The 137,146-nt window shown below is 52.7% G+C and overlaps 7 protein-coding genes and 2 long non-coding RNA genes across 22 annotated transcripts; 6 read left to right on the forward strand and 3 right to left on the reverse strand.

The window, feature by feature from the left end:
* Positions 1–26,605: 26,605 nt before the first annotated feature.
* Positions 26,606–55,327, forward strand: RSPO1 (R-spondin 1). 3 transcript variants are annotated; one of them, XM_030038591.2, is made up of 7 exons: positions 39,437–39,652; positions 39,789–39,908; positions 48,859–49,252; positions 51,548–51,739; positions 52,975–53,124; positions 53,554–53,742; positions 54,554–55,327. In XM_030038591.2, exons 3-7 carry the CDS (start codon positions 49,159–49,161, stop codon positions 54,709–54,711), a joined length of 783 nt encoding a protein of 260 aa, XP_029894451.1. In that variant the 5' UTR covers positions 39,437–39,652; positions 39,789–39,908; positions 48,859–49,158; the 3' UTR covers positions 54,712–55,327. The 3 variants fall into 3 exon arrangements, with proteins under 3 accessions (XP_029894452.1, XP_029894451.1, XP_029894453.1); XM_030038592.2 differs by lacking the exons at positions 39,437–39,652; positions 39,789–39,908 and adding an exon at positions 26,606–26,742; XM_030038593.2 differs by lacking the exons at positions 39,437–39,652; positions 39,789–39,908 and adding an exon at positions 40,117–40,472.
* On the reverse strand, positions 43,623–45,242 carry LOC115351651. The gene is made up of 2 exons (XR_003926858.2): positions 44,929–45,242; positions 43,623–44,035 (listed from the first exon to the last, which is right to left on the reverse strand). It is a non-coding gene; the product is annotated as an uncharacterized LOC115351651 (long non-coding RNA).
* A 6,710-nt stretch (positions 55,328–62,037) lies between the features above and the next one.
* GNL2 (G protein nucleolar 2) lies at positions 62,038–74,086 on the forward strand. 2 transcript variants are annotated; one of them, XM_030038587.2, is made up of 16 exons: positions 62,039–62,223; positions 62,301–62,385; positions 63,614–63,708; positions 64,239–64,378; positions 65,500–65,684; positions 66,167–66,233; positions 67,541–67,699; positions 68,267–68,380; positions 69,180–69,308; positions 70,032–70,136; positions 70,247–70,405; positions 70,553–70,660; positions 71,011–71,444; positions 72,126–72,205; positions 72,927–73,021; positions 73,906–74,086. In XM_030038587.2, the coding sequence occupies exons 1-16, from the start codon at positions 62,160–62,162 to the stop codon at positions 74,053–74,055; spliced, it is 2,169 nt and encodes a 722-aa protein (XP_029894447.1). In that variant the 5' UTR covers positions 62,039–62,159; the 3' UTR covers positions 74,056–74,086. The 2 variants fall into 2 exon arrangements, with proteins under 2 accessions (XP_040985077.1, XP_029894447.1); XM_041129143.1 differs by lacking the exon at positions 68,267–68,380 and having other exon boundaries at positions 62,038–62,223.
* Positions 74,087–74,773: 687 nt separating this feature from the next.
* DNALI1 (dynein axonemal light intermediate chain 1) lies at positions 74,774–78,713 on the reverse strand. The gene is given in 6 exon segments (XM_030038594.2): positions 74,774–75,123; positions 76,657–76,821; positions 77,125–77,303; positions 78,104–78,273; positions 78,369–78,519; positions 78,572–78,713. Coding segments are annotated over 6 exon segments (804 nt in total). The 5' UTR covers positions 78,675–78,713; the 3' UTR covers positions 74,774–75,087.
* On the forward strand, positions 74,864–77,773 carry LOC115351652. The gene is made up of 2 exons (XR_003926859.1): positions 74,864–74,979; positions 77,604–77,773. It is a non-coding gene; the product is annotated as an uncharacterized LOC115351652 (long non-coding RNA).
* Positions 78,714–78,785: 72 nt separating the features above from the next.
* Positions 78,786–82,583, forward strand: SNIP1 (Smad nuclear interacting protein 1). Of its 2 annotated transcripts, XM_030038589.2 has the most exons (4): positions 78,786–79,003; positions 79,092–79,188; positions 79,748–80,337; positions 81,006–82,583. In XM_030038589.2, the coding sequence occupies exons 1-4, from the start codon at positions 78,816–78,818 to the stop codon at positions 81,268–81,270; spliced, it is 1,140 nt and encodes a 379-aa protein (XP_029894449.1). In that variant the 5' UTR covers positions 78,786–78,815; the 3' UTR covers positions 81,271–82,583. The 2 variants fall into 2 exon arrangements, with proteins under 2 accessions (XP_029894449.1, XP_029894448.1); XM_030038588.1 differs by lacking the exon at positions 78,786–79,003 and having other exon boundaries at positions 79,151–79,306.
* An 894-nt stretch (positions 82,584–83,477) lies between these two features.
* Positions 83,478–90,811, forward strand: MEAF6 (MYST/Esa1 associated factor 6). 7 transcript variants are annotated; one of them, XR_005934086.1, is made up of 10 exons: positions 83,478–83,625; positions 83,770–83,885; positions 83,969–84,056; positions 84,510–84,555; positions 85,230–85,422; positions 85,568–86,715; positions 87,081–87,139; positions 88,792–88,849; positions 89,481–89,514; positions 90,003–90,811. XR_005934086.1 is itself a non-coding variant. In XM_030038605.2 (8 exons), exons 1-8 carry the CDS (start codon positions 83,530–83,532, stop codon positions 90,009–90,011), a joined length of 612 nt encoding a protein of 203 aa, XP_029894465.1. In that variant the 5' UTR covers positions 83,478–83,529; the 3' UTR covers positions 90,012–90,811. The 7 variants fall into 7 exon arrangements, 4 of the variants coding, with proteins under 4 accessions (XP_029894465.1, XP_029894470.1, XP_029894467.1 ...); XR_005934087.1 differs by lacking the exon at positions 85,568–86,715 and having other exon boundaries at positions 83,479–83,625; XM_030038605.2 differs by lacking the exons at positions 85,568–86,715; positions 87,081–87,139; positions 88,792–88,849 and adding an exon at positions 88,659–88,688.
* Positions 90,812–91,905: 1,094 nt separating this feature from the next.
* On the forward strand, positions 91,906–95,981 carry LOC115351655. Of its 4 annotated transcripts, none has more exons than XM_030038602.2 (7): positions 91,906–92,960; positions 93,209–93,341; positions 93,713–93,769; positions 94,011–94,116; positions 94,236–94,402; positions 94,478–94,580; positions 94,840–95,981. In XM_030038602.2, the coding sequence occupies exons 2-7, from the start codon at positions 93,216–93,218 to the stop codon at positions 95,244–95,246; spliced, it is 966 nt and encodes a 321-aa protein (XP_029894462.1). In that variant the 5' UTR covers positions 91,906–92,960; positions 93,209–93,215; the 3' UTR covers positions 95,247–95,981. The 4 variants fall into 4 exon arrangements, with proteins under 4 accessions (XP_029894462.1, XP_029894461.1, XP_029894459.1 ...); XM_030038601.1 differs by lacking the exon at positions 91,906–92,960 and having other exon boundaries at positions 92,967–93,341; positions 94,840–94,925; positions 95,067–95,981; XM_030038599.1 differs by lacking the exon at positions 91,906–92,960 and having other exon boundaries at positions 92,967–93,341.
* Positions 95,982–101,712: 5,731 nt separating this feature from the next.
* ZC3H12A (zinc finger CCCH-type containing 12A) lies at positions 101,713–110,785 on the reverse strand. The gene is given in 7 exon segments (XM_030038597.2): positions 101,713–104,748; positions 104,854–104,960; positions 105,527–105,761; positions 106,555–106,694; positions 109,993–110,096; positions 110,098–110,530; positions 110,658–110,785. Coding segments are annotated over 6 exon segments (2,001 nt in total). The 5' UTR covers positions 110,488–110,530; positions 110,658–110,785; the 3' UTR covers positions 101,713–103,723.
* Positions 110,786–137,146: the final 26,361 nt, after the last annotated feature.

The following is a 137,146-nucleotide window of genomic DNA, read 5'->3' on the forward strand; positions in this document are numbered from 1 at the left end:
GGGCTCGCTGGCCCCCAGCTCTCCAGCACAGGCGTTTCTGTGCAGATGCACGGAGAGCCACCGACGTTTCTGCCAACAGCGAGACGCTGCCTTGCGAACGCTCCCGGCCGGCCGGGCCAGCTCGGCGCAGGTTGTCCCCGTCCCACCAGCCCCGTGCCAGCCCCACTGCAGCACAGGTGTGCGGGTCGCTGCTCCTGCGTGGCAGGACGGGGGCATGGCTGGATGCAGCCCCATGCCAGCCCGGCACCCGCTCGCCCACATCCAGGAACCAGCTCCGGAGAAAAAAACAGCCGTCGCTGCTGCTCGTCTTCTAGATATTCTGATTAGAACAATGGAGCTGATTAATGCAAACCAGATATGAAATTCAGAAAGAGGAGGGGGGAGGATGAAAAGCACTCATCCCCCTGCACCGCCGGGGAAGTCGGGGAGCCGTGCAGCCATGTCCCCTTCCCGCTGAGCGTTCCTGCCCCGAGTGCCGGGAGCGGCAGGCGGTGAGGGCAACGCCAGCACCGGGGAAGCTGCGAACACGGACTGTGCACCCGGGCCCCTGGCTGGCAAGGACATCAACGTGTGTTTGGTTTTACTACAGCGAGTATTTCCATGGGGGTCTGTGCGCTAAGGGAACGCCGGGTATGGCCGAGATGTGGCAAAAAGCACGCAGTAAAGAAGATGGGTGAAGAAACGGAGAAAAACACCCGTTCCTGATCTCATTCATTTGGAGTCAGTGCAATATCTCTCCTATCTTAGCATATTAATTAACTTATAAATTAAACATGAATTTTAAGTTGATGACATCCCTTTAAATAAACAACAACATCGGTATCTTGCTAGCAATCAGCTCCTGATCAATTATCTATGTTTTCACAAATGTGCTGTTATTGTATAGTGTCTGCAGTTCCTTCATATATTGCAGCATCCTGAATCAAAAAAATCTTTCACACGAACATCACGGTCTGAAAACAATAGAACTGAACACCACTTCTTCAACTTAAATTGCTAACAGACCACAAAATTAAGTAGATTTTTTCCATCTGAGAACTCTCCACAGCAGAGTCGATCATGAAGGACCCAGTAATATCTCTGAATAATTGCGCAGGAAGTGGATCTTACTAATCGTTGCAGCTTTTGCTCAGACATCGGGGAGCTACAGCAAACAAAACCCCCGGAGCTGTGGCGTGTCTGATGCTCTGGTGTCTGCGTGTCGCGCATGGTGCTCTGTCTCCTTCCCTTACACATACTGCATTTTGAAACGCTCCTGGGTGAGGGCTGGGACAGCTCCACCCCACCTCAGGGGCTGGAAGTGTTGGGGCTGTGTTACCTCGGGTCACATTGGAGCTGCTCTAAGACACCGCTCAAAAATGGTTAATTATTCTCTAGCCGCTGTTCCCGTGCTCGCAGGATGGACGAAAGGACCGCAGCTGCCAGGAAGGTGCCCGGGCTGTGCTGCAGCATAGCGCAGGCTGGAAGGCGAAATAGCTTCGGTCCTGTCCCGTGCCCACAAGTCCCGAGGGAGGCTTGCCGCCGTGGTGGCAACTGCTGCCTGCTCTGCACCCACGCCAGGCTAGCTCCCAAGGACGCGTGGGCTTTTTGACAGCGTTTTGGTCCTAAATCTCAAAATCAGAAAAAGTTGAGCTAAAATTTACATTTCCCCTCTGAGTTCCTTTCTTGGCAAAAATACAAGCTGTGTGACAGCTGCTACTCCAGACACTAGAAATGCTCATTCATCATAGAAAATAAAAATCCTTGTTGCTTTTCAGCCGAGAACCCATGTAATCACCATGTAACTAAATTAGAAATGGGTGACTTTGCTTAGTTTCAGTTTCACATGATCCAGACAAGACCTGCTTGGTTGACTCATCTGGGAACTGTACTTTATTACATCTTCAAAAGTTCAATAATGTTCAGAAAAAAAGATATCTTTTATATCTAGCTAGTGCCTGCCATGCCTATTTTACCACAATAACTTTTATATTCTGAATTTCTGACATCAAAATGAGGCTCTTTGAACTCAAGACTTTGCTGTTTTTCTCATTGCCGGGATTATTTTTCTGCTGCTTAATTGGAGATGCAATGTGTGGGACCTGGGGATGCAATGCTTGGGACCGGGGGGTGCAATGCGCAGGACCCGGGGGTGCAATGCCCAGGCCCTGGGGGTGCAATGCCCAGGACCCGGGGGTGCAATACCCAAGAGCTGCGGTTGCAATGCCCAGGAGCCGGGGTGCAACGCTGCGGCCCCGCCGCCGCCGCCGGGCCGATTGACACCAGCTGTGGAGGCTCCGGCTCCGCATGTCCATGGTGGCTCCGCGCCCCGCGGGGAGCTTTGCGCAAGGCGATCCGCTGTGAGGATTTGCACATAAGTCACAGGGTTTAACTGAAATCCAATTTGCCGGAGAGGAGTGTTGGTTTAGATTATGGAAGAACAATTCACTTGTGGGTGTGCTGGGAGGGGAGCGGGCGCAGGGCGGGGGGGCCTTTCCCTGCCCACCGCCAGGTTCGGTGGAGAGTTCACTGAGCCTGAATGAAAACAAATGTAAAACTGATAGGTACATTTGTAACCCATTACCAGGCGGGCTTTATGAAACCCTAAACTCGCTGGCGAGGGGAGGGAGGTGGCAGCTTCCAAAATATTTTTTCTTAAATGAGAAAGTTGCTTCAGATCGCGCCGGTTCTCATGCGGGCGCTTGGACGAGGCCAAGCCCCCTTGCCTGAACCCAGGCAGCCGCCGGAAAACAAACCCCGGCTGCACCTTGATCTAATTACTGCCACCACAGAGGCCTCGCTTCCCTCTGCAGGGCTGCAGCCGCCCCAGCAGCCGCATCCCGCTGGGGCAGGGGGTGGGATGGGGGGTCAGGGTGCTGGGTGCAGGATGCAGGGTGTGGGATGCAGGGTGCAGGTGCTGGGTGCGGGATGCAGGGTGTGGGATGCAGGGTGCAGGTGCAGGGTGCAGGGTGCGGGATGCAGGGTGCGGGATGCAGGGTGCAGGGTGCAGGGTGCAGGTGCAGGGTGCGGGATGCAGGGTGCAGGTGCAGGGTGCAGGGTGCGGGATGCAGGTGCAGGGTGCAGGTGCAGGGTGCAGGATGCAGGGTGCAGGGTGCAGGGTGCAGGTGCAGGGTGCAGGCTCACTGCCCAGCTTCTGCTGATGGAGCACCCGGGGACTTTGCAAATGCCAGCGGGAGCAGGGGCTGCCCCCCTGCCTCCCAAAAGGAGCTGCGAGATGCTTTTGATGCCCGATGCAGCAGAGGCAGAGCTTGTAGAGGTTTGGAGCGCAGCAGATCACCTCTCTAAGACAAACGTGTGAACAGGTATTTTCAGCATATTTGAGCAGCTTGGCCAAATATGGGTGGGTTTTTTTCTTTCTAAAGGACAGCAAAAACTGCATCCCTCACATGAGGCCTGCTCTCTGCCAAATTTCAATCCCCTGGTTCAGGGCGTGAAAGTATGAGGGATTCTCAAGAAGGGGTTTGCCAGAATATTTTTTTAGACATCATAAAAAATTTTCCCTTAGTCTCATTCTCAGTTGCAACTGAACCATTTCAGGTGAAACTTTCCAGAAAACAAGACAAAAAGCAATGAAATAAAATGCATCCTGAGGAAGGTACGCAGTGGAAAAAATGTCAACCCAGGTGACTTGTGTTTTGCAGATTTAATAGCAACTGCATGTAGGTGTTCATAATACGAGGTGCCTGGCAGCCTTAGCAATGGCCTATCTGCACTAGGCTTTCTATTATAAGGGCCAGGGAGGGATTTTGAATTTCCTAGTTGTAGAAATAGATTTTTTTAAAAAAATAGAATACAGGATAGAAGAAAAATTAAAAAGAAAGAAATCTAGTTTTCAGTCAGCACCACAACAGACTCTGTATTGTCACTGCCCTGTCCCCAGCACAGGGCTCCTGGCACAGGAGAAGGTCCCAGTTTGCATCAGCTGAATGGGAGGGGACGTGCGGCTCATTAGATGAAAACTACCAAACGTGGCAGCTGGGGAGCTGGCAGGTCATTAGCGGCGCTGGTGTTTGGTCACTCAGTGGACGTTTGGGGTCTGGGAACGGAGCCCTGGCGCAGTGTCACTTGGCACAAAGGGGCTGCAGAGCCAAGCCCGGGGTTGCGAGAACAAGATGGTATCTGCCCTGGGCTGGGCCTGGGCTTGGAGGGGCTCGGGGGGCTCTGAGGGGTGCGTGGGACTGCCAGGGCTGCCCTGCCGGCGGGTGGGCTGGGGCTGCGCACTCCTGCGCACGAGGGCCGCTGTGCACCCCAGGAAAGGCTTTTCTGCCAGGAGCCCACCTCTGCCTATTATCTCTTGCAATTAAAAAGACAGCAAAGCAGTTTGTCTCCCCTGTGACCGCACGGTCCCTTGGGATCTCTCCGTTTGTGTCTAACCATAGGTGGGGCAGTGTTTTTTCCGTTGCCTTTCCCCGGTGCAGCCAGCTGTGAAGAGGAGCCCCACGCAGGGAACCTCACAGCGCACGAACCGCACGGAGGGTGGGAGCAGCTTCCCTGCCCGTTGGGGCTTTCTCTGGGCTCGTGACTCCCGGCGATGGCTGGATGCTCCAGGCAGACTCCAGAACAGCAGCATTCCTCTCCCCAGCACAGAGTCCCGCGGCTGCTGGTCACTTCTCCGGAGCTCCCAGGGATTTGTGCAGAAAGTGCTGCCGGGACGCGGCAGTGCAGCGCAGAGGGGACGTGGGGGAGCGAAGCCAGGGGCGGCACCTGTGAGCCCGCGGGTGCACATGTGGGTCTCATCCCCGTCCACCATCAGGGACGTGGTCTCTAATCTACACCGTTAGCAAAAGCTGCTCCATTAACACGGGTGGGGATTAGTGAACAGGCCCCAGGGAAGTTTTAGCCAGGCAAGTTGGAGGAAATGAATCCCTGCACATGCTTCCTTTTCAGAAGGGGCACCATCACTTTATGGCGTGGAAGCGATGTGCGAGCATAAGTATCCCATTACAGACATCTGTGCGATAGCCCGTGTGCTCCCCAGCCCTCACCATGCTGGCCGGCTCGCAGAGCGTTTGAAAATGGAGACATCAAAGGTGTCTGCTTTATTTATGAGTCATGTTCTAGTGACTCATTCTGGTCAAAGCATGTGTTGGGGATGTTTTAGCCATTCTGATAATGTATTTGTATAAAACCAGTACCCAGCTGTTATATAACACGGCACGTTCTCCGGTCTCGCGGGGACGGGGACAGTGTCACCGTAGGGATGCCACAGCCTGCCGTGCTCTCCAGGGCAGGAGGGTCCCTGGCGAGGTGTTGGCAGGGGGTTGGCGTTTGCCCATCACTGGGGTGTGCCCGCGCCAGTGTGTGTCCCCAGCAAGTCCCGTGGGACCATTTCCACCTCTTCCCGGCAGGGCGGTGGCACGGCGGTGGCAGCCAGGGCTGCAGGGCTTGGGGGCACTGGCAGCTCCATCCAGACAAGGAGGTCACTGCGGGTCCCTGAATGCAGTCAGCCTGGAGCGGGCAGCCAGAGCCAAACAGACCAAACTGTGGAGTCAGTCTCTGTTCTGTTTTCATCTCTTCACATTATTTTACAGCCCTCACCAGTGCAGAATCCGAAATCCTTCACCCCTGTTAGGTTGCAGTACTTGTCCCTCAGCGAGGACACCAGTGGGGAGCCCCGAGCTGCTGCAGAATGGGAACGGGAGTGAACTCCCACCTAAGCAGCAGACCTGTTGCAAGGCTGCAACTCGCTTTGCTTGCTGAGCGCCAGCACATGTTCTAGTATCGGGTTCCCGAGTGTAAATGATGCTACCTGCCAGTGCAGGAGCTTTTTATGGATGTACTCACGCTTGAAAATTTGACCCTCAAATCCTGTGCAATGCATATGAATTTTGAAGGAAGAAATATTGGGTTTTATTTCTTAAAGGAAAATAAATGTGATTTCAGAATAAATCAATAGAACATGACTTTGCTCAGTGGAATAAGCCAAGTGGAGACATGGAAAAATAAACTCTTTCTGACAACTCCTGCTGAAAGATTCTCATCTATCCAGGTCATGGGATCAACAGCAAGAATGGCAGCCACTTGAACTCTGGCAGGCAGCCCTCCGTGGCTTTGACAGATGTTCCTGGCACTAAAGCACGAGGATGCTGATTGCTTCTGGTCCAGACAAGGCTGGCTCCTGGGCAGCCGCAGAGCCCCCGTGTGCCGCGCTGGGAAGGCACAGCCCTGGGAGTGCTCCCTGGCTTTGGCAGGCAATGTCCCCATGAAGAGCCGGTGCTGGGCATCACCTGGGGGGAACGCCCGAGACCCCCCAGCCTCCCCCTACATGGCATCCCGGCGTGGAGGTGGTGGGCTACGGCAGCACTGGCGGCTCAGGGGTTAAGGCAGGCGTTAGGGGCAGAGGGCGAAGAGCTCAGGCTTCACCAGCAGCCTCTGAGACGCTGGAGCATCGATAAGGGCTCCGGAGGCACCAGGGCGTTGTGCGTCCGCTTCCCTTTGTGCTGTCTGTGGATGTGGATCCCGAAGTCCCGGTGGACGAGAGCCACCCGCCCCGGTGCAGAAGTGCCCAGTTCCTGCCCAGGCAGCCAGGCCAGACCCTGGGTGCACCTCGGGGCTCTGTGCTCCCGGGGGAGGCCCTGCTTCCCCGTCCTCCCTTTGCCTACGGGAGATGATGGTGTTGAGCCAACGGAAGAGCGACCTGGGAAGGCTGGCAGGACAAAGTCCCACTGCGAGCTCAAGAGGTGGCACCGTGGCACCTGGAGTCCCAGCAAAGTTGCTAAAATAGGGAGAAATCCTCATTTAATTTGGTTCATTTGTTATAATGATTCTTCACCGTGGGCCATATTAAACACTTCAGTGATTTTTGCCTCTAAAACCCTCTTGCAGGGATTGTGATGAAAGGTATATTTATTGTACTTCAGCTTGGAAAGTTGTTTCAGATGTTTCCAATTCATCAACCAGTTCAGACATCTGTTCCTGGTTGGGGCAGAAAAGCTTAACTTGCACACACACACAAAAAGTGCTCATTTTGGAGATTTTTATGATGAGCTTTCTAATCCTAACAAGTTGTCAAATCGTGCTAATAGCCAGGTCACCCCCGGCCCCCGTCACTCCCGGCTCCAGGTAGGAGCCTGCAGCAGCCGCTCGGCTCCGGGGGCTCAGTGACTCCCCCCCCTGTGCACCCACCGGGGCCGGAGGGGAGAGACCCCCCGGTGCTGCCCCGCGAGGGGCTGGTCCAGGTGGGCTGTGTCCGGGGCTGCACAGCCAGACCGACGGGCTTGTCTTGGGATTGCAAAATCTGCCTTTAAGTTGGAACAAAACTGCAATATTTAGAAATACTCCACTACAGAAAATAAAACCTCAAAGCAAATTTTGAGGGAGGGGGCCTGAAACATTTCATTGAGGCAAAAATCAATTGCTTTGTTTTGGTTACAACTTTTCAATAAATATAATCTATTTCACTCTACCAAAAAAGGCAGTGAGGTCACTGCAAATAAAAAATCAAAATGATTCATTCAGAAAATGTCAAAACAGGATGTTTTGATAGTGTCAGCAGTCTGTTTCCAGATTTCTTTCGAAAGATATTTTGGTTAAATCGACCAGGTTGCAGGAGGTGCTGTGATTTTGGAAGAACCACATGCTCTGACAGGACATGGGCAGAAACATCTCCCTCCCCTATCACTGGTCCAAAATTTTCTTCCAGCACTCATTAACACTGGCCGCTAAGAGGGCTGTGACTCTAACGAATCCCAACAGCTCCCATCCCAAAAGCTGAGTCATGAGGCCAAGTTGAAGGCAGACACTGTTTGTGCTTTGCAAAAATAAACCCCTCAAATCCAAGTGAGATGCGCGTGCACACACACACACACAAACACCCCCCCGGTCCCCCAAACCCCAGCAGCTGCTGGGGAGTTAAGGCTCTTGCTTTACCCCTGTTATGTCCTGTACTTTCTGCTCTCCCCCAGGCTCCACCGTGCAGAGCAGGACTGGACCCACTGTGGGCTCCCATGTGCTCTTGTGATGCCAGGGGGGCAAGAAGAGCCCCCAGCCCCACACAGTGTGCTGCTGAGCGGCAGCTGAGGATACCCCGAGAGCATCATTAGGAGCCCTTTGCGGCGCTGACGAACGGCAGCGCCGGGCGGTGCAGAGGCTCAGTCATTGCTGCAGATGCCTTTTGCCTGCAGACACGCTCGCTGAGCACACCTGCAGAGGAGGTATGATGGGTGAGCTGAAGGCTTGTTTCCAACACACAGCAAAAGCTGCGTCCTATTGGTAAAAGGCCAATTAGCGCAGGAGCAACTGAAAATTACGAACTGCAGGAATTTTGTCCCGATGGTGCAGAGAAATCTTCTCGTGCTCCAGCCAAAGAGAAGGCGAGATGCTCTGAAGGTACCCAAGGATGGATCCATCACCCGCAGCCCTGCAGCCAATTGCAACCAGATGCCACTCACACGGGAAGGCTGGGTCGGAGCGAGTGGGTGGCTTAGACCCTGGACCCAGGCTCTCCCTGGGCTTCAGTACTTCCCCTCAGCATTTAATGAGGTCCTGGCAGTTCTTGACATTTAATGAGATTCTGGCAGTCCCCCAGGACTGCCAGGTCTGGACAGAAAGAACAGAGCCCTGGCAGCGCAGTGCCTCAGCTGCAAGCAGGTGGCAGCTTTGGACATCTGTCTAATGGATAAGCCGTAGGTTTTGGGGGAGCCAGGGGATCCCATCCCAGGTATGCGCACCAGGGCCTGCTCCTGTCCCCCATCTCGAGGGTTCCAGGGGGCAGTTTTACCCATCTGATGACGGAGGCCTGAGGCGAGCAGGCTCTGTTCGACCTGGAGCATGTCCAATTTCTCCAGCCTTGCCAATGCGTTTGGTGATGGATGTGACTTTCCAGCATAGCCACGGAGAGCGAGGAGCAAGGTGCTGCCTGCCACCCCTTCCCGAGGCAGGCGGGGGGGCTGCAGACCCTCTGGGTAGTGCTGGCAGCTCTGGAAACCACCAGCTCCCAGCACCAGGCTGCTTTCCTGGGAGAGTGGGGCTCCAGGAATGTCAGCTCCTTAATTAATCCTGAGCCTTGTCACCTGCCTGGGGTGTGAACCCCCAGACACACTCTGTGTCTGGCCCAAAGGGAGAGTGAGAAAAGTTAATTGAACTATGTTCTTCAAATTCACACAGAAGCTCTCCTGTTTTTCTATGCCAAGCAGCCTGAGAGTTTCCTGGAGCCTAATCCCCGGTGAGAGACAGACTGTCTAGCGACTTGGTGAATGCAGCAAATCCCGGCCGGGTGAATCTGCCCTCTGGTGCCACGCAGAGATTCTTTAATTAAAGCAAATGTTGCCATGGTGGGGCATAGAAAGCTCTTGACAGATGCAAGCTGGGGAACAACAGACAACGCACAATCTCATTAGCACCTGCAGCTCCATCTGGTTATTGGATTGGGATGCTTTGAATTTTTATTGTATGGCCTCCTTAGGTTCTCAACCCTCTCACGGTGCAAGGCGCAGGTTTGTGGCAGGTCGCAGGCATCCCTGCTCTGATCAACACTGGCACGTCTCCCAGCGTGATGGGAGCCTTTCTGCGGGTATTAGAGAAACAACAGCTTTGCTCTCATCTTTGGAAACAAGGCAGGTTCTAGCGAGCTCGTGCCTGGCATGGATGAGGTATGTCTGTTAACACAGCACCCCTCTGCGGATGGCAGGAAGGTGCGGATCCTGCCTTCAGCCGAGGGAACAGCTGCCGATGGGCAGCTGAGCATCTCATACCCGGCTCTGGAAGGGATGGGAGAGATTGGGTTGTCTAACAGCTCCCGGCGCTGCTGCCCACACTCCCAGTGAAAGGCATATTGGCTGCCCTGCAAGTTGAATATGCCACACAGGACCAGTCACATCCTGGGGAGCTGGAGTGCGACACGCTGGTGAAATGGCATGCAATGGCACAAAGGGGCTGCAGACCAGGCAGCCGCATGCTGCGAGCAGGGTGACGGGATGGAGAGGTGCTGCCCTTGCTGCAGACTCCAGCTTTGCAGGAGTGAGGGAAAAGAGGCTTTGTGCCTATCCCTGATTCTTTCTGTAAAATCCTTTTGTGGCCTCCCATGTTAGAAGCAATGACTCACACCGGAGGCAGGCTTCCAGCTGGGCATGCCTGCTGTCCCATCCCATCCCATCCCATCCCATCCCATCCCATCCCATCATGTCCCATCCCATCCCGGGATGGCCGCGCTGGGGCTGTCCCTGTCCAGCAGCACACGGCCCATCCACTGAAGTGCTGGTGAGGAGGCCTCTGGGTCCATTTCTTATCCACATCCCAGGCAGCTGGCACAATCAGAACAGTCTCCTTTTTGCAGTAATTATCATATTTGCTTTTGCTCAGCCAGCTTTATTTGTAAACTGCATGGAAATCAGAATGATCCAACTTCAAAGCTGAGCTGAGATGCTGGGAGCTGGGCACCTCCTAGTGCTCTTACCCCGGCCGGTGGTGGCCTGGGATGAGCAGAGCTTCAACATTCACTGAAGTGCCGAGACTTGCTACTTAGCATCCTCCATCCCACCCTGGCATATCCTCCCATTCCAAGTCTCTCCCCACGGCCAGTGCAATTCACAAATAGGGTGTGACGAAGCCTCTGAGGCGGCATTCGGCCCCAAAGAGCCATGTAGCACTTGCTGTAGCTGCTGCTGTGCTTCCAATTAGCCCACATCTGTTACAGCTATCCTTCCCTCCAGCCCCCACCTCGAGCGCCTGCAAGTGATTTTATGCAGTAATAACAGAAATCACGAAACCTGAAATGAATCTAAACAAAAGGAATCATTCAAATTACCCTTAACCCTTTGAAGACCAGGCCCTGTCCATAACAAAGAGGCTCAGGTTCGATGTACTCCATGACACAGATCCAGCATCTTGGCCAAATGCGTCCTGACCTGCAGGAGAACCCAGCTGCACGGCTGACTCAGGCTCCTGAGCACAATGGATTATTTATGCTGGGAGTATCTGACACAGATGTGTGGTGCAGCACCCCGTGGTTCGCGCGGCATCCAACCTCTTCACTCGGCGTGCAGCAAACCTGGACTCTGCTTTGCTGTGCGAGCTGGGCGTCCCACAGCGACACCTGACTTCAGTTTCTAGAGTTTTCCTTCTGAAGGGAACAGATACATTTGTGTTGGGAAAGCTGCTGGGGTGTCCTATTTTCCCCTTCCATCATGCAATGCAGTGTTACGGAATGTAAAATTTAATTTCTCCTTTGCTTAGTCAAGCTGCTCATGCCATATTGCTCCAGTGCATCTCGGGGGGAGCACCCTCCTGTGCATTCTTCATGGCACGGCTCCCACAGACCGCAGGGGTCCCTCTGGATGGGCAGGTGGAGCACTGCTAGTGTTCCCAAGAACAGCATGCAAACCCACGATCCAGGATGCGGTGTCACCAGTGGAGTTCGCAGGGAGCCGGCAGTGCCCGGAGCACTGACGACATGCTGCCCTGAGCCTGTGGTTCCCTGCACTGCAGCACATGGCTCTGTCCCATGGGGCTGCTGGCCATGCCCCTGTCCCAAAGAATTGCTGCAGACTCACGGGGAAACAAGCAGGTCCTTCACGGAGTCTGCACTGGTTTCCCACGGAAGCAGCGCTGTCCAAGGAGCAGTTGTCTCCTTTTTCTGGAATTCTGCTTTACCAGCCAGAAGCTCTGCAGACCCACCAAGCGCTACCTCCTGGCCTCTCCACTGTCCCTCTCTGGTCTGTGCCGTTGAGATCTCCCACCGGCTCCACCTTCCCATCCACCATCCACTGCAGATGTCAATACACGTTACTCCCCTGAACGACGTGGGCTGATAACCAATGTGCTTAGCACGCTCTGTAGTGACTGGGTTTATCGTGGCTTGTGGCCAGGCTCATCCTGGGATGGCCAGATGGTTTTGACACCAGATCGCTTGGTCGTCAGAGGACCCACGTACTTCCGCGACAGAGCAGGCAGAGCCCGGCAACCATGATCTCAGTGCATGAATGGAGCTGTCCTACACCATGGCCACCCTGGGATTCCTGGCCTGGAAGGCTCCAGATGTCCACGGCATTTTCATTACTGTACTCCAGAATTCTCAAAGGCCCAAATAAATAAATAATAAAGCTTTTTTTTTTTTTTTTTTTTTTTTTTTTTAAGGAACCCACCAGCTTCTTTCAACATGGCCCAATTCTGAGGCATTTCTGTGGGTTGTTGCAAATGACCCCCAAGCAGGAGGTTAACGCTGGTGGTTGTGGTTAGCAGTCACCCACAAGCTGGAGGCTTCTGACACTGCTAATAAGGCACATGTGTGTGAACGGAGAATACAGCATGTGGCAGCACCAGGATTTCCTGTGTTCGGGGTTGTCTGAAGCTCTCCGGCACGACGAGCCACCAGGGCTCAGGTTTCCCTGACCTGCCGGGGCAGGCTCCTGGCACACGGCGCTCAGACGCCAGCGGGACGGCACTGCCATCCCAACCGAGTGCCATGCTTCTCCTCTGCCGCCTGCAAGGAGCTGGGCAATGAACACCAGTTCTGGCATGGAGGAGGCTTGTACAGCCACGAGCATCTGAAAGGGAATCACATGGGTGGACAACGCTTCCCTCCCTCTGCTCTACCAGCGGATTGGCATACGTCCTCCCCTTTCCTGCTGATCTCCAACAGCCAAGGGCCAGAGGGCTCACGTTTTGGCTAAAGATCCGTCTACATCTAAGGCTAGTTGTGATTTAATACTGGTTATTTGCATTAGAGAGACCTGTGTCCAGCAACCCATCTTGTGTGGCAGTGAGCATCTCTTGAGCCTGTCCACATAGCTGCCATCTCCATCGGCTTTCTGTTCCACCAGCAGAGAGCTGCCCTGCACACAGCAATCCAACCTCTTCTATTTTCCCTGATTCCCTCATTTCCAGGCTCCAAAATTCCCAAATAAGCTCAACCCCAACTTGAGCAGCTGACTGGGGACACAACTGCAGAGCAAACAATAACACACCGATTCATCAGCGTTGGCGTGGTGACCACAACCAATGGTTACGTATCCTTCTGTATCCCCTGTACGGATATGGATCCTATGTGAACACCTGGCTAATTTAAGGGAAAAAAAAAGGAACATTGAAGATGATATATTCAATAAATTAATGTCCACCTCTCCAGAGAGATGTCAGAAGAAGAAAAGGTGGAGAAGGCTCCCGAGCAGGATGAAGGGCAGGAAGAAGGCAAGTTCCCTGTGGCACGCGGGAAGGTGGTGGCTTGCTGGCCACAGATCTATGTGTTTGTGAAGCCCATTCTCATCTCTGTCAGTCAGATAAGTTACTCCAAACCCAGGATTCTTAGGAATTTGCCTTACAAGCAGTGCAGTATTTTGACAAGTTGCACTGCTAAAGAAATGCCATTTTTACAGCAGCAGTATCCCATTTTGCTATCACGCTGTAACAGCTATCTTTGCACAGGGGGATCTACAGTCTTCTTACTCTGCAGTCACAGTAAATGTGTTTTTCACTTTCTTACCATGCTTAAAAATAGCATTAAGTTTTTGCTGATCACATGATTAAAAAAAAAAAGCTAATTGAATGATGCAGGGAGTAAAAACATGTGGCACAGTAAAAACAAATTAGGTTCGCATATGTTTTGCGTAACCCTCAAGACTTGTCTGTATTAGATATCAGTAATGAAAAGAATATTAAACTCTAACAGCACAAAATACCATATGCTTAGGAATTCAAAGAGGAACAATGTATTTGCGTTGGATGCTCCTGAATGGAAAATGCCCACAAATAAGCATTTTTTCCTTAGCTGTGGAAAAAAACCCTATCTTCCTCTACTTTTCAGTAACTTTTTAGTGAGTATTCAGGCACTGCTGCCGAGTCACTGGAAGCCACCTGTGCTTTCACCCCATGCGGCAGCCGCTGGCCCGGGGGCGCGGGAGCAGGGGACACGTGTTGGGGACGGCCACGTGCCCCGCAGCGGGAGGAACACGCACCGGGGGGGCTGCTGGACCTCGTACGCATGGTGCCTGCTGGAGGGGTGCAGGCAGGGGCCGGGGCAGGCAGGGTTGACAGCTCCTCTTGCGGGCTCTCCTCTGACCCACGGCTCGGTGACGGCTATGAGGAAACAGGCTTTGCCCTGGTTTTGCCCTGCGCACTGGGGAGAGGCATGGGCAGCAGTGGGGAGGCATGCCCCGTTGCCATCCCCGTCCCCGTCGCCATTCCTGTCCCCGTCGTCATCCCTGTCCCGGTCGCCATCCCTATCCCATCCCTCTCCCATCCCATCCCACCCCAACGCGAGGCCCCGGGGTGCAGCCCCGGGGCCCTGGGCGGGAGCGTGTGTTTATCCCTCCTGTTTACGAGCTGCGAGTGGGGATCCTCGGCGTGACTCACCGCCTACAGCCACGAGTCAACCACAACTGTAACTTTCCAGTTTGCCTTGGAAAAAGGGGGGAGGGCAGGGTGAAGAGGGAGGAAGAGCTGGAAAACGTTAGGAAAAGGCAGCAAAGGCTCTAAAGAGACCAGAGGCAGCTGAGAAAAACAACAAACAGTCTTAGAAGGGTATTAACATTTTAACAAGAATTCCTTTAATTTAATCACAATAAGATTCACCAAGAGGAGGAAGAAACAGAAAGCTTCATCTGAGCCCTTAATGAAAAAATCTTCATGCTACGGGCCAGTGCTTCTGCAATTAATTCCCCTTGGTGGAGCTTTTCCATGTGCACCTCCGGAGTCAGAGCTTTCACGCCTTGGCATTCGCCGAGCAACTGAAGGGATGGCAGAGATTTGTTTGCTTTCATCTTTGCATCTTCTTCTGATGTCTGTGGCATCGCAGACATTGCCACAGCCACTCTCTGGGACGTCCCAAGTGGAAACATGTGAGGTGGCAGGAGGCTCTGCAAAAAAACCCTGTGAGTCGCTGGACATGGGGCTGTGAGCGGCGGGGATGCCTCGGGGGGCTGGGGTCCCCAGAAATGGGGTGCTGACAAGGCGCCAGTGAGAGATGTCCGGGAAATCCTGCTGTGGGCAGAAGTGAGCGGGAGTGCACCCAGGTCAGCCCGTGGCCGGGTGCCCAGGTCGGTGGGAGCAGCATCTGCAGAGGCTTTGCTGGGGCCCCGCGCCCCCCGTTCCGTGAGACCCCCAGGGTGCTCGCAGAGTGGTTCGGGATGAGAAGTCGCCAGCAGGCAGGGTGACCCTGCCCAGGGCAGCGGGGTGTCACGTCTGAGCCAAGGAAGCTGCTTGGTAAGTGCTTCCCTCGCCCTGCCCCAGCAAATAAAATAAACTCATTTGGGTTTTACGTGAAAGCAATGTTTTACTGCCTCTGAGATCAGCCGTGGTGCAAGGGAGCTGAAGTCAGACAATACAAATGACACGTCCTAAACGGCATTTTTAAAAGCTCAAGGCAAGCTTGTAAAGATTTTATTTGTATACGAGGCTGTAATGAATAAAGGAATTGGCATTGCTGCCTCCGCCACCCTCCAAGAGCCCTGTCTGCTTTCCCGAAGTAAACGCACCAGGGAGCAGCGACCGTGACGCCAAGCCCTCGGCACCCAGGCGGCACGGGGCTCGGTGCACGGCCGCACTTGGGGCATGGGCAACGGTGGCTCCAAGAGGATCTCGGGCCCCCCCGGGCTCAGGGAGCGGGGCTGGGGGCACCTCTCCCCATCACCCCGCACAGCCCGGCTCCACTCATGGCCGCAGTGCTGCTGAAGGGCAGGTGCCCCGTCTTCAGGCTTACTGCTTTGGGAAGTATTTTAACATAAACACATTTTGCATTTAACCATTTTCCTTGGGAAAAAAGCAGGGTGTAGAGATGCTGAGCGCCCGGGGAGGGCTGTCCTGAAGCGCTCAGACCCTGCCAGCTGGGGCGGCTGCACGATGCTGTGCTCCGAGCCAGGCTGCCACCGCCGTGCCCCCCCGCCTCAGCTCCCCGGGCAGCTCCTGCTCCCCCCAGCCTCCCCGGCACAAAATCCACCACTGTCCTTTCCCAGACGCCCTTCCCAGGCTGCGCAGGGTGATTTCACCACGCTAATCCCGGGCAACTGCTGAACCATTGTCTGCCCAGCGCTGAGCTAGGATATTATGGCTGGGAAAACTTCCTTCCGAACTGCAAGCTGTGTGAACAGAACTTGTTTAAAATAGCTGCTTTAACAAACAAACAGGGCCAGCTCCATTTCCATCAGCGTCTCCTCTCCTCAAACATCAACATTTACGTTTCGGTAACAGGAGACCACCTTTAGAGCAGCCACAGCCGTGGCCACGCTGATCGTCAGGGCTCTTGCCTGCACTACTGGCAAAGGGCAGGAGAGAGGAAGCTGCTGAACAGCCAGTTTGTGCTGCGACAGAATCCCAGGCATCCCAGCGTAACCCTGCCGGCACCCGCTCCCCAGACCTCGGCTCCCCAAGGTGGCCAAGCAGCGAGAGGCACCGTGGGCACCACGGGAAGGGGCTGGTGTTTCTGGGTGCGTTCTCCAGCATGGAAAGGAGTATTGCTGTCAGAAAGCCCGTGAACCACAAAGCATCCTGAGGATGGACTTTGAAGCCCACATTGTTTTCATTTGGATGTTATTATTAAAAAAGTCACTTGCATGTTTTCTGGTAGAACAGTTTGCTGAAATGTTTCCTCTTCTCCTCCAGCTTAGACCAGAACCCGATGGGAGCACACACGGGGCCTGACCGTGCGCTCGTGGGCGAGGGGCGAGATGGGATGGAGGCGCAGTCAGCTCAGCAAACACCTCTGCAAGTAACTGGGGCGGAGGTGGGACAGGGCCAGTGGCCGCCTAAGCATCCCGGGCACCAAGGTGCTGTCAGGGCTGGGTGACCCTGGGGTGCCTGAACTTCCAGCTCCCGGAGCTGGGGCTGGAGCTCACAAAGGGCAGGGCATCTCTGGGACACCGAAATACGGCTGCATTTCCAGCACTGTGCAGCCTTGCTGCAGGCAGTGCAGAGGCAGAGAAGTTTTGCAGAAGAAAGAGAAGCCCAAGCAGCTGGCTCAGCCCGCGGCCGCTCCCACGGCTCGGGGTGCCATCAGGGTCAGGCCACCCGCCTGGGCAGCACAGCGCTGCGCAGCCGGCACGGCAGGGCGAAGCTCAGCATTCGTGGCAGCTGCTGTGGCCAAAGGCAGCACCAGGGAGCTCATGTCAAAGTCCAGGGCAGCGGGGTCCCTGCAGCAGCCAGCCTGTGGGCTTCTCTGATGCCAGCCAGCCTGGACGGGGAACACACTGTGAAGCTGCGGTAGTGCTGCAGAGAAATCACGTTGTACCTAGAGGTATCTGGTAAAGCTAAACAGTTGGGCTCGTCCAAAAAAGCAGCACGGAATTGTGATGGGCAGGAAAACGGGGGTGCTGCCGCTGCCTCTCCAAGCCAGTTCTTGAGAAGAAAGGGTGGCCTGTGCTTTGGAAACCACTTTCACCAACTGGTAAACCCAGAGGATCCCTGCTTAGCTGGAAACTACCCCTCCAGCAGAGCAAATTAATTATGTCCCAAAGACAGTGTGAGAAGCAGCGAGGAGGCCAGCTGGAAGCAGTGCTGAGTCCTCTTGGACCAAGGGCCAAGTTCCACTTCACATGACATCAGTGGGTGCTTTGACTGCGATGCCAATGTAATCAAGGTCTGTCCCGGGTGCAGACAGCTGCCTTCATGGAGAGGAGAAAATCCAGGCCTCTGGATAGTGCTCCCAGTGCAAACGGTCCCCTCCCTGCTCCGCATTTGCAAGGGGATTTGGAGTGCGTCACCCTGCGCTGCAGCGCAGGCAGGCTCTGCCCTTGGCACGCACGCAGCGTCCCCGAGCTGCTCACCGGGACGGCGGTGCTGCTTTTGCAGCCCTATCGCCTGGAGAGCCCCAGCAAAGAGGAACCGGTTTGGGACAGGGCGTCCTCCTGCCCCTCCTGCGTGCTGGCTGGGGGTGGCAGCCCCGAGGGGCTGGGGAAGGTGGCGGGGGCTGCCCGGGGAGGCAGTGGGCAACCGAGTGTGCAGAGTTCCTTCGCCCTTGGGAGATGGCAAGCATGGCCACGTAAGATGCTTTCAGCCCTGTGGACTGGGGACGGGGATTGGCAGAGAGTTGTCCCCGGGGCCTCTCCTCCATCCGGACTGAAGACAGAATGAAAACCTCACTGAGGGAGACCATTTCATCACAGTAAACAGCTCTTCAGGGGGCACCTCCTGCTGCCAGTGCTTTGCTGGGTGATGCTCCGTGCGCGCAGCCCCACGCAACGCACAGCAGCCCGGGATAGACGCCTGCAGCTCACTCCCGCCGACCCTGTGGACGTGGTAAAGAAGGTGGGAAGCAGCGCAGGAGCGGAGGGAGGAGAGACACGGTGCCGGCCCCAGGGGACTGCAGTCCTCCTCAGCTGCAGTTGTGTGCCAGGGACCGTCCCAGCTCAGCCTTGGCATTTCAGCTTCCTGCACCCCTCTCCGCTTCAGCGCCAGCCCTTTGAGCCCTGCCTGCCCGCCACGCGGGATGGGGACATCCCTCCTGGGAGCGAGCAGGGCAGCGCGGGTGACAGGCACAGGTCCGACATGGCTTGTCCAAGACCGTCCCTGCGCTGCTCCCGAGTGCCAGCAGAGCCAGGCGGCTGTGCCATGAGCTGGGGGAGGCCTCGCGCTGTGCACTGCCTCCCCTGCAAGCAGCGCTCAGGTTACACTTGACATAGCAAAGTGGCAGCAAAATGGATTTAATTTATTTACTTTTTAAGTGTAATGATGGAAAACAAAACATGTTGCAAAAGTTGTTTGTTTCGTACCAGCTCTGCACAGACCCACTGAGGAAGGAGTGGCTCCTGGCAGCTCCTGCTCTTCGGAGACCGACGATTACTGAGCCGACACACTGTGCCAAGGACCAGACGGCTGCTGGAGACACCCTTCCTCCCCAGGGGCTGTGCTGGGCACGGCTGAGACTCAGAGTGGGCCATCTCCCCGGCAAGGGTGCCTGCGCCCGTGGGGGCTCCCGGGGCCAGGCCAAGCTGCTGCTGTGCAGAAGTGTAGGTGCCGCAGAGAGGACCCTGGCTTCAGGGAGCCCGAGCGAGGGATGAAGGCAGAGAGAGCTGTAAGCGAAGGCGTGCTGCTGCACACCCTCCAGCAACACCCCTGGTCTGTTTTGCCCCGTGCCTGCTGCAGGGCTCGGCACCCCTCCGGACCGGGCACGGGGCCTGGGCAATGCAGGGAGCACGCCTGCCCTGCACCTCCCGGGAGAAGGGGGACCCGCCAACGCAGCCTGCATGTCCCAAGGCAGGACGGGGTGTGTGGACGAGGAGGGGAGCCGCAGACAGAGACTACCCACCCCCCCCCAGCAGCTCGGGGGCTGGCGGTGCCCAGGTCCCCGGGGCGGAGCAGCTCTGGTGAGGGGCTCGAAAGTGGTGCAGGATTGGGGCTGGGTGGCGTGGGAGGGAAGGCGGCTGGTGCCTGGCCTGAAAGCCAGGCCCTGAGATGCCCCCGAGGAGCTAGCCCCCTTCATCCAAACTTTCCCGTGGCACCGTCAGCCCTCAAAATTTACAACGGACCACCGAGCCTGGGCATTGTCAAGCGCCTAATTGAAAACACTGTAAAGGCAACACGGCAACGTGGCCTGGGAGCCCGATGCTGATGGCCACCCGGGTGCCTCGTGGCACCGGTGTCCCACTGTGGCGCAGCTGGCGATGCGGGGCTGGGGTCCTGTTTGCTGGGCGCTGCCTGGCCCTGGGTCCATCCCGGTCAGGCGTCTGTGGGCAGGGGAGAGGCCCCAGGGAAACCTCCCGCAGACGTGCTGCCTCCCGCGCGGGAGGGTGCTCTTTCCCAGAACTTTGGTTAGGAGATACTCATGAGTTAATTAATCCTTGAGTTTTTAAGCAGAGACATATTTATGAGCCTTGTAAGAGGCTGGGGCCCGGAGAGACATTTCTTTATTCTTCCTCCAGCTCAGCTGAAGGAAACCATAAGGGGAAAGAGCAACTGAGCCACGAAAGCATGGAAGATGGATTTCGGGCTGGTGATGGGGAAACAAAACCCAACTTGCCTGGGTGGGAACAGTGGCCAAGTGACAGCTCCCTTCCCTCTCCTTTGTCTTCTCGTCCTTTGTCTACAGGGTGCTTGCTAGAGCCTGGCTGCTGGATGCCAGGGTATCTATCTCCAGCGTTTGAAGTGCATATGTGAAGCACACATGTGGTGTGAGTGCCCACCACGAGCCTCCCTGGCTCCTTCGGACTGGAAGGGGCAGCTGTCACGGTCCCATCGCCCCCCCGCCAGCAGCATGCAGCATGGGTAGTGCCAGGCGGTGCTTTGGGGTGAGGGTTCGGTCCCACGAGCTGCAGCTGGAGCCACGCAAAGAACAGCTAGCGAGGACACAGGCAGGGACCGCACTGCCTGCACCTCCCTCCCGCACCCAGCTCTCTCCTCTGCCCTCACCTGGCTGGGCTGCCCTGGGAGGGGCAGGGTCACCTCTGATTTCTTCCCCCCCCCGCACTGCTGCAGGGCATCCTCTGCAGCCCCTGCTCAAACACACCTGCATCTCCAGACCGCACCATAAGTGGACTTGCAGATGAGGAAAGTGTTAAAGCAGCTTCTCGTTCGCTGCGATTCTCATGTGCAGTCTCCCGACACCAGTGAGCGAACTCTGTCCCCCAGGAGCCTGGTTTCCCCTGCCAAGTGGATCTGATGGGCTTTTCTCTCAAGAGATCTGGGACACCGCCATGAGTGGGTGGAAATTGCCATTGGTCACCTACAGCCAGGGGAGCAGGGGAGTGCAGCAATGCTGATTACATCAGCCAAGACACCGATGGAAAACCAGGAGTGGAAGAAACATCCACTGTGATTTCGCTGGGCTTCTCTGCTGCATCACAAACAGCCAAGAAAGTGCATGATGGGGACAACCAGATGCCTTCCTGGGCAGGGCACATTTTTCCAGGCTAAGAGCTTGGAACTGAGGCTATTTTGCTTTATCCCTTTCCTCAGAGTGAGCTGCTTATGACATTCCTCATCTCTCTGCAATCACTGGTTTATCTATCCACCTCAAATGATGCTTCCTCAGCTTTACTGCGCATCTTGGCCAATAGCGGCAGAGAAATGTGGCCACCACATGTTGGCAGCAATTGAATCCTGGGCACATTTTTTCTCTGCACAGCCTTTAAGCTGTGGGAACCATTTCAAAGGAAACCATTCCCCCTATAACATGCTTGTGATCTGAAGATGTCTATTTAGATGGCAGCCCGGCATTAATTTAGCAATTCACTACAGAGTTTGGCGTGATGTTTAAAGCACTAAAATAAATTGTGGTGAAGTCGTTTCCCTCAAACCAGATTGTGTGGTTTACATTATTTGTCAACCTTAAGTACAACTGGCATGTTTGTATCACTCATGCAAAGCCCCATTGTGCCTCTCTAGAAGGGGGAAGAATCCACACAGAAACGCATCCAAGTTCCTGCCCCGGCAGTCTCATGTCCCTGGGAGATCTGCCCCGCAGGCACGCAGCCCAACTGGCTGGAAGAGAGCCTGGGCTTTCCTCAGGATGATGGGTGTTAAGTGCAGGCTCATATAGGTTATATTACAAAGGGCCATTTTAATCAGATGCAGATTTGTACTTTCTGCCTTGCAGTGCCTAAAATCCACTGAGCCGCAATGACTTAGACACGCACATAGGAGCGCGCACACAGGCGCACCGCCATGTGAACCGGGCTGCGTGGGTAACCCGAGCGGCTGCTTGCCCGCCGAGGACGGTGCCCACCCCAGCGCCGGGTGACAGCCTGCCGCTGCTGCCCCGTGCTCGGTGGCCTCCCACCCCAGCCGGCCTGCCCAGGGGACGGTCGTGGCCCGGAGCTGCGGGGAGGGAAGGGGCAGGTGGGTAGGAAGCTGCCCCAAGCCTCCCGGGAGCCTGCCAGGGGCTTTGGGGCTGCCTTCTGGCAGCTCCTCTCTCTCCCGAGAGGCTGGTTTGATGTCCCAGGCATGCAGGCAGCCAACGGCAGCCAGGATGGGCTGAGATGCTGCCACAGCCTGGCTGGAGCGCCGGGCACCGCTGCGGGGTCCCTCTGTCTCACCAGCCATGCCCGGGTCGTCGCAGTGCTGCCAGACCCGGCTGCTCCTGCTGCCTTCGGCTATCGGTGTGCCACAGGGACACGTGCGGGGTTAGGCGGGGACAGCACGTCAGCACTTTCACCCGTGCCGCCAGGAGCAGGTTGGAGGGGCGTGCTGTGGTGCTGCGCCTGCCTCTGGGTGAGCAGGCGGGATCCCGCCTGTGATCTCAGTGCTTTATCCCTTCCTTCCCTTCCCTCAGTCCCTGCAGCCAGAGAAATCCCCGGATGGCTGTCACGGCTCTCCGCACACAAGCTAGCTGGCAGCGCCGAGGGTGTTTCATTCCTCCACCTCCCAGCGACTCACTAGTGCCAGAAGAGCTGTCCTGTGGGAAGCGGCCAAGGCTTTGCACTGACACAATTGCGCTCGCACATCTCCTCCAGCCTGTTGCAGGCTCTCACGGAGGGTGCTCCCCACCCAACTGAGGGTGCTCCCCACCCGACCGAGCCGCCCCTGGGGCACCGGGACCACAGGGCAGGTCTGCTCTGCAGGGAAGGGGCAACCTCCCCGCCCTCCGCTCAGACGGTCACATCGCATGCCCTGGGGATCACTGTCCAGTGACCAAGGGTCCTCTGTCTTCCTCTGCCCGGCCCCCCCATGCCACCTGCCCTCTCCTCTGCAGGTCTCTGGACCTGGTTCGGAGCACGTTCCCGGCTGTGCTCCCCGGAGCAGTTCAGCAGGCGTGTGCCCTCCACGGTCTCCTCCCACAGTTCACTGCACCACAGCATACACTTGGAGAGCAGGAGCTCATCAGCTGCATTTCTTCTGCAGCATCTCTGAATTGTAAGAGACACCCAATTTTCTGGAAATTGAATTCAGACAATAAAAAACTCTGCTGCTCCCAGAGCTGTCCGTTTGCGCTCTGGTCATGTACATATTTGTGCTTTCACTGGATGATGGCAGAGACTCCCTTGCTTATATGAAAATTCAAAGGGACGGAGCAGAAGTGGAGCCAGGCTGCACAGACATCTGGCAGCACTGGCTGCAGCCTCCAGACACAGACACCCGTCCCCTCTCGTACCCCGCAGCCCTGGCAGCCACGCAGCCAGCGCTCAGGTAGCCTGTGCAGCATTTGTCCTCGGCGATACTTTTGATGAGGCATTGCCCAGTGCAAACACATCGTACTAAGGACAGCACAAAAGCTCCCAGCCACAGCATTAAATAATTGTCACAATTTTCTTCTGTAAGGATTAACGTTCCTGCTAACCTTGCAAACCTTCATTGAACTGTTGTCACCCCCCGAAACGCGGCACAATCGCCAAGGGATTAGGGTGTCTGCGGAGCAGCCTGTCCTCGCTATTGTGCGCTCCCGGCGGGGTGAGGAAATCCTGCGACATCAGCCGATAAATCCCCGTGGCGGGGACGCCAAATTCACTGCAGGGCCAGGCACAAGGCAGCCCTGCGGGAGCTTGCGGTGGCACCTGGGAGCCGTCCCTGCAGCGGCCGGGTCGGTGGCACCCGCGCTCGGGGCTGTCCTCCTGGCACGGGCAACCACTGCCTTGGGCACCAGGGAGCCAGGCGGGCTCCCAGCCCTGTCCCCTCCTGGCAGCAGATCTCCCGGTTTGGCTCTGCCAGCGTGCAGCCACTGCCCACAATGGGCTCCTAGGCCTCCTAAGCCAGGCAAGCACGTTTGTAAATCTGAATGCTGAGGAAATCCCATAAAAATTTAACAGGAAATACGGAGCCATAAAGGGAAGCTCTTGGCATTTCTTGCCGGCTGTCTGCAATGCCCGCTGCGCGCGCTGCGCTCAGGCACCTGGCAGCCGCAGCGGGACCTTGGCCGGGACGGACTGCATTAGCAGCTAGTTCCCACGGCCCTCCCTTCGGAGCAGGAGGAGAGGAGTATGGCAGCAACACAGACTGATGCTCTCGGGAGCAGGACTTCAGTTTCTGCAGAGCTCAGTCTCACAGACATACAGCACAGGCAGAAGCTGTGTGGCAAGGATGCAAGAGAAAAAGAATGCTAAAGCAAACACAAGTTTTATGCACGTAGGTCCCAGGAGGGTCTTACAGTGCTTATAAATGACAATACATATTGTCATCCCAACCCGTGTTCAGTAGCAAAGGAAAAGAAGTGGGAAGTGTCTCCAGCTCTGGAGCCATTGCACAATAACAGAGAATGGAAAACAACCTCATCTGCTTGTCCCCAACATCTGGGCCCTGCATCAGCATCCCCACTCCCATGGCACTTTCCCAAGAGAAAGAACCATTCCCTCCAGAGAGAAACAGGGAGGATGGAGAGACAAGAGAGTCCAGAGAGAGTGTGGTGCACAGGGAGCAGAGACCAGCATCTTTCTGATGTGCCCGGTTTGGACTGCTCAACCAGCAAACACTAAGCGCCTGCTCCAGTCCTCTGCTCAGCGCAGGTAAGGACTCTTCTAGCAAGGACGGAGTGAATTCTCCATCATGGATGGGTGTTAGTTTTTTGGGCATTCATTTCTGGCAAAGGGCTTGAGCAGGCTCTTGGAGAGGCAGCTGGCTTGGGGCTTGTCTTTTGCAGACCTGCACGAAGAGGATCTGCACTGGCAAAAGCAGCATCTGGACCCCCGCAGCCCAGCAGGATCTGTACTTGCCAGCTCTTTGGCAGGGCACTCAGTATTTGGAAGCCAGCACTTCTCATTGTTACTGCTGTGCAGTGGGATTTCATGGTAGTTTTTCATCAGCTTTGCACGTGTTTGATCGTACAAATAGGGACTGAATCTCCCCACAAGTGACAGCAGCCTGGCTGCCCAGGGTCCGTTGGGGTTTTGGAGGAAAGATGTCCCTTCTCATCCAGAAACTCACTGTATTCTCTGTGCACATGGGGAGAATTTGGCTTCTCTTTTCTGGCATCATGGCAGGGAAAGGGCTTCTCCCTCTGCCTTGGGGATGTGCAGGTGGCTATGCGTGGGAAAAGAGCACTCCTAAAACATGCCTTCCGCAAGAAAGTTTAGAACAAACGTGATGCCAGCATGAACATAAAGAGAAGAAGGTCACCCAAAGCCCGAGTGAATTTCCTTTTCATTGGGCTTTGCCAGCAGGTGGGAGTAAGTGTCCTGGGGAATGGTGCGGGTGGCTGTGGGACCCCCCCGGGGCTGCACCGGTGACACTGTCCTCGGCACCATCTCCCAGGGGGTGCACCTCAGTGCCCATGCTGAGGGTTTGGCTGGTGGTTGGCCGTACAGCAACCAGGAGCTCCTCCTGCTAAATCCTGCAGCAGGAGCTTTCCCTGGAAACCTCTGCTGGAGGCAATGTGTTGGCTTTGCATTTTAATCTGTTTTGCTTCATCTGGAGAAGCTTTGAGAAATGAGTCCTGCAGTCAAGCTGGCTCTTCTCAGACTAATCTCATGAGGCTGAAATGAGCCCTCGTGGGCAGAGAAGGACTGGCTGGGGGCACTCTGAGCCTCTGAGCGCTGGCTGCACCCTGTGCTGCTGCAGGACTTCTTCTCATAGAACACTTCTCAGACCATCCCTCATTTTCTATCAGGGTGTCCATTTGCAAAAGCAGGTGGTGACTCTGGTTACCAGGATCCATCCTGAGACATCTGGAGGGAGGCTAATTTTCGGTAGATAGCAGCAGATGGGCTTAGTGCCTATTGAAAATGAGGGCCTTCCTATATTGTCCTGAAGTTTCTAATGGGTTTTGGAAACACAAGCAGCTGCAAAAATCTCCATCTTCTGAAGGCAGGAGGTGGTGATGACCCCGCTTTGCTGGTCTGGCTCCTGCGCGGGGCAGAGCACAGCGCAGACCAGCACTCGGCCACGCATGCGCAACTGCTGCAGTGAAATCGGGAAAGTTTCACTGGATTCATTTTTCACCAGAGAAGGTCATGAGGTCTGGGATGGGTGTCCCACCCTGGGAGGAGAAGTCAGCTCATGCCAGCGCAGCCACCAGCGTGGCGGTCCGAGCCGCCGGCAGGCCGGGGCGGGCGGGAGTCCCCGCTTTGCCCGGCTCAGCATGACCGACGGCTATTGGCTATTCCGGAGCTGGTTTCCATGAGGACTTTTTTTTTTTTTCGGTAAAAACATTGAACAATTCTGGATTCATCCCCATGTGGAGCGGGAAAAATTTTGAAATCCTGAACATTTTTGAGGGCTTAAAAACAATTTCCCACCCAGTTATAGCCACCAGTCTCATCAGGATGTGTTTGAAACCACTCCAGCAGGAGCTGAGCAGAGCTGGTCTCAGCTGGATACTGCTCTCGATGAGAAATGCCGTGGTCAGGGGTCATGTTTCTTCAGAAAAAAAGTATCTTCAATAGCTCAGGAAGTTATTAGTGTCTGCTAACAATAAGAGCTTTTGGATTGATTCAATAGATGCTCATTTTAATTGTAAAATGCCAGTAATGAGAAATGTGCCATCCAATGACTCATTTTTCCCTTGTAAAAATTATTGGACATTTTTATTAGTTTTACAAATGACAGGACCTCGTATTTCTGAGAACACTTTATACAAGCCTTGCACAAGCCCACTCTCATAAAAGCGTGTCTGTGGTGACATCCGGAGCCACAAGAAGGGGAGCGGTAGAAAGGCCCAAAGTGGTGAGGACAGCCCACAAGTGGAACTGGCAGGACCGAACCCCAAGAGGGTGGGAAGGGGTGGATACAGCGCCGGAGACATGAGCTTCGGCGCTCCTTCCCAGCAGTGCCTTTCTGGAGAGGCACGGGGCAGACAGGGGGATGGGTGCCAGCCGGCGCCCGGAGGTCCGCCCGGCGCAGAGCCCCGGCGTGGGGCAGCCGCACCGGCGCTGAGCGGCTGCCCGGGCGGGCGATGCGCCGGGCGCAGGGAGGGCAGGAGCCAGCCCCAGCTGGGTAGAGCTGAGCCGTGCCAAGGTAAGCGCCGTCCCCAGCCGCGACCACTCTGCAGCCGGCACCGGGCAGAGCGGGACCACGCGACCTCCTCCTCTCCCGACGGAGACGCCGCTTCATGCCGTTAACCCCAGCGCCCAGCTTTATCCATCTTGGCGTTATCTCTGCCGGCAGACAGCGGGGGTCCGGGGTGCACCAGGCTGACCACGGAGCGCGCCTGCCCTTGGCTTGCAAGAAACAAGATAAGGGGTCGAACGCGGCCAGGGAGCAGGGGGCAGGGGGCAGAGGCACATCCCGGACCCAGCCCGGATGCAGCGGCATCGCTGCTGGGCTGCGCGGCTGGATGGGGCTGGTGGGGAGTGCCGACAGGGTGTCCCTCCTTCTCCAGAGAATAGAAGAGCTGCTTTGGCCAGACCGTGCTCTTTTACAATATCCAAGCAATTTCCCATGGAGAATTAATTTGCGCAAGGGGGGAAAAAATTGTTTTAGGGAAATTCTCATTTCAGCATTTCATTTCTCCTCTCTTGTTGATATTATTTTTGGTTTTGTTTACATCTCTCATGGCAAGTCCTCTGTAATTCCGCGCGGTGTACCATGAGCTGGCATGATATGACATAATGCAAGAGCTGAGATAGCCTACTACTTCTATTTTAGTGTGGACGATATTTTAAACTTTAAGTTATCCAGGAAATTTCTGAAATATTTGTCTTCATTCCAAACCAGAATGAAAACAATTTTTGAAATGTCGGAAGTTCCCGTGAAACAAGTAGCGAAAGCTTCCAGCTCCGCCGCTGTGTGCGACAGGGCAGCTGTCGGGGAGGCCCCGGCCCCGCGCGGGAGGGCGGCAGCAGGCAGCGGGCAGTGGGGAGCAGGGAATGGGCAGCAAGCAGCGGGCAGCAGTCAGCGGGCAGCGTGTCTCTGCCCATGCCTTGCTGCAGCCTGGCACGCATTTGCTTTCCAGCAGCATGACTGCAATTGTGCATTTAGGGCAGGGGTTTAACAGGAGGGATGGCTGGAGGAAGGGCACGGGGAGAACGCCTGGCACGTCCCCCTGCAGGCAGCCAGCAGACACAGGGACAGGGTCTGTACGGACCTGACACATGCCACAGCCTCCCAGCATCGTCCAGGCTAGGAGCTGGGACAGGGAGCAGGATGTGCCATGGTGCTGACACCAAGGGCAATGGGGACAGGCAGCTCTGCCATGAGCCCATGCAGCAGGCGCCGTCCTGCATCTCCCTCCCTATCTGGGGCAGGACACGAAGCTGGGCTGGGAGGGCTGTAGAAGCTGGGTCGTGGCAGCTTCCCCCGGCGCCATTCTTGGTTGGTACAGTTCTGGGCCTGTCTGCGGGCTCTCCGCAGGGGTGTCAGTCCACCCAAAGTCCCTGGGGCTGATGCCTTGCAGAGAAGGTCGAGGCTGTGTGGGGCACAGAAGCCACTCCAGCAGCCTCCCCACGCTCCAGGGCAGATGGCTTCCTCACATCAGGACGTGCCAGGAGGGACCCATGGTCGCTTTGTAAACCCTCTCTGGTTTGGGGGGCACCAGCCTGGGGAGGGAGAGGCTCAGCCGGCAGCCGTGGGGCTGCCGACAGGAGGGATCCGCTCCGAGCCACCAGCCCCAATGCTGCATCCGCTGAGACTGAGCTGCCGTGGGACAGGCAGCACTCTGCAGGGACCACAGGAAGCCAGGATCCCCACATCCATGTGTCTGGGTGGAAAGTGCTGTCAGGTTCCCAAAGTATGTGCCTTTGCCTCTGTGCTGATACACTCAGTCCTCAGAGCTTTGTTTTGTGTATTCTGGGAACTGACAATTTGTAAAGACATGCTGCTGGGCTAATCCTCCATCAGCTCCTGGAGCAGAGACCAGCTGGGATCTGGCAGCTCTCTCCCTTCTTCCACTTCAGTCTGCTAAAACAGCGAGTGTCTCTGTAACCAGTAGCTTACAGGTTTTGACTTATATGCAAAGCAGAGCAGCAGCTTTCAGCAGTCAGCAGCCGGGACTGCGCGGGCACGTCGTCCTCCTGTGCCAGCACGGCGACCTGCTGGACGGGCATGCCAGCTGTGCCAACAAGGTGCTGTGCGCCATGCTGAGTCCTGGGGGCGATGCCAGCCTTGGTGGTGAAATCATCTTGGCTCTCTCCTGGCTTCAGAGCCGTTGTTATGCCCTGGAGATGCTCTTAGGGAAGGGAGCTCTTTCCACGGCACGGTTTGCTGTGGCTCTGGTCCACAAGCTAATGCATCAGGGAAGCAGTAAAATTAGACTCTAAAAAAAGGTACTTTCCGCTTTGTAGGCAGGAAACCTCAAACACTGCACGTACCTTTAACAGAGAGCACAGTATCACTGTGAGTCTTGAACCAAGTTAAAGATCACTTGCGCTGTCTCCTCCGTTGAGCCCCCGCGTGCCAGCTCGGTGAGCAGCAGGCTCCACGGCTGTGCCGGACAAGCACTGGGTAGACCACTAGGAATGGGGAGGCACGTGCGCTGCCTCGCTCAAGGGAGGTTTGGGAGAACAGGGATCTCCAAGGTGCTGAGATTTCACTGGGGCCAGGAGTTGGTGCGTAGATAGGTGCTGGCTGGCATCGACCCCCTGATCTTTCCCATCGGTTAGCAGGTAGTGAACATGGAGCTGGAACCAGTGTTCACTAATCCTGGGGCTGCCAAGGAGAAAGGCTGCACAGTGACATCCTCAGCGAGCCAGCTGTCAGTGGAGAATAAATACAGCCCTGAGAGCTGCACTGTGCATGCAATTTGGAGGAGTCAGAACAGCAGGATGCTGCTGTTAACCACTGGCGGCCCAAACAGACACCAGTGTCCCTGCAGACTGGCTGGCTTGCTCCAGCCTGACCCCAGCTTGCCTGTGCCCACTTGCTCCTGATCCCAGCCAGTGCTGCTGCGGCTCGGTTTGGGGTTAGCCATGACTGCTGTCATGGGAGGGTAGCACGAGTGGTGCCATCGGAGAGACTGTGGCGTACCCTGAAACGTTCAGTGCCTCTTTGCCGAAGTCCCACTCTGACGGGACAGCCTGGGCTGCGCTGCCTGTCCTGGGCTGTCCCCTCCAGCACACCGTGTGGAAGCTGGCAGGAGAAACCTGCCAGCAGAGCTGTGTGTGCTGTGCCCATCGCTGGAGTGCCCCTGTCCCGGGTTTGGGATTGAGGTCCTGGGGCTGTGCCCATCACCCCAACGTGCAGCTGGCACAAGAGCTGCCCCCTCCATCGCCTCTTGGGCTGTACCTGGAAAAGGCAGAGCCTGGGGAGGCACGTAGCCGAGGGACCAGCTCTGCGGCACAAGGGCACCTGCCCCAGGTCACCCTAGATGCCAATGGCTGAGCAGGGACCTGGCCTGCCCCAGTTGTCCCCCTGCTCCCAGGTATGTGCTGTGGGGGCACAGCCACCTGCCAGGTGGGAAATCCGCTGCTGGACAGGACCAGCACGCGGCTGGGGTTTGCCCTTCGCAAAGACGGGCAGTTTCTCTGCACAGTGGGAGGGTGAGGCAGGGTTAAAGGGACAAGGCATGTCCCCATGGCACAGAGCTGCCCCCGCAGTGCAGAGGGGGCCCTGTGGGCAGGGGGTGCACTGCGGAACTGTGGGAGCTGAGCGTCTGTCGGGCTCATCCCTGGAAAATGGGATCATCCTGCAGCCCTCCGTGGGAAGGTGCCATTGCTCTGCCTGTAAAGGGCCTGTAATTTTCAAGAAAACTCATTTTGAAACTGACTGAAGTCTGTCAGAGCAAATTAGTTGCAGTTTCAGCTAGCCACTTGTTTCTGGTTTAACCCTGGGAAAGCAACTGGGCTACAAATGTTTACCTTATGAGGTAAACCATCAATATCCTTGAAACTTTGATTAAAAAAAATACTGGACTAGAGCATCTTGTGGGTTTCTTTTTTTTTTTTTTTTCCTGATTCGTTTCACAATATGCCAGAAGCATGGCTTGAGTTAGGGCTTTGGCAGGGGCTTTTATCATGATGGATATAGTGGAGGATAGAAAAGAAATTTGGTTATCAGAGGATGCCAGAACTCAACTTCCTAGCACATACATTTAATAATGCAAAAGTTCTCCTTTAAAGGTCTCCTTAGAACAAATCCTAGTCATCACAAAATCCATGGAGATAAATTAAATTACATTTTAATAGTGGAGAACTCATTCCTGGGCCGGGCGCAACAGTGAAAGTATGTTCTCTCTTAGACAAAAGTAGCCTCATCTCCCATCAAAAATCTGAATGTTACCATATGAAAAACTTAATTGGAAATAAAACCCTGAAGCTCCCAGGGCAGAGGCACTACGAGAGGCTGTCACAGCTGTGGTAGCTCTCTTGCCGACACTACAGTCACCGGAGCATTATTATTGTCCCCCCTTGTAAATGAAAAGGCATCTTGAAGAGACAGCATCTAATACGCATTTGCTGGAACTTCATTGGGAAGTGGCTGGCCACAGACAGCTTTGTCCAGCATAACCTAAGCTCTTCCTCAGGGAGCAAAGATGCAAAGCAAGGAGAAGCACTGCGCTTCCCACACACGCTTCGTGTGCTTCGGAGCCCCACAACGGGCTCCGGCAGCGCCTGCTCTGCCGCCCAGCCCGGCTGAAGCATTCTTGCCTTTGCCTGGGATCATTGTTTTCTGCCCTGCCATCTTTTAAAGCCAGGCTCAATCCATTCTCTTCTTCACGCTGTCATCTTGAAGATATTTAAAATGCATACAAACGCTTCCCGTGCAGACGCAGATATTTAAAGTGGACGGCGTGTGCAATAAGTGCCGCAGTACGGGGTGATGTGGGGTGATGATGTGGGGTGAGGCGGGGTGCAGGCTGGGCCAGCCTCACCTCGAGGTCCTGCGAGATGAACACTTCCAAAAACTGAAAGAAAGGGGAAAAAAGGCAGAGAGAGAGAGAGGGAAGAGCTGCCGCAGCTCTTCGGCTCATCCCTTCCGCCGAGCTGTGGGCCTGCTGACTGGGGCTGGGCTTGCCCCGGCATGGCGGCCGTCCTGCCCTTCACTTCCTGATCTTCCCCTCGGCCTCCCCATCTCGGCCTCCCCCTTCCCCTTGCCCCAGCCCCGGGAGCCTGAACCCCCGCTCTCCGCCCTGTCTCCTCCATCCCCGAAAGCAGGGCCCGGCCCCCCGTGCTGCCCGGCCTCCTCCCTGCAGCTCCCCGCAGCGCGCGGGGCTGGGCCTTGCTCCTCTCAATGTCTGTACAATTACCAAAATCCCTCGGCAGAATTAGCTCCTTGCAGAGCACTGCATTCAATTAATTATATAGTTTAAAACACAATACGTAGACATATCCCATCCACACCAGCAAAGCGTTTGGCTCCACTGGAAATCTCTGAAAAGCCGCAGTGCAGCAGAAGGCAGGCCGTGCGCACAGGCCTAGCCGTGCTTCCTCGGCGTAGTCACGGGGGATAGTCTTTAATTGTAATTAAAATAATTATAGGTGTACTGCAAACGTCTCGGAGAGCACAGCGGAGCGAGCGCATTTCTACAGCTCTTGCTGCACAAGGGTCCCCTCAGCGCACGTTTTCAGCTGATTTATTTGGGCTGGTTTCAGTACAGCAATATTCCTGTCTGCCAGCGCGGGCCTGGACTGACGTGTGCGGCTCCCTCCCCGGGGTACGCGTGTCCGCCATTAGTGGGGATGCAGGGACAGGCACTATTCACCCTCCAGTGCTGCTTTGGTACAAGCCGGAGCACCGGCACCAGTGCCGTGGCCCTTTGCGGGTCAGCGGGAACCTCCGGCTCACGCCTGTGGGGGTCCCAAATAGCCCCAGGGTCCCGAAGCCACCCGAGGGTCCCCAAACCACCCCAGGGTTCCTCCTGCCGGCAGCCCGCTCTCTGCGAGGGCACGGCTGTGGCGGCCAGGAGCTCAGCCAGGGGCTCACCCTGGCCCCAGCCACTCCTGGGCCCCATGTCGGTCCCAGAGCCAGCCCAGCCGGCCGTGGGTCTCCGCTCTTGCTGCTGCAGGTTACTGATGGGGGGACTCGGGACTCCCGAGGTCACCAGCCTGCGTCCCCATGCAGCCATGGGAGCCCGCAACAATTACAAGCTTCCTGCGTGTCCTTCCTCTGGGGTTTTGTCACACATGATGTCTCACATCTGGGATTCGACCGGTTGGTGGGGATGGTAGTGCTATTTCCATGTCAAGCTGTAGCTTTTTTACCCCCAGCCGTTTCAGGGCTTACAGCTATTGTGTGGTTTTTTTAATGTTGCAAGAATTTATATTGGGAAAAAAGTGCCTTTTTTTTTTTTTTTTTCCTTTTCTCAATGCCTTGGGAAATGTCATCCAGCAGGAATGTTCCCAAGAGTTGCTCGTGGCTGAGAGGAGGATGGGCTCGAGCAGGGCCCCGCATGCCCAGCTCCCGTCCCTCTGCCCAGCCTCCTGGGACTGGCTCTTTGGGCTGTGGCTCCCTCCCTCGGGCACCCCATCCCTGCTCCCCAAACTCTGCCCCGTGCTCCCGGGGAAGTGGGGCCAGCCCGGCCCTCTGGCAGCACCAGCTCCTGCTCCGCTGCTGCTGGGTGCAAGAGCAGCGGAGGCAGAAGGGAGGGGGCAGAAGCCTGGAGAGGGACAAGCTGTCCAGAGAGCCGCTCCTGCTGCAGAGTCTCTCGGTTTTGTGTCCTCTTGGCTGTGCCAGTGGCCTCTTCCACTTCCAGCTCTGGACGGAGTTACAAAAAATGCTGGAAGTCCCAGCCTATTGGGCTTTTACGCAGTAGGGAACAGATAAACTCAGAGAGAGACAGCAGAGAGCAATGCCTGGGGCCGTGCGTGGGGTAATGCTTGGGGCAATGAGCCGGGCAGCGCAGTGTACGAGGCAGCGCAGGCGGCTGCGTGCGGGGCCATGCGCAGGCAGTGCAGAGGACCCCCAGCCTGCCCAGTGCTTGGTGTGAGGAGCGTGGCAGCCCCAGCTGGGCCGGGGCTGGGAATGGAGCCATGGCCCCCTTGCCATAACCCTGCCATCCACCCACGATGATAGCAGTGCTGGGTAAGAGCAGCAAGGCACTTGTGCTTCAGCGCTGGGGGGATGGCTCCACCTTGCAGGTGTGAAGTAAGGTGACCTGCCATGGGACTGATACAGGGATGGGGCAGGCACTGGCTAGTGGGAGCAGGCATGGCTTGGCTGCGGTTGTTGTGTATGGCCTGATGACAACACACCTCAAAAATCCAGCCCCAGGAGCAGGTACCAAGGGAAAAAAAATAATAAGGAGAAAGAAATAGCAAGGAGATGCCAGTCTGCATCTGCTTCTCTTCTGCCAGGATCCAGAGTGGCCCTCCACCCTCCCGCATGCCAGGGGATGCTGGAGGATGCTGGGGGATGCAGGTGGAGCAGCTCCTCAGTGGGACCCCCGTGCCCAGGGTGCCCCCATCATCCCACCACCACTGCCCTCCTCCCCAGCCTCAGCAGTTTTGTAGAGAAAATTTTACAGAAAAAATTGTAGCAGCTCCTGCCTCTACAAACACAGTGTGCTGCTGTCCCTGCCAGAGCTCAGTGCTGGTTTGCCTCAAGGAATCTGTGAGATCCGTCCTGCTGTGATCTGTAACAATATTGGGATTAAATTAGCTTCCCTGAGCTGCAGAGGGGTCAGTGTGTGAGGCCCCCTGGTTAATCCAGCAGGCCAAAGAGAACAGAAGCCTCCCTGCATTGGGAAAGGAAAACAACGGGGTCTGTTTGCAATCCGTGGAGCTAATTCAAACAGCATTCCTCAAACAACAGGGGAAAAGGGCCTTCGAAGCAAATGAGAAAGGAGCATTTCCCAACATGCGCATAACGTCGCTCCTTGGAAAGAGGCAAAATGTCCAGCCTGCACGGGGTGCGGTGTCAGAAAACCTGGCAGGCGTGAAAGAGAGATCCTGAAAAGCAGGGTAGGTCACTGGGGCGCACATGCAAGCTCTGCCTCCCTGCCCCATGCCTGGCGAGCACAAAGCAAATCATTCTTGCCGGACCCCTCTTGACCTGCCCATGCGGGCGCAGAGGGTGCAGGCAGGCTGCCTGTGCCACGTCTGGGATGGGATGGGGCATGCGGATCTCGCTCCTCCTTCACCCACAAAGATCTTACGCAGAAGTAATTTTCACAGCTCTGCAGCTCACAGCAGCTCAGCACCAAACCAGGGTGACCTCCCCGGGGACACTCCCAGACAGAGACATGCTTCCTGGCATGGACCGCTGCCAGAGCTGCCCCCTCCAAGCAAGGCCAGCGAGCAGCGCTGTCCGGCCGAAAGCCCAGGCTTGCTTGCTCTGCCCAGAAGAGGCATGCCTGGGTGATCCTATCAGAAAGTCAGCTCCCCTTCCTCTCGCTCCCACATCTCCCTGTGGAAGGCATGATCCTGCGTGCCCCTGTGCCTGACCCCCCAGCGTGGCTTGTGCAGCCTGTGTCAGGAACTTGATAGTTGTCTTTGCAACCAGAGCAGTTGTTTACGCAATAAGTTAGGCACTTGGGATAACTGTATTACCGGGGACTGAGGACTGCAGGTGTTCAGATATTATTAAAAACAATTGCCCAGGCTATCAATCATTCTGCAGGAGATAAGCCTTCTGAGAAGCAGACCTCTGCGTCCACGCAGGGAGCAGAGAAGCAGCACACCGCAGGTTGAGCTAGGAGAGTCAGAGACAACTTTAGCACGTTCTTGCTTTCCTTCTGCTTCCTCGGCGAGCGTCTTTTTTGCTTTTTGCTTATGCTGAGATATTATCAAAGGCTGATGAGGCACCAGGGATGAGTAATGCATCCTCTGTGCCAGCTGAGAACTTGTAGGCACTGGTACCTGCCTCTGCACACAGGGTTAATGTTGAGGGTGCAGAGCCCCGGGTCTGACAAAAGCTGTGGTGCTCAGTGCCGGAGCTGCTGGGTGCAGACCTGCTGCCTGCGCCCCAGAGCCCCCCCTGCCCTCAGCTGCATCCAGAGGCTGAGGGACACGGCTCCTGGCAGGAGGCAGCTCAGCCCCAGCCTGGAAGTCCCCGTAGTCCCCGGGCAGGGTGGGCTTTCCATGGAGGAGAGGCCTTTCCCCTGGCCGAGAGAGGCAGAAGGGGATGCAGGGCAGGAACCGGGGAGGGGTGAACTCAGACCAAAAAATGGCAGGGTTTTAATGGGGGGTGGAACCTTGAATGGTTGGCTGGGGTTGGCGCTTCCTCTGCAGGAATGGGGAGCGAGGCTCTCCCCTTAGCTTTGTGCAGAGCAGGACACGGAGCCCGGCTGGGGAAAGGCTGCAGCCGAACGGGCAGGATGACCCAGGCTGGGTGATACCTGTATATGCAGGATTAGACCTGCTGCTTGCTTTTCCACCTAATGCGACCAAAACTGGTGAATTCAGGTGGCCTTTGTCTGCTTTGGGAACGTCCCGCTGCCCCTTTTCCCCCGGGCTGCCGGGCACCTGCTCGGCAAGGACTTCTGTGGGTGGCAGGGAAAATCTCCCAAGTCAGCAGCTCTGCTTTCAATCTGGAGCTGCTTGGCGTTTTTACCCTGCTAAAAAGTGGAATTTCATGTCCTTTTGTACAAGAGAGAAACAGCCAGTTTAGGATTAATTTAGGTTCAGCCTCAACAGCCATTAGCTAAAGAAAACCAAAACGGTAAATTAGCTGCCTGTCAGAAGGGGAAGAAATGTGGGACTTGATGCTGGATTTATTGTGGAGGGTGTTAAGGCAGGATTTAGTGTGATTTACTGTCTTCTGCAATGATACCTTCTAACACCAGGGAGCTGGCAAGCACATCTCCTTTGCCTTCAGTCAGATATACTGCTCTGTTCACTAATTATTGATGTGTCCGGTAGCCCTGTTCTTGCAGCTGGGTTTGTCAGCATTTCCATTATAGAGGTCTGTCTTTGGGGTTTATTGCTCAGTTACAAACATTTGCTCCAGACTGAAACTTGATCTACAGCTGCCAACTGGAGTTACAGTGGTCTGAGAGAGATTAGAAAGAAAAAGGTTTGGCTATTCAACGCAACCATAAAATACAAGATCCTTAGTTCATTAGATTTTTCACTCTTGCAGTGAACTAAGTGATTTTGTCCCAGAGCAACATTTGACGGTACTTCAGAATTTCCTAGAATAGAAAGTAAAAAAACTCCAAATATAAATAGGTCTTTAATATGGAGACTTCCAACAGTGACCACTTAGCATCTGCCCAATATTCAAAACACATTCACTAATGCTCCTGTGAGATAGCAATGATCTCAGAAGATATCGTTTATGAGTAGGAAACTAGGGACATTTAATGAGGTGCCAAAGAAAATTCAGGATGAATAAAACTTCCATATACATGTGCATTAACACAGACACCATGCAAAGGAAAAGCTGCGTAAAGGGCGAATTTTCCTTCTTGCCTGTTCTGGGTTACTTTACATCTTTGTGTTCATACCTGCCCCCACACAAGCGCTGCGCAAAGCAGAGATGATTGCAAGTGTGTGAAGAACACAGATCCGTGAGACTCTCCAAACCCCAGTGTGTCTGGGGGGCCGCTCTATGCCACATCTTGTACCCTAGCCCTCCTCTTCCTCGGCGCTGCCAGTTCTGTACCGAGTCCCACAAAGCGCTCTAGGGCTTGTGCCAGCGACTGCTGGGGATGCTCAGGGACCCATCGTCGGTGGGGGCTCCTGGGCAGTGGAGTATCGAAGGGGACCTGCCCTGGCCCCCAGCAAGGGACCCAGGGGAGGATTCAGGACCCACTGTAGAGCCCGTCACGGCCTTTGGAAGAGCCTGTGCCCTCCGGCTTCCAGCTAGGAGCCCTGCAAGCTTGGGGAGGATCAAGTGAAGATAATGCTGCTTCTCATTGCTTCAAGACTTTTGTAAGCACTGCAGGGTGACTCACCCTGCTTGGCACAGGTGTCTCACCCATCAGCATGTTGTCCTGTGATGTCCCTAGGAACACTTGGAAGCTAAGACAGAATTTTACTCGTTATACAAGAATTACGGCATCTGCTCGAGTGGATCTTACATCTAAAATAAATACTGAAATGTGTTCAGATAGTTGGAGAAGCTGACCCACAACAGGGGGAAGGTAAAGATGGAGCATTCAGTGCATCTCCTTCTGCAGCTCCCCAACTCCTGCCTATTGCAGGTCACTGGTTTGAGCTTTAAGGAAACTACCTCATGGTATGGCCGAATAACGTTCATGCAGAGAGTTTAGAAGACATTGCCATTGATTTTTGCAGCACCCCTCAAAAAGCACAGCCTGCAAATTACCTTCAGCCGGAGAAAGCCAGAGGCAATTGGACAAGGAAAGCGTTAGAGAGGGGCAAGCTTTCTGTCTGAGATTCCCGAGAGAGGGAAGGTGAACATGAAGAAGCAGCAGCCTCCTCCCCAGCTGCAGAGGCCGAGAGCGCAGGTCGCTCAGCAAAGCAGGGAGAAGACGTACTACATCCTCATGTACTGAGGGTGATGGTCTTAAATGATAAGGAAGGGAGGATGGGGCAGACGTTGCCATCCCTCCCACCGCACCCTTGTGTCCTCCCAAGTCCACCCTTGGGTGGGAGTGGGCCCCGACCCTGCAAAGCAGGAACTTGCGACCTGCCAGTGCTCCCCCAGCCTCTCAGGGGCACCGAAGGGAAGCAACGACCCTCCCCAGAAGACTGCCGGGGTCCGTGGGCCACGGCGCGCCGAGGGGCTGGCCGGCAGCCTGCCACACAGCCGTGCCCCTGGGACCACCCGCTGGGGCACCAGGGCTCTTGGCAGAGCCCCATGACCACGGGCACCACATCAGCCCCACGAGAGCTGGGGACAAAGGTCAGTCATGCGCAGGGACCCGCTGCTGCCGGCCACACGGCACTGACGACTGCTCAGGGAGCAGGCAGACACCGATGCCTGTTTATGGCTTGTACAGAGAGACACCGGTGCAGGGTCCAGCGCATCTCCATGGCCGTGTGCCCTGGGAGCACCAGCTCCCCGCTTAAGCCTCCCGGTGCGGGGGGCAAGAGAGGGGATGGGGGTCCCCTGCACTTCCCCACGGGCTCCCCTGGGGCTGGGGCACTTCTGCTTCCTCCACGGGGGACAAGCAGGTTGGGGCTGCCCGCTGCCGAGCGCGGCCGGGTTGGAATGGCATCGCACACCAGAAGGCTGGCGAGGGCAAGTTGCCAGATGCTGCCCGGGCTGGATCCTGCTCAGCCCACCAGGCACGGTGGACCTCGGGGAAGGTGCCTGAGCCTCACCATTCCCCTGTGCGCCTGTGCGAAGCAAGGGTCCATCCTGCGTCCCTCCTGGCCACCCCAGTTAAGGCAGAGAAGGGAAGGGGAGCTGGCGACGGCACGGGGTGGAGAGCTCCTGGGCTGCTCAGGTGTGATGGAGGGCAGGTATCCCTGTGCAGCCTCACCGCAGTCACGCTGTTTTCCTGAGCGTGAGCGTTTCCTCCAACTGCACAGCCAGAGATCGAAAAAGAGCCAGGCTTTCGAGCTCTTCGCCTTAGTGCCTTCCCCCCTCCAGAGGATAATAAGCTGCTTTTAATATTTGACATGTTTATTAACAGATGCAGTTGTGACAGCTGATGACTTCATATGCCAGTTACCACTGAAATGTTAGTAATAACTCGGAATTAACTGTCATAAATAAAAAAGACTACAAAGACAACTAGATGGTGTGTCACTGCAGTAATTTACTGAGACCCCGTTGGCTCTGGATGCAACGCTGGAAGGTCCTTTGTGGAGCTCCAGTCCGGGTTTTGCAACAGTCACAATATTTTGGCTGGATATTGTCTTAGGAGGTGGTACTAGTGGGGTGGAATTCCCTCATGCAGGAGTTTGCACTAGATGCCTTTACAAAGCTGGATACTCTGGTAATAATAATAATAAAAAGCCCCTACCCGGTGGATGGGGATGGAGTCTACGGCATTGAGACCAGGATTTATTAATGTGCAAATTGCTCTGATATGATCACATACTTTCTGCTTTGCATACGCAGGGAGCAGCGTGGGCTGATGGAGTATGAACTAGCCTGGGCGATCTTTACGAGCTGAAAGCCTGCACATCACAGAAGGGTTTGTTTCTCTGCGCAAAACCTGGGAAGCTGTTAGAAACCTGCTTTAAAAAACAAGTGAACAAAATACCCAGACCCAAACGCACCAGACTTCTCCATGAACTCGCCATGAATATATTTTTCATTTTTTTTGACAGAAACGTGCATGTAACTTTCTCTGGAGGAACCGAGGATTTTTGTAGTTGGTCTTGTAGTATTTTAAAACTGAGAAACCAGTAGAGTCTTTTCAGCAGTGATGAGGGAGTGACAAGTCAGAGGTAAGGGTTTCAGAATGCATGTTTGTTTAGATGAAGCTTTTGCAATGTGGGCTGCTAATGAGGAACGCAAGCCTTGTCAGCATCCGACTTGCGGGTTTGCCTTGTGCAATGTGGATAATGAGTTCAGACAATGAAAGCTGTGAGAAATCACAGCACGATCTGTTAGGATCCCCGTCTCCCCCACCCCCAAGGTGCGTGGGGCTTTGCAGGGAAGCTGGGCTGCTGCGTGCTGTCCCCTGCCACTGTTTTACCTTCCCAGACCTGGGAAGGGGACACGGAGAGCTAGTCGCAATATTGATCAGTTCGCTGGAGCTCGTTGCTGATACTGGACCAGCCCCAGGGTCCCGCCGGCCGCAGCGCAGACGCCGAATGCTGCGCAGCGGGCTGCAGTGCCCTGCCTGCTTTCCCACTGACTTCCAGAGACGGGAGCGTGCCCGAGCTGAGCAATGAGGGGACGAGGCAGTTAAGCAGTTGCTGTCTCAATATTGTCGTGGCTGTGCCTAACTCAGCCTCCTGCAGAGAACGGCACCCATGGGGGCACGGCAGGCACCCGGAGAGTGCGGGGTAAGTACGTACTCCCTGAGTTTTCGGATGGGGGATCAGTGGGGAAATGGTTAACAGCGATCATGGTAATAATTAGACATCCGTGTTAACACCCCATGCTGATATGCAGGGGAAGTGCTGCTGGATCTCGGTGCTGGGCTGCCGAGCCTGTGGGTTAGTGAGGGCTTGGGGCTCGCTGCAGCACACTCGCGCAGCGTGGCAGGGATGCAGCTCCCCAACAAGGGCTTGGGTCAAGGTGATGTTTCAGCTGCCGTCCTCCTGGTCCCCTGTGCTGACTGAGCCTGGGTGCTGCGAGAGGTGGGTGCGGGCAACTGTGGAATGGTCACCCCTGGACTGCTGGGGTTTCTTGTAGGCTCAGGCGTGTGCGTTCCTTTGAATGGCCCTGGAGTGAGGGGGTGTTCAGGTGATTCAGTTTGCGTTTGAAGGGGTGTCTTACAGTAAAAGGCATTAAAGTAGGGTAATACTGGCAGAAGCAAATGTTGCACGGCATGGCAGGCATGGAGCCTTCGCTCTCCTGCACAGGGGTGGGCGTACAGTACCAGTGCAAAACCCCCTGTTTACCTGAAGGTCCGTGAACTTGGGGCAGTGCTTACAGTGCTCTTTGTGGTGGCCAGGTTTATGCTGAGATCCCATGGGGACCCAGCACTTGCAGTGAAACATATGCCTGGAGTGTTCTCCAGTTTGAACGATTTTGTCCAAAGTCCATCCATGACCCTGGAGCAGGTGAGATCCTGACTGCCCGATCATCTCATCCCCACTGTGGGGCCAGGGTTGCAGAGGCTAGGTGGGAGGACGGTGGCAGCACGGCGGGCCTGGGAATTCCGGTGCTGCGACATGCCTGGAAATCACCCTGGAAAAAAGGCTCGTTTCAGCTGGATCAGCTCCCCGGCCCTGGCGCGGCTGCTGCGAGAGCAGCAGCACCACCCGGAGGGACACAGCAGGGAGCAAGCTAGGGGTGCAGGGGCACGGATGTGACCCCCTGTGCGCAGCCAAAATAAGCCAGCATGCGTGCCAGCGCGCGCAGACAGAGGCAGATCAGAGCATAAACCCCACGTTTCCATCACCCGAGCTAGGCTTGAACTGGCAGAGCCCCTCTGCCTGCACTACAGGGCCATGAGCCTGCAGTGAACACCAGAGCTGGGGGCCAGATCAGCCTCCCCCTGGCCTGTGGGGATGGCCCTGGAGTGGGAAAACGGGGACCACGCAGCTGAGAGGTGGGGACCGGCCGGTACAGACACCTTCCCTGTGGCTGCACGAGGGCGACGCGCCATCTCCCCGAGGACAGAAGTGCCCGTCTTTGCCTGAGACCCCGGCAGACACAGAGAGAGCCTTCCAGCTGTACCCACCAACAACCCGCCTCCGAGGATGATCCTCTGGGATTGCAGCTTCCCCACACGCTCCTGTGCAGCCAGGTGGCGTGGGCCAGCTGCAGGGTGTCTGTCCTTTGTTGCAAACCTCCCTGAGCCATGCCAGGCTCGGCAGAGCTCACAGCAGGGTCCCCCTGTCCTGGTGGTGCAGGTTGCTGTCACCCCTCAGAAAGGCAGAACTCATGTGCTTGTGCCCTGCTTGCAGCAATGGCTGGTCTGGAGAAAACTCAGGCTGCCCTGCTCACTCCCTCCCTCCCTCCCACCAACCGAAGCCCTGTCCTGCCCGATGCCCAAAGCTGGTTGTTTTTCCCAGTTGTGTTTTCTTCTGCTGCTGAAATCAGTGCTGCTCCTGGCTCTGCAGGGCTCAGGTTTCCCAGGCAGTGACGTTTTGGTGGGAGAGCCAGTGCACCGGGAATCCCTGCAGGAAGCTCACACTTGGCAGATGCTTCCTTTGCACATGGCCAAGCAGAAAGCCCCAGGTGCTGTTTAGGGTCTTTGCCCCAGGCTTCATCTCTGCTTTTGCCTGGAGAAGCTGTTTAGCACAGTGGCTTGTGACTCACTGGGCTCCTGTAAGCCCTGGCTTTAAAAAGCCTGCATTTAGAGTCAGTTGCGGAAGGTTGCTTTAAGTCCTTGTTTGGTCACACTTACACTGAAATAAGAGGGGAATTGGGTTTGAGCTGAACGTGTGCACACTTGTGTAGGATGAGAGCCTTAGCAGCCCCGGCTGTGCTTCCCATTTTGCATTAGACCCCCCTGCTCCCTACACGTTCAGGGTCTCCAGGAGCAGGGGCTGTACGCTAACATGGTGTGTATCCGCTCTGCACCTCCCGGGGAATCTGCTGAGCACGTCGCTGCACGGCAATAGGGCCTTTAGGGTTGTTGAGGAGCCCTTTTGACGGAAGAGCGAGGTTTTCGGTGCCCTGGTCTGCGTTGCTCTGAAATGGACTGTTTTGCAATTTCTGGTCTGAAATTTGCTTTGGTTGCTGCTGTTCTAGTGCCTTTTGTCCCTGGTTGGCATTTGGTAAGTGAGTTCTTGAACTGTAGGAAGCTTAAACCTACCTGACATCGTACCTAGTAGAAATAGGTTTGCTTTTTCTGCAGCTAAATCCCCAGGCAGCTTCCCGGTCTGCGGTACCGGAGCTATGCCTGCCGGGACAACTCCAGTGTGTTTTCAGATGCTGCTGTGTTTTTGTGGAGAAGCAGCACACACCGAGCCTGCAGCCTGCTTCAGGGCTTCGCTGCTTCCTTCTCCTCCAGACCAGTACGCAGCCTCTCTGCGCTAGCAAGAGGGTGATGGAAATCCCCCAGTAAAAAATTTCCTGATGTTTTACAATGCTGAAGCACAAGTACTCCCGGAGAGAGGCCTGTGGCACTATTAATCGCAGCATTACTTGGGGCAGCTACTGTGCCGGGCACTGCACAGGGTGGGTGAGGAGCTGGTCCTGAGCGGAGCGGGGGGCTGGAGCCGGCGGGGAGGCTGGGGTGCTGCCGCTGCAGGGCTCCGGAGTGACTCCCTGCTGCCAGGCTGGGGCAGTGGGGCGGCCGCGGGCAGGAGCCTCTCCTCGGCGTATTCCCCATTAGCGGGTCACAGCACGGCTCCGCAGATCCGGGGAATGCAGTGCAGAAGCTGGTGGAAGGAGTCAGACCTCAACAATGCTGTGGAGAACTCTGCTGCCAGATTGTTTTTTATTATTTTATTTTTTCAGTGAAGTTTATGGGTTAGGGATTTTGCAGAACTTGGCACTCAGATATAATATCAAATGAAGACCTTCTGGTTCGGAAATTTGACTTAATGCAGCCTTCTTTTATTGCTTCAAGGATTAAGCAGAACAAAGTGGCTCTGCATGTGCATGTGCAGAGATGTTTGCAGGCTGGAGGCGCGTGAGACACCCTGTGGCAGTCGCGATGACCGAGCCGTGCGTGTGCGGGACCTTCTTCCGTGGAGGGTTTCACGGTGCCGCTCATGTAGCGTTAGCACTGTCTCTGCCTTGCCGACAGGGAAACACCCCTCGGAAAGACAGCAAGGCTTTCCCAAAGAGAGCGAGGGCCCCCAAACCCGCTACCTGCGGCACCGTGCTGCCTTCCTCCTGCTGTAGAGCAGACAGGGAGCTCCGGCCATGGGGGGGCACCTAGTGCAGGCAGAGCAGAAACATTGGGTTCGGGGAGCACCAGCACTGCGGGCGCATCTCTGTGTGCCTGTAAAATAGGAATGATGGTGCCACAGGGCTGAACGAGCTGCCTGGGGTGCCCAGGCAGATGGGGTGTTGGGTGTTGCTGGTCCTGCAGCACCCCAGCTTGCAGCACCTGTGCAGCCCTCATCCACTGCCTCCCCCTCCTGCCCAGGGGAGTTTTGTGCTGAGGCAGCCGTGCAGCCGGCACAGGGCAGGCAGTCGGCCCTGAACCGCTCGTCGGGGGCCACCTCTTTGCCCCTCTCCCTTGCTGCTGCCCGTCGAAGCGAGCTCTGGGGATAGCCTCTGAGCGCACGTGGATGAGGGTCCCGCTCCGCACTGGCTGGCACTCGCCTTCCCGGGGCTGGTTCCTGACACCCGCGTCTCCTGGCAGGCGCCGGGGGAGCGAGGGAAGATGTGTGCTTCAGAGCTCGCTGGCTCTGCTCCCTCGCCGGGCTGGGGAGCCGCGCAGCCACACCTGGGGCTCCAAGCTTCAGATGTCTCGGGGAAGCTTTGCCTGCCGGAGACTTTTGCCAAGGTAGGGCAAGGCATGCAGCGAGATAAACGCGTGTGTGGGCTTCTGCTTGTTTGAAAGATGCCTCCTCTCCTGCTGGCTATATCCCACCTGTTGAGGTTCAGCCGTGCTGCAAGAGCAGCTCGGCCGCTCTCCGGGGCAGGGCTGGACTGGGGAGGGTGCGGGGGGGCTCGTGGTGGCAGCAGTGCCTCCTGATGCAGGGTGCAGGGCGCAGGGTGCCGCGCCAGCATCGCCTCATCCTACTGCTGCTTGAGACTGGCCTGGGGGCTTTGGTGGGTGCTGGGGAGCCATTCCACCCTCGGATGGGACGGCTGGTCCCAGTGCCAGTCTGCAGGAGCACATCTCCCCCCACCCCTGAGCAGTCTCCTTTATCTCCCCTCCGGTACCTGCTGGGATTTGTTGTCCCCCCGCAGCCCTCCTCTGGCTGGCTCAGACACCAGGCAGCAGCTCATAGTGCCGGGAGCAACGGCCGCTGCATGCCCCATGGACGCCATCCTCGCGCGTGGCCCCGCTCTCCTTAGCAGCCCACTCTTGTTTCCTCCTCCTCTTCTTCCTCCCCTTCCCCTCCCAGCGCCTCTGATATCCGGGTGCCATTGTCGTTATTTGGCAGGCTTGTTGAAAGTTGACACAAAGGCAGGTTGGGGAATCTGCCGGCAGCGTGGAGCTGGCTGCTGCCATAAACAACCTCCCCGGAGCTGGACTCTGCCTGCCCTGGGGCTGGGGAGGGCTCAGGGTCATTTGTCCTGGGTGCCGTCCCCCATGCCCGAACTGCCGGGTGCGAGGGTGGGAGACTGCTGGGACCAAACAGACCAGGGTGAAACCCTGCAAAACTGTGACTCCTTGTGCAGGCAAGGACATTTCTGAAACCTGTTGTCCTTGCATATTCGCACCCCCTAAACAGACTACCAAGGTGAAATTCAAATTTTCTATCCAGCTCCAGGACCTGGAAACCCAAATTCCCCTGCACTCATAGCTGATGTCCAGCTGGCTGTTGGCAGCCGACCTGGCAGTTCCCGGAGGTTCATTACTGCTGCTGCTGTGATCGGACTTTGTCCTGCCTCCAGCCCTCGCACAAGCATCTGGTCCTTCTCTCTCAGACTCAGTAAACCTTTGGAGAGCCCGTTTACATTACGGATAGCCTGATACATTCAGCAAGAGGCAATATATCAGCAATTTAGTTATTGAGGATTAGGTCTTGAATATCCCGGGGATATAATGTTGGTCTTTCTCACCTTGCATGTAGGAGGACTAATGGTAAATTATCTGGATGGTTTACATTTTCTGGTTTGCATTGGAGCTCCCAAGGACCAATTTATCCTGATTGAATTGCAAACAAGGCTTACTGTCATCTCAGAAGCAGGGGCCAGGTCTCTCCATAAACGAATTCAGAGCAATTCAGGTTACCCCAAATTCTTCCTGTCGATGGGATAATGGCATAAATCCTGCTAATGTTTAGACTGGAAATTGTTTGCAGCAACCTGAGCTTGACTGATGGCTGCAATAGCAGAAAGAATCATAATTTGTGTCCTGAGGTAAGGGTGGGAAGAGCTGGAAGCCCGGCCCTTCTGTGGCAGCGTCTGCTGGTGGTCATGCCGCAGACACTGTGTGCTTGCAGGGAGGTTTTGAAACATGAGGATGGTACTAGTGACCCGCCTTGGCACTGGCTTTTCAGCATCCAGGATGCCAGTAGCTTTTCTGTGCTGAGTGGGCAGCTGTGGCCGGAGGCCCAGGCTCTCTTTGGGCCACAAAGCAAGGAAACAAGGAGGAAAAAGTGTGTGCTTGTCTGGTTTGTGTTGTAGCCTCAAGGTTTCCCATGGCACTTCCCTGCCCTTGCACTGAACAAGCCCTGAGAGATGGGGTATGTGGCGGCGGCATAAGCTTCACGCTGGCTCTTGGCACGCTGGGGCTGTATTTGCTCCCTAAGAATATCCCCGCTGCTGTCCCCGCACCGAGGGGACTTTGCCTAAACTGTGAGTGTTGTGTAAACACTGCAGGACGCGGAGCGGGTTCAGCCTGTACTTCCTGCGAATGCACTTCACCTGCAAAGCCGCCGTAATTAAAAACAAGGGGCAGCCAGGCCGGGGTGGTGGCACCGTGCTCCCTCCAGCGCAGCTGGCGCTCAGCGCTAATTTGGGGAGAGTTTGGGCCGCCCTGTACTGACGCTGCCCTGCTCACACCAGCTAGCATCCCCCAGGTCCTCTGTCTGTGCCGTGCCGTACATTGCCATACTGTGCCAGGCCATCCATCCGGAGGGTCCGGCTGCCTGTGCTGCCTCACCCCCATGCAGGGGAGCCCCGTGCCGTGCCCAGGTCTCTGCACGTGAGCACGGTGTGGAGGGAGGCTGCGAGGCTGGGGTGGGATCCCCTCCCGGCACAGCTCTCCGCTCTGGTAAACACTCCCAACAGCCCAGCTTAAGCACTTGACAGTGTTTATAAAGCAGCTTGCAGCAAACAGACTTGGAAGTGCAGAACAAGTTGGTGTTTACACAAGCAACTAATTATTTATTTGAAAATCCTGTGGATGAACTGTGGGCTGTAACGACAAGCACATGGGGAGCGCTGTGCTCCTGCCCCAGCAGCGCTCGGCAGAGTCACAGCAGGGACACGGTGAAAAGTTCAAGGCTATCGGGGCGGGAGGACGATGGCAGCGCTCTGCAGCACCTGATGGCCTGCAGGTCTCGCTGGCACACGTGAGCCAAAGTTGCCGTGAGCTGCCCGCCCCAGGGCACATCTCAGTGTCGAGGCACGTGCTGCTACAAGGTCCAGCAGTACCTGTGTCACATCTCCCGGCAGCAGCTGACTCAAGATGCTGCCAGCCCACTACCGCTGCTGTGGGCAGCCCTCTCCGTTCAGGTATTTTGCTGCCGTAGCCATAACCACCCTACAGCTGGGCCGGAGCAGCAGAGCTGCTCCGTCCGGTGGCCCCTCAGCAAGTCCCCCACCCCACGGTGGGCATGGGAGGGAGCCGGCACCCCGGAGCCCGTGTCCATCCTGCAGGCAGCGCGCGGGCTGCAGCCGGGCTTTGTGCCAGCACCATCATCACTGGCCATTTGGGGCATCGGCGATTGCGCAGTTATTATAAAGGGATTAAAACCATTTTCTGTTTCATTTGACTTCACAGAGTGAATGTTGTCGCCTTTATTCCAAAACAATGGCAGCCGTTGGCAGGGCTTCGCTCTGCCAGCTGCAGAGAGAAGAGCGTGGCCCTGCCTGGCAGTGCCAGAGCTCTCGGTGCAGCCCCGGAGGTCACCCTTCCTGCACGCCAGCCACAGGGCACACGGAAAACCACCTCCCAGGTCCTTTCCCGGGGGAGCAGCAGTCCTGCCTGCACTGCCTCTCCCCTGGAGTCGGGCAGCACAGCCAGCAGGAGCAAGGTCTCGGATGCTCCAGGGCAAGGACGGGGCACGCAGCAGCTCCCGGGCTGGCTGCACCTGGAGCCCTGCGCGCTGGGCTGCCATCCGGCAATTTCCCACTGCACTGGGCTTCCCTTTGCTCTCCAAGAAGTTCATGTGGAGCAGTTGGTTGGTTGCCCAGCCTGTCCTCCTGGCATTGCCGTCTCGTCACCCTGTCCTGCCACACACGTCGGGCAACTCACCGCCGCCGCTTGGCGAGGGTAGCGCGGCACGTACGGCCGCGCTCGCTGCCGAACGCCGGGCTTTCTCCACTGGCAGGGCCGTGCGAGAGCCAGTGAGCCCACGGCAGAGCAGCTCCTGCACTCGGTCCCGCTCGGCACTGCCTCTGCCCACGCAGGCAGCGCTGACCCTTCCCTGCCACTCTGGGGGAGTGGGAGCTGGGAGGTTTGGAAATTCCCTCCGAGCAGAAACGCGGCGTTTCAGGCAGCTCGCGGGATGATCCCGCCCCGTCCCCAGACAGCCCCGTCTCTGGCTTGGGACTGCAGGCTCGCTTTCTGCTTGGCTCGACTACCAGCCCCAGAGGTGCCCACTTGATGGGAAACATCTTGTGCACTTGGCAGTCTGCAGAGGCCATCTGCTACTCGAGGAGGGGTGGCCGAGGGGGACTGGCACTATTTTAAACAAGTTACAGCTATAACCGTATGCAGCATCGGCAGATGGCAAAGCTGCATTAGGCGTTTCTACGTGTGCTAACTGTTATTAAGCAACGCAGTGACTTGTGGATAAGGTTGGAGGGCGATTCGCCCCACGCCACTCCGGGTGCCGCCATCTGCCTGCACCCCTTGCGTGCTGCTCCCCCGGTTTGCTCCACGGCTTCCGCGCTTGCCCGCCGCAGTGCCGAGCCCAGCCGTTAACAGGAGAGATGTCGACTGTTGAGTTAATCTGTTCTCCTCTTCCTTTGCAGTTCCTGCGAGTGCATTTGGAAACTGCAAGCAGCTAACGCTCGCTGCCAGAGCCCCCAGATGGGACTAGAGCCAGGCTCCTGCGCTCCTTACGGGGATGAAGGTAGAGCCATGTTACCTGCTACCTAAGGTCGCTGTTGCTGATGTAGTTTGTGGATATGGTCCCGTACCAGGTTTCGTGCACAGACTCTCAGCTCTGATCCTGCCCGAGACGTTTTAGCGGCCGCAGAGAGATCCCCAGCTGTGGAGTGGGCTCCTCCGACCACCCTGCGACAGAGGGGCTGCAGCGCTGGAGAGTTACTATGCAGCTTGGACTGTTTGTGGTGGTGGTTTTTCTAAGCTCGATGGATCTCACAGGCAGCAGCAAAGTGGTGAAGGGCAAGAGGCAAAGACGAAGTATGTATGAAATGCTTTTCTTCTCTACTTCTTCTCGTGATGCTGTACGGTTTGTGCAGGTGGTGAACGTGAATGTGAAAGTTGGTGAATGTCTTACCAACACAGAGAGCTGGGCAGAACCCGGGGTGCCCCACGAGCCTCCACAGCTCCCCAAGTCCCACTCCCACGCAGAGACGTGCACTCCCCTGTCCCGCCGGACCTGCCGCAGCCCTCAGCTGCAGGCAATTGCCCCGGCACCCTGGCAGCTGCCCCCACTAACCCCGCAGGCAGCGCCGGGCAGGGATGGGGAAGAGCTGCCCTGCAGCCTGCGGCTCAGGGCAGGGACCGGCCGGCGCTGCTCCCCGGGGCTGCGGCCCTCGGGTAAGCTGGTGCCCATGGCACCACTCACGGCCGGAGGAGCTGGCTCTGCAGAGCAGGACGGGGTCGGCCTCCCCGCTTGGCGCAGTGCCTCGACTGCCCCGGCCCCTGCCCGCCTTCGCCCCCGCGGGCGCGGATCCGGCAGGCAGCGGTGCGCATCCCGCCCTGCGCCCCGCCGAGGCCGGCAGCCTCGGGGTCCCCCGCCACAGTCAGGCACCTTGCCGGGAGAAGTGAGCAGTAGAAGGAAGGGAAGGGAGCGTGTGAGCACGAGCCGTGCATCACTCCCCATCCGACTCCCCAGCACTGCTCTGCTGGCAGGCTCCCGCCCCGCACCGTCCTTTCCCCGACGGCCACCCCATCCCGCCCGGATCCCCCCCAGCCGGTTCTGCCCTGGGCAGCGGCCGTGCACGGGTGCCCGCTCAGCTGCTGCAGGGGCGTTGGGCCATGGGGCGGCCAGGCCGCCGTGCGACCCAAGGTGCACGGGCTTTTAATTATCCCTCCAGCCTGGATGGTCCTTGGCTGGTCCCAGCTCCGGGCTCACGCTGGGCAACCAGGCTGAATCGGCACAAGAGCAGCCACATGGGTTTGCCCTCATTGGTGTAAGCTAGTTTTAGAACTGTTTTACATTAAAACTGTTTTAAATTAAATTATATAAAAATGATTTTATATTAAAACTGGGACTGCTGAGCCCTGTGAGAACAAGGAAAACCTGATGTCATAGCTAATGCTATAAAGTGCAGTTTCCAGTGAGGGCCCACTTTATACCTTTGCCATAGAAACAGACCTTGGCCCTGCGACCCAGTGCTGCGGGAGAGATGGGGCCGGACCCCTGGGGGTCCCTGCGTACAGGGGGCCAGGGCCCAAAATGCCCAGGGGAGGTCCCAGTCCAGACCCAGCAAACCCTCCTGGAGGCTGCGGCAGCCTCCGCGCCCACGGACCCAGCGATGGAGCTCGGGTAGGCAGCAGGGGAGCTGCCAGGGTCTCAGGTCACTGCGGGGGGAGAGGAAAGTTTTCTTACCTCTTGGTCTGGCATGTGAATACTGTGGTGCTCCGCGCTTGCTTTTGAAGTGTAGTAAACACAGTATTTAAAAGAATACATTTTTTTAAATACACAGCTTTTCTATAAACAAGGACGCTGCTTGCATAATAAACTAATAAAAATAACCTGCATTCTAGCCTGCAAAGAATGCTATTGGTTTCAAAACAAGCAGCATTTTATATGATAATTAAAAGCAGAAAACTCTCAAGACATGGGATTGAGTATTTTTCTTGGACTGAACTTAGGAGCTGAGAACACATCTCTATTTTGGGGGCAGTGAAATCTCCTGCACTGCCAGATATCGTTAACATAAGCGGGGTCAGAGCGAGATTTAGCTTGGGACGCAGCCTGGCTCGAAGCGCAGCACAGAATTACTCAGACAGTCTCGCTCCAGCACCGCACGGCTCTGGGCCCCGCTCGTCCCACAGCGTGCCCGTAGCTCCGCGAGGCAGCACCACCAGCTCCAAGAGGGGACACGGCGAGGAGACGCTGGCCCACCCGGGCACGTGTCCCTCGTGGGTGTCCGCCCAGCACGGGCAGCAGGGCTGATGGACAGGGCTGGGAGGCAGGGGGCTGGGAGGAAGACAGCGCTGGGACTCTGCGTAGAGTTGGTGGCTGCTTCTGGGTCCCGCTCCTCACCGCTGCCGCCGTCGCGACCCTCGCGCCCGCGCTCAGCGCGGCGCTGGTGCCTGTGGGCATCAGGCACGGGGCCGTGACGCCCGGCCAGAGCGGTACCGGGAGCCGCAGCGAGTGTGTCGGTGCAGCAGGACCCCGGCCCTCGGGCTGCCCCGGTCCCTGCGCTTGCTGCCGGTGGTGCCGGTGTGTTGGGGCTGAAGCCGGTGCGTGCAGAGCCCGGCCACGCGGGCAGGCACTAACTGCTGCCTCTCTTGCTCTTCCAGTTAGCACCGAGCTGAGTCAGGGCTGTGCCAGAGGCTGCGACCTGTGCTCTGAGTTCAATGGGTGCCTGAGATGTTCCCCCAAACTCTTCATCCTTCTGGAGAGGAATGATATCCGGCAAATTGGGATTTGCCTACCATCTTGTCCACTGGGATACTTCGGCCTTCGCAATACAGACATGAACAAGTGCATCAGTGAGTACGGGAGTGGGAGGGAACGGGTGAAATGCGGGAGGGTGGCAGTGCTTTGCAGTGCTTTGCAGGGGATCGTGTTGCCTCCGTTCAGGTGAGAGGAGATGCTGTGCCTGTATGGAAGGGGAGAAGGCCGTGCTGAGCAGGGCAATAACCCAGGGAATAACCCCATAATTTATGCTGATGATGGCTAACGCACCTTGAGTGCCCAGGCGCTTGCCCACCGCAGCACTGTGCAGCTGGTGCAGCGTGCAGCCAGGCTGAGATGCTCCTTCCTTTTGAACAGCTGCTAGATACTGCCCAAACAGTGCGCTCAGAAGGAGGATAAGCATCCACTGCCCACCCATCAGCCCTTCCATGCAGGTTTTGACTTGAGTTTTGGCCTTCCTGGTCTTTGAGAGCCTCTGTGGGTCTCTCCATGCTGCGGGCAGGTGGTGGTGGTGGTGGACCAATGGTCCATTAGAGCAGAGGGCCACCGGCAAAGCCTTCAGGGCTGGGTTACCCTGTCGCAGCATGCTCAGCACCGCCCAGGTATGCTGTGGACGTGGCATCTTGCAGGGCATTTGGGAAGCTCTGTTACCTGGGCTGCCAGACTGGCACCCTCTTTCTCTGGGAGGAAGGAGGAGGAGGGGGATCCTTTCAGCTTTTAAGGTACTGCTCGCACAAGTACCTTTTCTTCTCTCCTGTGCCCGTTCACCATAGCCAAGCAGCTCTCTGAACGAGATCCTTGGCCTGGGGCTGCCTCTTTCAGCCAGAGCACCAGAAAGAAGCTGGACATGGAAAAATGCGATCACTTCCCTGGCAGTTTCATGCAAATCACCCTCATGGCCAGATTTCTGTCTAACTCTGTTACTTTGCAGCCCATACTGTAGCTGCAGCTGGAGCAGTTGATACAGGACTTTATTCTTTGCACTGTCCCAATTTGGCTGACTGATGCTCAAGGCGAACACCACCAGCCCAAACCTTTTCCACTCTGCCTGATTTCAAGCTGGCAGTGACTGCTGCTGGCTATGAGAGCTGCAGCACAGTGGCTCTGTCTTATATCAGGGAACGGTGCAAAGAAAACTGACTTCTATCCGAGTAGCACAATCAGGCCTGGCAGGACGTTCAGAGACTTGCCCTGGCTGTTGGCAGACCCCTTGGAGCCGGGAGTGAACTCCAGTTAGCAGTGAAGAGCTTCCTGAGTCTTTTGCTCACATCAGACTACATGATGGCTCTGTGGTTTTTTTTTTCCCCAGAATGCAAAATTGAGAACTGTGAGTCCTGTTTCAGTCGAAACTTTTGCACAAAATGTAAGGAAGGTTTGTATTTGCACAAAGGGAGATGTTACGTCACATGCCCCGAAGGCTACTCTGCTGCCAACGGCACCATGGAGTGCAGCAGTCCTGGTAAGCGATGCTTGGGCACCTTTCGCTGAGCTTTTTGTGCGTCTGTCGGGTCCAGTCACGTGTATTGCTACAGTTTGGTTTAGATGATAAAACGAACCCCTCAGAGACGATGGCTCATCATGCCTGTGTCAATTGGGTGACGGTGCAGGTCAGACCCAGCCTTCAGAGGGCAGAGCCCTCTGGAGACCAGCCTAGGCGGGGAGCAGCACCCCAGTGTTGCTGCTGCGTGTTTGTGAAGTGTGACTCAGAGTTTGTGTGGTACGGCAAGGAAGGGGGTGCCTTGAAAACTTAGGAAGCGGCTGGGGAAGCACATGTACTCTTCAAGCCTAAAGTGGGGGAGAGGTGTGATGGTGTGCAAGGGCTCCAGGAAATCCTGAGGCAGCAACGGAGAAATGAGAATTACTGCTGGCCTCTCTTGTTATCTGGCAGCACAATGTGAAATGAGTGAGTGGGGGCCCTGGGGGCCCTGCTCCAAGAAGAGGAAGCTCTGTGGCTTCAAGAAGGGCAACGAAGACCGAACGCGGCGGATTCTGCAGGCTCCCTCTGGAGATGTGTCCCTGTGTCCTGCCACCACGGAGGTGCGGCGATGCACTGTGCAGAAGAACCAGTGCCCCGAAGGTGAGCAGACGTGGAATACCTCACCATCCCTCCCCAGCACCCTTTATTTGTCAGGCATGAGTATTCAGCCAATTGTCCAGTACCATAAATGCACTGCACATCTCACTACCCCTCTGCGGTACAGGGAACACAACGTGATGGCAGCTGGAAGGACCCACGGGTGGGTGATGCTCAGCACAGCTTGCCGTGTGTCCCACGGGCTTTCAGGTATTTTAGCTTCTTCCCTGGCCACAGAGCAGCAAGGCAGCTGAGCAGCCGACGAAGGTGCACGCCTGTGCGCTGTGGTGATGGGAGTCATCTTCTCCTCTACCAGAATGCTTAGGTCTGTGTTTTTCCCAGGAATTAGAGTGTCTTCAGGATGAATGGTGGTTTGGTCACCCTCTTATGAGATGGACAAGGCTTGCAGCTGGGTTGAGTGTTTTGAGGGAAACCGGTTCTGAGCAGTGACTAACACCACAGGGATTACACAGGCGGGCAGGGGGAGGCAGACACGGCCGATCTGTTCCTCTGATGCACACAGCAGCGTGCGTTAGCTAAGGGGCTTGGTATGCAGCCGCGGAGAAATGCAAGTGTTAACACTTCTGCTGGAGACCGACAATTACAAAGCTAAACCCAGATTTGATCCTTCTTCCCTGTTTCTATTTAGGCAACAGCTCGCAATGCAAAGCACAGCCTGGCAGATAGGGCGGCTCTCGGGCACCTCTCTGCGTGGGGAGGGGTGCAAGCCCTTCGGGCCACCCCCGGCAGCCGTGGGCCGCGGGCCAGCTCACTCTGCTGGAGAGCCTTATGGTGCCCCTTTGCTTTACTGCAGGGAAAAGGAAGAAAAAGGAAGAGCAAGGAAAGCAAGACAGTGCAAATGGGAACAGAAATCGGAAGGACACCAAAGATGCCAAGTCTGGCACCAAGAAGAGGAAGAGCAAACAGAGAGGGGCTGCGGTCCCCGCGACGTCCGCTAGCCCTGCCCAGTAGCTGCCCCTTTACGTCACCTGATGGCAAGACTTCATTGCTGCTATGTATATGAAAGCTTTATTGAACCAGAGCACTGCTACACAACACGTACACATGTCCAGAAAGACAGACATATACTCCCAGACCGACCCACAGACCCGACAGAAACCACACACACAATAAGGAGGCTGCACACACACACACCCCACCCAGTATCGCAGATGGATGCTGCTGAGAAGAGGAGTGGGAGTGCACATGGAGGGAAGCCCACCTCCCCAGGGCTCCACGGGGTACGCTGCGGGGAGGAGAGGTGGAGTATGAGTCAGCGAAGGACCCAGACGCGAGACTTCATGACCAAAGGCCTCAACTCGAGACCGGGCGCCTGGCCCCAGCGCAGCATGGCTGCAGCCAGAGGGACGAGACCGGGGCCGCATGGCCACTCTCCCTGACGTGGGACCCAGACTCACACAAAGGCAGTGGCCTCTTTCTCTTCCCCCCACCCTTTATTTTGTGTTTTAAGCTGTATGACTTTATCATTGCGAATACATGTTAAACGTTTGTGGTAAGAGGTCAGTGGTATCTGCCCTGAATCTGCTTCAAAGAGTTATTTCAAATTAAAAAACAAAAACCAAAATGACAACCAGCTTCCTGAGTGTGTGGTTCATGCCTTGGCCCCTATGGAGGCTGGTGTCCCACAGGACAGAGACTCACTTGTGGAAGGGAAGCTCACCAAAGCTTTAAGAAAATCCCAGAAAATGTTGCCAGCTGCACTGCAGCCACAAATCAGCCGTCCTGCACTCGCAGGACCCCAGCTGTGCTCCGCAGAGCCCCTGAGGAATTTCCCACTGAAGGATCCAGTTAACATGCAGCAGATTGAGAAAATGAGAGGTTACAACAAACCGCAGGTTGCCGAAACATTGTGACTCCGCTTGTACAGTCACAGCTGTGGGACTCCATCCCGGGCTAGGGACACGCTCGTCCGTCTGCCCAGACACCACCCAGGCGTGTAGCAGGAGGGAAGGCAGGCGGGAGGGGGAAGGCACAGTTCGGGCTCTGCAGAAGAGAAGCAAACTTTTAAGTTTGGTAGAAACTACTGGTCTGCATGCCACCGACTGGAATTCCCTGGATTCAGCCAAGCGCTCCTGCTCCGCAAGAGCCAACACCTGGGCAGATGAACCGGGACGAGGACAGTGCGGGACAGAGACGTAGTGAGACCTGCGCGGGTGCATGTGAACGCTGCCTTCTCTGCGCAGGGAGCTGTACCCTCGGCAGTGTCACGAGGTGGCATACTGCTCAGTTTCCCTTATATTTTAAAATGTGCTTCCTCGATATAAATATGTGCATACATTTAATTCCTCTAGAGTTCAGCAAAAGACCTCTGGTCCTGAGGGAGGGAGCCAGCGGAGGTGCCGTGGCTCCCAGAGATGTGCCCGGGGTGGATCAGTGACATGCTGCTGAAGCTCCTAGCTTCCCTGGTAAGGTGATGGGCAGGGAAAAGCTCACCCCAAAGCTAGACCTGGCAAATACAGTCTCCGCTGTGCTTGCTTTCGTACCACCTTCTCCGTGCTGCGGTTCTGGAGGGCAGAGCGAGCCAGCGGCTGTGCGGGGACGCCTGCGGGAGAGCCCCCTGCTCGCTCCAACGGGTTGCCCGCCCATGCCTGGCAGTCCTGGTCCTCTCCTGCGAAGAGCCGGCAGTTCATGGTGCCCGCCGAGGACTCAGCTCCGGCAGAGGACACCTAAACTCTCCCTTCGCCCCATCCGCTTTGTGGCTGGTTTGGCTCAGTGCAGAACGTGGGAGCTGCACAGTTGTTTCAGCTCCAGAGCTGTACCAAGCTCTCCGTGACTGCTCTGCTGGCAGCAAAACCTTTCAGCCCATCATCCACTTTGCGTTTAAGTAAACAAGAAGCCGTTATATCTTTTAAAGGGGATTCCATTTCAGCACAATGATAAACGACCAGCATACCAAGCAGAGAGAGAAAGGTTCTTCAAAGTCATCCTTTCAGTTGTTTATGGATCGTGTTCAGACGATTCCTGAAAGCCTCCCAGCTGAAAGATCAGATCTCACTTTATTTTCTAGCCTCAGCTAGCCTGTGAGATAAGTATTTTGTTTGTGCCATGGCGTTGCATGTAAGCAGAACCGTTTTTCCCTTCCGCTTTTTAGCAGCAATAATCAGTAACCCTTTCATGAACCTCAGCTTGCTAATTCATAAACGACTCCTTCCTCCCTCCTGCTGCAGTATCTCAATCCAGTTCTCAACAAGGATTAGAGAAAAGAGAGAGTGCATTAGTAAGGTTTTATACACGGAGGCTCTGTTAACTGACTGGATTCCCTACAGTAACTCATGGCAATATTAGCACAACTATTTCAAAACTAAACCGCATATAATAAATCAACACAACCTATTTTATAGAACTCTCTAGAGTTTTTTAGAAAAAAGTGACAAACTTCTTCCTGTTGTAGCCTTTTCCCTTCTTTCTTCCTTTTTCATAGCAAAATGGGAAGAAAAAGGGAGAAAGGCAAAGGAAAGTTTAAAATGCATATTAAGAAAACCCAAGATTTTCCAGTATGGGTGATTTTAAAATTAAACTGTTTTAGAAAAACTAGGAGGAAAATATAAAAAATAAATCCAATTTCTTTTCTTTTTTCAATCAGCTCGAGAATTGTGCTTATTCCCACTCCTAGAGAGCTGGTTCATTTATGAATTTAGAAATACTTTGCCTTTGACCAACGTGATTTGCACGCTGAGCTCAACAGTCCAAGCCGGAGATTTCCTTAGATAGGTTGATGTCATCTCAACTCACACGCACGTCAACGCTCTCTTTCAGCCCACCAAATAAAATCTGTTGCGGTGTTCTCTCCATGGCATCACTGTAAAATATGCTTCTTTAAACAAATAAATAAATAAATGGGTTTGCTGAACAAGCTTTGTTTGCTTTATTCACCAAAACCAGAGTCAAATCCCAACTAATCAAAAACATCTAGAAAGAGAGAGCCTCTCCTAAGCAACTTCTGTCTACCGTCCAGAAGCCAAATGTACCTATACGGATCACGGCATGAAAACGTTGCTGCTCCGACTTCTGCGCTTATTCATGTTCTGTACTTCAACCACCTAGCTGCTGGAGTCGTTGCTAGCTGCATAGACAGACAGACGTCTCCTTTGTCAGAAACTCCGTTGCACAGAAAACGTCTTCATTTTTACTGTTGAACCCACTGGTGTTGATTCACTGGACAGAACTCTACTCAAAATCTGCAGGATAGTTTCTAGGCAGTTTACTTAGCTTTTGGGCAATTCATCCCACTTAATGGGGAACAAAGGGCAAGGAATAATATATTAACAGCTTACAGTCATGAGTTTGGAACTGTTCAATTTCTATCTCATTTGCTGAGATTTAGGAGCTAAAGCAGACATATTTCACCAAACATAGGTTGGTTGTATTATGTTCTTACCCTCTCCGTGTAATATAAATGCGTATTTTTCACTGGCTACAGTCAAGTTAAACGTGTGCACACATAATCCTCAAACAATAATTTACTAGCTTTCTACCCCCCTGGAGATGGAGGCAATGTATATACTTTTTAGTTCATGTTTATGTTAAAATGATTTCTCACTCAGAAGAAATCTTTGCTTTGATTAAAGGAAATAGAGTAGGATAGTGAAACAGGTTATCCCTAGTACTATTATTTGGATTACATTGCCTGACAACACTAAAAGGGGTATTTTTTATATATTTACAGATTTTATTAAGTCAATAGTCTTCACAGAGAGAGATGTTAGGCATACATTTAAAAAAAAAACCTCTATTGAAATTACAGAAATACCAGCTGTATTTAACCAGTCACCATAAATAAATCACACCCATGGCATTTATATACATGATAATATATTATACCCAACCAAATGCCAAACCATAGTTTAGATGGAGCTGCTTGCCAGAATCTCCATGATTTTTTGAAGAGCAGCAGGATCTTAGTGGAAAAAAAAGAGGCAACCAGGTAGATAATATATTGTGACTTGCAGCACAAGCTTAAACACCCAGTTAGAACCTCATCTGCCATTCACCACTGAAATGGCCTGCAGAAGGCCACGTCAAATCCTGCTACACGCAAGGCTAACATGCATGATGCAACACGTGCAGCTTTCCAGAAAAGAAGTCACTTTTCGTGGCTATTAAAATCAAATCACAGAAGTAAAACATTTATATGTAAATGCTTTAGCTTCCAGATTGCTAGTAAACAGTTAATCCCTGTGAGAGAGATCTGCAGCACTGCCGTCCATTCAGAGAGGAAAGCTCTTGAAAGGCTCTGCAAGGCTGTGAGAACCGCGCAGGACTGAGCACAACGTTCGCTCCGGGGGCTCGACCCTGCTGGGCACAGCACAGCCCGCACTCCCAAAGTACTTTTTCGCCTCTCTGCCTTTTTTGCTTGACTTCAATTTTCTCCTCCCTCCAGCTTTCCCCTGTTGCTTTCAGTCGCCATTTTGGGAACTCCAGATCCAAGGCAACGATATCTGGGATCGCTTTTGTTTTTTCCGTTAAGGAGCTGTCAAACCTGGAGCCTTTTGCCAAGGAGCCCTGCCTCCCACTCTTGTAAGCCATCTCCCTGAAAACCTATTCCTGAGGAAGTGAGTTGGGAAAACTACTGTGGTGATAAACCATCTACGGTATCTTCTGGCTGTGCTTGGGATGATTTTGAAGGCTAGCTACGAAACCTGATTCTGTCCTTGTGCTCTGCAGGGAATCGCTGCAACAAGGAGAGTAAGATGGCTGATGCTGCCTTCATCCTGTTAAATAAAACAAAGTAGCTCAATACCACACCGAAAAAGTGCTCCAAGTACAAGTCCAGTCTTGTTCTGAAGTCTTGGAAATTTATTTTTCCTTCATTTAATTGACAAAATCTGTAGATCATACAAGGAAGACAGTTCCTGCCAAAAATCAAACATCACTAGTTTTTAATAATACAATGGGAATAACCCCTTAGAACATATGTAATTATGGCAATGAGTCATTCTGATGGCATCACATAACCACATTCACTGGGATTTTGACAAGGAAGAGGCCACATAAAATTCGAAGTGATTTCATTTCAGCAATGGTCAGGCTAGTCCTGTCAATGAAGCTGAGGCCGTTTGGCAGATCCGACAGGCCTGGCATCTATCACTAACCCCCCTGTCCTGTCTGGTATGTGGTATGGACAACATCCCGCTGTAGCCAATTTAAAAAGAAGAAGAAAAGAAAAAAGTTAAAAATTGAAACGGGAGGATGCATCAATAGCAAATGAAAAGCTTGTGAGTCATACAGCAACAAAAAATTAGTTTAGTAGAGTAAAATATCTGACTCGCATGTTATCAGATACACAAGTAAACAACCACAGCTACAGAGGTACTGCAAGTTAAATACTAATACTTAAAAAATGTTAGCCGCAGTAATGTAATTTTGGTCAGTAAAAAACATGAGAGAGAGGAGAGCGCAGCTGAAAGAATGAATTTATTCCAGTTTGAATGCAATTCCCATATGTTATCGGTACAATCTTTTCTCATGACAGAAAATACAGGCTTGTAGCCCACTGCGATTGGGATGACAGGGCTTACCATAAGCAAGGCTGGGGAGAGTGGTGCGGAGACCTCCGTGTTAAAGCTTTCAACGTGGGAATTCAACAATTAACTCTGAGGCATTACCAACAAAAGTTCTCCATGACATAACCTTATGTCTAAAGCTAGCTATTTCTATTCTTTCACAGAAAGAGACAGCAATTTTCTGGATGCACTCCAAGATATCTTGCTAACAATAAAAAGAGTGTTTTCTTAAGGAAAAGGAAGAAAGAGTGGGGGAGAACAGAGCAAGTATTACTCAACTATTTAGTCTAAAAATCTGAAAATCAAAAGGATCTTCTGACAGATTGATATCAACTCTAATAGAAAACACACTTGTCCAGGAAAAACTTTTCTACATGAGCCTCAAGTCCGATAGCTTAAGCAATTATCTACAATTTGGAATTAATTTTTTATGCCCACATCAATGTGTATTTTTTAAATGCCCAAGGCATAGATAATTTTATTAAGAGAAAAAACAGAAATCGTAGGCTTAGCCAAAACAGACTCAAATTCAAGACCGCCATCTTACAAAACATCTCTCAAGTCTTGACTCATTAGGACTTTGTTGTACAACAGGGACTATGGACTACCTAAAAGCAAAATGCTGAAAATCATTAAAAGAACAAAATCTCAGAAGCTCTGTTATTGTTCTGGATTTAGAAGAGCATTAGCAGAACTAGAAGGAAATTGAACTAGCCGTGAATACTCTGCCACTAATGAGTATTTAGAAACAACGGGCCAGACCTTCGTTTTGGGGAATGATTCCCCAACGCACTCAGCAGTTTGGCCCCAGCCCAATCTCTGGTATAAATTAACACCGTTTCAGTGGAGCTTTGTTAATTCCCCCTAGGTGAGGATCTTTCCAGTTTCTGTTAAAATCTGGCAGTAACATGAATGTAGGCTAGTCTTTAGACATATAATTCGCCTAAATTTGATTTGAGTTACTGCACCGTCCGTGCAATTCTTTACATGCATATAAAAAAGCCAGCGTTGTCATTTCTAATTTTAAAAAGCCGTCGCCAGCAACCCAGAAACAACAACCCTGTGTGCCTATAAACATCCCACCAGCACTGCCCCGCCGCACGCAAGCGTGCCCCGCGCCGCCAGTGCTCCCACCAGCACCCCGTACCACCGGGCCGCTTTGCTGACCGCACGCATTCATCTCCAAATGGAAACAGGCATTCACGCCAAGCTCCCAAACGATTCTTATTATGTCCCTGCAAACAAACAACGTCTCACAAACAATGAGGGCTCCTGTGCCAGCCACCCTCGTCCTTACAGCCTCCCCTGCCCTTGACACGGCCCGCGCCCTCCCCGCCCCGCCCCGGGCCCAGGGCGGGAGCCCCGGCCGGACAGCAGCGGCCGGCCAGGGCCGCCCTCCTGCCCTCCGCTCCGGACGGGGCCCTGCGGCCCACCGCCCTCCGCCCGCCCCGCAGGCCGCGCTGGGGCGGGCCGGGAGCGCCCCGCGGCACAGGCCGCCCCGCCGGGCCCCACGGGCCGCAGCCCCTCTCGCCGCGCCGGGCGGCCCCGCGGGCACGGCGGGGCCGGGGGGGGGGGGCACGACGGGACACCGGGGGACACACACCGGGACACACGGACACGCCGGGACACACGGACACGCCGGGACACACGGACACCGGCGGGGGCCGGGCCAGCCCCACGCGTTGCCACGGCGACCGGCGGCAGACGTGGTTGCCAGGGCAACCTGATGCGCCTGCGCAGCCGGAAGACTGACTCAGCGGAAGCGCGTCATGCCGCTGACCCTCACGCCGGAAGAGCTTGTGCCGCCGCTTCCTGCCCGGTGCGGTGCGTGTGGCGGAGCGGTCTTTCCGTTCGTCCCGGTCCGGCCGTGAGCGCCGTCCCGTCCCGCTCGGCACGATGGTGAAGCCACGCTACAAGGGCCGCAGCACCATCAACCCCTCCCGCGCCAGCACCAATCCCGGTACGTGCGGAGGCCATAGCGGGCTGGGTCGGGCCGTAGCGGGCCGGGCCGGGCCTGACGCTGTCTTGTCTCCGCAGATCGCGTGGGGGGCGCGGGAGGAAACAACATGCGGGACCGAGCCACCATCCGGCGCCTCAACATGTACCGGCAGAAGGAGCGGAGGTGAGCGCGGCTCGGCCCGCGGGAGGCGGCGGGGTCCCGGCCTGGCCGCGCCGCCGCCGTTACCGGTGCCGCGGGGCGCAGGCGGCTCCGTGCGCTCGCCCGGGCGGAGGCACTGGCCGGTTTCCCGCGGGGCCGGGCTCCCGCCGGGCGCGGCGGCGAGCGGGCGCCGGTAACTGCGCTGTCGGTAACGCTGCCGGGCTGCGGCCTGCGGGACAGACCGGAGCCTTGCGGCGCAGGGAGCGTGTTTGTCGGTGCCGAGCAGCGGCGTGGCCTCCGCTGCCCACGCACGTTCAGCCGCACTGAGGGCAGCTGCCTGCGCTCTGATGCCAAAATGCCCGTTCACTGGCACGGAGCCGCTCCTCCATGTTTCCTGTGATACCGTGAGCTGGGAAACCTTGTCCTGAGCTTCAAACAGACCAGCGATGTGTATCGGGGAATGCAGCTGGAAAATACGGGGTGCAGAACAGCTGATGTGATCTCCCTGGAATGTCGTGAACCCCCAAAATGCCCAGAATTCCTTCATTTCCCACAACAGCGTAACTCTAAAGCTCACCTCAAAATGTCTGAAGAGCCTGACTTCCACACGGCTCCTTCGCGGAGAGACACCCCCTCACTCCGCTTGAGAATCGCTGGCTGTGGAGCAGCTCCCACCTCGTAAACATGTGTCTCTGCCGTCTTGTAGATGCCGCAGGGGGTTCTGAGAGTCCTGGTTCAGATTAGCGGTTGTGTGTTGTTTTGCCAGATTTCATTTTGTTTTGAGAGCAGACTGGGGAATATGTATTTTCAAAAATTATTAAATTTAAGGCAGGTCTCAACTTGGAAATCATCTTATGGTGAGTGCTCTGCACCAACTGATGGGTAGAGCTGATTGAAAAGTTCCGCATGAGCCCATGAGAGAAGAAAGCAGGGTTTACTAGGAAATTGTACATCGGTGCTTTTTGCACCCCAATAAGCCATTGCCGGTCTGACATAAGCAGCCTTCATCAAGAGTCTGGTCAAGCTCCAGTGAGACTTTGGAGTGTGCACTCGCCAACATCACTTCTGCTGCAGTGTTTAAGTTAATTAGCCTTTACAGGCAGTACTGTCTCTGATAATAATCTCAGGGGCACTGGTTCTAGATGAAGGGTCTTTCTGGATTTTGTGGATGTACTTCTGGTCTAGTGAACAAAAGTGCTAGAGGGGTGTGTGCTGCCCTGCATAGTTACATGTGTTCTCATTCTTCGCTTAGAAACAAACATGGTAAAGTGATTAAGCCTCTACAGTATCAATCAACAGTGGCACCAGGCACAGTTGCAAGAGTGGAACCAAATATTAAATGGTTTGGTGAGTTGTTTTTTGGTTTTTGGGTTTTTTTTCAACTTGCAGACTCGGCAAGCTTAAAAACTGTTGAACTTTGTGTGTTTGGAGGGTGTTTATTTCAGAATTGTGGTCTCAGTGCTGTGTGGGACAGATACTGAAAATAGAGGTGAAGGATTTCCACCGTAGGCTTGGGTATGGGCTCATGCTTCGCATGTACCTGTACTTTGGGTGTTTGCTTTCCGCGCACTCCTCTAAAGTGTGGTTATTCTGTCCCCTTTGGTCATTTTCTGGGGTTTGCCTGTGTGTACATATGTTGTAGCCTATGTACGTTAAGTGTCTGAGGGATACTTTTAAAAATTTTCTTTAAATGGTGGGAAAGAAAGGGCTTGGCTTATTTATGCTAATTTGGGGTTTGTCGCAAGTAAAATCCTCTATTTTTTGTCACTGGTAATATTCCATCTGGAATAAAAAATAATATTTTATTAGTGTACCTGGGGTCTTTGAAGCAGTTAAGATGAGGAGTGGTCAGGTGCAATATGTATTTTTACATGCAGGAAATACTCGTGTGATCAAGCAATCATCCCTACAGAAATTTCAAGAAGAGATGGAAACTGTCATGAAAGATCCTTACAGAGTGGTCATGAAGCAAAGAAAGTTGCCAATGTCCCTTTTCTATGATCGGATTAAACCACATGTGGGTATCGTTCATCTGTACAGGGTGAAGGCTGGGTTGTGTGGGCAAAGGTGTCATGAATATTATTTATCTGCGGGTGATCGTGCTGTCTCTGTTTAGTCTGGTGAAATGTTGTGTTCTAGAAGCATTGGGAGGAGCAGTTAGAGCAGGTGACTCGGGGAAGGATATTTTTGACAGCTTGTCACTACGGGCGTCAAATGTGAAGGCAAAGAAACAGTGTATTACTTCCCCATAGTTTATGAGAAGATCTATTAATTATTAGAAATTTTCATTTTTCGGTAGGAAACTTACCCTAAAACATCCTAGGTTAGCGTACCAGCTTAGGATGACTGTAGCAGCTTGCCACCTTATGTTCTAACGCTTCTAATAGCTCCCATGACAGAGGAACCTTTTTTGAGGATGCTTCACACTGCGGACATTCTTGTATGATGAATTTGAACTCAAATATGTGCTTTTTATCTTGAATCAGAAATTCTTGTGCATGCAGCCTTCATTTCTAGTACATCAAGTTTTAGATATTACCAGGTTTCTTTCATAATGTCTGAACTATTATTTTGGACTCTTGCTAGCTATTTCTTCATATGGAAACTTTCCAGGTTTGTCATAAAAATGTTACCTAAATTAAGGAAAAAGTCATAAGAAACTAAGATGTGCATTACAAAAACAAATTACTTCTTTCAGCAATGAACTGTATGCCATTCGGAGGAAAGTTGGCATTCATTACAGGCTTTAAAAACTACAATTTTGATTGTAATTATCCCTGACAAAAATCTGTGAGTTTGGCGAGATTTGTGCACTTGTTAGAAAAAATAAGAAATGATCAAAGATAGCAGCTGAATTTTCATCATGGTAGCTTTAATTACATTTGACATCACTTATGGTGAAAGTATTGAAGCGTAGTTCTTTGGCAAGTGCGATGTGTTTTGTTGCTTATTAAATATCCACTCTTACGTTTCTGAAAGATTAAGCTGGAAAACTCAAACATTGTTAGGAAAGTGCCTGTAACTCTTGTCACAGGTTGCAGAGTTGCGTTGAACGAAGGTCTTGTTCACTGCATGTCACGAGAGATGTAAAAAACAGTGCTTGTGGTTTTTTTTTTTTACGAACCTGTTTTTCCTTAGACCTCCAGAGTTCACATTCTTGACACAGAAACATTTGAAACAACATTTGGCCCCAAATCACAGAGGAAAAGACCAAATCTTTCTGCAAGTGATGTGCAGTCTCTGGTGGAGAATGCTGAAGCCTCATCGGGATCTTATGATCAGGGCAAGGACCGAGACCTGGTGATAGAAGACACTGGTGTAAGGTAAATAGAAAGAAGAAATTATTCATTGTTTACAGTTCTGAAGAGTCAGCTTTGTTTTTAAAGAAGTATGTAGTACATCCATCGATGCTGTTGCTGTATGAGGAGTAAGGAAGGAAAGTGATATCAGCTGAATTTGGGATTTTTTAATCCTGTTTTGTCCCTATGTATTTAACCAAACTGTTGCTTCCATGAGACTCTTCTGTCTTTATTCATAATTCGTTTTCTGTTGCGTGTCAGAATATCTCCAAACTCACATTTTGGGTTAGATAAGGAACTGACTGGTAGGCAGATAGGAATCTTTGAAAGAGTGCATGTTTATAGGATCTTTCTGCAGATGGGTAGATTGAAGGCGGAGCACAGGGAGCGGGGCTAAATCCCAGCTATCTGTTACTTGGGCCTCATCTCCTCTTTTGTCTGTAAATGGCTTGAGAGAAGACAATGCTGTAACCCTGTTACTGATGTCTCTGGTAATTCACTTTCAGGGATGAAGCACAAGAGGAAATATATAAGAAAGGACAGTCCAAAAGAATCTGGGGTGAGCTCTACAAGGTAAACAACGTTTATAATTTGCAGCAGAGTCATGTCTATCTTTCAGCCTTTATGAAGTCAGGTGCTTCAGCACACCACTGGAAATCCTATATAGCAATAATCAGAACAGCTCTGAAAAAACATTCGTTGCTCTGTTAGGGAAGCTTTGATACAGCTGAACTTGCTGCAAAGTTTCTTAGAAACGTTAAGACAGTGACTTTCTTCATGCAGTGATGTCCGGAGTTTGTCACTCCCTTGCCTGCTTTCCTGTCAGCCTAGTTGGAACGGACTGACTTGAAACCATAGACCCTTTTTCTGGTACTGATATGGTACATAAACACAGAGAAAGCCAGCTGTAGAAGAGAGCAGAGATTCATTTTCAACTCTCTGCCTGACTGAGCTTGATTCTTGAGTTCTCGTCTCACTGGAGCAAACATCCTTAAAATAGATGATCTAGAGATCGACTGGCAGAGCGAAGGTGTTAGCTTCTCTTAGGTTCCTGGATCTTCCACCACAAATAAACCAGTCACATGCCCTTTAGTTTTGTTAGACGAAAAACATGTGGCATATTGATAGGGTCGTCTTTGGAGGGCTCTGACCCTCAGTTCCCCATGAGCCACCTTGACTGCTAGAGAAATGGAGACTGAGAGTGCATTAGGGTTGTAAGAGCAGTTTGTGTGCTCTCAGTGACTGTTAGGTGTGAAATTGCTTGACTTTTTGCTCTGAATTTCTGAATGTAGCTTAAAACCTTTTCGTTTAGATCTAAAAGCACTGGGAATGATAGAGCAAAACAGATTTCAGTAAGATGCTGCCAAAAATGCAGGAAATAGCTGTGAAACAAATTCACTTGGCTTGAAGCAAGTCGTAAAATGACAGCTCCCTGCTGTAGATGCTTAGCGGACTAACAGCAGGTTCCTACTTGGTTGTGTGTTTCATATTGATCCAGAAAACATGTTTTATATCCTGATCCTTTATGAAGTGGCAGAATTGAATTGCTGCAGAATGGATGGCAAACATTGTTTTTGTCTACTGAAGCAATTAATTTTCCCATTTGGGTGCAGTGTTTTCTTTCCCAAGTGCTACCAGCGTCTTCCTGGTGCCTAAGAACAGGTAAAAGCTATTAGCCTGAATTTGGAGGGGAGCAAGCAGAAGAGAGAGTGGAAGATTGATGGATATTAGTCTGAGCTTCAGTAGTCTATGGGGAAGTAACAGTTGTTCATGAAGGATACAAGGTTTTTAAATTAATGTAGTTTAGAAACTTTGGGGAGGTATAGATGTCTTACTTTCTGTAAAATCCTTTCCTTCTATGTGATTTTTTTTTTTTTCAGGTGATAGACTCATCAGATGTTGTTGTTCAAGTTCTTGATGCCAGGGATCCCATGGGTACTCGCTCCCCTCATGTGGAATCTTATCTTAAAAAGGAGAAACATTGGAAACATCTCATTTTTGTCCTGAACAAATGTGATCTTGTTCCTACCTGGGCTACTGTAAGCACAGTCCTGCCTGTTACTCCTTGGACCTTCTTTGTTCCTTTTGTAGCCTCTGCTTTAATTCTGTTGCCAGTCCTCATGCTGGTCTCAAAGGGCATAATGTAACTGGGTCAATGGGAACTCTCTGCTTGCCTGCTATAAAAGTAACAATTACAATGTAAATCTGTCCAAGTTTGGCTGAGTTGAGCAACACTCACCAGCCACAAATTCTCTACTTCCTCTGTCTGGATTTAACAGTTCAGCTGATGTCTCCAGAGTATGCTAAATGTTAGTCCGCGTAAGATCCATATCCACCACAGCTGGTTTGCTTTATATTGTTAAACTAATTAGTTTTAGCTAGCAGTGAAGGCGTTTTTGGGAAATTGTTTGTCTTTTATAAAAACAATACTCAGACCTTTTAGCTATTGGGTTGGTGAAATGCTTCAAAGGTTCTTATATAGCGGTTTTCATAGACAGTTACATTTGTGACCCAAGTGAAGATGCTGTGTACTTCTGCTTATAAGCAGATTGTTTCACCACCTCCACAGCACAGGATCCCTAACCAAGTCATGTTTTCCTCTTTAGAAGCGCTGGGTTGCTGTCCTTTCCCAGGAGTATCCAACACTTGCTTTTCATGCCAGCCTCACAAACCCTTTTGGCAAAGGTGCTTTTATACAGCTTTTAAGGCAGTTTGGAAAGGTACAGAATAATTTTGGGGATTTGTATTGTTGTTTGGGGAGGGGGAGGTGTTTAGTGTGGAGTCCTCTGTTTTATTAGCGTTTGGGGTTCAGTACACTTTCTGATGGCCATTCTGTCACCAAACGACTCCATCAATAAAGCTCCCTTCTTTGGAGAGAAAATGGAAAATATTCCTTCAAATATGTTCAAAATGTTTGTCAAACTGAGGAGATCCACAAAGAGTGGGTTGGACCATCAGTCTGTGGCCTAGGTTTGTTGTAGACAGAGTATCCAGTTGACACTCCTAGGTCTCATCTGAATGTGTAGGAGGGAGGAACGTATTTCACACCTGTTTGTCCTGCATGTATGCATATTCTATTAAGGTATTCTCCTTTTAAGTGTCTTCATTTTTCCTAGAAAGGCACCTTCTGTTGCCTTTAGATTAGTTACTGTCTCTTCAGGCCACATCTATATTCTATCCCCAGCTACTGTTTGTATTTGCTTGGTTTCTCATCATAAACGGTTTCTAAATAAGGCGTTCACAAGTAATTTTAGAGCAACAAGGAATGCAAGGGGTTCACATCTTCCTTTTGAAGTAGCAGATATTTTCCTCAGTGCTTGGAGTTCTTGGATGGCAAGTTGGTTGTACCCTTATACATTTCTCTTGATAGAAAAGAGCTGATCTCATTTTTTGACCTGGTACTTCGGAGTCCCCTTTGCTTTCCAATATAGTGAGAACAGTAGCTGCTCAAATGTTCAGAACTGTAGTAATCCTGTCTTTCTCTATGAGATGTTAAAAAGATGTGCTATTTCTTAACAGTTACACTCTGACAAGAAACAGATCAGCGTGGGTTTCATTGGTTATCCAAATGTTGGCAAAAGCTCAGTGATCAATACATTACGATCTAAGAAGGTCTGCAGTGTGGCCCCTATTGCAGGTGAAACAAAGGTAGGAAGAGATCCCTACATTAAAGATAAAAATTAATTATGTAAGTGCATTGTCAAAGGCAGAATTCATGGAAAAATTAGCTCAGTGATGTTTTCAAGTCTTAACACTTGGAACTGTACAGGCTATGTGACCCTGAGTTTGAGGAGTGGCTGATCGACAGGCATTGCTCTGAAGCACTGCTACTGGAAGCATTCCTGAGTTCCCACTCTACCTGTACAGTAGCACTGTGATCTGAATGCTCAGCTGCCCTGACTCAGGGTCTGCATTTTCCCCAGTCACATTATTTGGTATGTTTGTGCTGTCAGGCTCTGTTAGTGCTGGTTTTCTAACTCTGTTCTTCAAGAATGTGACCGTAAACAAGAAGACAAAGTTACAGGAATCTTCTTTGCTAGCCTGTTCATTTTACTCCTAAATATCACTACAGTCAAGAATCATGGAAGAGGAAGACCACAGAATATCAGAGTTTGTTGTGATTGTAGTTTCCTCACCTTGGTCCTGTGAGTTAGTAGTTTGGTGCAAAACCTTAGGGATAGCATTGGCTGGTTCAGAAAGAGAAAGGTGCAGTATGTCTTGGCTAGCTAACAAAAATGCCAGGTTATATTCCGTTGTCTGTTAATGCCAAGTTCCTAAGATGAATCCTGTGTGTTAGAACTGTGCATTTAAAAATCAGAACAGAGAGCTGCGTGGAAGGAGGTAACATGGGGAACTACTGATCTCTTTCAGGTATGGCAATACATCACCTTGATGCGGCGGATTTTTCTCATCGACTGCCCAGGTGTAGTTTATCCCTCTGGAGACACAGAAACAGACATTGTGCTGAAGGGAGTGGTATGTATCTGCACTAAATGCTGGAAGATCTTTGCTGTTGTCAATATGATGGGTTCAAAGAAATGAATGCACACTTCCCAAAGGGTTGATATTCTACCATTCATTTTCAGGTTCAAGTTGAAAAGATTAAGAGCCCTGAAGATCATATTAGTGCAGTGCTGGAAAGAGCCAAACCAGAGTACATCAGAAAGACGTACAAGATTGATTCCTGGAAGGATACAGAAGACTTCCTTGAGAAACTTGCTTGTAGGACTGGAAAACTGCTAAAGGTGTGATGACTTTCTGCATTTGCAGGCTGGAAGGGCATGTGGCCTGTTACTGAACATGGGAAATACAAATGTTTCTGTTGCTTATAGGTAATGGAAAGGTGGTATGCCCTGCAAATGTGGACATAAACTGTTACTGGGTTCTTTCAGGGTGGTGAGCCTGACCTGCAAACTGTGAGCAAGATGGTTCTCAATGACTGGCAGAGGGGCAGAATCCCATTCTTTGTGAAGCCACCGAATGCAGAAACAGGTCCCCAGGTGAGAACGTGATGCTCGTGCCTCTTCTTTATGTTATTCAGTTCTCCTAATGGTATTCACTGTTCTTTTTCCCAGAGTGCCATGTAACTTGGGCAGTGCATGTCTTGGACTCTGCCCAAATCTGGTGATTCAGGTGGCACTTGCTTCAGTTTGGTGAGGATCAGGTAGCAGTGCTCTTCACAGAGATGTCTGAGCCATTTTACAATCATCTGACTACCAGAAGTGTCAGTAATCCTCCCATTGTTAGCCTGTTATCTTAGACTTTTTCCAAAGAGATAAAATGGAAATTGCTCTCAGAGATGGTGGGACAGACTTTGTGGATAACACATCCATTATGCCCTTTCTTGTAGCCTCCTGCATTGGAAGTAGCTATGACATCAAGCCAAGATAATAATGAAGAGAAAATCTCTGAGTCGGTAACATCAAGTGTGGAGCCAGCAGAAGAGAAGAATAATACAGACACTGAAATTAAGCAACTCATGTCACATGTTCGGCAGAACTTTGGGAGGATTAATGTGGCACCTCAGTTCTCGGAAGAAGACCTGGTTCCTGTAGATGTGCCAGGCTTTGATGAAACAGACAGTGATTCTTCTGGAGAGGAGGAGCAGGAAGAGGAGAAAGAGGAAAATGAGCAACATCAAGATTCAGTGGAGGAGGAATCGCAGTTGGCTGTACCAGGTGCCAGGGAGAGCTCTAAGGCGGTTCTTAAGGCTTTGGAGGAGAAGATTGCAAAATACAAAAAATTTCTGGATAAAGCCAAAGCCAAGAGATTCTCAGCAATAAGGTATCTGAATCTGTTCACTGACTCAAGTGTTTCTCAGGGGGGAAAAGAGTTAATGCGGTTCTGCTGTGGTTTCCCTCCATTCATGATTCGCTTGACTGGTTCCTCTGTGTTGCCACCCACAAGTTGCCACAACTTATCTAGCTTAGCCATAAATATTTGAACTTTGGCCAAGCAGCAGTTTGTTTTTGAAAGATTATTCCAAGAAGTCCTGTTTACCAGCCTAACTAAAAATGTTCTCGCTTTTGGAGAGCTGCCTCTTAAGCTGTGGATTAGAAATCTGTTGGTATTCTGGGTAGCAATATTGCATCCTTGGATGTCTCCTTGATGCTGGGTTCTTTCTTGAGCAGTACCAAGGCTAATGCTCTACCTGGATATGCCGGCTGGTCTCCATGCATGTACCTGAGTATCCCAGCTCATCCAGCAGGCCCAGTTTTAGCAAAGCTTATCCACCAGCCTTGTGAGGACTAAGATTTCAAGGTTAAGTGTTATATTTTGTCCCTTTGTGCAGCGCACAAGCCCAGTAACTCCAGAGACAAGATTACTGTAATATGTTTTTGAGGTACAGAGGCTGTGGCTTTGCTGCTGACAGGCTACTGGGATCTGTTGGAGACTGATCACTTCTCGGAGATGGTTACATTTTGTGTTATGACATTCTTTTATTGCTCATTTTATCTTTTGTAGAATCCCTAAGCAGCTGAGTGAAAAAGTGTTTGCAAAATCCGTGCAGAAGTCTGAAGAACCCAAAGAAACTGAAGACAGAGGTAAAACAAGATTAGCAGATGTTCTTAATCTACATTTGGAGATCCTGTAAGGAAGAGAAGAGAGGGAGCTAGGGGGGGAAGCGTTCATTAGCTCCTGATTGCAAGTTTTTTTTCCCCTAAAGCTATTTAAATGTTTCCATAGCTAACCTAAGAGCTGACCGATGATGTGCTGTAGCCTTTCTACAGAACACCTGTCTGTATAGTAAGGTATGTCCCTCTACTAGTGAATGAGGGTAAAGTGAAGACAAATGTTGTATTTCCAAAAGAATGGTGCTACGGGCAGATTGCAGTCTGAGCAACTTCCGTTCCACACGGTGTAATATTACACAGAAGGGAGTGGAAGGGGTTTATGACATTATAAAAGCACAGAGCTACTTCAGGCTGTAGGTTTTATTGGAGTGATTTCAAGAGTGTGGCTTCAGTTTCCATAGTAAGTTTGATTAAAGGCTAAATGGTGGGACAACCCTCTTCCGACAAGACTATGAAATTCTTCTGGACTTGCATGAGACTTTAAGCAGTCTGCTTCTCAAGAGCAGTTTTCATAGTAATAGCGAGTGATTCTCTGGTAAGGACCATGCATGTTGTTTTGGTAGAAGCTATTAAAATATGACCAAAGGAATGCTTTGCTGAAGTAAATGGGATGGTGACCCCAGTCTTAAGTGCTGCAAAAGAGATGCGTGGTTTGGAAGATGCCCAAGTATGTGATCTCTGCTGTTTGCAGGCAGCACAGAGAAGAAAAGAAAAAGGAAAGGAGAAGAGGAAGATGATGATGACCTTTTGGGTAAACAGCCTTGCAAGAAACTTACATCCAAAGAGGTAAGTGTGATTTCTTGTAGTACAACAAATGAGCTGGCTTTTTTTTATACATAGATTTCCCATTACCACTTAGGAGCTTTGAGACTGGGTGCTAGTAGGAGGGAGAGACCGTGGGGACTGTAGCTGAGGTAGGGCGAATGTGAAGACAGGGTGACTTGCTGCTGACCTGAGATGTGACAGCAGCATGTTCCAGCTGAGCATGGACCCATAAAAGGGTCCAGCAGGAACCACAACAGAAGGAGTGTTGAAGGGGAGAATCCTTTGTGGGTAACCGTTCTGCTTTCAGCATTAGCTTGCCCACTGATGCTGTTAAGAGAGCAGGGTTCTAAATGCTGGGAGATGGGAGAATTTGGAACTAGATGGGCAGGACTATTCTGTCTTGAAAGAGAGCTGCTGCTGCTATTTTCTATTCATGTTAGTCAAGTCTAAACAATTCTTCTAGAGTAACTTAAATACAAAGTGAAATAGTCTGTCTGTAGGACTTTGAAAGTGATTTGTAAGCAAACTTGTACAGCAAGGGCTTTTTGGAAAGGGGAGCAGAAGACTGGGGAGAGGGGAGGAGAAGACTGAATTCCATTTATGAACGTTCTGTCACATCTCCTGTTAAAGACCTCTTACCTGACTATGCCCATCAGGTTGCTTCTTGTATCTTGTTTACTACTTCTGTAAAGATTAAAGTGTATTTTCCTTTGTAACATTTTAAGAGCATGGGTGGGTGGGTTCCGTATCAATGTCCATATATTCATGTCAGTAATGTTTTGTTTGAAATTATTTATTTTACTTAAGGCATGTGGAATGCAAAGTGAACAACATTTGAAAGAATGCAAACAAATTCAGGCTATGGATACTGTGGATTTGCTAATGTGTTTTGTGTGTATTTGCAGAGAAGACGAGCTGAGAGGCAGCAGCGCTCCAAGAAAGTTGGAGTCCGGTATTATGAAACTCACAACGTGAAAAATAAGAATAAGAACAAGAAAAAAACTGGCTTGGAGGAACAAAGATCAAAGCACAAAAAATACAAACATAAGCAATAACTGCTTATTCTATTAAATTTTACATAAAACAGCTCTAGTATGCAGTGGCTTTTTTTAATATAAAACTTGTAGTTCCCATTCAAAGCCTAGTTTGACTTGTCTGTCTTGTTCCCAGGAGTAGCATCTCACTCTTTGTTTCTGCATCATCTGAAAGTTCTTTATGCAGTTGGAGACCGTGGTATTTCCACATCACCATCTAAGGCCAGTAAACACTGCATTGGTAAAACATATCCTGAAGTGTTATTCAGTGGTGGTGGTTTGTTTGTTTTGTTGTGTTTTTGGGGTTTTTTTTGTTGGTTTTTTTTTTTTCTGGAAACTAGCTTTATGGAGTTTTTCATATGACTACAGTGAATTATCTTTCCCACGTCTGCTTGCTATGTATAACCAGCTAGTTACACAGGTATCTCAAGTAAAGATTTCTTTTGCTTCCACTGAGAAGCGATGCTTGGAATGGTATCATACCCCTCTTTCATTAGAAATAGCCACGTAGAGAGCATTGGTATTGCTCATCCTAGGTTACTACTACCGGTTCTCACAAGGGATTTTGATGTACAATTAACACCGACTTGCACATACTCAAGGAAATACCCTCCAAACACCTGTCCAAGAATTACCTGCAATTTGATTCTTAGTGAATGTGACTTACATTTATTGTAGACACTTCATATGTTGTTTCTGAATTTTCTACATTTTCAAAGTAATAATGTTACAGAGATGCTTGCATTTAAGAATGTTTATTAGTTTACTGCTTTGAAGGTCATGTAATGTATTGCTAACAGGCAAGTCCCAGACAGGTTCACTATTTAAGGAGCTGAGTGCTGAGGTGGCATTGAAAGAGAGTGCAGTAATTAATGAAGCTCTTGAATTTCAACTCTCCAAGAGAAAAAGGAAGAAATAATACAATTACGCTGCCTTCAGTTACTGGTAAGTGAAAATTCAAGATTGCTTTATGAAGACAAATCTTTGTCACTAATTGCAAACTTCTTGCTCTGACAGCTCTTCTGAGCACTGCCTGGAGAACAGCAAAAAAATCTACTTGTTTGGTGCAATGATGCTTTCAAGTTGGGCCTGAAAAACAAATGAGACAGTACGTCAAATTAGATTCAACCTAAAAAATAAACCCGCGTTGCTGTAAAGTGATAAATTGTTAGATATTCAAAGTGAGGAGCTGAGGGATGCTGCAATACTTCAAGAGAAGCAGGCCAGGGTTTTTCTCCCTAGCTATTCCATTCCTTACTACATGTTTTATAAATTAGCTTTTCATTCTTGGCATACACACTTGTTGCATTCTGAGAAGAAAAGAGCTGGCCTTGGTTCCATACAATGAAAGACTCGTTTTATAATGTAAAGCATTGAAGAGGAAATTAAATAAAAGCTGTTGAAACAGTGGTCTGAATTGCCTGACTTCAGGCTGGACTATGTTAGTTAAATTAAATATTTGGCTCTCGCATTTGGAACACAAACTCTGACTCTGGGACAAAAGTAGCTGGGAACAGCAAGTTTTTCAGTTGCTGAGACAACTTGACGCCCAATTAGTAGATTGATCGGAGAGCTACCCATGCTTAGGGAGCGTGTAGCGCATGAAGCTTCCAGGACTCTTAGATTGTCCTCTTCCTAGAGGTGCCATCAGAACAAACTACAACACTAGTATACACACAGCTGTTAAGAATAGTTGTACTTCAAGGAAGAAACATGGATTCAGTGGCAACACATATTTGATCTAACAGTTATTCCATTTTGTACCCTGAAAGATTTCAAGATGGCCTGAAGACGTCAGTGGTTTAGAAAGGAGAAACTGTAGGAACAATGAAGATGAGGAAAGCAGCTCAGTGTAAAGGAAATGTTTTTAGCGGTAGCCAGAAACATTTAACGTTGTTTATGGTAACATTTTTTCTTTACTCACAAGATGTGGGGATTTTTTTCCTTTCAAAATCAAAGTAACGAGCAGAAGTGCTGTTTTCACCAAAGCAGCATGCACAAAATTACTCCTGTAATTATGCAGTCTGTACTGCATAAGTACACAATTGTTCTTATTAGGTAATATTTAATGTTAAGTCATGTGTCTCGTTATCAGGGAGTCAACTTTAACGGCCAACGGCAAAGAAACAAAATTTCTTAATTTGCCTTCACTAGATTTTCTGTTTTGTAGTTGAGAAGGGGTGCTAACCATTACAACCTTACAATCAAGTTATGCAGAAATAGATTCCTGGGGTATCAGTGAGGTTTGAAGCCTCTGCATTTGGGGTTCGGCTGCATGCATCTGCTCTCCTCCAGCTGACTATAACAATTTATCATTTTCTGAACAAATTCAAAAAATCTCTCCCTGGCGAATGTGTGTATGACTCAAATTCAATCTGACCTGTTGTTTGCATCATCAGGTTTACTAGTAATGACCAACTGCTGACTGAGCAAGGAAGTAGAGAATGCAAAAGTGCTGTTTTCCCATTTCATTAAAAATTTAGAGAAAGTGGAACGTTAATACAAATGCGTCATAAATGTAACACTTTTAAAACTGTAAGGAGAAAGATATTTTTGTATCTTTCCAATTACAAAATGAGAAGTTTTACCATTACTATTTGGAATTGCATTTTTTTAACTAACCTTCAGCTGTTGATTTGTTCGTTTCAGGAACTGAACCTCTTCAGTGTGTTTCTTTTCTTCTATCTGTTGCCTTTCACTTTCACGTTTTTCAATGGCTTCACATTTAGCTTTCTGTTCACTCACTTGTCTTTCCAGCTGCCGCTTTTCCTCTTCTAGCTCTGCAATCTTGGAAAAGAGCACAGATCTCTCAAGTTTTGTTTGTTAGTAATCAATTTTCAGTTAAGATTTTCAGTTAAGATGGAACAAAGTTGTATGTTGTACAGTCTTTAAAATGTTCCAGATAGAATAGCACATAATTTATGAAGTGCAATTAAGCCCTAGGAAAACAGTAAGACAAGCGTTTTGATGATCTCCACTGCCATCCAGTGGAAACAGAGATAACTGATTTCCGATAAAACTTTTAATGTAATATCCTTATGCTGTATCATGTGCAGAAAACTACATTATGGGGTTAACAGCCCAACTTACTCTTTTTTCCATGTCAGATTTGCCCTGCTCAGCTTGTAGTGCCTTCCGCATGCCAAACGCAACACTGCTCTCGTACAGTGTCTGGTAAGCAGCAATTGTCATTTGGATTTCATCCCTGACTCGAAGCAGCAAGAGTCCTCGCTCTGCACAGTTAATTGTAGTTTCACGGATCAGTTCATCTTTAAAGAAAGATTGTGACAATCTGGTTAGAGTAGCTACTGTCCTCTGGGAATGCTGCTGGATACATACAGGGTCCAGAGATTGTTGCCTTTTACCTATTCTCTGCACCACGGAAGCAACGTGGATTTACCAGAGATAGTCATAATTTATTTTTCTCTTTTTTGTTACATTACAGCTATAACATCGAGTGCTAGCAAATGAAAGCAGAGTGGTGGTACAGAACCTATGGTAACAACAGTGATACTGATCTGCTAAAGCTGTAACGGCAAACACCTAAAAATTTGTAACAATTTTTGCAGTTATCGGGAAGCCTCCAGGAGAGTCGAGAGCCTCCAGAAGGATCCTGCTCAAACCAGTGGCGATCTCTTGCATTTGGAAGACTGGCAGCAGGTCATCAGGGTCTGTAAGAGTGCTTAACAGTTATACAGTGTTTTAAGTTAATTTAAAATAACTGTTGGGTTAAGGACAACTAAGAGAATTTGCCTCTTTTACCGTTATGTATGCGTGTCTCTCGAGGGTCAGCTTTATGAGTGACAAGGCAGCGTAAAGCGTTGTGTAAAGGCTGGCGGCGTGGGTCGGGGTCACACCCCTCTGAGCTGCAGAGCACGCAAGAGCTGTGGGCCGGCAGCAAAGGCGGGAGCAGCACGGCTGCCGGAGCAGCAAACCCTCACCCTGCATGGCCAGCACACCTCAGCCAGCCCTGCCCGGCGGGGACCAAGGCCATGTTAAACCTTCTGGAAGGAGGCATGCTGGGGTGAGGAGCAGCGATGCTTTCCGCGTCGCCGGTTTGGGCACTGACCGAAGCACTGCGTGTAGAGCTCCCTGCGCACCGGGCAGATGCCGGTCTCCCGCGCCTGCCTCTGCTGCAGCCGCAGGTCCAGCTGCTCCTGCAGGTGGACGACGTCCAGGCGGGTGCTGGGCGCGCTGGACACCTCCTGCACCCACCGCTGGTTCTCCTCCTCCCACTCCCTGTCACGACACAGCACCGGGCCTTACTGGGTGCCCCCCGCCGGCCCGGCCGGGCTCTGCCGGGCAGGGGCGGGCCCGGGCCCGGCCCCGCTCACCGCGGCGGCAGGATGGCGTTGAGGAGCTCCTGCGGCTGCTTCGCGGACTCGGGGGGGGCAGGGGCGGAGGGAGGGGGGGGCGGGCGGCGGGGCGGGCGGCGGCGGGGTCAGTTGAGCGAGGGGTGCGGAGAGCAGAGAGCGGGAGGCGCGTAGGTGGGGCGGCGGGTAGCCGAGGCGCGTCGCCGGCCCGGCCCCGCTCACCCCGGGGGAGCGCTTCTCCGTGCGGCGAGTGACGAGCACCGGCGGGTTGTACCGCAGCAGCGAGTCCGGCGGCGGGATCATGGCGGCCGCGGCCGCTGTCGCCATGGCGACGGAGTCTTTGTTGCCCCCTCTCGTGCGCAGGCGCAGAAGCGCCCGAGGGCGGTGCCGGCCGCCTCGGCGGCGGAAGCGCTTCCGCGCGCGGGCCGGAAGCGGCGCGCACTTCCCTTTGTGGCGGCCGGCGGCGCCATGGAGGAGGCGGCGGCGGCCGAGCGGCGGCGGGAGCGGCGGCGGCGGCGGGAGGTGGCGGTGAAGGCCGAGAAGCGGAGCCCCCGGCGCTCCGCCTCCCGCTCGGCGCGGGGCAGCCAGTCGCCGCCGGCCGAGGAGCGGCGGGGCCCGGCCGGGCCGCGCCAGGGCAGCCGCGGCAGGAGCAGCAGGTAGGGCCGCCCGGCGGCTGCGGGCCCCGCGCTGCGCCCGGCCCGGCCGCGGCTCACGGGGCTCAGTCTTCCTCTCGTTGTTTTTAAGATCGCCCAAGAGGAAGAGCAAGTCCGGGCGGAGGAGCCGGTCCCCGCGGGGCAGGAGGAGCCGGAGCCCGCACCACGCCGCCGTGAAGGTGAAGCAGGTAAATGGCGCTGTCGGTAGCAGCGAGGCCCGGTCCTGCCCGCCGAGGGGTTCGCGGGGCCGGGCGCTCTTCCCGGCTCCGCAGCGACAGCCGTTCCTGTGGGACTCGGGCGCGCGAGGTACGGAACACGACTTCTCGGCCGGCAGTTGTTTTCTTCTGGTCCTTGTGGTGCGGCGTGTGAGGAAAAGGAGGGTCTTGGCCGTTTACGGGCTCGTGCTGCCCACCTCAGGCTTTGCCCTGAGGGCCTGGGTCTCCACACATGCGTGTGAACCTGGCCTTTGCTGCTTAGGCAGGCTGTCCCCGCAAGCTTCTTCGCGTGCCCAGAGCAGATGACGCGTCACGCTGTTTCTTGATCTTGCTTTATTCGGCGTGAGTCGTAGGAATCCAAATAGTTTGGCAAGGAAATAAGTTTCCCTCGCATTGTGTTAGCTCTGCCCACGACACGTCTGGGTAGGCGTTTTCCATGTGTAGGATTGCGATTTTCTTAAAAGCTGAGGTGCAGTTGCTGCTCTCTTGTTCCAGTTCTGAATTCGTCACCATAAGCGATTCTTCCTTACAGGAGCGAGATGATCATTGTCGTAGAGTAAACGAGGAGCGAAAGCAGAGATACCCATCAGAACAAGAACACAGGAGAGAGAGAAGTGGTGACAGAGACAGACACAGAGACCACTCAGACAGAAGGAAGAATCCAAACGAAAGGCCTGGAGTTCGAGGCCACGAGCGAGAGAGGGATGTTCAGAACATCCGTGAGCAGCAAGCAGAGAGGGAGTTTTATAACGAGAGAAGACGAGAGCATCGACAAAATAACGAAGGCAGTGGTGTTGACCAGAATCCAGAACTCGGTCACTCTGATAACAAACCTAAAGAAAAAGCTTCTGTAAACAAAGAGAAGCCAAGCTTTGAACTGTCTGGTGCGCTTCTAGAGGATACCAACACTTTCCGAGGTGTTGTGATTAAGTACAGCGAGCCCCCCGAAGCTCGGATTCCAAAGAAGCGATGGCGCCTCTATCCTTTCAAAAATGACGAGTTTCTCCCAGTCATGTACATTCACAGGCAGAGTGCTTATCTTCTGGGCAGGCACCGCCGAATCGCAGATATTCCAATTGACCATCCCTCCTGCTCAAAGCAGCACGCTGTGTTTCAGTACCGGTAAGTATTACTCTGCCTGCTGGTGAAACGGGATTGTTCAGGAATTTCTGAAGAAAAAAACAACCAAACAGAAAAACCCTGGGTATGCACAGTTGAGAGGTACGAGTTTGCTGTAAGTATGTTAGAGAGAGATGGAATTTATGTTTGACTGCTGCATATCATCCTAGCAGTAACCAAAAATATCTGTAATTCCTCTCATTTAACCACAGGCAGCCTTTTAGTAAGACAAATAACACAGCAGGGTTAAAGACGGAACTGTGCGTATATCTGAACTGGAATAAACCGGCAGGTGTAACTGGCAGTAAAAGTATTTCAAGGAGAGGTTTTATTTATTTGGTCTTTCACAACAAAGTCTGCTGATCTCCTCTGAAGCAGCAGGGGTTGCCTGCTGCTGGAGACAAAGATGCTTTCTTAGGGAACAGCCATCTGTTCTGTTGTAGGAATTACTGTATTACATCATCAGAAGTTTCAGAAAGTGATGCAGTCTGTCAGAATCCGCTCAGTCTCACACAGTTTCTCATTGCTCTCATCAGACCTGTTTGGATCTCTGCACGTACAGCTCACTGGTAACTGCAGCAGGGCTCACGTGTTGGAAAACCCGTCTGCTTTTGGAGTACGTTTTCTGTCTCGCACTGTTGTGATTGAATCAGTGTTCTTTGTTTTGCTAGGCTTGTGGAGTACACTCGTGCCGATGGTACCGTTGGCCGCAGAGTAAGGCCCTACATAATCGACCTGGGCTCTGGGAACGGCACTTTTCTAAATAACCAGCGGATTGAACCTCAGCGTTATTACGAACTAAAGGAAAAGGATGTACTGAAGTTTGGGTTCAGTAGCAGGGAATATGTTCTTCTCCATGAATCTTCAGATAAATCTGAGGCTAACACAAAGGACGATGATGATGAGGAGGAGAAGGAGGAAGAGTCTGACAGTTAACAGATGAGGAGGAAATTGGGGGGGCGGGGTGCAAGGGAGAGAAATTCTTTGCAGTTGAACCTGCATTGGGATGTAAAGTGTTGGAGCATCGCAGCACTGATGCCTCTTATTGCCTTAAAGTCCTTTTTCTGTTGCTGGTCTGTTCTTGTAGTTTATTTTGGGGGACTTCACTGATCATTCATCTTTCACAGTTCTGCATATCAGGAAATACAGCTTTTTTTTTTCTTTTTTACCCCCTGACAAGCGAAAGAGCACCTGGATGTGAAAGCTCTGATGCTGGAAATATTCAACATTGACTGTCCTAGGAAACAATGTAAAACATAGCTGGCATATTTTAAATTATTTTTATTAACTGTTTTGTCATTAGCCCTTTGAAAATGCTACTTAACTGAAATATTAGCTAGAAAGTAACCCGATGCATTTTGTAACACGTCTTGTTTGGTAGAGTTTGCCAAATTCCTTTGCCTGTTACGAGGTCTAGATGGGAAAATTTACCTGGCTCGCCACTAAAAAGGCAGAAATGTTGCAAAGCCCCTCTTGTATTTGTATGTTTGGGGTTGTCAGTTTGCCTTGTGATGACTTTCAGGGAGGGGCATTTCACTGGAATAGGCTACCTGAAAATTACAAGGTAATTTGACACAGAAGTTAAACGCTTCCTGGGATTTTAGGTGACAATACTGTGATTTGGGGTGAGGTCTAGGTCAGCGTCTGCCCAGTACCTGTTTCAAACAAACCATGCTGAAACTGTTACTGGATGTGGAGTGTCCAGCTCTAAAGCTGGGGCCTTTATTTCTGATACCACCCCTGCCCCATGAATAACTCCTCTTTGTTTTTGTTTGTATTACACATAAGTACCTTTTATGTGGTGACATGTTTTAACCAGTTTGCACTATTTACGTTTTCTTTTTATAAAAAGTTACGCAAATCACTTGTTTAAAATAGTCCTTTCCCCTGTAGAAGAAAACAACCCTTTAGGAAGAGAAAAAACCAATTCCACTCACTGAAAGCGCTTGCATATTTTTGGATGTCTTTTCCCTGTTGCTTTATGGTATAAGAAATGTGCATTTTCCACACTGTTTACTAATTTGCCTGGGTGTTTGTTCTGTGGTCACAAGCTATTCATACCTGCTGTGTATATACATTGTGTATACAAGTGTTGCAGATTGTATACACAGGCTAGAACATTTATGGTGTAAATACGGGGCATTGATGTAGGTTTTCAAACAGAGGGTAGAATGAGTTTTGACTAGGAGGATGTCCTTTATATATACTCCCGGGGTTTTTAAATAAAGAATTTGTAAATTTAGCCCTAATCACTTGTAATATTTTTCTAGTGTTCCTTTTTTTCCTCTTTATGTTCCTTGAAATAGATGAACCTTCAGTACTAATTTCTGTATTAAGGACACCAAACATGTTAAAAAAAAATTTAAAAATTGCACAATTGGTGTACTTGAGAGGGGGTGAGTGCGGAGAGACGGGTGCGGAGGGTTTGCGCCACATCCCTCTGCTCCCACCTTTCTCACCGGAGCGTGGCCCGGGTGGCTCGTTCCATGCCCAGGCTGTTTGCCCCCGGCGCAGACAGCTTCACGCTCAGAAATAGGAGATCGGGATGTGGTTTACGCCAGAGCCGGTCGGCGCTGTGGATGGGCAAACGAGCCCCTCGAGTCTCGCTTACTGCAGAGCGTTTAGGCTGACGTGATTTAAGAGAAGCTCGAAGCGAGCTAAAAACCCTTGGCCTGAACCACGGGGACGTGCCCGAAGTTGGGAGGACCTACTCCGAACGGGCTTTTTTCCCCACAGCGGCCGGCACCGAGGGGACGGTTACGGCTGCGATGGCGAAAGGAGGCCAGAGCCTCTCCTTCCTCGGCGACCCCCTTCGTCCCCGCTGCCCTGCCCGCGGCGAGAGCCCTCCGGGCCGGGTCCCGCCACCCCCGGGGCTGGGGACATCGGGGCGGGAGCGACCCCGGCCGAGCCGTGCCCGGCGCCCGAGCTCCCCGCTCGCCCGTTACCCGCCCGGCACTGGGGAAGGGGCCGGCGGAAGCCGCCGCCGCGCCTGAACCGGGGTCTCGAGGTCCGCGGCCTTGTTTTCAGCCTGGAGCTTCCCGGTGCCGGCGCGGCGGGCGCGCCGCCGGCTGACCGAGCGCTGCGGGGGCGGGGCGGGGCGGGGCCGGGCTCGGCGCTGCCCCCGGCGGCCCCTCCCGGCAGCGCAGCCGCCGCCCCGCCCCGCCCGGCCCGCCAGGCCGCCGCCGCCGCGCCGCCATGGCCGCGCTGCACGCCAAGGCCGGCGGCCCCCCGCAGATCCCCGACACCCGCCGGGAGCTGGCCGAGCTGGTGAAGCGCAAGCAGGAGCTGGCGGTGAGCGGCGGGGCGGCGGGCGGCGGGGCCGGGCGGCGGCGGGCGGTGGCGGGGCCTAGGCCGCGGGCGCGCGGGCGGCGGGGCCTGGGCGGCGGGGCGGGCGCGGGGCCGGGCCCGCTCCATGCGCTGCGCTGTGCCCGGCAGGAGACGCTGGCCAACCTGGAGCGGCAGATCTACGCCTTCGAGGGCAGCTACCTGGAGGACACGCAGATGTACGGGAACATCATCCGCGGCTGGGACCGCTACCTCACCAACCAGAAGTGAGTCCCGGCGGCCCCGCCCGGCCCGGCCCGCCCGGCCCGGCCCGGCCGGGCCCCCGCGATGTGGCTTCTCTCCGTTTCAGGAACTCCAACAGCAAAAACGACCGGAGGAACCGCAAGTTCAAGGAGGCCGAGCGGCTCTTCAGCAAGTCCTCGGTTACCTCGGCAGCGGTGAGTGCCGGGCCGGGCCCGGCGGGGCCGAGCGGACGTCCCCATCCCCATCCCTGTCCCCGTCCCGCTCCCCACCCCTTGCTGCTCTTTGGTGGTCACCCAGGCTGCTGCAGGACCAGCTTTCCATTTAAGCTCCTGTATCTGCCCAATCTCACCTGACCCGAGCATCTTCACTCCCCCGTCGCAGCCCCTTTCAGAAACCCCTTTCCTAGTGCCCAGAGAGGCGGAAGGGAGCTGCAGTCAAGAGCCACCTGTGCCACACGCCTGTCACTGCAATCCATGTCTTTATCTTTTTGCTCCTAACCCCCTTCTGCTGTGCTGGTGCTAGGTTGTAAGCTCTTTCAAGCAAAGGCCTGACACGTCTTTCTCTCTGAGGCGATCTCTGTGGTTTTGAGCATTTGAAAAGTGGTAAGTGAATTACTGCTTTCATTAACATCCCTTTCGGTTTTCTAGGCGGTCAGTGCATTAGCTGGAGTTCAGGACCAGCTGATTGAGAAGCGTAAGTCACTTTCTCATTTCTCTCAGAATTTGGAAAGAACTACACTTCTCCCCACCATTCAGCTCTGTCTCCAGTTGTCTGGATCCGTGCTGTACGTGCTGCTCCCCCGCAGCACTCCCCGTCCAGGGACCTGAGGCTGCTCCCCTAAGGCTGGCTCCTGAGTGCTCCCAGCACACCCGCTAGCTGCACAAGTCAGCAAAGTGGCACCGTGAGAAACAGAAGTAAAGTTGAGCTTCCTTTCTCGAGTAAACCTTTATGCCGAGCAAGGGTTTATTGTGCATACAACTTATTTGAATGGATTTGGTGGTCTTTGGAGAAAGAGGCTAGAAGAGCTGAAGCAACGCGTTTCTGTTTGTGTCTCTGTCAGTCACTTGCAAGTGACGTGAGGAGGAGCGGTTTACGTTCAGGATTTTAAAAAATGTTTCTGTAATCAATACCAAATCGCATGCAATTCTAGTGTGCTTCAGTTGCTGAGGACGTAGCTTGCTGTCCTTCAGAAATATTTTTCAGGTTCTCTTATTTACCGCCTGGTGCCGTAAGGCTCAGCGTGTCTCTGCTGCCCCATGTTCTGTTGCTGGGGGCTGCTTCTTCCACGCAGGGCTTTGCCAGGGCAGCCTGGGGTGTGAGCTGTGGGGTGGTAACCGCTGTGCTCGTCTGTGTTTGTCATGCTCTAGGGGAGCCAGGCAGTGGCACAGAAAGTGACACTTCTCCAGACTTTCACAATCAGGAGAATGAGCCCAACCAGGAGGATGCTGAAGAGCTGGATGGGTCTGTGCAGGGGGTGAAACCCCAGAAAGCTGCTTCCTCTACTTCTTCGGGGAGCCACCACAGCAGCCACAAAAAACGGAAGAACAAAAATCGACACAGGTTAGTGGTACCAGCAGCCTTCTTGTCATGCCTTCTGAATGGTTAGCTGTTGTTGAATTTACCTTATTATGTGGATGGAATGAGTAACTTGTTAGAGTAATGAGCAGCTCAGGTCACTTGTTTTGGTAATTTTTCTGGTTTTCAGTTGTATGCATCCTGTAGCGTTCATCAGGACCCCATTGCCCCCATTGTATCAAGGAGGGGAAAGCATGCTGAAGAAGATGAACAAGCAGCACAGGGTACTAACTCCAGCTCTGGTACAGCTAGGCTTTTGACTAGGCTTTTTCAATTCTCCTATCTGTCCAGGAGAATAAGACTGTCTTCCTTCCAGTAGAGGAAGATTGCAGTCCTGGCCTCCTGTGCTTGCTTCTCGGTTTCTGCAGATCCAAGTAAGATAGGAGTGTCAGTACTTTCTTTGGAGAAGGAGGGTGAAAAAGCAACTTGGAATGTTTTGGGGGTTGTGGACGCTCCCAGTGCCTTCACTAAGATTTCCACTCCAAGCCCTTTCAGCTGTCATGTCCCAGACTGAGTCTCTTTTGATTATGGCATTTGTCACGTTAACCTCAAAGTGTTTGTTATTAAACTGACCTGAAATTCCTGTGAAACAAAGATTTTCTGAACTCTTTGTGGTTGAATTTAGATGACCAGTTCTGTCCCTTAAGGTAAGCCCCTAAGGTGTGATGCAGCATGGCGGGCTGACGACTTGGAAATCTGAAATAAACTCCCTGCCTTACAGCGCTGCTCTCCATGGGCCAGCATGATGTGCTGCTTACCTGTGTCTTGGTGCCCCTCAGCAGAGCTGGCCCAAGGCTTTCTACAGAGTATGACAGTGCACTGTGGAGTCAGGCCCTAAGGGGAAAAATCCATGGAAATCCATGCACTTGGAAAGAGGAGACATTTACTGCACCTTTCTGGAAGTGATTGCTGGAACTGGTGCCTAAAGATTATTAGAAGTAAAGGAGCTTTTAAAAATCGAGTGTTCTTGCTAACTTTGAGCTTGTTGGCTTTGTGTGTGGATGGGCTTTCCTTTTTAAGGGACCTTCCCATACAATTACAAGAGAGAAATGTTTTAAAGAAAAGTGGTAAAAATTTACAAAGATTGCTGGGGGAAGGTTGGTTTGGGAGATACAGAGGTAGGTATAGTGCTTGAAAAATGTTTAACAACTTTTTCTCCTTCGCTAGGTTTTGAGTCATTAGCGTGTCTTTAATTCTTAGATCAGAATTTTCTTCCTACAGCAGTCTTAATTGGGCAAACATCCTGAAGTACTGGATGTCCCTTTGGGTCCTCATGAGGTGGGAATCCAAAGCAGTTCAAAACTCTTTTTTTTGCCTGTAGACAATTGGAAAGAAGTTCAGGAATAACACGAGAAACTACATCTGTAAACAAGTTCAGAGGAACAATCTGTAAAACTGAAGTACAGCTTAAGAAATCTGCTATTTCAGACAAATTATAAAATATTCTACTAAGCACGCACTTACATGGACAGCAAACCAATCCACTGCAGATGCAGTGGGGTGCAATACAAGCGCTGTAAATAATATAAATTCTTTTGCTCCATTACATAACCTGAACTTTAGCGACAGGAGTTAGAAGAAACTGCCCTACTGACAGGTTGTGTTGCATTGGGGTTTCTTCTACATTCCTTCCACTGAAGCAGCTGATGCTGGCTACTGTCGGGGACAGAATGTTGGACATGAGGAGCCCTGGTCTGATCTGGTATGGCAATTCTTATCATCCTAAGAGATACGTCAGACACATTACTTTATGGAAAGGCTTAGTAAGTTAGTAATTGACTACTTCGTAATGCTTAGCGTGGCCAGATAGATAATTAAAAGAAGAAGGAAGAAGATAATTAAGTTCGTCTGTAATAAAAACTCTGTTAAAATTGTGATTGCCGTTACTATCTTCTAAATTTTGGCAGAAAAGACCAAACAATTTTTAGGTATATCTAGGTTAAAAAAAAAAAACCAACAAAACCCAACAACAAAACAGTCCCAGTCTACTGAAGGTATAGCGAAGTGCTTTAAAATGCATTGCAGCCCAGACTGCTCTTTCAGAAGACACCTGCATGTCTGTTTCTTGAGTGTCATGGAATGAAAAAGAGAAAAACAAAAAGAAACATTGGCGCCTCTTTTCATTCAGAAGCTCTTCCATTTGCCGGCATACGTTTGAGTTCTGCTCACCTGTTCCTGAAGAACTGGGAGGTGCTGGGAACAGGCACCCTGAAGGTGCACTGACTCCACTGGGTTTTCTACTTTGTACGCCACCGAGAGCAGTGTGGAAAGTTGGATTCAGACTGGGCAGAACTGGCATGAATAGGCAGTTTAACTTCGAACATTTAAAATCAGGGAATCAGATGGAAGTTACAGTGTCTTTATTGTAGTCATCCTCTGTTCCCTCCGAGACCACAGGAAGGCCAAGATGATTCTTTTCTGTGCGCTCAGCAAGTTTCATGGCTAAAAAGTATTTCAGAAGAAAACAAGACTGTTTCCTCTTAGAAATTTAGTGCTGAAAAGCTACTAAGTTACAGCTGATTTGATGATAAGTCTTTTCCCACCAATACAGTTGTTAGCTTTGGGGCAGAAGTGTTTCTAGAGACAGTGCTGTGGTATCTGTGTGAATGCTGAGACGAGGGGTGGGAATGTCACCAAACTGTAATTAGCTTTGGCCAAATGACCGTGTTCTCTTTTTAGCTCTCTAAAGGAAGCGAGTGCAAGAGGATGTGTGTATGTGTGCACATTATGAGAATATTCGAATGCAAAGTTGGCCACTTAGTTCTGTGTCATCTCCACCTCTGCCTGAACAAGCTTTGCTTTGCCGTAATAATCTAGACAAAGCCACTGCTTTCTGACCACCCGCTCGTTTGTTTTTGCAAGCAAATCGGTTTTTCTCTCTGCCTGTGAGCTAGTGTGCACTCTCACCTGTCTGATAGCTTCCTTTTTCAGCACCTAAAATTCCCTCCATAAAACCAGTCTGCCTCTGTTCTAACACCTCTTTTTCCCGGAAATCCCACTGGGGAGGGGGACTCTGGATTGCCAAATCTGGAGTGCTTTTTGTGCCCAATTCTGGTTAAGATATCTTAAGAACTTTATGGCATTTGAACACTGGCTTTATTATTTATTTTATTTTATTTTATTTTTTAGTAATCTCGCTAGGGTGGCTAATCAACTAATTTATTTAATTCATTAGTATATTAATTTCTATTGCTTTCTTCCTTTCAAATGCTGCCCCTCAGCCCGTCTGGCATGTTTGATTATGACTTTGAGTAAGTTTGACTTGAATTAGTACTTGTGCTGTGTTGTTAGTGTGTAGACACCAATGTGCCTTTTGAGACCTTTCTAACCCATAGTTTATCTGTTTAATTGTAGGTATGTATATTAGGTTAGGCTGGGAAGTTTTTTTTAAAAACAGAAAAGCGTGATGGAGGTAACATTTTATTTAATAACTTCAGCAAAATTAAATTAACTTCACTCTTCTTTACCTTTCTATTTCATTTTTAAATAGATAAACTTTTTAACTTAAAAACATAGTTTCAAAACTGATTCTTCTGGCTTTGCTTCTTAAGGAGATTAGTGTAGACTTGGATATTTCCTTCTGGAAAAATGTAATAAACCAGTACCTTTGACTCATATAATCCCTGTCATCTTAAACTCCTATCTCTATTCCAAGTAAATAACCATTACCACTATGTCTGAATAATTACCTGTGGCATAGTTACACATCTAACAAATTAACATAGAGCATGCGTATTTAACCTTATTTCTTTATGCTGCATAACTTCCCTGTGATTTTTATTATGAATCTTTATTAACTCTTTTTTTGAGTGGACGGAATATGCATTTTAGCAAATAATAAAGAATCCACTCTCCGTCTCTTTGCTGCTCTCTTGTCCAGTAATATTGGGACAGTGATTTGGCTCAGCCGAATTGAGAATGTGGATTGAATTAACCAAATAGTCTTTGTTGTAGCCTGTGCCATATGCAGTAGCTGGTTCTTTGAACTCTAGTGTTGGTTTAATGTATTGAAATGGACATTTCTCTTATCTTTCCAACCACAGGATTGATCTCAAGTTAAACAAAAAGCCAAGAGCCGTAAGTATCAGTGCTCTGTCATTGTTTTCATTGCTCATCTGTAGACTTGAGTGGCTGACTGACTCCTAATCTTAAAAAGCCTCCCTCTGCTGTAATTTAAGATCTTATTTTCATGGTTGAGGAATGTCATGGTATGAAATAAGCATTGTCTTGTGGATTTAACAGTAAATAAGCCCAGGTAGGTTTGTTATGAAGCTAGGTCATGGTTAAGTCCTGTCCACTTTTTATGGAAAAAGCTGTTTTGCATTCTATTATCTTGTCATGATCTGGAACATTAAAAGCATCTGGTTTTGGTTGATGCGTTCTTGAACTAAGGTTTTGAAGGATTCTTTCTTTTGAATGTTTAGCTACAACAAAAAAAAATCTCTTTTCTGTTTTGCCTGCAACTAATGGTATGTAGAAATGAGAGAAGACTGAGAATCCCAGCTCTGCAAGCAGTATTGAAGGTAGGAAGGTCTTAATGTGCCTGTCCTTTTCTTTCTCTGCAGGACTACTAGACTCATCAGTGGTGATGCTTCCGGGATTTAGGTCTACATGAATCCCCACTGAGAAAAATGCCAGTCGACTGAATGAGCACGATGGCAGCTCTCTGGCCAAGTGTCTGCACATGGGAGTGGCTCACTCTAAAGAACTTAGATGGGAGAAAATCTTGGACCATGTACTTGCATCATTTTTAAATCACCTGAGTTGCAGGAAGACTAAGGTGTAGTAGTAGTAGTAGTCCTGAGTTCCTGACTGTTCTGTGCTTCCACCTCAGTCAGGAACTTCCCCAAAATTGGCTGATCTTGCTGCCGCCACCCCTGTCATCTGCAAACCCATGGAGAGGTATTTCTTTTTCCACTGGAACTAGGGTATGATTCAGTATGTCCCATCTATGTTGTCAGACTTAGATTACTTTTGTTGCTGATAATTAGCATTGTAGTTTTGGTTTTGCTTTGGTTTTTTGTTGGTTTTGGTTTTGGTTTTTTTGTTGTTTTTTTTTTTAAACCAAAGTGTATAGTTAACAAATTGCCTTTGGGTTTCTTTGTTTTAATCCATGTAGAGTGGAAAGTTCTTCATTTTGTGGAACAGCTTATTTTGATTCTTACTCGAGCAGAGAAGAAGGTGGTTAAGCCTTTTCTCTAACTTTAATTTTAAACACCATCCCCTAAAATTTACACAGTGCTTTTAGATGCAGGGAAGGCTGGAGCTCCAAAGCCATCTTGCTCTTTGCTATCTTTGAGGTTGGGTGGATTCTCTTTTTAATACAAACTTCTGTCATTTGTACATAAACAATAAAATTACATGTTTGTCTCTCTTCTCATGTTTTGTTCAGTCCAAAATTTGACTCCTAGTGCCTTTTTATTCTCCATGTGCTTTTTTATTCTCCATCTGCTTTATGAGGACTTTGCTGGAATTCTTCTACTTCTGCATAGTAGCTCTTCCTTGTCTCGTGACCCTTCTTGTGCTTTCTTTCCTCTGGTAGACATAACATTGACTACTTGAAAGGATTGCCAGGCACTAATCTCCAGCTGCGTTCCAACTAATCCCGCTTCAAGGCAGGACTTGGATGTAAGTCAGTTCTTGCTGATACTGGCAGAATGCCCGCAGATAAGGAATGAGCAGTCTGGATTGCCACTGGTTGAGTACACAGAGAGATGAGTGTTAGGTGCTTTTCACAGTCGCCAGGTCAAGATATCAATGCTGATGTTGAAGTAAGCTTTGCTTTTCTCAAGGTGGTAAATAGCTTTTGTTACCAGTGCTGTAATGTATTTGTGTCTTCTTAATGAGTGCTGTGGGAAAAGTTGTATCGCTCGCCTGACAGCGCGCCCAGTGCGTGCATGTGCACTTGTTACAGCTGAGTGTTCATTCCGTTCTGCTACACCTCTGCTTTCCTGGTGTCTTGGGTCTTTTTCAGCTCCCTCCAGGCAACCCAGTCAGTGCAGAGCGGTACCGAAGAGTGAAGGCAAATGTGTAGGGCAAAGTTCTCCCTTGTTCTGTTGTCTGGTTCAGGGATCAAGGCAGCTGTGTATTTGTTCACAGTGGGAGCTGGCTTATCCCGCAGTAGAGTGAGCAGCTGGCACTCTGCTGTCAGGGGCCGATGGCTGCTTATCTGCAGGGGGGTGTCGGGATGTAATGGCTTAACGGGAGAGCAGCAAAGCTGTCCTACTTTTTTGTGTTTTAAGTTACAGAGGTTAAATACAGGGGGGGTGGAAGATCTAGGAAACAGCATAAATTCCTAAAAGGACTTGCTTTTCCATAGTTCTGGAGAAAAGAAGTCATAGCTGATGGTTTTTGATTACTTGGCCTTGGTACAAAAGCAGTTTTTCTCCCACTACTGCTGCTGTTCCAAAGCAAGGATTGCAAGAGCGCCTGAACTTCAGAGAGTAAAAAATCTTTGCTGCACCTCGTTGACCTCAAGGAAAGCTGCTGTACCTTTTAGGCCAGAACATTTACCTGCAGAGAAACAGCAAAGGGCTCGTGTAGCCTTGCTCGGAGGCCTGTGTGTACAGGCGTTTTTTGTGGCAAAGTGTCAATCAATCAGCTCCACTTTCCCTGTGATAGGCATTAGGGGTGCTGCAGGGACAAGGGGAAAAACGCAACCTTTCCTGCCTCCGGCAGTGTTTGTCACTAAAGGAAGGGGACAGCCTGTTCTGATGAGCACAGTGTCTGATGGCAGCAGCCCTGGGGAGCCAGGACACTGATCAGGGCAGAAAGCTAAATGGCAAACGCTTGGTTCACAGTTGAAGGCACCCTGTTCTGCTGATACGCAGCTCTTCCCTCCCAGGTCCTGCTGATGGGCAGCAGCCCTTTGGCTGCCATGAGACAGGTGAGATTAAGAGGCCGTGGGGCTCTGCGCGGTCTGCCCCAGCTTGTCCCAGAACAAGCACTGATGGCTGAAGCTCTGCAGCAGCAGCTTCCCCGCGGTGTTACTGTGGGGCGGGGGGGAGGACGGTGGGGGGGGTCTCTGATCACTTTGGGGACATAAGCACCATCACCTACAAGAGTGTCATGAGATGGATGCTGGAGTCTGACTCTGGCAGTTGTGCCTAAAACTTCTATTTTATTTCTGAAGACTTCTGTTTTAATTCCTAAACAGCCTGAGTGACTAAAGATCCCCAGGATAGCCAGTGCCTGGCCTTGGACACAGGAGTCAAAGTGCGCTGCACGGGCTTTTACCTGAATGCTAATGAAAGCTAGAAGTAGTAGTTAAAAATAAATCACAAGTCCTTTGCTTGTAGAAGATGAATCTTGAGCAGAGCGAATGAGGGGTGGCAGAGCAGCAACCGTCCTTATGGCCACCAAAGGTAGAGCAGGAGAAACACTAATCCCCTGCGCAGCCTCGTCACCAAGAGGATTAGGCAGGATTTTATCGAGCCCAAGCAAGCGGCAAGCAGCAGCCGAGAGCTGACACCACGCAGGAGGGGCAGCAGCCACCTGGGCCACGTCCAGTGGTGCATCGCCGGGTAAGGGGGCACAGCCAGGGGGGAGCGTGTCCCTGCTGAACACGTGTCCCACCTGCTGGGGTCTGGCCCATGAACGCTCACCCTCCCTTTTGCGAGCCTGGCACTCGGCGAGCCGGGCTGGACACCAGCATGTGCCGGTGCACCCCGCGGCTGCCACGCGTCCCTCCAGTGTGCGGAGCGTGGCGCGTGAGCGAGCCAGTGGCTCCCAGGGCCGTGGGCACATCACCGCTCCATCTCCTGGTCTGCAGGGTCCCCATGGGCAGGCAGCGTGGCCCGCCGGTGCCGAGGTGGAGGCAGCTCCTGCGCGCCGGGTGCTGGCGGCTCCTCTCGCTCTCTGGGACGGTGCTCCGGGGGCTGCGGTGGCTCTGGAGGCTGGTGTGGGTGGGTACCACGAGGGGTCCCTTCCCCAGGGGCCTTCAAGCACTTGTGTCGGCTCTAAACGTGGCGCGTGCCCAGAACCAGGTGCCGGGGCGTGGGGTCAGGGGTCTGCCGGGGGTGTACCGCTCTGTACCCGTGGTGCCGGGGGCTGTGGTTCGGTGCGGCCGGGGCAGATGGGGGAGGAGGTCACCACGCCGTCCGACAGCGTGGCTGGAGGATCGGGACCCTCGTCCTCGGGAGTTGGCTTGAGGCACTGTATGGTTCTGCCCACCGAGAGTGCTGGGGACGTGGGGAACGTTGCTCCGGGCTCTGCCCTCCCTGGGGCAGGTTTGAGCCTGCCGCTCTCACCACGCGGCTGCCGTCCTCTTCCCCAGTACCTGCTGTTCTGCTACAAGAGCTGCTGGGACGGCGCCTTCCAGGTCACCGAGGAGGTAACTAACTCACTCCCCCAACGTGCCCCCACGCCACAGGGGCTGCGGAGATTTCTGACTCCCCCCGGGAGATGGCTGAGCCTGGTGACACGGTCCGTTGGGTGGCCCTGTGGCACCGGCGGGGCTGTAGGTCCCCAGGTCACGGCATGGCAGGGTTCCCCGGTCAGGGTCGGTGCCAGGGGCCAGCCGGGCTCGGCTGCCCGTGGATATGTCAGTCCCCGCTGTCCGTGGCGGCTTTCAGCTCGGCGTGGTGCTGCAGGCGAATCTGGAAAGTGGCAGCCAGGGGAGCGAGGAGGAGGAGGAGCAGGATGGGGGCTCCACTTCTGTGCTGGAGCCTGGGCAGGCAGGTGGGTCCCCGGCACGGCGGTGCGGGTGGGCGGGCGGGGGGTGTCCCTGGTGCGGAGGCCGGGGGGGGGGGGGGGTGTCGCAGGGCGCTGGCGGGAGCTGAGCTGTGGTGCCAGGGCAGTGGCAGAGCGGCGGCGGTGCGGTGACGCCAGCGAGGCCGTGCTGGAGAGGTTAGAGGCGCTGGAGGCCGACGTCCGCTTCCTCTGCACCGAGCTGGGCGCCGAGAAGCTGCTGTGGAGCAGCCGGTTCCTGGAGCTGCTGCGGGAACAGCAAGGCCTGCGCCAGCGGGTGAGTCCCCCATGGGGCCCCCAGGCCCCCCCCCCAGTCCCCTCTGGTACCCTGGACCCTCATGCCCCGTCCCAGCTGCAGGAGCGCCCGCGGCGGTGGGACAGCGGTGACAGCCCCAAGCTGCTGGGGGAAGCGGAGGACCAAAGTGCCAGTGGGAGCGAGGGAGAGAGCCTGGCAGGTAGCGGCTGGGGGCATTGGGGGGGATGGAGAGCCAGTGGTCAGGGAGGGGGGCCCTGCCACCTGCAGCCAGAGCTGGGGATGGGGCAACATGTTGAGCTCTGCCACTGGGCAGCACTGGGAGGTACCTGGGAGGACAGGGTGCCAGGGAAGGCTCCCAGTCCTCTGTACCAGTTGCCAGCAGGAGCCCGGCTGGGCGCTCCTGCACTCAGCAGAGCTCCGGCCATCACTTCCCCTCTCGCCCTTTTGTTCTGTTTAAGCACGCCAGTGGATGGAGCCACGCTGGCAGCCAGCCCCATGCCCAGGCAGTCTTTTGGGGCCAGCAGCTTCACGACAAGCAGAAAACGTAAGCGAAGGTGTAAGCGGGGTGTTGGTGAGACGGGAAGGAGCCACATCTCCCTCCCTGCCCAGGCACTGCAGGACACAGGCCAGGACGGCGGAGTCCTGGTTGTGTTCCCATGTCCTTGTATGTGCCTCCATCCTTCAGTGCCAGCCAGGCCCTGCCCCGTCCTGCCCCATCCTGCCCAGCCCTGCCTGTTCAGCAGAACTGCAGCCAGTTCCCAGAAGCAGGAACCAGCCGGGAGGCAGCTCAGGGCAAGCCGCTGTCTCCTGGGCTGCCCAGGGCAGGTCACAGTCACCCCTTGCCCGGGGCCACCCCTGGGACTGACTGTGCCCTGGGCGGGTTGTCTCTGGTGGAGTCCAGCAAGGAGCATCTTCCTGACCTGCCGCAACTTGTTGGGAGCTTCCAGGAACGAGGAGTAAGGTCACCGCCAGCTCCGTCACCTTGCACAAGCTGGCGACACCATGGCCACGGATGGATTGCAAAACTCAAGCGCTGCCCCGTTTACTTCCTCCTTGGCCAGTTGAGCCCCTCTGTCAGCTGCTCCGCATGCATTGCAACTCTCGGCCGGCTCCTTGTGTCAGCTCTCAGCGGCCGGGCGGGGAGGGGGAACCCTCTCTCTGGGGGGGGGCTGAGGGGCCCTCGTCCCCAGAGAATGGCTCAGCCGGGGATGCTGTGCCGCAGGAGTGCCAGCCCCGAGTGGAGCAGGCTCTGAGCTGCACGGGCCACGTCTGAGCAAACATGCCTCTGCCCCTCCAAAGCGCTGTGTTGGGTCCGTCAGCCCCCAGCCCAGCAAAGGCAGAGGAAGCAGCTGGGGGCGGGGGGGACTGGAGGAGGGTGCTGAACCTCCCACCCCCAGGAGAGCGGACCGAGCAGGGCCACAGGCCGTCCAAATGCGACAGGATCAGCCTTGGGCTCCCATGCAAGACCTGCGGGTGAAGGGCCACCCTGTGCCCAAGCCCTGGTCCAGCATCAGGGGGCTGCGTGGTGGCTCCCACCCTGCCACAGGCTCCCCCCGCCACTGCCAGCCACTGCTCTGCTGCTGTAAAATACAGGCGGCCACTTTCCACTTGGCTGTGTGTGCTTGGTCTTTCCGCTGCACGGGCTGGGACAGCTGCACCACTGCTGCTCTGCAAAGACCCCGGTCCTGCAGCTCTTTGGGGAGAGGGTGCGAAGACGAGCTCTTGCTGAGGCAGATTGGGGACCGGTCCCCACCCCATGGCAGCTGGGGCACGGAACGGTGTGTACCGCAGCGGTGATTCAGTCAGGGAAGCGTGCATTGCAAACGTGAGCCGTGCTGCTGAAGGGAGCATGTGGCAGCAGCACTTCCCGCCTGGGAGATAATCCTGCCTTGCGAGAAGGCTATGCAAACCAGCCGCTCCTTGCCCAGAGATGGGCAAACGCTTTTCATCGCTGTTCCCACTGCTTAAAACACATCTCGCCAGCCCTGTGTGTGCAGCCCTTCCCTGCAGGCCCTGGCACTGCACTGTCTGCCACCATCAGCTGCCTGCACCTGGGCAGCAGTGACCCCGCAAGTGCCAGGTGAAGGGGGAACGAAGGACTCGTTGGCAACTGGCTTATGGCAAAGGCTGCAGCTGCCCCTGAGAGAAGGCAGCCACTAATTCAGGGGCATCTGCCCTCTGGCACAGGCAGTAGAAGGCTCCTGCCATCACTGCCCGCGAGACCCACAGGCGCAGCTCTCCGGGAGCCCGGCGATGCCACTGCACACCTACACCAAGACTTGGCCCGTGCATTAGGCAGGGAACAAAGCGCTGAACAAATCTGTGTCCAGGACTGCTGTGCCCTCCCCAAGCAGGGCAGCTGCCCTGATCCACCACACAGGCAGGCGTCTTCCTCTGGGACAGGCCAGAGGAAACTCCAGTTTCTCCTGCCTTCTCTCCAGCTGGTGCTGGTTTTCACTTGGGGCAAGTGCAAAGAGCCCCCCATGGCACACAGCTGAGGGTCTGCTAGTGACCCTGCTCCTCACAGTCCTGCAGCCCTGAGAACTGACCTCCAGGCCTAAGGCTTTTTTTTTTTTTTTTTTTTAACTTTCATTCTGGTTTTGTTGCCAGCACCAGGTAGACTTGTCTGATGCTGCTTGGGAATTAACCCCGCAACACTGTGGAATGGCTGCCATTAACCTCATCCTGCTGCCATCCCCAGAGCCCTGGAGAGCACATGGAAACCATCTCCACAGCCCCAACTGCAGCCTCTGCACCCACCCCACAGGGCTGGCTGGGTGCAGGGACTGGGGACAGGCTCCTACAGTGAGCAGGGATCGTTCCTCCCAACATGCCCATGCAACACCCCACATCAGGGAACTGATGCAATGCAAATAACAGCAGCCTGACTCATCCTGCACCAACCTGGCTCCTGCACGGTGTTTGAGGTGGGACAGCCCCACGCTTCATAGAAATACCAAAATAAATCAGGTCCTGCAAATGAGCCACTCCTGGGTCCCTGCTGCAGCAAAACCCCAGCTCCAAACTGACCATCCCCTCTCCTGCAGAATCACAGCAGCATCCACGCAGAGAGACCTCAGGAGCACCAGTGATGCCAGGCAGCAGCTTTGCAGCGAAGTGACAAGGTCCCGGCCCTGCTGCAGCCGCAGCTCAGCTCTCCTGAAGCAATCCACAGGGCTGTGCTGGAAATCCCCTGACAGCAGCTCAGCCACTCTGCCCTGGACAGGGTTTAGGAGGTGGAGGGTGAAATAAAGCAGCATTAGCTACGTTCACCGGCTCTTCCTCCCCACTGGAGCAGCCCCCCCCGTGGGTGGGCAGCCCCCGCTGCAGCACTCTCACCACGCTGCCTCTGTGTGAGGCAACAGCTGCCCCACAGGCTGAGGAAACCTTTCCCCTGGGCCAACACGCCATGCAAATCCTCCTGACCTATTGCTCAACCAGATGCTGTATTTACTCCAAAACATTTGTGCAACGCAGGCCTTCAGGGGCGCGGGGGAGGCACTGCGAGCCACGGGGAAGTTTGGGGCTGCTTCTCACTCGTGGCCTGTGGCTGTGCCAGGAGGGCTGAGCTGGGAGCCGCTCCCCCCAGTCGCTGCAGCAAGGGGTTTAGCTTTGCTCGGGGCCACCTGCTCAAGGGGAAGCTGAGACAGCAAGAAAGCACTTCTGCTGCCCTCGTGCAACTCCTTAAGGGAAGACTTTCCATGGGCAAACCCTGGCCTGAGGGAGCGCAGGGGCATTCAGAGCCTAAACCCCAAGGCACTGAGGAAGGCTGGTGACAGGTGAACTGAAAAATGCATGGCTGGAGGGTGAGCACTGACAGGTACCTGCACAGGCAGCACTCCGCCATCCCCAGCATACCACCAGCCTCCCTGCCCCTGCCTGCTTTCCTGCCCTCTGGTAGGACCCAGACCCTCTCTAGCTGTTGCACCTTTCTGTCCGCTTTGGTGCAACGTTTACTCTGTTGAGTTACTCACTTTCTGCATTTCTGTCTTACAGCAAGACTGTACCCCAAACTGCCTCAGATACGCAGTGCGGAGCTGCTGCTGTGCTCAGGACACCTCTCCCTACCTGCAGGGAGAGAAAGAGCCCTGCAGCCTCAGAGTTGGGCGAAAACAGAGATTTGATGCTGAACCTGCTTGCTTGTAAGGTGGCCTGCCCCGGACAGGTGGTATCGCCGCAGCCCCCACGTAACCCCACACGTGTGTATGCTTCTATTACACAGCAGCCCCTTTCCCACGGCCCGTACAGGAGCCGTGGGTCAGATTCCTGCCTCTGGAAATGCCTTAAAATGTTAAGAGTTGAGCTAGCCACATCCTGGAAATCCCCCGATGGGAGGGAACCAGATGGGTTCAAACAAAAGTTCAGCAAGCAAGAAGGGCACAAGGCAGCTGGTGCAGGGGAGGGGTGAGCAAACCCTGGAGAACAGGCTGCGGCCCCGCAGACATTGGGTGCCCGACCCCTCTGGGCTGGGAGCAGGGGGCTGCGTCCACCGCCCAGGGCCCTTCCTGGATCACCAGCCAGCACAGGGGAAGGAGAGACAAGAATCCAGCAGTCTCTACCCTGACCTCTGCCACAGCACAGCTTCCCATTTCTTCCTTCCCTCTTTTGAGTATTGATTTTAAAAAAAAACAACAAAAAACCACAAAGTCAAGATATCCTGCAGCACTGACTTCTGAAGGCAGGCTCTTCCCCTGCCTGTTCACCCTTTCATTGTGCAGTGGGAGCAAAGCCATTCCTTTGAGGATATTTAATTACCTTTGCCATCTATTTCTAGCATAACTGGGAAGGCAAAGAGGAGACTGTTCTTCTCTACCCCCAAAACACACCAGTGGACCCCTCATTCCTCTTCACAAGCACCTTCACTCAGCCTCCTCACCTTCACATCAGAGTTTTTCCTACCCCAACCCACCCTCCTTGGTTCCCTTTACCCTGCCTTGTGCTTTTGGGGAGGATGCAGCCACAGCAATCTCCTCATGCTGAGAGCAGGCACCTGGCTCAAGCAGGAAGCAACACAGATGACAAGTGAGAATGACTTGACCACTGCCAGAGGGTGAAGGATAGCACGCTTGATTTGGAAGGAAAGAGCTAGCAATGGCTGGGCTCACCAGACTTGTTTTGCAGAACTCACAGCCGTTCAGCCAGCTCCCATTGGCCCCACTGTCCAACAGAAACAGCCTTGGGTCATCTTAGCAATTCCCCTTCTCTTTCCCATTGTTATGCCCCGACTCTTTCCAGGTGCCTTCTGCACCCCGTTCTCCAGCTCAGCCTGGGAGCTGCCCCTTTCGAAGAGAACAGCAGCCATTCCTCACCCTGACAGGGTAGGAAAAGCTGCTCAGAGAGGAGCGAGCCTCCTGCGGGGCTCAGCACAAGGCTTTACCAACTGCACAAGGCCAACAGGATGAAGGCAGGGCAACCCCGCTGAAGTACAGGAAACTTTCAACAGAGTGTCTGTGTGTGACCTCCTTAAACTTCAGTAGATCAGTAAGCTGACAAGAAGATCTAACCTATTTTAAATGGATAAGAAACACAATGCAAATGCAGAGCAGTCATGACAGGTCCTCCCCGCCGATGCACCCCAAGGAAGTGGTAAGCCACAGGATGTGTCTTGAAAATTCCACAATAACAGCACAGCGAGAGCCTGCCCAAGCACAGCAGCCCGCCATGTGCAGGTAGGCAGCTCCTCTGACTCAGTGCAGACAACTGTGTGGGGCAAAAAACCAGGCAGCCACGACAGTTCTGGTCAGTATTCCCCACGCTTCCTGAGCTCCCGGGCACCGCAGTGAACCGGCCCACCGGGATGCATGGCACACAAGAAAGCGGTACTTACACTCAAACAGACAGGATGCTCCAGGGGCAGGAGGCGCAGGGTCACTCAAGCAGAAGCCTTGCATGAGAGAATGAGAGAATTCAGAGAAACAGTGGCTGGATTTTGGCTGGGTTTTCTGGGTGGCCTAGCAGCACACACAGCAGCAGTTTGTGGGAATAATTTTGACCAGATTTGTATTAGCAACTGACCCTCCCAGATTGCTTCGTGTGCCACCAGGACTGTCACTGCAATAGAAGAGGGCCATTAACATCATAACCAAACTAAGTCACCACCAGGTCTTCCTTTTCTGGTTATGGTAAATGAACCTCTATGCTTCTGCACAGATTCCTTTAGTTGTGTCGGTCCAGCTTTGATAGAAATAAAAATAAGCATTCCCCCCACACCTACACATCCTGCAAAACTAAAATTAGCTATTAAGGTATTTTACAGGAAGACCGGCCTTAAAATCCTGCAGCATTTTTCAACTACAGACCCCACTACAAACAGCAGAAAAGTCTTCACCTGGTTAAAAGGTCTGATCCAAATCTATGACACATCACTTAATCCCCTCCCCACCAAGACCCCAGCCATCATACAGGTACAGAGCCACATGAGCTTACTGTCACTTCAGATGACATCCTCCAGAGGGTTCCTCTCCCACAGCCAATAAATGACCTTTCAGACTGTGAGGCTCCAGATTTGCTTTTTGAAACAAAGGACTATCTCTGGGAACACCTGCCTCCCTTGTTTTTGATTAACTAGAAATAGTCATTGCCCTGTATTAAATCAGGAGCACAAATTTGAATAAAGACTATAAAGTTATTTAGCAAGTCAGATAGGAACATGCGGTACTGCAGTATAGCAGGTGGGAGGGGAAGATTCTTACACAGAAATGTGAGCACTGATATTCTACTGCATTTCCCTCCCAGTTCATAACAAAGCTTTAGAGCAAAGTCTTGACATGTTAGAGTTCACATATTATCATATGATCATGCTTGACATCTGACACAGATGTGCTATACAACTGGCTAAAATACATATTTATTTCCAGACTGTACTGTGGAGCTGCCCATTAAAACTGAAGCACAGCCCACGCTGTTTATTCCAAAATTGTTTGAGTGTACTATTCTTTAGCACCCGAGACATCCAGCACCATTGTGGTTCTCATACTGCAGTTAGAACCACATGCCAGCACACCACTGCCTCACTGCACCTCGACTGCCAGTGCATCCCCTATGCAGTGAGCTAACCTCAGTAATGCCAAATAAACAGTAAACACTGGACATGCTATTATCTGCTACAGCAATTTGAAGTGATTTTTTTTTTTTTTTTTGACCTGTCACACTGCATCAATTCACAAGCCTGTCAATATCCAGCCATCAGGCTGTTGCTGCCACTAGACTGTGTATGAAGATCTAAGATTGTCAGAGGAACCCCAGGGAGGAAGGATAATTCCTCTGACTTTCCTGGAAAGCCAGCCAAAATGTTGAATGGTCTTCCAAAAAGCCACCAGAGACCAAATAACTCAACTCAGCAGTTTTTATTCATATAACACAAGTTCTTACTTTGCCATGGCTTTCACATGGCTGCCTCCATTCAAGTACATAAACTATATACTGCATAATGATACAGAAAGTTCAGTAAAATGTCAGCTTGTGAGTATAAAATGTTAATCTTCTGATTGCAAGAGAAGAAGCATATATCAGCATTCCACCAGAAAAACAAAAACCACGATGCCAAGTAACACAATGGCTGAGTCAAGACTAGTACTAATTAAAAACAGCATCAAGCAGCAAGTTGCTGGACAATAACATTAAAAACCATTTTTCCTGTAATTTACAAATATGCAAAGTATCAGGTTACTTAAAATTAAGAAGCATTTTGCTTACTAACATGAAACATTACTAATTTGTAATGTATCATAATTAACCAGGTATACAGGTTTCTGTGTCCCTGTGGTTTTTATGGCACATGGTGCCAGTTTGGGTAGGTCACTCCTTGGACAGTCAGAGGGAAGAACAGTAATAGACAAAACCATTCCTGAAGAGGGTTCTCAGAAACAGCTGTATTCCACTCTCCCCTTCATAGTTTGCCACTCAACAACCTTGGTTTAACCACAAGATGGACATATTTAAAAAACATAACAGAAAACACAGATACAATGTGTATCAACAAATCAACTGCTTCTGGCCTGCAAGTGCAAGAAACATCTTTGCATTCTAAGCACAGTGAAATTCCAGGACCAGAACCAATTACTACAGCAATTGGGTTTGCATATTTAAAATTGTTACAGTATCTACAGTAAAAAACATCTTACAGAGTAAGAGGGAATGAAAGGGGAACAGTCTTACCAAATAAGTCTTAGTCTACATTTTTGGATGCTGCTATAGATTGACGAAGCTGAAGGGGACAGGAAAACATGAGTAAGAAGATGAAGCAACAGCTTTACAGAGAAAAATACTAAGGAATCCTCAGGAACAGTACTGGCAGCAGTCCAGACATGACTACAGCTGTTTTACTGAATGCTCAAAACTATTGCTGTCTGAAAACAAAAGGCACAACATCATAAATCCTCCTTGTCAGTGTTGTACAGAGATAGCCTAAGACAGGTTACCAGGCAAGGTCAATGTTTTAGAGCAGCATCAACAGCGTGGTCATCCACGTGTTCTGACAACTGCATTTTTCAGCAAATGCCAAACACACAACTTGCATGTAGCTTTGAAGCAGTGTCAGGCCTCTCATCCTGAGAAAGGATTGCACTCCTAGCTCCTCTTATTTCTGGGAGCTGAGCAGCTTGCTAAGCACTTGTGCTACATATTGGAGAATGACCTCATCTCAGGAAGGTAACCTTAAGTGGGAGGGGTATGGGAAGCATCATTAAAGAAGTGCACCAATAAAACCAAATTAAAGTCAATAAAACCTAGCTTCATACTATATTTATAAACCAACATTTTCCACAGATCTGCATGGCAGTAGTTACTAAAGAGGCTTAGTTAAGAGCTAAGAACAGCCTTGACAATGCATTTCAGTCTTCACAAATAAGCCTCACGCCACTGCAAAGGTAGTACCCCCTTATCTTTCACAAGCCCCCCCCCCCCCCCTCCCGCCCCGGGAGTCCTCCCTCCATATGCCTGATAATTCACTAAGCCATCTCAAAACTGAAGCTAATGGGAGGAGCAAGGTCACATTCAGTTCTGAACAACTGTAGGAATTTAGGGTGTGTCTGACTCACCACACAATCCCAAAGGAAAAATCCTGCTCTGAAGCTGCAGCCTCTTCTCCTGTTCAGCACCCAGAGCCTCTTCAACAGCCTCTGGGGAAGATGGGACCCTAGGGTGCTCTCACCTCTCTAAGAGGGGCACACTGTCATGTCTAGACCAGAATTTGCTGTGAGCAAATCTGGTATCCAGCCTCCAACTGGAGCCTGGTATTTCCAAGGAAAAAGGAGGAGCCCTCAGAAGGCATCTACGGCAGCTACAGAGTGCAAACACTGCCTCTCAAGCTTTTCACATGCCTGGCTGCCCTCAGCTTCTGCCTCATATACCTGGGTTCTGAGACTTGTACGTCAGTATCTCTGCAGCTAGCCTTTGGGGATCCAGAAGCCGAGGGAAACGGCTCATCACAGCATCAACTAAATGGGGATGGAATATGCCACACAGCTTGACATGCACATTGGCCCGCTCCTCTGCAAACTGGTCAGAGACAGCCCACTGGCAGGAGTCCCCATACGCTGGCCCTGGGGCTCTCTGTACTGAACGAGGATCTCGCACGCTGGTAGATATCACTTGAGGCGGCGGCATCTGGTATGGTTCAGACCAGTACTCCCGAGAATGGGGTGGAGCGGCATTATACTCATTGGGCAGGCTGTATTGCCCAGCATTAGCTGGGTGTACAGGTACTCCATAGCCTGAGAAAGAGTGAGGTGGCCCTGAGTGAGATATCTCAGGGCTATACTGCAAGAAGCTAGCACCAGAGGAGGAAGATTTATGGGAACCGTGCTTGTAAGAGACCAGACCATTTTTCTCTAAGCTGGGAGAATGTGGGTAGACAGGTCTCTGCCTACCGCAGGTGCAGACTGCCACCTGATCAGCATGGGAATGATCACAGTGACTGGTAGATCTGTAAGGCCACATGTCAGACAGTTGGTTCTCCAGAGACCCAATGCCTGAGTCAAGGTGCTCCTGAGAGATATAAGACAGAGAGTCCATATGAGGCTGCTGGTACCTGTCAGAAGACCTGTGGCTCCCACTGTTAGGGGGGATGCTGCCTGACACACAGCCTTTGACCTGAAGTGAAACATCGCTGGGCTTTGCTTTGTGGGTCAAGCTTTTCCTCTCTGCAGAGACCTTCTGCAAGGAGCTTTTATCACTCTCTGTGGGCACAGAGCACAAGAGCTCTGCCTGGGAACCTCTTTTTCCCTTTTTCTCCTCCTTGGCACTGGTACTTCTGGTAGGAGACAACCTTGCATTGGCTCGGAGTTCATCAGCTAACGAGCGCTGGGGCTGATTGATCCTTTCAGGGTGGTAGAATTTACACTTGATTCCATAAGTGCATTTCTTCCCTGCAAGGAAACGCAGAGGATGGGATGACCAGCCGAATTTTACTAAATGCATGAATTACACTTGCACAGACACCTCAGTCTTCATGTTTAGAAGGCAGGTCTTACCATAGGGGCACTGTTGTTTCTTGTGTTCTGGCACCACAGGTTTCTTTCTGAGAAAGTTATCCAGGCTGGGGCCATGTCGCCCTAAGGGATCATCTGGAGGCATAAACCTAAAGAAAAATAAATCTCAATCAGAAGCAGTTCACTTTCTTGGGTGAGGATTTAATTTCTTCTCAGTGTCTCCCATTTCATTGAAGATTAAAAGCTATCTGAGCCCTAAAAAGCTTTCCCATTTCACTGCCGATATACCCTCCTGTCACCTGGTAAAGACCAGCATGAAATGCTTCACTTCAGGCACAGAAGAGGTTTTGTGCTCTGTTGCTGACCAGAATTAGTACTTGCTGCTGGGCCTGCTAGTGATTGTCCTGTGATGAAATCAAGCCCTGGAGCTCTCCTAGGAACTACAGCAGAGCTCCTAGCTCCAAACCCTGAACAGCTATTGAGATTACTCCAATTCCTTATGCCTTTGTACCTCACCACAGTTGGGTAGTTCTTCCCACCACACTTCCTTCTACATTAAAAAAAAAAAAAAAAAAAAATCTCTCTACAGCATTTTTTTTTTCATTCTGTAACAGCATTTTGCTCTTTTCATGCACCACTTGCTATTGCTTCATTAAAACAAGACAGCATGCTCACACGGATGTTTTTTAAAAGCAAAGGAAGAATGGGAACATACTTGTCATTAACAAAGGAATACATCAGCAGACTCTCCTCAATGAATTTCTTCCACTCAGGACGCTCGTTCTGCAGGTCCCGATAAGTATCGTTAGAAACCACAATGCCATCAGACTCATGTGCCAGTTTCACAATGAATCGATCATCATAACAGACAACACGCTTGCCTCCAACCCGCCTGGAAGGAGTGAAGACCAGAATTTTCTTCTTTTCAAGGTCACGGAGAATGTACTGATCTAGAACAAACACAACTGTGAACACACTTACACAGCCCAAAGGCCTTCGCACAGATAAAGTAACATTATAAAAAAATGACAAAATTCATGTAGTCATTTCATCTCTCCACAACCCAGCCTGTAGTCTCATCTCTTTTCTTATACCATCCATCACGCTGTCAGAGGCGGACTCCTAGCCCCTGTGCCTGCATGGCACCTGAGAACACTTGGAGCACACCACAGAGGCTGCTGTAATACAGCAAGTCCCATCCACATAATCTTTTGCTTGCAAAGTGTGATTTGCATTTAAGACTGGCAGGCTAATATCTTTTGTAGTGCCATACTATGTGCATAGATTTCTGAGTAGAGGTACTCAGAAATCTCAGCTGTTTGCCAGTTCAGAGCAAACTCCCCTCAATTTGGATAATTCGGACTAAACTCTCATCAAGCTTTAACTTTTAATGTGTAGAAATTCTGTACGGTCCCCAGTGTCGAATATGTTATAGTCAAATACATAGCATGAAGATGTGTCCCTGAAAGAGGAAAAAAATTAAAGTAATAAAAGACAATAAGTTAGGAAGCAGAGTAGTATTACATTCTTTGTTCTCTGAATTATTCCAACTGATCCAGGCAAGAACTTGCTTAGGGGAGAAGTTAATGACTAATTCTCACTGGTCAGCTCAACTTACTGGATCTCCTACTACTCAGATCTTCCATTCATAAGTTAATTACTAACTAGTCAGAACTTTGCAAGCTCATTAAGCGACAAAGCATTAAGCCTGAAAAGCTACTTTTGGTTTTCATATTTCCACACCTGTTATAAGTACATCTGGTCGTGGCTGCTCCTTCCTCCAAGACGGCACAAAGACTGTAATATCCTTGTGTCCCCTGTCCCAAAACCACTGGACAGCCAGAAGGATGCCTCGGCAGGAGAACACTTCTTTATTTCCATGGCTGCATCAAAGAAGAAGATTAAGGACTTCAATATTCAGGTTATGTACAGACTAGGCAGGCAATACACTAAGCAAATGGATGCAGCAATTCAGACAACCTTTAGTGAAGAAGTCTTAAGAGTAGCACAATCAGTATTCATTGCTCATCTTGTGTAAATAGAAGCACTAAGATCTTCACAGAATTACTGTTCCTTTTAGCACCTTAGTATACCAATAAACACCCAAATTCTCACTGGGAGGGAGAAGGCAGCAGTAACCGTTGCAGCTGCTCTGAAACAGAGCCTTTGCTTAAACTCTGGACTCTAGATCTTTATTTTTAGCCCCGAGTACAACGTGATCTTGAACACCCTTTGTCCTATTCTGCCAGCTAATGCCAGTGGTTAATCTCTGCCAGTGCAAACTGCACCCTCACTAGGTGTTTTGCTTCTAAAGTTACCATGATAAGGAAAACAAGATATTTTATGCACTCTTACCTCAAGGACATCAGCACTGATGAAAGATGCTTCTTCGTTATATTATGGCCCCAAAAGTCAGTTACAAATGCACTATTTGCACGAAATAGCAACATCTCCTGTTAACAGGATCAGTGCTGAATGTCTTAACAGCACTTGGCAGTTTGAGAACAAAGTTTGACAACAGCATCAGAAGGTATGTACCAATGCAAAAAGCTGCTTCTTAATTATTTATTAGGTCATATCAATAAGTTTCCAGAACTTCTAAGAGGAAACTACCACTCCTGTTTTACAAGTGCCAGTATTTACAGTGTAATCAGCTCTTCTGTTGATAATAGTTCTGGCAAACTTTCAACATTTCTGTATTACAGCCCGATTTGTCATTCTGGGGATGTAATAGCCTGCGTTTTATGATGAAACTCCGGTAAGATGTACTATACTGCAAATAACTGGTCTCATGATTCAGTAAGATTTTTCCCCCACCTGGGCACGACCCCTGCCCCGAGTCTTACTCTTCCCATCTACACTGGATTGATATTTCAACTCCCACCACCACTTAGCATGCCAGTGAACTCCTCCATAAAGTAATTACTGAAGAGCTTACATCCCAGCAGAGGCACTGCTAAGAAGCACTATTGCTGGAGTACCACTAGAAAGAAGCTTTACTTTTCCTCCTGTCCTCACCCTTCTCAAACTATTAAGAAAATTGAAAAGTTGTACCAAAATACTTATTCTAAAAGAACTATACATTTAGCAACAAAGCTAACACCTAAAGGGACACCAAATGTATCTTCATTAAGAATCCCAAATTACAGAAAGGCTGACATTAACCATCAGAAGAAAGATGCTCTAAAATTTTCTCCAATGTCAGACTGGTTTTGCTATAGATAAAGGTAGGTTACGTAGGTTACTATAATCTTTTAGAGATAAATGTGAAAAGCAGAGTTTTGGGTTTTTTTTGGTTTTGGGGTTGGGTTGGTTTTTTTTTTTTGGTTTTTTTTTTTGGTTTTGTTTTGGTTTTTTTTTTTTTTTTGAGTCCCTGCTACCAATCTCAAATCTACAGAAGGTAGCCAATTGGGCTGATCTGATTTGGCAGCAGCCAAGAAAAAATTCCCTTAGAAGGAAGTAAAAGCTAATTTCCACTATGATTTGCATATGTTTGTCAAGAGCTGTTCAGGGAGGCCGCTGTACACACTGCAAATGAATCAGCAGGGAACATCACACCATCAATACAGGAAGTTTCAGAATGGAATTCCCCTTCTAGCAAATTGCTTAAAAAAGCCAGACTGCTTTTCTCATGTCAAACTCTGTCCTATTGGCAGCATTATTACCGCCTGGCCTGCCCCAGTCACATTTGGTGTGATCTCTCCTGTGCTTTTTGGGATAACTTCCATGGGTAAACAGTTCCTCATTCAAAAAACCACAACCAATTCTGTTGTTTAAGCCTGAGCACTTATCTAAGGTGAGCTTCACTGCAAGAGTCGCACTTATCAGCCCAGGTCTCACAATGGGCCATTTTCCTCAAGTGACTGCACAGCTGCTGCAGGAATAGGACGGTGCTCTCCTGCAGACACCCGGGTCAAATCTTTGACTCTCCAGCCCTGCTCTACGGCCATCAGAATTCCTTATTTGCCCTGGGACTCGCAGGCTCTGTTCGCTGGTTGCACAGCAGACTGTACCCCATCTTTTCTCAGTCCTGTTCTCAGAACTGTCAGCCACAGCCTGGAGAAAACCACACCTGAAAACAAATCTCCACTCAGCACTTTCACCTTAGACAAAAGGTACAGTAACATGCACAGCAGCTCTGGGTGCACCCAGGTTTATTTTTTATAAAAAAGTCTGTGTACACAAACATACACTACAACACCTATTAAGCTAAAACACAGTGAAGGAGGCTTGCTTTTGAACTGCATCGACAAAGCCTAATTTGGAAGCCTGGTGCATTAAATTAACGGAGCCCAGACCCTCCTGCGCAGAGGTGGGGAGTGCAGCACCAGGGGTTGGGGCCGGGGCAGGCAACGCTCACCATTGCAGGCAACAAAAGCCAAGGTGAAAGCAGGGACATCAGGCTAATAAACATCCAGCCCAGAGATTCTGGGTGCTCCATGGATATTAGGGCTCCTGCACTCCCAAGTTACCGCTCCAACCCAAGCGGCTTCGCAGGCTGCCTCTGGTTGCAGTACCCGACAGGACCTGCGCCATCAGCACCAGAACACCCGCGATGCTGAGGGCAAGTCGCAGCCCAGACTTGGTGACACCAGAGTGCCCCTTTGACATCTCATCTGTTCTCTACACCGTACGGAAATCCAACCAAAATACAAGAGTCGCAGTTTGGAGACTGGTCTCCAATGCAGGAGACAGCTCTGTACTACAAAGCCTTCTCTAATTAAACCTGTAATTATTTATTGAGCAACTTCCTGCTACAGAAACTTACATAAAGCCATTAGGTAAGAGGACAGTGTATCTTCAGTTGTTCTCCCCATCAGCTAGAAAATAGAAGGAAATGCCTTTATCTCCCGGGAAGCACGCCCGCTCTCGTCAGAGCCAAGAGACCACCGGTTACGGGCTGGCAGAGACCACGGGCAGGAGAGGCCGTCAAGGCAGACCGCATCTGCGGACACGATGCTCATCCTCGCGAGAGCTATGCATTCTGGTGAGGCGCCTCGGAAAACACTACCGGCCACTGGCCGGGCATCCAGCCGTTTGCAGTGAGAAACCCCCCGAGATTTTCAGACCCCGAGCTCTCGGCAGACCCCGTAGCCGGGGGTCAGGCAATAAAACCCACCGCCCGGCCAGGCCACCGCAGCGAGCCCCCCCCCCACGCCCAGCCAGAAGCCCCAGACGCACCTCATGGCCACGTTGCTGCCATCGATAACGATGGGCTTCAGGTTCTCGCTCTCCGTCTCCTCCGGGGCCGGGGCGGGCGCGGGGGTCTTGTTGGCGGCCCCCCCCCCGCGGCACCAGCGGGGCCTCCTTGGCCTCCGGAGGGCCCTCGGCGCTCTCCCGCTCGGCCGGGCCGTGCTTCACCAGCTCCCCCAGCACCGTGTTGGTGTCGGCGTTCAGGCCCAGCTTCTGCAGCACGACGTGGATCTCCTCCGAGGAGTAGCCCAGCTTGCGGAAGAAGTCCACCTTCAGCTGCATCTCGGCGCCGTCGCAGGGCTCCCGCCCGGGGCTCCCCGCCTCCTCGGGCGGCTCCGCGCCGGGCAGGCCGCCCGGGCCGAGGCAGCGGCTCTCGCACGGCTCTCTGGCGCTCATCCTCTCTCCCAGCCGGGGCGCCGGCGGCCTGGCGGCCGGCAGCGCCTCAGGCCAGCCCGGGACGGAGAAGACGCTGCCCGCGCTCATGGCTCCCCGCGGGGGACTGCCGGCCTCCGCTCACGCCACGGACCTGCGGGCCAAGACGGGCGTTAGCAGCGGGCCCCGGCCCGGCCTCCGCGGGGCCCAGCCGGGGCCGGGCCGCGGCGTGCCGGGCTGGGCCGGGCCCCCCCCTCCCCGAAGCCGCCCGCCCCTCTTACCGGCCTGCCGCCGACGGGCCGCCGCTGCGCCTCCATGGGGCCGGAGCGGGCCGGGCGGCGGCCGCCGCTTTATACCGGGGCCCGGGCAGCGCCGCGCCAAGGCGGAAGGGCAGAGCGGGCGGGGGCGGAGCGGCGGCCGCTTCCCGGTCCGCCCCGCGTCCCGCCCGGCCCCGGCCCCCGGCCCCGGCGTGCGGCCTCGCCTGGGACCCGCCGCCGGGCCTACCGCTGCCCGGGCGAGCAGAGCGGCGCGGGGCCGGCACTCGGCCGCCCCCCCCGGCCCCTGCGGTTCCCTTTGGTCCCCTCCCAGCCCCGCCGATGCCTCCTTGCGGAACAACCCCGGCAGGGGCAGGTCCCTGCCGCAAACACCTGGGCTTTATGCAAATCGTGTTGCAATGCGGGCAGATTTGCCCCGACAAGCGCGGTCCGTAGGGAAACGCTCCCCTCCGCTTCCCGCTCCCCGCCCCCCCCCGGGGCCGGTCCCCGCGGCCCGGCAGGCTGCCCGGCACGGGGGGGGGGACGAGCGGGGCGGGGGCCGCGGCAAAGGCCCGAGTTGGCGAAGGCAGGCAGGTCCTGCGTGGAGGAGGGCGAGGCGGGTGGAGGAGATGGTTTCTCGGAGGGTTTGCCAGCGAGTCCCTGGCTGCTGTCGCTCTGAGGTTAAAAGCGTTAAAACATGAAAACTCCGCTCCCGGCCCTTTCTTTACTTCCCCCGCCACCGTCAGAGGTGGATGTCCAGTGGTAATTGAGTCCCAGAGCTCCCGAAGCGTGTGCTCGGTGCTTCCCGAGAGAGCGCGCATCTCCTGACCGGTACGGGGTGTAAGGTGGTACCAACCTGCTGCCCCTCACCATCTTAAAGACCAGGCTTTGGCACAGGAGCTGTCAGGAAAACATCGCTCCAGCCCCGGTGCGCTCAGCGCCCAGTCAGAAGGCAGAGCAGACCCGCGAGCTGAAACTGGAAAGGGAGGAAAATGGGACGCAGGGCAGGGGACGGTGGGTCGTGTCAGGTGCAGGGACAATCCTGCAGTCACCAAGGAGTCGCTGAGGATGCGCTGCTGCTGTTTAAGCCAAGCCTAAGCTGTAGGCATCTTTAGGCAGAAGGAACGTGCGAATGCGCAACCGCAAGCTTCGGGCACATCAGCGAAGGTGCTCCGTGTATTGTCGTGTTCTGTATGAGCTGCGCTTCCAGCGGCAGGTGCTTGGACACAACGTACGGTGACACTGAAGCCACCTGATGGGTGGACATGGCAGAGCGCGGTCGGGGGTGCTAGGCTGCTTGCTAGCTGCGGCTCCTGGCGTGGTGGCCCGTCCTGCGCCGGCGGTGACCAGCCCAGAGGTTGCCCACACAGGCTGCACGCCGGGCGTGCACCGCGCAGGAGGCTGGAGTCTCTGACACACGCCTCTTGCACCACTTTGATCCTGGTGTGATGCAGGTGGCTGTGATTCAGCCGGTGGAGGCTTATCAGCCCCGGCTTTTGGAGGAGGTAAGAGCCAACAGGAAGCATCTGTCAGCCACCCGTACCTGTCCCCCGACTATTCACTGAAGCCACCCTTGCACGCTGTACGCAACTGCAGGAATTGAACTAACATTTCACAATGTGCAAAAATTTTACATCTCTGACTTCTGATTAATCATTCCTAAACGGTTTAATGAAGGTAGTTGCAAATTTGCTTTCCTGAGGCCACGTACCAGCGCCCAACTTAAGAGCAAGGGAACTCTCCCAGTTACAGGAATACATTTGCATTCATCTTCCTTGTGGTTACCCTGAAACAATCATTTTTTCTTGTCTCTGGCCATGTCTGAAACCGCACTGTGTACTCAACAGTAACACACACACAGAGGCTAGATTCAGATCAGAGATAATATCCTTAGTCAGTACTTAAGTAGGTGCTTTCCCAACTCTTCTTTCCCTTGGAATCTACTCCAGTCAGCATGAATCTAGCATTGTTTGTGTGCTTTTGCTTCCAGGCTAAAGTCTATTGCATCAAAAAGTATGGCCACAGATGTGCTTTTTATAGGAATTACCCCAAGTTAAGAGCCACAAAGCTGGATCTTCTGATTTATGCAAAGCAGTGACAGCAACTGCATGCTGCCTCTTTTGATTTGGTAAGAAGAGAAGCCAGGACAGAGAGAGGGTCTGTTGGCTTCTCCACCCTAAGGGTCAAAAGGGGTCATATGCTGGCCACACCCCAAAATTCCCAGTGGTTACTTTTGATTTTTTTTTCCTTTTTCACATTTGCAAACTGCTTTGAAGAGAAAGTGCTTCAGTTATTTGGCATTGCAAGGGCCGTTGTGGAGGCTGCAGCTTCTGAGGATATGAAGATCTCCAGAGCCAAGCCTCTGCTAGGATCACTGGTACACCGAGACCCTTCGCTACCATGTACAGGCAGGAGACTTTCTTTCTTCCCTGAGGCACACGAAGGGTCCCCTGCGCAGGGAGAGGGGCTGGAAGAGCAGAGCTGACCCACAGCTGCTGGTGAGGAAGACTCCTACGGCTTCTCAGTTCCAGAGCAAGAAACCAGCTCTCACTTAATTGCTGTGATTTGAAAGTGTATTGACCCGCTCCACTACGCAGCACAGAGGAGGAGGTATTGTGGTTAAATTCCTTGTGCAAACAAGCCTGGAGTGTTTTCAGGGCCAGTCACTCCTCGGCTCCACTGTCCCCTGGACCTCATAACGGCGCGGCTGCTGCGGTGCCGCCTGCGCGGTGGTTTCCAGGAACCAGCGGCCGTCCTGCTTCCTCCAAACGCACCCGAGGGTCCCTGCCCCTCTCCGCTCACCCGGGGGTGTCATATCCAGCAGGACTTCAGTAAAGCCACTGCCCAGGGAACAGTACCCTGCAGAAAACCATGATCGCAGCAGCCTGCTGATACCGAGTTTGGAGCAGCGAGTTGTTCTGCAGTGGGGAATGCCAGAGGAGCTGCAGAACAGAGAATCGGTCTGAGGGGAGGGAAGGGAGCCATATTCAGAGGAGCCTAAATAGCACCAAGTCTGCCAGACACATGCCAACAACCATTTTGTGGATTTCGTAAGGGGTACTGAGCACCTCCATGGTGTTTCGCAGAAGCGCTTTCCAACTTGCACACGCCGCTTCTGTGTCCAGATACCAACAAACACCACTTTGTTTTGGGAAAGGCATCTTGCACAGCTGATTTTTTGTGTTGTGCACCAGAGGTCAGGCCCTCATCTCACAGCGATCTGACTGACTTTCTGCTGGGCTGGTGGGGTTGGGTGGTGTGCCTGGGGACGCAGCCCCGACACCCGGGCTGAGGCGTCCGGTGGGGCTTGCTGGGGAGGCTCGGCTGGGGAGCAGCGGGGCTGAGCAGGAGGGAGCACCGTGCCAGCAGTCGGGCGGCCGCCTTGTCCCCTTTCTGCCGCGGGACGGGCCGTCCGCGGGCACTGCTGGGCTGCCGAGCGGTGCTCGTGCCTCCGTCCTGCCGCAAGATATCCGCGCCCACAGGAAAGCGGTGGAAATCCCCTCTGCAGCGCACGCATGCACGGGGCCTTTCCTGAGGAGGAACTTGTGAGAGCAAAGGGGGGGACAGCGGGCAGGCAAGACCAGATGCTAGACCACAGGATGTGCCCAGCTGCACCAGGCTGGGTATCAAGGGCAGCCAGCAGCGCCTTGTGCTGCTGAAGGGTTATCTGTCTGAATCAGGGCTTCTAGTAAGCGAAAAAGGGAACAAAAGCTTGCAGGGGCAGCCATGACAGCGAGGTAGCCTGTGATAGCAGGAGCCCTGTCCTGGGGATGGGCTCCGTGCCTCCCAGTCCTCTGTGTCCTTCCACTTCTCTGCTGACTCAGCGTAAGCTTTCCACCAGTCTGGTTCCTTGCTCATGAACAAGTCTCGTAAAATCCTGACATCACATTTTTCTAGGGATTTTTCTAGGGATTACCACTCCCATGTCCTGGATTTTAAAGGAAGAGCTCATCCTCTGGCAAAGCCTTTCATCTCCCACTCGCACATTTAACGCAGTCAAAATAGGTGGTATTCAAGGATCTTATTATCCGCTGGCGGGGAAGAAGCTGGCCTCGTGCCAGTTGCTTGGGAAGAGATGCCAACGCTACAAAACTATTGCTAACCAGCCTCAATCAGGAGCCTTGTCAGCAAAGTGGCCATGGACCTGGCTTGCCTACCTACGGAAGCTCAAGGCAGCTAACTTGCTTTTAAAAATGGGCTAATTAAACCTCATTTATAAATACCTACATGGGACTACTTAATGTTAATTAAGGACAATTTAAATGGCCTTATTTAGTAGCATTTGGGAGTAAATTAAACTGAATTAAGGCCACTTTAATTCTGAATGAGAGTTTTATGCAGAATTTTAATGCTCTTTAATCCACTTTAGATTTAGTTACTTCAATTTAACTTTCTTAACAGTCCTGTGTAGGCAAGCCCTGAGCAATGAGGGGCAGGTATCCGTACCTGCTCAGAGCCTGAGCTCATGCCTACAGCCTGTCTGGGTGGGGACGGGGCTGGGGCTGGCTGTCTTGGGATCTGTGCGTTCCCGACAGCGTTGGGATCGAAAATCCCCTGCTCATCTGCGGAGTGACCTAATGGCTCGTCTCACCGCACTTACCAACGTGTGCTCCTGGGTGATGCGAACAATACCCAGTAGATGAACTGAATCCTCCCATCACCTGCAAAGTAGGGATTCAAGAGGCTGGCAGAGCTGCACCTGAATTTTCTTTTACAGTGGGCAGTATAATTTATTACACAGTACTGAGCACATCCAGGAATTAAAGGAAAAAACAAGTGATGATTTATGCCCTTTCTTTGGAAGAGGGTCACCATGCCTCACGAGGAAAGCCGAGCAATAATGCTGGAAGGAAAGCTTAGCAACATCCCGTTATAGCAGTTTGCTTTTATAGCTGCAACCACTCACATTTATGGAGATGCTGATTGAGAGACCATCTGCTTCTCTTGCTTGCCTCAATAAAGATGTCTCTGATGGCAGCATCATAGCTCGTTGCTAGAGTGAGAACCCATCAGCTGATGCATCGCTCCAGTCTGGAAGCGTGCCCAGCGGAGGCACCAGTGGGAAGGTCACCCCCCCCCCTCGCGCAGGCCAGCTCCGCTCCTGTGCACGCGCGTTGGGCAAGAGCTCTTGGCCTCCCGACCCTGGTGCTACGTGCCTTAGTGATTCAAGAGGAGAAAAGGTAGCTCAAGTCTTCCCAGAAAAAAGGAAAATGTAGCAAGGGAGAACTAGAGGAGAAGCTAAACAAGGATTTGCAGAACTTACATTTTGAGCCTGTATGCCCACAGTACTCACCGCATTGCTTGCTGTCTTCCCAGTGCCACCTTCATCCACGAGCATGGGATTCCTTTGCAGCTGCAGACAAATAGACTGATTTTTCTCTGAAATATTCTCTCTTGAACTTATTCCCTGGCTTTTAAGGAGATCCTCACAAGCACTCTGCAGAGTAACTTACTCCCTGTGTAGCCCGAGGGCTCCCTGCAGAGTAGATGTGTTTCGGAGGCTATCGCTTGCTCTGGAGGAGAGCACACACTCCTGAGGGACCACGCCAGAGTAATTTATATGGCTGTCACTGTGACTGCCTGTGTGCCTGACTAGACACGGCCTTAGGTACTACTCCGAGTAAGCAGCCTTGATCTCTACCTTTGGTCTTAGTGAATGATGGCATTAAGTTATAGGAGGACGGGCTTATTTCCTCAGTGACAGATGGATCAGGCACACCCTGACTATTTTTTTCTCTTGCTCTTCCATCACAGAAAAGAGCCATCCTTTCAAGGTCTTTTTGACTATAAGTCTGTTATTGTTGAGGGTTGGAGTGACAGAGACAGCAGAAGCCTTACCATCACCCAGGCTGTCCCAGGTGCAGCATGCGGTGCTGCGCGAGTGTGTGAGGTCTTGGCTGACCAGCCGGGGATGGTGACCCTGCAAGGGGGCTGCGAAATGAATCCTCCCCGTCTGTCCCACTCTAGGGCTCTGCAGCTCGGTGTGCATCTCCTGAGGTCTTCCATGAAAAGTAAAATTGCACACCAGCAAGGCACTGACAGACCACGGCTGGTCTCAGACAAGTCCCAGGAAATCCTGCCGCCGACCATCCTGGCAGCAAGGAAAGCGCTTGGCTGGACCTGGGAAAGCGGTTCCTCCACACCTCTGTGCCAAAGCCAGGGAGGATTGGTCGCACTGCCCCTGCCCTGGATGCATCAGTGACTCGATATCTGGATAATTCCTCTCTGCTGTGATCACCTCATCCCAGCAGATGTGTTTAACAGAAGTACCCAGAGAATTGGCACTCAGGTAGTACCCTCTCCTTTCTGAAGCAGCACTCCTGACTTACCGGGTAACCTCGGGTTTACCACAGCAGAGTCAAAAGCAGAGAGAAGCAACAGACTCAACTAATAAATAATGATGGGGAAAACCAAGCAGTTACGCAAGTGTCTGTGACAGCAGCTATTTACCGTTTTGCTAAGCCGTTCCCAGTCACAGCCCCTCTGCCGGAAAATGACAGCTGTCCCTTTCTCCAGAAACATCCCTGCCTGCTCAGCCCAAGTTTTGTTCAGATGCAGCATCAGCAGCCACAGATTTGCTCTACTCTGACATGCCTGGGAGCGTTTACTACTTCAGAGCTAAAAGAATAATAGAAGTTGAACAAACATTTCATGGTATTAACATAAGATGTTTAAATAGACAGTCACAGAATATTTTATCCCACCCAGAGCAATGTGAAGAGCAGAAGATTTATGCCTATTGCTGAGCAAATACCTCTCAAGAAGTCACTTCCATCTGGGAAGCAGTTTTTGTTCTAAGGAACTGAAAGCAGAGCACACCTGAGACAAGCGAGCGGCAGGCAGCAGTGCCGGGAGCTCTCCTGCTCTTCCCCTCCAGGGATAACGGAGGATCCTACAGAGCAGACCTCACCTGGGGGCAGGAGATGCAGAGCTCACCGTGCCTACGCTATGGGCACGCAGAGGGGAGACGGCACAGCTACACCTCCAGAGCCCCAGCCCCCAGAAGAGCTGGCTAGGGATGCCCCTCACTCTGCAGGGAGAAGGGAGACATACGCTCTTTCCCTGTGCCCTGCACGTGTCGGGGCAGGGGACAAAGCCTCCTAAACCATGCAGGGCTGAGATCACTGCAGGTCCCGAGGGAGAGCCCCGGTGCCCACTCACAGTCTCATGGCAGCGTGTCCATCACGTGCCTCCGGCTTGCGGGCGCGTGGTGACGTTGAGCCCCAGCTCAGCACATGGGCTGGGAGCGAGCCAGGTCAGCAAGGCTGGCTTCGCAGCGAGGCACTGAGACAGCACAGTGTCGTGGCTCATAGCTGTTAATCATCTGTAGGCACGTCTCCGGGATGAATGGAGACATGTAGCAAAAACCAGAAGTGTCAAATGCTTCATGAGAAAAGGGACACACATCCTCGTGATGTCTGCTCTGTGGTTTGTTGTTGCGTTTCCAGCCCTGAGAGCAGGAACATCCCTCTGAGTCACGGGGACATGCTCTCACCTGGCAGCTCTTGGTGCCCGCAGCAGGAGGGAGCAGCAGAGGGGCAGCCTGGGCCCTCAACTCCCGCGGCCGAGGGCACCGGTGCCAGCAGCTGCTCTCCGACAGGCCAGTCCCGAGCCGCTGCACACGCTGGTGAAGCCACCACCGTGCAATGGGAGCATTACAGGGAAGAAGGCTCTCCATCCGGGAGTGATTTCCAGATGTTCCCAGGCTGGAGTGTCTGCCCTGGGCACCCAGGAGGTCAGGGAAGGTCATCTCCAGTCCTTCCCTTATGAGCCCTGCTGAAGTCTACAAACCCAAGGGGTTAACTCCTCCACAGCAGCTTTGGGACTTCTTGTGCTAAGTGGGCTCATTGTGAACCTCTCGGGACACAGGCTGGGTCTCCCCAGTGCTCCTGTTAAAGCTGCGCGGAATGGGAGGTCCTGGCTCTGCCAGGCACCGAGCTGAGCGCACATTGCCCATCAGGAAACTCATTTCCTCCTTTTCTGGGCCAGGACGGTGGGGTCAGCGTGGACCCCAGACACGGGGGCCGGGTGTCACCATCGGGACTGTGCCGATGCCTGCCTGCGCAATGCGGGACAGTGCTGGCTACCCCAAAGCCCTCCCACGAGACGGATGTGTGTCACCGGGGCAGAAAGACAAACAGACTGCACAGCTCTCCCCTCACGGCTCCCATGATGTCAGTGGCAGTGGGAGCCGCTCTGTTTGCCGATCTGATATGACTCAGCCTGTGTCAGCGTGGCAGCTGGCAAAGCCGGCAGGCAGGGTCCAAGAGGTGGTTTCCTACCTGCTCAGGCTATAACGTAGAAAAGGTGTTAACTGCCCCACGGATCAGTGGCAAAGCTCATTCCCAACGTTTGGCAGATAGCCACAAGCGCAGACAAGGACTGAGCTGTCTGGTATTGGAGGAAAGCTCCGTGTTTCGCACACCTCGCAGCGGTTGTGCAATGTGCACAATGCAGAAGTGCAAACAGGGCTGGCCTCTCCCTCCACTTACGCTGCTATTAGAGCAGCCTGTCTCCGTGAGGCAAGACTGTGCTTTCGCTACCTTTGGCTGGGGATTTCCCCAGTGCGAGGAGTGCCGTGCTGGTGTGGAGCTGGAGCAGCCTCCGGCTGTGCCGGGCTCTGGCTGCTCCTGGGGAGCTGTGGATTTCTGCAGCATCCAGGGCATGGGGAGCTCCCTCTGGCACAGCACCGTACTCAGGATGCTGCGGCTGGTGGCTTGGGCCCCTGCCACCTCCTGTGCTGCCCAGCCCCGATCCTGGTCTGTTCAGTCCTGCTGATGTACTGCAGTGGGAAAGCACAGCCAGGCCCCAGCCTGTCTTTCCACTTTTACACAACAGTGTACAAAAGAAGTGATGTATTTATTGCAAAACAGCATCTGGAGCAGAAGACTCAAGAGACACAATACTCAGGAACAGCACGTGGGATCTGAGGTCTGTTTGTCAGACTATTTCAGTTAAGACTCGCAAGCCTTCGACAACGTCCTCCCAACCCACATGCCTGATTCATGTCTGACATCAAGTAAAGACGGTAAAGAAGTGGTTGCACTTTTAGTTTTGCTCTTTGGGACAAACTACCCCTTTTCTAATAATTAGATTTGTTTTCTCAGCCTTCCACCTAGAGGACTGAACGAGGTTTTACAATTTAGTCCAAAGTTTCTGATTGATTGTGCCCAGCACTGTGGAATAAGCATTTGGGATGAAAAGGACGATACGATACAGCAAGTAGGTTATTGAGAAGCTAAGGCCTGGTTAATGCCATCTTCCAATCATGCTGATAAATGTGTGTTGCATTTCTGGGCTTGTCTGTCCAGTCTTATGTGCGGAAATGGAAATGTTTCCTTTGGTTTATAATCTTGAATTCTCTGTACAGTAAACACCAACAACTTCCAATCACTTAGAGCAGAATAAAACTGCTGTGCCTCTCCCAAGCTCCTGTTTGCTATCCTGCCCATTTGCAGACTTGACAGAGCAGCACATCCTTCTCTTCCTTCCTGATCTATGCGCAGTGTTTCCGTGAAGGGTGGAAAGTTGGCTGTTTACCAGCGATAACTGCATTTTGGTAGAAAACAAGTTTTCATGAAAGTAGGAGCCTGGCTTTCGGTTTCTGTTTAGCTTTGCTTTAGCGATGACTCTGCTCATTAATGCGCTGTTGAAATGAAGGGAAAAACCTGTGCGTGCAACAGCTCCTTAAGAAATATGAACAGTATGAACCCAGTGGTCTAGTCTAACTTCTTGCTTGGGTCGGACTCCAACTTCCTCGCCCAAATACCTAAGGAGGCATCGTGTCTCGCCAGCTCTCCCAGTGCCTGGTCTTGCTGTCAGCGCACGCAGCGATGCTCCCCGTGGGGCTGGGGGCAGCTCGTCCCGCCGAGGGTCGGCGGAGCCGGCCTGGCGCTTCCCAGAAGGACTGTGGAGAGCTGCAGCTCGGGCGGCGTGTCAGTGGGAGGCGAAGTGGGGGGGGGACACGACGGAGAAGGATTTCAAAGGCAAGTGCCCCGGCTGGCCCGGACAGCCCTGCCCTTGAGGGGATGGATGGTGGCCCGAGAGAGCCGTCGGTGCGGTGGGAAGGGCGGAAAGCCCGATATTGCTGCTTAGCCCCCGGTGCCCCCCCTCGGGACCCCAGACCCGCTGCCGGGGACTCGGCCGGGCCCCGCTTCGCCCCGCGGCCCCGGGGAGGGGGGGGCCGGGGGTGCCCGGGGGGGCTCGGCGGAGCCGGAGGGCTCCACGCCGGATTCCTGCTCCCAGGCTCCCACCTAGAGGAGCGAGACGGGTGTTGCAGCCCCGGGCAGCTCGCCCGGCGCTTTGGGGGGGCCGGGACTCGGCCCGGGGGAGCGGGAGGGAGATGGGTGCTGGGGGGGGGGGGGCAGGAGGGATTGCGAGAGCCTTACCTCTGGTCTGGCTACAGCCGGCAGCCCGGGTCTGGGAAACCCGGTCTGAAATTCCCGGCGAAATGTCTCGGAGTATTTTCGAAGGGAGCAGCGTGGAGCAGGAGCAGGAGCCAGTCCCCCGCCCCGTCCTGCCCCCCCCCGGCTGCAGACCCTGCCGGGCAGCCCCGCTGCAGCCAGCCCCCGCGCTGCCACCAAACCACCCACGGGATGAGAGAGTCCGGTGCGAAGGCTGCCGAGGTGTGCTCAAGCGCAAAGCCGCAGAACCGAATCTGTTTAACAGGACCATAAAAATATCCATGCTAATAACCTGTTGCAGCTTAAGGCATTTAGACAATTCTCTACCTTTTCGTAATTCTTTGTGTTAATAATTAAATGACCTTTACAATGGCAGTGGGTGGGAAATTTCAGTAAAGCTGAATAGCAATTCGGCAACTGCTAAAGAATATTGAAAATCAAGATGAAAAAAACTGACTTCGATGTTAAGGGATGAGGAAGAAAAATCAAGTGTGAAGCTGGAAGTTTGTTCTTCGTTTGCACTGATTTACAGATCTTGTTGGGCAGAATAAATATGGGAGCACTAAAAACCCAACAGATCAGTGAACGACCCCCCCCGTGCACAGGAACCTCGACTGGCCTCAGCCCCCTCTGTTCTTTATACCCAACGGTCAGAACATCTGCTCCAGAGCAAGGGACTCCACAGCAAGGCAGGTGACACAAGGTTTGCTTAACAGGGAACTTTGCCATGACCAGCAGCTGTTGGAGAGCGGCTGGACTGGGACTGCCGAGGGCTTAGGTCCTTCCTGAGAAGCCGGTTAAATCGTCTGTGTGTGCTCACAGACCAGGTCTGAAAAGCCAGGGATGGAGAGGAAGGTGCTGGTCCCTCTGCCCCGTATCCACTTGCCAAGCAGCAAATGTCCCCTCTGCCCTTCTCGCTTTGGGCACTGATTTCCCTCTCACCCGTGCAACACCGGGGCGCCTTCACGACTGACCGGAGGCCGTGGCAATGGTTTCATGGTGCTGGCCATCGTCAGGGCTCAACGAGTATCCTCACACCTGGGCAAAAGGACCACTCTCCTTTTGTCAGCACCCCTGCTTGCCAGGGGGGACAGCACGGCCAGGGACAGGGCTGGAGGACATGGAGCTGGAGGACACGGGGCTGGAGGCACATGCACCCTCCCGCGTGCTCTGCAGCGGGTCCCGGAGGGAAGCAGCGGGTGGGTGGCAGAGGCCAGGCCAGGCAGAGCCCGTGCTGTCCTGGGAGAGGAGCTATCGCCGCGCAGCGCTGCCGGCCGCCAGCCCAGCCTCCCTCGCCAGTATCGCCGCTTTGCAGCCTTGCGTTGGATTTGATCCCCTACAATACATGGGATTTATCTCTCTCACTTTCATGTGCCTTTAAGGAAACACCACTTTTTATCTCGTTTCTGCTGCTTTTTATCATCACAAAGGGTTTTTAATGAAACGAGAAAGCGTCTGTTTCTGCAGGCCGGGGAGCAGCGTGGGTAATTTCAATATAAAACAAACAAGGCGGCTTTCAAAATTAAAATTTTATGTGTGGCATTTTCTCATTTAACGGAATGCACAAAGATGGGCAAAACCAATTAACAGGAGGTTGAGACTCAGCACTCGGCAAAATTAAACAACGGGACTCTGCAAAAGGAATGATTTGTTCAAAGGGAACTGGAGAAAGGGATGGAGAGGAGGAGAGGAAGCAAGGCTGCTCTTGAAAATTCACCACCTCTTAAAAAAATAAATGCAAACAAATCTGCATCTTACCTCACATTCCTCAGATGGGCTTCAGAGCCCCACAGACCAGGTGGAAACACTGGGGAATGGCAAAGATAAGTCTGGGAACGCCAGCTTCAGGGACAGCTGGCAAAGTCCTAAGTCAGGGGTCAATTGCTGCGAGCAGCGGGAGAGGTCGGCTCCCAAAATATACCTGCCCCAGCCAGGCAGCTGACGCAGGGTGCAAGGCTCCTCCGGACACCCTTCAGGAGAGTGCTGCTTCCTTCCCCAGATTTCCCTCTGCTTCCAAGTCCTCTCCCACTAAGAAAAAAAATAATCAATTCCAGCAGAAGTTACACTGGAGACAAAAAGGAAACAACGGTGGAGAGGAAGAAGGTGGCTGAGCAGGAGAAGAAGGGCAGCGATGCTGCCACCTGCCCCATGCATTCCCCGGGCAACCGCGCTGCTCCTGTGCAGGGCTGTGATTAGCAGTGCGGTGAGTGACACCGTGGGGGGCTCCAGATGAACCATCTTAAAAGAGCGGAAGAGGTGGAATTAAGGCTAATCACTCATTATCAACCTGGGGGCTGTGCCTGCAGAGTTCAAGATTTACAGTCCCTGGGAGCAAGTCTGAGTCGGAGTCTGATTGCTGCAATCACTGCAAAATGGGGATGGGGCTTATTTGCCTGTTTTGCACATAATTTGTGGGGTGAAGTGCGGAATTCTTTAAGGTGGCAAGGTGTCTGGACATATTTAACCAGCTATTTAGCCCTGCTGGGCCAGAGCAGGGGCTGTGAGTCCTGCCTTGCAGCATCACACAAGGGAGCGAGTCAGGCGTTTATTTCAGGTGTGCCGCCCTTTGCCGGAGCAGCAGAGATCACAGTGGTAGAGAGTCCCTCTGCCTGCTGAATAAAATATGGAGCAGCATTATTTACTGTGCTTCCAGCTCTGGTTTCCACAGAGCGACCGACAGAGGTGGCAAAAGTCACTTGTCAACAAGGGGCAGCAGCAGTCCAGCCCCAGGCAGGAGCTTGCTCCTTGCATGTAGCAGCTCTCAGCTCCATGCCTTGAAAGAAGAGGTGATTCCTAGGAGGAAGAACTCGGGAAAGGATGTGCTGAGCAGCTGTTTGGTGAACCCACAGCAGCCTGGGCAGAAAGAGGTTATTAGTGTTTTACACCCACTTATGTGGGAGACAGAGCTAGTGTAGCACTATTTCAGCCCAAAGCTATTCATGACCGACGGTCTGGCGGTGCCAGATGAAAGCGGGGAGCCCCAGGCCTGGGTTTGGAGGGGAACACCAGCTCCCAGCCAGCCTGCTTGCTGCTGCCAGGCAGCCGGGGAATTGTCTGAGGGTGCTGGCAGGCGCCAGCCCAGCCTGGCCACAGGAGCACCAGAAGAGCCGCACGGGGCTTGAGGCGTGCTGGGGCACGGGCACGTAGCAGGAGCTCTCCTGTGCCTGGGAAATGAAACTTTTCACTGAAAGGAGAGAAGAAAGCAAGCCTGTGGAAAGAGAGGAGTAAGCTGCCAAGCCAGGTAATCCATCTCTGGAGCGTCTGTGTCAAGATGATTCATGTCTTCCAATTTACTTCCAGCTCAAATCTAAAGTAAATCAGCCCAGATTGTTCCCCGCCCCGTGCAGCAGGACACAACACCGGGGTGCGGAGGAACATCCCACCCATCCATCTCGCTGGTCTCGCAGCTCCTGACTTTAATGCTTGTCCTACGCAATTAGAGCCAAACTGTTTGTTTGTTGATAGGTGAAGGGAGGAGAGGAGGTGCCCTGGGAAGGGAGATGGGATGTGAAAGGGGATGATGAGAATGGATTTTTTTTTAATATGCTGTTCAGTTGCTTTTCTGCAGCAATTCCTTTCACATGAGAATAGCCCAGGAGGAAAATTATCAGTATTAGTTCCCACCTGTAATAAGAAAGTTGTCCAAAGTCTTAATTACCTTTTTGAACTACTTACAGTGCTCCTGCCTCCTTACCGTGGCCTTTTTGTCAGCCCTGAGCCATGCCCACACCACCTCTGCCAGCAGCCCAGTGCCAGCCCCCAGTGCCGCAGAGGGATCTGTTCCACCGGCGTGGAAGGGCAGCACCGGAGCGGCTCGGTGTGCTCAGGACATCCCTCCGCAGAGCCGCTGGCAGGGAGCCGGACAGCACCTGTGCCCGGCACCCCGGCACAGCCTCCCTGGCACAGCCCGCTCTTGCCCCGGGGATTCCGTTGCGTGTGGGGGACTGACACCCTGCCCGGCCCAAACCGCGGGGCTCTGTGCCCACCGTGCCCCGGGCGCAGGAGCGGGTTGATGCAGGTGGAGGGCTGGGAGCCCCGTCCTGGCAGCTCCCCCGGCTCTCGCCTCCCCCAGGTGCCTCTGCTCTGTTTCCAAAGAGCCCACGGAAAGGAGTATAGTGTATAGTATAGGAACTATATAGGTTCCTATCCGAACCGCTGCTGAGGTGATGCCCAAATGCAGCCCCCACCTGCGCTGCCCGGCTGCGGGAGGCGGATGGGCCCTGGCACAGCCCCAGCCCCGCTCCCCGTGTTTGCCCCGGGAGGTGGGTGTGCGGGCGCTGGGCCCCTGCGTGACACGGGGTGCAGGACACGCTGCGGGAGGGCACGAGCAGAGAGGTGATGCCGGTGACACTGTCCCGGTGTCCCATCCCTGCGCAGCCCAGGGTGGAGATGCCCTGCTTTGGTGAGAGGCCATAAATCCATCCAGGGACTTCTCGAAAGGAGAAGCTGCAAAACAAAACAAAGCCAGGCGGCTGCTCCCCGGCCATTTCCTTATACTGACATCTTGCACTTTGTTACAGATAATTACTGACGAAGGGGCCCGGCAATAATTTGAAGGCAAGGTATGAGGTCCCCCAATCCCACCTTCAGTGGAAGCAGTCTGGTTGGGTTAATTTTTGTTTATAATCAGTTTGAGGGCAATTTCATTTTCAAGTTATTGATTTGAATTTCATGGCGTTTGAAAAACACTGGAAAAAAGATTTTATCTCTTTAAGGAAAAATGTTGAAAGAATGCATGCCTTGGCCTCAGGGCTTTTAAAAATAAGTTTGTTTACATATAAACTGGGAATTTTGGGCTAAATATGAGCTGACTGTAACATCAGTAATTTTGCAGTATGCTGAATGTAAAACATGACCCACGAGGGTCACACGCACGCAGAATTTCCCAGGTCTGTGGTCGGTGACAGGGAGATTTAGCCATCTTGCTGCAGAAAGCTGAGGGAAAGACAAGCAACAGAAGAGGGTTTAGGGGATGCAAGGGAGTTTCAGCTTCATCTGCTGAACTCGCCTCCACTCCACAGTCATTTAAATGTAAAAATTTGTAGGTCTGACTGTTTCTCACTGGTGTGAAGCACCAGCACCACTGAGCCCGGTCAGGCTGCTCCTGTTCTCATTTTCTGGCTATCGGGAGTAATTGCGGCTGCACAGTTTCGGCCATGAGTGGCAATCAGCCACAATTGTCTGCACGGAGCGCAGGCTGGAAGGGTCGAAGCCACCAGCCCTGCAGCAGCTGCCCATTGACAGTGTCTGTGGTAGCAGGGCTGGGAAAAACCAGCGTGGGACGGAGGGTCACCAGCCCTCCCCGAGGCATCAGCCCCACAGCAGCCTGAGCGCAGGCAGCAGAGAGCGAGGCAGAGCTTGCCTCAGCTCCCGAGCCCCCCTGGCACCCCTCACTCCAGCCCCCGAGTCCCCCGGCACCCCTCGCCCCAGCCCCTGAGCCCCCCTGGCACCCCTCACTCCAGCCCCCGAGTCCCCTGGCACCCCTCGCTCCAGCCCCTGAGCCCCCCTGGCACCCCTCACTCCAGCCCCCGAGTCCCCCGGCACCCCTCGCTCCAGCCCCCGAGCCCCCCTGGCACCCCTCACTCCAGCCCCCGAGTCCCCCGGCACCCCTCGCCCCAGCCCCTGAGCCCCCCTGGCACCCCTCACTCCAGCCCCCGAGTCCCCTGGCACCCCTCGCTCCAGCCCCCGAGCCCCCCTGGCACCCCTCACTCCAGCCCCCGAGTCCCCCGGCACCCCTCGCTCCAGCCCCCGAGCCCCCCTGGCACCCCTCACTCCAGCCCCCGAGTCCCCCGGCACCCCTCGCTCCAGCCCCCGAGCCCCCCTGGCACCCCTCACTCCAGCCCCCGAGTCCCCCAGCACCCCTCGCTCCAGCCCCTGAGCCCCCCGGCACCCCTTGCTCCAGCCCCTGAGCCCCCGGCACTTCTCGCTCCAGCCCCAGGAGCACGACTGCCCCAAATCATGGGCCATGACCTGGCAGCGCTCCGCTGCCTGCAGAGCTGGCTCTGGGGCTGAGGCGGCTGGGGGGGTCGAGGGGCTGTGTCCCCCCACCCCAGCCTTTGGTGCTCCCTGCGGAAACCCTTGGCCGGAGGTGCTGGGCGAAGCGGGTCGTGGCTTCGCTGCAACTCTGCCCAGTTCTGCAGCCTGGGGGAGCTCAGCTGATTGGCTTTGCTGAAGATGCGTATAATTAAAAGGTTTGGCTGGCAGTCCTGGAAACAGTGACAAAGTGCAGTAAGTCTGCTAATGAGCCTGACACACTTTAAACACTAATTCACTTTATGATGAGAGCACTGTTGCTGTTCAGATTAAGTATTTATCTACTTGTTGAATACAAATCAATAAATGAATAACAGTTCGATGGAAGTGACATTTGTGGAACTCCGCAGTCATTTGTAGCTCATGTTTTAATGTCTTTTCTAATGAGCGATACTAGCTCTACACAGCTCAGGCCATGCGCTGAAAGCAATGAACCCGAGCAGACCACCCTCAAGAGCTTCCCTCGGCGTGCTGGCCTGGGGAGCACGTCCACTTTTGCTTTCCAAGTCCCCTCCTTTCCCTTTGGCAGGAGCAAGCCAAGAGGGCCGTGATCAGCCTGCCAGCAAGAGTGGGAGGCGAAGCCAAGCTCCAGTGAGGTCTCAGCCTAGTGTTGACATGGGCTGGGAACCGTTTTGACTTGTTCTCTACCAACTCCGCTCTTTGCAGGAGCTGGAAGAGTTATCCCTTAAAGCCTTATTTTCATTTTGCTCCTATTATTTTGAGCCAATGGGTTTGGAAATTCTTGGAAAATGGGACTTGCCTGCATGGATAAGATGGGACTCTGCAGGGCCCAGTCATGTGTCGCAGGCAAGGCCAGTGTCTGGGTGGGAAAATGCAAGAGAGAGTCAGGGAATTTCAAAACCAGTGAAGGGAAGGACACCAGGGCACCATCTCAGCCCTCACCCGGCTCTGGGCCCTGTCCACCCTGGCTCTGACAGACGTTTTTAGGGCAGTTCCTAAAAGGATCCCTGAAGGAGATTTTTTAGCTGCTCTTGGGCAGCCCCTATCACTTAGTATCCTGCAGACTTGGTTTCTGGAGCTGTGCCTCCAAAGTGTCCTAGAAAGGGTCCCCAAAAGAAATAATTATCCAGGAAGGCTGGCCTTTATGCACTCCAGCCATGTTTAATTTGCTGAATATTTCATGTTGTTGTGTTTGGTAGCTCTTCTAACTCCTCAACAGTGAGAAGGCAAACTTCTAAATCTATTGTCTTGGGCCATTTTGCATCTGTTACCCCATGGCTGCAGTCCCAGTGCTAGAGGCACCATATGGCTCGCATTGTTACTAGAAAAGCAGCATACACGCAAAGAGCAGCAGGACTGAAAAAAAATGGTCTGGAATTAAAATTCACCTTGTTGCTAACTGCAGACTAAATGACTAAGCGAGAGGGACTGGGTTTCTCATTGCAGTGGTTAGAGCAGTGTTTACTTCTCTTCTGAAGGAGCCCCAAAGTATTTCTATATTGTGTCTGATTTAAAAACACAAGAGTCACTTCCACTCGAAGTGCAGCGCAATGCTTCCTCCTATGGCTAATGAGAGTTGCGCAAATACAAGAGTGGTAAAACAGGCCCTAAATAGTACTTAAATTTTTCATGATATGGGAAATAAGAGTGTCCCTGAAGGGAGCTGCTTCTGTCAAGTACCGGCATGGTGGAAATAATCCGTTCATGTAGCAAACCTGCAATTAGATAGCTACCTGGGTGAGCTGCCCGTCATCCTGCAGCAGAACATGCCTCAGCCCGGTGTAATGAGGCTGCAGACCGGGGCCTCCCGGACTCTGCCTCCGAGTCCTTTAGCAACAAATGTGCATGGCAGAATAACACATGTCCAGCCTCTGTCTTTGGGCTCAGCCCTTTCCCCGGGAGCCGGGGGTCCCCGTTCAGCCTCTGCCGCGGGGGAGCGCATGCCCCGTCCGAGGAGCTGCTGGAGCTGCAGCGTGGTGAGGTCTGGTCCCAAACTCCCGCCCGCTCGCCCAGCGCCGTGCGGCAGCACCGTGCGGGGGAGACGTGCGAGGGGCTGGGAGAGCTATTTTCTGACCCAGTGAACACAAATAACCTGTGTGCATGTGGGTCTGTGACGCATGCGCCAAGACAGCTGTGCCTGAATTTCTGTTTCCCTTGGGTGCCGTTGGGGAGGGCAGCAGGGAGGAGGTAGAAATGCTCATGTGATGAAAGGCAGGAAGATCCCCAGCCCCTGCTCTGCGGTGGGTATGGACAGGTAGTTTTCCATCTCTGCAGCGAGGAGACAGGCAGCAGGCTGCCGACACAGCTCAGCATATGCTTGGGTAAAAACTGCAGCCCAGACCTCTCTCGTCAGAGGTAGTTGCATCTCCCCAGCCCAGCCTGTCCGCGGTGCTCCCCTTTGTGTGCAGGGTACACATTTCTCTATGCTTTGGGTTGAATGTTTGAGCAGACCTGGGTTCGACAACCACCTTATGGTTGGAGGATGCTTCCTACTAATGAGATCTCTGAGGGTTTCTGCTTTCACCTTTCTCTGCTCTCCTCCATGTTTGTAATGGCAGCCGGGCTGGCACTGCCATCAGCATCTCCTGCTACCACGCATCTCTCAGGTGCTCGCAAAGGGAATTTGCTGCGGAACTTGCTCTGCAAGCTGAAATTTGGCATTAAAGGGTCTTCCTTCCTCTTTGAAGTTGAAGCTAATAGCAGGTTAGAAATGTGGTGGTTTGAGGAGGAAGCACAGAAATTAACAAACTCCCAAGCTGTGCCGGCATTCTCCACACTGGGCCAAACGGATCCCAGGATCAAGTGGATCCCTTCCCCTCCCACACCGCCCCGGCCCTGCACTCTCCGAGCCGCTCCCCAGCGTGTCCAGGCTGAGACATCCTGAACTTGTGTAAAATGCAGAAACCCTGGCAGGTGAGCCCGGACCTCACCAACCCACCAGGACTGCAGAGCTCTGTGGAAGCAGCATCAGACCTTGCCTTAAATGTTCCTTATCAAACAACAGCCTGGGTGTTTAAAGGCTGCCTGCCCCTCTGCCCCCAGGGAAGGCAGCGCTGCCGAGTCCTCGCGGCTGTAGGTGAGAAAAGGCCTTTAGCAATACAGCTGCCAACACCAACCATATATAGAAACAGAAGCTGTTTTCTTTAGGAGCTGTGCTGGCAACGTTATCTGCTCTTTTTGAAGAAAGAAAATACTGCTGCCTCCCTTGTGCCCTTTTGATGGTACCCATGTCCCAGCGGCCCCCCGCAGCACTGAGTGACCTCTTTGTGTCCTCCCCCAGCCAGGCTCTGTCTGGACAGGACAGGGCAGGACTTGGATTTCAGCTCTGATTTCCTCCGCTCCATTGTATGCCTCTGCATGGAGGTTTTTTCCAAGCCTCGTAGCTGTCTTTTTGATCTCAGAATATTGATGTAAATATTGTATGATCCTGCCTTAGCCTCCAGGAAACCCAGATGTTCAATTGATTAGATCTTAACATCGAGTTCAAGAACTCTGAAAAGCACATGAAATAATAAACTTGTTCCAGTGTGAAGTTTCTCTGTTCAGGATCAAATTCAGGGTTAATTCATTATTCTTGACAGCTATTGCAGGAGACAGAGCAGTTAAGTAAACTAATTGCGGGGTAGATTCTGCATGAGCTGAAGTCAACAGGTCACATACAATTAGTATTCAAATCAATCTGACGCAGAAAGGCATAATATGCTTCTCATATCTGTGGACTGTGTGCAACCTGTGAGAAAGATTGAAGCGTCTAACAGGAGGAATCGGGAGGACCTGAGGACTGAAGCAGGGAAGCTGAGATGACATCTAATTGCAGCCACTGTTCACGTGCATCCCTCTGCAGCCAACAAGAGGTTCTGTTGAACACTGTCACTTCTGATGGCCAAGATAGGTGGAGCTTGCTTGGAGTATCCTCATGCATAAGCCCATCTTATATTTCAATGGCAGGGAATCCAGCTTCCTATTTATCTCCAGAAGAGACAATGAATCATTTTTGGTGTTAGGAGAATGATGTTCTTCCCCCCCAACACCTGAAATGCTCGTTAATGGACAGTAGCAAAAGCTGTCTCTTACCTCGGTGGGAAGTGTTGGGGTTTGAGTCCCTGTAGCATTAACCCTTCTGACAAGGGAGGGGTCCCACGACAAAGGGAAGTGGAAAAAATTAGGTGTTAAGAGTTACAGTCATTTTTTTTTTAAAGCCCAGCCAGGGATGACTGTCTTCAGGCTCATCACAGTCAGACAGGCAGTGAAATTACTTGTCTGCAGCTGCAGCAAGTGCAGTAAATAGGTCTGTGGCAGATCACGACTGTTATAGAATAGGGAACCGAGTTACAAAGAAAACAACGTATTAATGAAAGTCATCTCTGGTTTATGTTCGAGCGGGGGGCTCTCCCTTGGCGCAGGTGACCCAGCGCGGGCGGCTGCCCCCTCCGGGCCCCGGGTCTCTTTCCCTGGGGCTCTTCCCAGCCCCTGTCCTCCCCCGCACCCTGTGGGGTCCCTGCTCATCCCCAGGCTCTCCTGGCTGCTCAGCCCTGTGTACAATAATCCCCCCGACCCTGCTGCAGTCCCCAGCTTTCCCCTGCCTTTCCTGCTCTGTGCTGGTGTCAATACTGGCAGCAGGTCTGTGTGTGCTCTGGCAGGAGCCTTTCTGTTGTTTAAGCATTTTAATATCCTGTCCAGGGACAGGATTTGGGTGTTGCAGCCCCGTGTCTGGGTGCCAGGGTCCCGGTGCCCTGGTGCGGGACATATCGCTGAGGTTACGGGAGATGGAGGGACCTTTCCCCAGCTCACGTGCTGTGGTCACCAGGAGCACGAAGTGGCTGGGGACAGAGGTGCGTGGGAAGGCAGCTGCCAGTTGCTGCTCTGTCACTTTTGAAGAGCAAGGAGGTCTTCGTTCGACTCGAGCCATTGGCAGCAGGGACCTTTGTTCTGCACTTTCCTCAGCTCGTGGCCCTGCGCCATGCAATGTACTGCCTCGCGCTGGTGCCATCCCAGTGATTACGGCGATCAGAAAAGTGAAATGAAATGAAAGCTCTGTGGCTTTGCTGGATGCGGGCAGCGGTCTGCAGGAACGTGACCTCGCAGGGGTGTTTATTGCTCCTTACGCCTGCATTTGGAGATAGCAGGATGATGAATAGCATGCTTAATTGTGGCAGCAGTGACAGCCTAAATTATATCATGTCTTACTGGTTACGCCGGCTTTTCTAATTACCAGGGAGCACTGGCGAGGTGCCAAGACAGGCAGAAGTCAGGGCTGACCTCCGAAGCGCCCGTTGCCCGGCTCATGCGAAGGGCCAGGCGGAGATACCGAACCGCTCCATTTGCCGCCTGCTGAGCGCCGAGGATGGGCTCGCTGGGGCAGCGCTGATGGTTTCCATGTCCCAGCCCAGCGGCAGCGCTTGGGGTGCTGCTGTTTCGGCAGCCCGCAGCAGCACGTTGGCTGTTCATGAAGGCTGGGGGTGCCAGCGCAGGGACCCCCTTCCCTGCAAGGGCAGATAAGAGGAGCCACTGAAGGTGCTGCAGTCCCCAGCCCCATCTGAGGAGCGAGGGGCCATGGGGCCGTTACGATGCTGAGCTGCCTCCCAGCATGGGCACAGTGTCTGGACAGGGAGACCGAGGTCTGGGGCTGGGTCAGGGCAGCAGCAGTGGAGCGGGAGCGGGGCTGGACCCTGGCACGTCGCTCGGCATCCCCACCCGGCCGGGATCTCTGATGGAAAGCTGAGTAAGGCTGAGCCCAAGTTTTCCTAGAGTTCCTCGTGCTGTTGTTTAGATAAGTTTAAATGAGCTGTGATTAAGCTAATTTCAAGCTAATTAACTCAGAAAGATATCCTCCACTTTTTAAAATTCTAAGTGGTTGTTCATTAGGAGCAAGCGAACGGGTAAAAGCTGCGTCACTGCAGCACGAGGAGCTAAATGCAGAATAAGCAGCAGAGTCATTACGGAAATATGAATATTTGTTATCTAATTAAATGGCATAATTAATGGACTGTTACTGTACGGCTGCTGTGGGGATGCATGCCCTCATGCAGGCAGGCAGGTGGGAGCCAGGGATCCGGGTCCCAACCTCCCGCTGCCCTCCTGGCTGCTGGGCCCAGGGTCGGCGCTGCCGGACGCGCCGGAGCTCAGCCCGGCTGCGGTGGGTGCGAGCTCTGGGGGAGGCGGCGGTGCTCAGGGACCAGCCCCGGGAGCCGTCTAGCCCGGCCCTTGGTACCCCGGGGTGCCCAGGACACGGACCAGGAGCCTGCCTGGAAATACTCCCCGCTTAGAGGCTGGCTTGGGCCCAGGGCAGGAGGTCACACGCACCCTTCCCACGTCAGTCTGCTCAAAAGCCAAGACGGAAAAATCTATACCAGCCATGCTCCTGGGACGGCTGCGACGTGGCTGCATCCCAGCACTGCCAGGGCGATGAAAAATGGATGAAAACAAGATTGGGAGAGGAAGCCACGGGCCTGTCTGGGGACACAGCACTGTCTGTGGGCTGAGAGCAATGAGTCTGGTTGTGCCGTTGTCGAGATCTAATGGCTTTTGCGGTTCAGTTTCCAGCTCACTGGAGCATCACTTGATTGAATGCACAGAGGAAGGGCCAGGCAATCCCCAAACCGTCTTGGCCTTCAGTTCAGGCTGAGTGAGCACACTGGAGCAGAGCAGTGCAGAGACACGGCAGCATCCCTGCCTGGGCAGCCTCCTTCGGAAAGGCCTTTTGGTGGATGTGGTCTGGAGGAGCCAGGATCCCTCACCCAGCCCTCCTGCACCCTGATGGTCTGCCTCTGCCATTGACAAATGCCCTTGAAAACGCGGGGAAGGAGCTCTGGCTGTGCCCCGCAGAGGTGTCAGCCCTGCTCCCGTTGCGCAGAGGCTGAAGCGACAGCAGCATGTTGGAGGGGGGATTTCACGAGCAGCAGAAGATGCTCAAGTAGGTGCCCTCTGCATTAAAAATACACAAAGCCATAACACAGACCATCACCAGGTGCAGCAAAGATCTAAAGTGTGTATCATCATAACTCATGAGTTTTCCTTTCCTGCCCGGGTCATTCTGCATTGAATGGAAACCAGAGAGCTCTTTCCTTTATTCTTATGTCCTCCTCTCCATAGCTCTTGTTCCTTCAAGTGAAAAACCTGAAAATCCCTGAGAAGGTCATGAAATACAGTTACAATGGAGTGAGAGGCATTAGATTGAAGGATTGATCCCAGCAGCAAAGCCATTTCCCTCTGTTGTGCACATATAAATAAATCTGGATTGTGTGTTGAGTGATGAGGTGCCTCCGCAGACGGGCTCTCGGCACAGGGAGGGGGGCAGAGTGCGCTCTGCAGCGTGTCCCTGCGCTGCTGGAGTCGGTCGTGTCCTCAGCGTGCTCCTCTCTCGCCCCTCGAGAAGGGTCGGAGCGACTGTGGTGGTCCTGGCGGGACCGCGGTGGTCCTGGTGGGCTCTGCGGTGCCAGGTGTACCAACGGCGGGTGCCAGCCTGGCTCCGTCTCCAGCTTGTTTTGCAACCTGCTGCATTGGACCCGGCTTGAAGGCTGCATGTGGCTGGGGGCAGAGTCACCCCCCCCCAGCAAAGCCTCAGGCGTGGGCTGGGAGGCGGTGCCTTCAGGGCTGCTGAAGTTTAAGAAAGGGCTTTGGAAAAGAGACCTGATAGTTCACGTCTGATTCATGCATAAATAAGTAAAGGTAATTAGAGACTGTCTTCCTGGTGCTCTGAGCTCTCTTAAGCACTCTTATTCCAGCTGCTCTGTGGCAGTGGGTGAAGGTGCCGCACTGGGGATGTTCTTCCGTTGGGGAGCATCTCCAGGAGAATTTCTCCAGGTTTCAGTACTGTGAAGCCAAGTGAACAAGCAATATGGAAACAACCTGGCCTTGGGATCCTTATGTAAATTCTGCCCCGAGTTTTCCCAAACCAGACAGAGAGACCCTCTGGGTACCTGGGAACCTCTGTTTCCCTGCCTTGCCTGGACCAATTCAGGGCTGTGTGCCCCTTCACTAATGCCAGGGCTTGTATCTCCCTCTTCCCCCCCAGCGCTCATAAGCACATCCCCTTGCAGCCCTCCTGCAGGAAACATGGTGGCCCAGCTTTGGGTTTCCCACTTCCCTGATTCATTCCAGCACCCCGCAGTGATATTATTGAAATTTCACAGTCATCAGTTTCAGATATTATTTCTTAAGTTTCCACTGCTCTTGGAGTCGTAATAATTTATTCATACATTTTCCCCCAGGAGCAGGGGAGCGGGAGCCACCATCCCTGTCAGCAGCTCCTTCCTCTGATGTTTTCAGGTTGCAACAGAATTTTTTTCTTGATAGGTGCAAATAATAGTAACACCATCCAGAGCCTGCCCGCCCCTTTTCTGCTCCTATCAGGGAGACAAGAACATGTACCACTGAAGCTTTAACAGCAGGTTTCCTTCCCCCCTCACCACCCGGCTCACGATGCACGGCCGTGCTGAAGTGACACAGCTCCCATGCACGGGCTGTTAAGCTCAGTTTAAATGGAACAGCACAGCAAAATGTCTTTCCAAAGGGGATGATAAATCAATGCTAAAATCTATTTTGCCTAATAACTCAATGATACGTTCTAGCAGGAGAGAAGACACTATTTTGAATGTGATCCAATATGAACTGTTCCTCTTTAGCCTCGTTCTCCTCCAAACCTGCTCTGACTAATCCAATCTGAGCCGCTCGGTTTGAACAGCTAACTGCTCAGGTCGGGGGCTGTTTTGTGCGTGAGAGCTTTGCTAACAAGGCTGTGTAGTTTGATGCTAATTTGAGGTAATGAATTGAACTTAAAAGTCATAATCTCCAGTTCTGCAATCTCTCATCTGTGGCTTCAGAGATTTATGAAAGGTTTAGTGCAAACTAATTCTTTGTGAGAGCTTGCTCTTGTGATTAGTAGTGATGAAGGGAAACACTGCATGATTATTTCATAACTCTCAGAAATGCAAAGAGATTTTTTTTTCCCCCTCTGTATCCTTGCCTTCTTTAAAGGAAAGCAGAAGCAAAGTTGTGGGGGAAGTGCAGAAAAAACATCCCAGTTTTGGGACCTGGCGTTGTGCTCCAGCTTCCCCTGCAAAAGCAGACAGTGTTGCACCTTGCTGATGCTCCCACGGTGCTGCACACTTACTTAGCTGCACATTGGTACTGCCTCGGTGCCCCCATGCCGGGACACCCTTGTGCCAGGTGAGGACCAAGCTGAGGGTCTTGCTGTCTACAGGAAGGCTGCAATCTTTACTGTCCTTTCCCGTGAAGGAACAGCCTGTCTGAAATTCTGCTCTTCTCAAAGAAGTAGAGAGTTCAGCCGGGGGAGGGACCCCCCCGCTCAGCTCCGCGCAGGCAGGGTGCCAGCAGCAATCCTCTCCCTTCTCCTGGAGAGCTTCCTTCCACTCGTTCTCTGTACTTCAGTTCAGCCCCCTCCGCCCGTGACACTGTTTTACTCTGATGGTTCAAAGTTTCTGGTAGACAAAGGTGGATGAAAGGGACTCAAACTCCAGCAGGTCCCAGCCCAGCCCTTTTTTAGCCTGGCATCACCAGGTTTCATCAGCCGATGCCATTAGCCGGGCCAGGTGCAGTGCAGATCCCAGGGGACAGGGCAGGGAAGACAATAAATCAGATCTACAAACACATGATATCGCAGAGAAAAACACCCTCTTTCCAGGTTATGAAGACTGAATTCTCCAGGGAGCCTCTCCACCACAAAGGAGAACGCTGGGAACTGGATGGGTTTGCCCAAGTACAAGGAGAGCCTTAAACTGAGATTAACGACTGTGCTGATGTTATTCGGCCTCCCAGCCTGGGACCCCCGATGCTGTTGGGGATGAACAGCTACGCTGAGCACCTGATGCAGCAGGCAATGCTGGAGATGTGCTACCCACCCCCGCCGAGTCTGTGACCGAATCTCAAAGGGGACCAACTCAGACACTTAAAATGAAGCAGGTGCCTCATTGGGCAGGGATGGGATTATTACTGGCATTTAAACGAGGGGCTCTTTTGGCATCCTGTGAAGTGCAAAGGTCTGGCACTACAGATCTGGGAGAAAAAGCTCTTCATTTGAATGCGGTTCATAATAATAATGGCAACATATGGCAAGTGACATTTCAAAGCATCTAAATCTCACCAAGGCACAGGTAGGCT

Source organism: Aquila chrysaetos, chromosome 16 (genome assembly GCF_900496995.4).
Source record: "Aquila chrysaetos chrysaetos chromosome 16, bAquChr1.4, whole genome shotgun sequence".
Lineage (NCBI taxonomy): Eukaryota > Metazoa > Chordata > Aves > Accipitriformes > Accipitridae > Aquila > Aquila chrysaetos.

Bases quoted from the DNA above. Each gene is read 5' to 3' on its own strand.
- RSPO1 (XM_030038592.2), top strand. From the start codon at position 49,159: ATGCAGCTTGGACTGTTTGTGGTGGTGGTTTTTCTAAGCTCGATGGAT. The intron at 49,253-51,547 runs GTATGTATGAAA...TTGCTCTTCCAG, and splicing joins GGGCAAGAGGCAAAGACGAA to TTAGCACCGAGCTGAGTCAG. The intron at 51,740-52,974 runs GTGAGTACGGGA...TTTTTTCCCCAG, and splicing joins AGACATGAACAAGTGCATCA to AATGCAAAATTGAGAACTGT.
- LOC115351655 (XM_030038599.1), top strand. From the start codon at position 93,030: ATGAACGCTCACCCTCCCTTTTGCGAGCCTGGCACTCGGCGAGCCGGG. The intron at 94,117-94,235 runs GTGGGTCCCCGG...GTGCCAGGGCAG, and splicing joins GCTGGAGCCTGGGCAGGCAG to TGGCAGAGCGGCGGCGGTGC. The intron at 94,581-94,839 runs GTAGCGGCTGGG...GTTCTGTTTAAG, and splicing joins CGAGGGAGAGAGCCTGGCAG to CACGCCAGTGGATGGAGCCA.
- MEAF6 (XM_030038610.2), top strand. From the start codon at position 83,530: ATGGCCGCGCTGCACGCCAAGGCCGGCGGCCCCCCGCAGATCCCCGAC. The intron at 84,057-84,509 runs GTGAGTGCCGGG...TCGGTTTTCTAG, and splicing joins CCTCGGTTACCTCGGCAGCG to GCGGTCAGTGCATTAGCTGG. The intron at 85,423-86,658 runs GTTAGTGGTACC...TTCTTCCTACAG, and splicing joins AAGAACAAAAATCGACACAG to CAGTCTTAATTGGGCAAACA.
- SNIP1 (XM_030038589.2), top strand. From the start codon at position 78,816: ATGGAGGAGGCGGCGGCGGCCGAGCGGCGGCGGGAGCGGCGGCGGCGG. The intron at 79,004-79,091 runs GTAGGGCCGCCC...GTTGTTTTTAAG, and splicing joins AGCCGCGGCAGGAGCAGCAG to ATCGCCCAAGAGGAAGAGCA. The intron at 80,338-81,005 runs GTAAGTATTACT...TTGTTTTGCTAG, and splicing joins CACGCTGTGTTTCAGTACCG to GCTTGTGGAGTACACTCGTG.
- GNL2 (XM_030038587.2), top strand. From the start codon at position 62,160: ATGGTGAAGCCACGCTACAAGGGCCGCAGCACCATCAACCCCTCCCGC. The intron at 62,386-63,613 runs GTGAGCGCGGCT...TTCTTCGCTTAG, and splicing joins TACCGGCAGAAGGAGCGGAG to AAACAAACATGGTAAAGTGA. The intron at 70,661-71,010 runs GTGAGAACGTGA...CCTTTCTTGTAG, and splicing joins ATGCAGAAACAGGTCCCCAG to CCTCCTGCATTGGAAGTAGC.